The sequence below is a fragment of the Ranitomeya variabilis genome, chromosome 4 (assembly GCF_051348905.1).
Source record: "Ranitomeya variabilis isolate aRanVar5 chromosome 4, aRanVar5.hap1, whole genome shotgun sequence".
Taxonomy (NCBI): Eukaryota; Metazoa; Chordata; class Amphibia; order Anura; family Dendrobatidae; genus Ranitomeya; species Ranitomeya variabilis.
In genome coordinates this window covers 732,012,166-732,156,344 of record NC_135235.1, presented here as the reverse complement: position 1 = coordinate 732,156,344, position 144,179 = coordinate 732,012,166, and the positions used below count along the sequence as shown (strand labels likewise).

At 46.4% G+C, this 144,179-nt stretch overlaps 1 protein-coding gene and 1 long non-coding RNA gene across 4 annotated transcripts; one reads left to right on the top strand and one right to left on the bottom strand.

Moving 5' to 3' along the window:
• Positions 1-16,444: 16,444 nt before the first annotated feature.
• LOC143766708 (uncharacterized) lies at positions 16,445-23,234 on the bottom strand. The gene is made up of 2 exons (XR_013213620.1): positions 23,157-23,234; positions 16,445-17,669 (listed from the first exon to the last, which is right to left on the bottom strand). It is a non-coding gene; the product is annotated as an uncharacterized LOC143766708 (long non-coding RNA).
• A 36,547-nt stretch (positions 23,235-59,781) lies between these two features.
• LOC143766707 (uncharacterized) lies at positions 59,782-113,581 on the top strand. Of its 3 annotated transcripts, XM_077254563.1 has the most exons (9): positions 60,382-60,438; positions 60,486-60,532; positions 67,800-67,947; positions 83,260-83,410; positions 83,536-83,715; positions 83,799-83,922; positions 84,006-84,103; positions 84,268-84,358; positions 111,474-113,581. In XM_077254563.1, the coding sequence occupies exons 4-9, from the start codon at positions 83,339-83,341 to the stop codon at positions 112,658-112,660; spliced, it is 1,752 nt and encodes a 583-aa protein (XP_077110678.1). In that variant the 5' UTR covers positions 60,382-60,438; positions 60,486-60,532; positions 67,800-67,947; positions 83,260-83,338; the 3' UTR covers positions 112,661-113,581. The 3 variants fall into 3 exon arrangements, with proteins under 3 accessions (XP_077110679.1, XP_077110678.1, XP_077110677.1); XM_077254564.1 differs by lacking the exons at positions 60,382-60,438; positions 60,486-60,532 and adding an exon at positions 59,782-59,807 and having other exon boundaries at positions 111,474-112,801; XM_077254562.1 differs by lacking the exon at positions 60,382-60,438 and having other exon boundaries at positions 60,462-60,591; positions 111,474-112,801.
• The last annotated feature ends 30,598 nt before the right edge of the window (positions 113,582-144,179 follow it).

The following is a 144,179-nucleotide window of genomic DNA, read 5'->3' as shown; positions in this document are numbered from 1 at the left end:
GTGTACGCTGTATACACCCGTATACCACCAGCTTTGCTCACAGACCCCCGGCGCTCTATCCCCCTGTAGGTCCAATATAGAAAAATCAGCCGCACTCTTATGGTATATATTTGCAAAAAATGTGGCGTGTGTCGCCCACAGAAGCAGGATGTCCTGACACCACAGCAATAGGAGCACTTAAAAGGGACCACACTTCTTATTTTGCACACTATCTAGAAAACGCAGTTTGAGAAAGACCCGAGGCAGGGTCAAAACGTTACTACTCCGTTTATACTCCCTGCTGTGTGTGTGTATATATATATATTTTTGTCTCAACACATGTGAATAAATACATCACATTTTTTGCAAAGATATACCATAAGAGTGCGGCTGATTTTTCTATATTGGACTTATTGTTGGGTTTTTCCCGAGTACAGCCAGCACCAACTTCAGATAGCTGAGTGCACTCCTTTTTTCTTAATCTATCCCCCTGTAGAACTGACCCCGGACACACGGTAACACTGCGACCGTCGGCCTCTCGTCTCTCGCACATCTACTGATAACATAAGGTGGAGTCAGACGAACCCTCCTACAAGACGTGAGAACAAAGTCATTACTACAGGACTGTATGAGAAAGGGATTTATTCTACAACAAAAGCTGGGGCCACAAATGAGAGAATCCGGGCCCCGGGGCTGGATACTCCGGGCCCCCAGTGTGTTAGGACCAGACAGGGTCTTTGTCCCTGGAGATCAATGAGACTTTGATCTCGGTCATATAAAGAGGGTTGGAGTAAAATAGAAACTGCCGGAATATGAGACCTTGTCTGATCTGTGTCCTATGTAAGAACTATGGAGATCGCGCTATTCTTCTGTATAATGGGGCATGGTGCTGGGGCCTGGATATGAGACCTTGTCTGATCTCTGTGTCCTGTGTAAGAACTATGGAGATCGCGCTATTCTTCTGTATAATGGGGTATGGTGCTGGGGCCTGAATATGAGACCTTGTCTGATCTCTGTGTCCTGTGTAAGAACTATGGAGATCGCGCTATTCTTCTGTATAATGGGGCATGGCGCTGGAGCCTGAATATGAGACCTTGTCTGATCTCTGTGTCCTGTGTAAGAACTATGGAGATCGCGCTATTCTTCTGTATAATGGGGCATGGAGCTGGGGCCTGAATATGAGACCTTGTCTGATCTCTGTGTCCTGTGTAAGAACTATGGAGTTCGTGCTATTCTTCTGTATAATGGGGCATGGCGCTGGGGCCTGAATATGAGACCTTGTCTGATCTCTGTGTCCTGTGTAAGGACTATGGAGATTGCGCTATTCTCCTGTATAATGGGACATGGCGCTGGGGCCTGAATATGAGACCTTGTCTGATCTCTGTGTCCTGTGTAAGAACTGTGGAGATAGCGCTATTCTTCTGTATAATGGGGCATGGTGCTGGGGCCTGAATATGAGACCTTGTCTGATCTCTGTGTCCTGTGTAAAAACTGTGGAGATAGCGCTATTCTTCTGTATAATGGGGCATGGTGCTGGAGCCTTAATATGAGACCTTGTCTGATCTCTGTGTCCTGTGTAAGAACTATGGAGATCGCGCTATTCTTCTGTATAATGGGGCATGGCGCTGGGGCCTGAATATGAGACCTTGTCTGATCTCTGTGTCCTGTGTAAGAACTATGGAGATAGCGCTATTCTTCTGTATAATGGGGCATGGCTCTGAGGCCTGAATATGAGACCTTGTCTGATCTCTGTGTCTTGTGTAAGAACTATGGAGATCGCGCCATTCTTCTGTATAATGGGGCATGGCACTGGGGCCTGAATATGAGACCTTGTCTGATCTCTGTGTCCTGTGTAAGAACTATGGAGATAGCGCTATTCTTCTGTATAATGGGGCATAGTGCTGGGGCCTGAATATGAGACCTTGTCTGATCTCTGTGTCCTGTGTAAGAACTATGGAGATCGCGCTATTCTTCTGTATAATGGGGCATGGTGCTGGGGCCTGAATATGAGAATTTGTCTGATCTCTGTGTCCTGTGTAAGAACTATGGAGATCGCGCTATTCTTCTGTATAATGGGGCATGGCGCTGGGGCCTGAATATGAGACCTTGTCTGATCTCTGTGTCCTGTGTAAGAACTATGGAGATAGCGCTATTCTTCTGTATAATGGGGCATGGCACTGGGGCCTGAATATGAGACCTTGTCTGATCTCTGTGTCTTGTGTAAGAACTATGGAGATCGCGCCATTCTTCTGTATAATGGGGCATGGCGCTGGGGCCTGAATATGAGACCTTGTATGATCTCTGTGTCCTGTGTAAGAACTATGGAGATCGCGCTATTCTTCTGTATAATGGGGCATGGTGCTGGGGCCTGAATATGAGAATTTGTCTGATATCTGTGTCCTGTGTAAGAACTATGGAGATCGCGCTATTCTTCTGTATAATGGGGCATGGCGCTGGGGCCTGAATATGAGACCTTGTATGATCTCTGTGTCCTGTGTAAGAACTATGGAGATCGCGCTATTCTTCTGTATAATGGGGCATGGTGCTGGGGTCTGAATATGAGACCTTGTCTGATCTCTGTGTCCTGTGTAAGAACTATGGAGATCGCGCCATTCTTCTGTATAATGGGGCATGGCGCTGGGGCCTGAATATGAGACCTTGTCTGATCTCTGTGTCCTGTGTAAGAACTATGGAGATCGCGCTATTCTTCTGTATAATGAGGCATGGCGCTGGGGGTCTAATATTCCTGTACAGGGGTCTCTGGAGAGATAATCCCATCCCAGCATTCTGGATTGGGGGAAAGGGATTGGGACATTTCACTGTAATTTCCCTTCATAAAAAATAACTGATTAATAAAAGTGTTTCGTTTTCCCCCATTTTGTCTGTAGGAGAGGTAAAGAGCCGCGGTTGAAGATGCTTTATCTCCAGAAGGCTACAGGAGAGGGAGGATTGGCAACTCAGAATGTCCTTGTCTATTCTGAGATTGGGAGTTAGGAAAAGGGGCAGGAGGACATTCTTGGATTTGTTTTCGGGGTCGGGGGCAAGAGATGCAATATTTGGTCCTATAGTGTAAATATATGAACACAGTTAGGTCCTGGAATATTTGGACAGTGACGGAATCTTTGTGATTTCAGCTCTGCAGGACACTGATTTGGATTTATAATGAAACGAGATACAATTGAAGTGGAGACTTTCAGGTTTAATTAAAGAGGTTGAAAAAAAAAATCCTGTGAAAAGTTTAGGAATTTTTCTACAAATTCTTATTTCAGGGGATCACAAGTAATTGGTCAAATTATCTTTACCATAAATAAAATGTTCATGTTTAATACTTTGTAGCGAATCGGACGTGGCCTGGCATCTGACTAAAATGGTGGAGTACTGAGCTCCCTCCCACCCAGAGCCAGGATAGTAGGCAGCGTATGGCTCATCCCTCTCATCTAACACCCTCCATGATGACCTGAGATAGAAGAAAGCAGAAGAACCAAGCAAAGCTGGAGTTTTACTTCACAGAAGACTGGAGCAGCAAGAAGGGCACTGAGACCTCCATTAACAGCCGGATCTCCGCGGACGGCGTGTTGCCCCCTGTGACCCGGACACCTCCCGCGGAGTTGCGCTCTCCACCCGCAGTGAGTATGGGATCCCTGGGTCTCTCCCTGCAGCAAAATCACTCACCGGGTTCAAGATATAGTCCCCTGGCAGACATGGAGGATGATGTAGTCCCGTCGGGTAGGTGGAGGGATATTTCCTCTCCCACATTTAACCCAACTGCACACAGCCAGAGACTAGGGGAGGAGCTCCAAGTGTCAGCAGGGAAATCAGCCAGCTCTGCTACATCCAGTACTACACTTGCACTGGCACAGTTCACCACAGTTATACTGTGATCAATGACATTATACACAGGAGCTCTGTATATAGCATCAGTGTAAAGGTAATACAGTGATCACTGGTGATATTGTACACAGGAGCTCTGTATATAGTATACAGTGTATAGTGTCAGTGTACAGGTAACACACTGACTCACCAGTGATGTCTCTAGGTGAAGTCCTTCATCTTTGCTTTTCATCTTCATCTGGCCTCCCAGCCTTCACTCAGGGCCTCCGTGCGCCTCCTCCATTTCCTTCCTGAACGTCCCCGGCACCTGCGCTGTAAGTTATTTTTTTTTCGGGCATGCGCAGTTTGCGCTGCCCTTCGACTCCCATCACATGATGGGAACTTACAGCGCAGGTGCCGGGGACGTTCAGGAAGGAAATGGAGGAGGCGCACGGAGGCCCTGAGTGAAGGCTGGGAGGCGTTTGTGTCAGGGGGGGAAAAGACATGCCCCCCTGACAAACTTCAGGTATGAGGGGCACATTATGAAAACGATTATTTCAGCATTGGCAGGAACCCAAACTAAAAGAGCCACCTTGGCAGAATGGAGCATTAGTGCTGCACAAGGTGGCTCTTTTAGTTAAAAACGCCTGGGGGGGGTAACAGGTTCCCTTTAAATCACCTGGTGGGTGGTGGTCAAAAGGAAATGTCAGTTTGCCATCTTTAACTCTACCTCCCGAACCACTTTTCTCACACATGGCGGGAACAACTCACGAGTCTAAGCATTTACTGTAAATTATTAGGAGACACAATCCATCTTTCCAGATGACATCCTTTGGTGACACAGCTGGACTCGAGGAAGCAGGATTTATGCCGACTGTAGAAAATCAAGACTCAATATTTTTACAAATTTACTGTTTGGGAGATGAACAGATACAAGCTGATCCACACTGTGAAGTTATACCTGAGACAAAAAGAGTTTGTTTTGAATTTGCAAAAATGTTTCCATCAACACAATCAGTTAGTAATTCTTAATAAAACAGTCATAGAAAGAATGGCGAGTGCGAATATCAGGGAGTAATAAGAGCAGAGTAGACGTATAGAACATATTCAGCTTATTACAGAAACACATAGATCATATGATGCTCTGCAATATCCGATAATATTGTGGAATGGCCAAGACGGCGATCACTATAATCTAACAGACTGATCCCAACACTGCGAGGCCGACCAATAAACCAACCAATAACCAATATCAGCTATGGACTTCTACGCCTACTAATAATGATCAGACAACAATGGAGGCAACTTTCTCATCAATGTGTAGTAGATCTGTATGCCAAGGTGGAGAGCGAGCGTCCTTTGTACATACAGCTGAACCAACAAACACTTGCAGGGAGGCCATGCCAAAAGCGTGGTCTGATGGAAGATGGTCCACACTGGGACCTGACATTGCAGGAGGCGTCCCTCACTCGCTTTCCTCCTCATCTTCTAACCTGCTCCCTATAATACCTACAACCTGTGCACCTTCCAGTCCCCGGGCTCTGTGGGACAAATACACAGAATATCCTAGAGGAGATATCCATAGAGAGCACAGGAGAGGTCATCCGGACTTAGCCATAAATGTCACTGCCGACAGATCCACCACAGTCCTCCTGACTCTAGAAGAAAGGAGCCAATGTGTCAGTAGTGACCCTCTAATAGCATCAGGTCACCGGCACCAGCTCCACCAGCCTGTGTGTTATGGGCACAGATATTCTGGGAGAGAAAAGCCAGGATTTGGGGAAGATGAGAGGATTTGTCCCAGTAAATAAGCCTCTTCTGGTTGATGACCACAGATCGGGGTATTTGGCATTTATGGCTCAGATTCCAGGTGGGAATGGGAGACGGTTTTCCTTGATGCCCCAGGAGGTTCCGGTAAAACATTCTTATTAATTTGCTGCTCTCAGAAATTCCCTCCATCAATAACATTGCTCCGGCCGCTGCCTCGTCTGGGGTTGTGGCCGCTCTCTTAGATGGAGGCGCACGGCTCAGTCAGCACTAGGATTACCCCTGAATCTAGCGCTCTTGGAATCTCCCATCTGTAATATCACTGAGATCTATGGAAGATCTGGGGGGATCCAATCACTTAATGGGGGGAATTGTTGTCTACTTTTAGCAACGTTACCTGTTCTTAAAGGAGCAGCACCAGCAGACGAGCTGAATACTTGTCAGCACAGCAGAGTCCTGCATACACTGAGGCCCCTGATCATGTGACCCCTGACTCCTCCCCTCCTGTGACCTCATCACAGGTCCTGTGCGCACAGAACAGCCATATATGTGGAGGTTGAGCCTAGAGTGTATGGGCTCCTTCCAGGTCCTGACTGCAGCCCATACACTCTAGCCGGCTCACTGTGAAGATGCTAGAGTGTATGGGCTCCTTCCTGGTTCCCTGACTGCAGCCCATACACTCTAGCCGGCTCATTACTGAAGATGCTAGAGTGTATGGGCTCCTTCCTGGTATATATTATTGTAGATATAGACTGTACGGGCTCCTGTCAGATATATATTATTGTAGATATAGACTGTACGGGCTCCTGTCAGGTATATATTATTGTAGATACAGACTGTACGGGCTCCTGTCAGATATATATTATTGTAGATATAGACTGTACGGGCTCCTGTCAGGTATATATTATTGTAGATATAGACTGTACGGGCTCCTGTCAGGCATATAGTATTGTAGATACAGACTGTACGGGCTCCTGTCAGGTATATATTATTGTAGATACAGACTGTACGGGCTCCTGTCAGGCATATAGTATTGTAGATACAGACTGTACGGGCTCCTGTCAGGTATATATTATTGTAGATATAGACTGTACGGGCTCCTGTCAGGTATATATTATTGTAGATATAGACTGTACGGGCTCCTGTCAGGTATATATTATTGTAGATATAGACTGTACGGGCTCCTGTCAGGTATATATTATTGTAGATACAGACTGTACGGGCTCCTGTCAGGTATATATTATTGTAGATATAGACTGTACAGGCTCCTGTCAGGTATATATTATTGTAGATACAGACTGTACGGGCTCCTGTCAGGTATATATTATTGTAGATACAGACTGTACGGGCTCCTGTCAGGTATATATTATTGTAGATATAGATTGTACGGGCTCCTGTCAGGTATATATTATTGTAGATACAGACTGTATGGGCTCCTGTCAGGTATATATTATTGTAGATACAGACTGTACGTGCTCCTGTCAGGTATATATTATTGTAGATATAGACTGTACGGGCTCCTGTCAGATATATATTATTGTAGATATAGACTGTACGGGCTCCTGTCAGGTATATATTATTGTAGATACAGACTGTACGGGCTCCTGTCAGGTATATATTATTGTAGATACAGACTGTATGGGCTCCTGTCAGGTATATATTATTGTAGATACAGACTGTACGTGCTCCTGTCAGGTATATATTATTGTAGATATAGACTGTACGGGCTCCTGTCAGATATATATTATTGTAGATATAGACTGTACGGGCTCCTGTCAGGTATATATTATTGTAGATACAGACTGTACGGGCTCCTGTCAGGTATATATTATTGTAGATATAGACTGTATGGGCTCCTGTCAGGTATATATTATTGTAGATATAGACTGTACGGGCTTCTGTCAGATATATATTATTGTAGATACAGACTGTACGGGCTCCTGTCAGGCATATAGTATTGTAGATACAGACTGTACGGGCTCCTGTCAGGTATATATTATTGTAGATATAGACTGTACGGGCTCCTGTCAGGTATATATTATTGTAGATATAGACTGTACGGGCTCCTGTCAGGTATATATTATTGTAGATATAGACTGTACGGGCTCCTGTCAGGTATATATTATTGTAGATACAGACTGTACGGGCTCCTGTCAGGTATATATTATTGTAGATATAGACTGTACAGGCTCCTGTCAGGTATATATTATTGTAGATACAGACTGTACGGGCTCCTGTCAGGTATATATTATTGTAGATACAGACTGTACGGGCTCCTGTCAGGTATATATTATTGTAGATATAGATTGTACGGGCTCCTGTCAGGTATATATTATTGTAGATACAGACTGTATGGGCTCCTGTCAGGTATATATTATTGTAGATACAGACTGTACGTGCTCCTGTCAGGTATATATTATTGTAGATATAGACTGTACGGGCTCCTGTCAGATATATATTATTGTAGATATAGACTGTACGGGCTCCTGTCAGGTATATATTATTGTAGATACAGACTGTACGGGCTCCTGTCAGGTATATATTATTGTAGATACAGACTGTATGGGCTCCTGTCAGGTATATATTATTGTAGATATAGACTGTACGGGCTCCTGTCAGGTATATATTATTGTAGATACAGACTGTACGGGCTCCTGTCAGGTATATATTATTGTAGATATAGATTGTACGGGCTCCTGTCAGATATATATTATTGTAGATATAGACTGTACGGGCTCCTGTCAGGTATATATTATTGTAGATACAGACTGTACGGGCTCCTGTCAGGTATATATTATTGTAGATACAGACTGTACGGGCTCCTGTCAGGTATATATTATTGTAGATATAGATTGTACGGGCTCCTGTCAGGTATATATTATTGTAGATACAGACTGTATGGGCTCCTGTCAGGTATATATTATTGTAGATACAGACTGTACGTGCTCCTGTCAGGTATATATTATTGTAGATATAGACTGTACGGGCTCCTGTCAGATATATATTATTGTAGATATAGACTGTACGGGCTCCTGTCAGGTATATATTATTGTAGATACAGACTGTACGGGCTCCTGTCAGGTATATATTATTGTAGATACAGACTGTATGGGCTCCTGTCAGGTATATATTATTGTAGATATAGACTGTACGGGCTCCTGTCAGGTATATATTATTGTAGATACAGACTGTACGGGCTCCTGTCAGGTATATATTATTGTAGATATAGATTGTACGGGCTCCTGTCAGATATATATTATTGTAGATATAGACTGTACGGGCTCCTGTCAGGTATATATTATTGTAGATACAGACTGTACGGGCTCCTGTCAGGTATATATTATTGTAGATACAGACTGTACGGGCTCCTGTCAGGTATATATTATTGTAGATACAGACTGTACGGGCTCCTTCCTGGTTCCCTGACTGCAGCCCATACACTCTAGCCGGCTCATTACTGAAGATGCTAGAGTTTTATGGGCTCCTTGCTGGTATATATTATTGTAGATATGGACTGTACAGACTCCTTTCTGGCATATATTATTGTAGATACTGACTGTACGGGCTCCTGTCAGGTATATATTATTGTAGATATAGACTGTATGGGCTCCTGTCAGGTATATATTATTGTAGATATAGACTGTACTGGCTCCTGTCAGGTATATATTATTGTAGATATAGACTGTACGTGCTCCTGTCAGGTATATATTATTGTAGATATAGACTGTACGGGCTCCTGTCAGATATATATTATTGTAGATATAGACTGTACGGGCTCCTGTCAGGTATATATTATTGTAGATATAGACTGTATGGGCTCCTTCCTGGTTCCCTGACTGCAGCCCATACACTCTAGCCGGCTCACTACTGAAGATGCTAGAGTGTATGGGCTCCTTGCTGGTATATATTATTGTAGATATAGACTGTACAGACTCCTTTCAGGCATATATTATTGTAGATATAGACTGTACGGGCTCCTGTCAGGTATATATTACTGTAGATATACTGTAGACTGTACGGGCTCCTGTCAGGTATATATTACTGTAGATATACTGTAGACTGTACGGGCTCCTGTCAGGTATATATAAGTGATGATATCAGAATGTATGGGCTCCTATCAGGTATATATATATCATTGACGGTATCAGAATGTGTGGGCTCCTGTCAGGTGTATATTAGTGATAATATCAGAATGTATGGGCCTCTGTGAGGTATATATTACAGTAGTGATGATATCAGAATGTGTGGGCTCCTGTCAGGTATATATTAGTGATGGTATCAGAATGCATGGGCTCCTGTCAGGTATATATTAGTGATGATATCAGAATGTATGGGCTCCTGTCAGGTATATATTAGTGATGGCATCAGAATGCATGGGCCCCTGTCAGGTATATATTACTGATAATATCAGAATGTATGGGCCCTGTCAGGTATATATTAGTGATATCAGAATGTATGGGCCCTGTCAGGTATATATATTAGTGATGATATCAGAATGTATGGGCCCATGTCAGGTATATATTAGTGATGGTATCAGAATGTATGGGCTCCTGTCAGGTATATATTAGTGATGATATCAGAATGTATGGGCCCTGTCAGGTATATATATTAGTGATGATATCAGAATGTATGGGCTCCTGTCAGGTATATATTAGTGATGATATCAGAATGTATGGGCCCCTGTCAGGTATATATTACTGATGATATCAGAATATATGGGCTCCTGTCAGGTATATATATTAGTGATGATATCAGAATGTATGGGCCCATGTCAGGTATATATTAGTGATGGTATCAGAATGCATGGGCCCCTGTCAGGTATATATTACTGATAATATCAGAATGTATGGGCCGTCAGGTATATATTAGTGATATCAGAATGTATGGGCCCTGTCAGGTATATATATTAGTGATGATATCAGAATGTATGGGCCCCGTCAGGTATATATTAGTGATGATATCAGAATGTATGGGCTCCTGTCAGGCATATATTATTGTAGATACAGACTGTACGGGCTCCTGTCAGGTATATATTATTGTAGATATAGACTGTACGGGCTCCTGTCAGGTATATATTATTGTAGATATAGACTGTACGGGCTCCTGTCAGGTATATATTAGTGATGATATCAGAATGTATGGGCTCCTGTCAGGTATATATTATTGTAGATATAGACTGTATGGGCTCCTGTCAGGTATATATTATTGTAGATATAGACTGTATGGGCTCCTGTCAGGTATATATTAGTGATGATATCAGAATGTATGGGCCCCTGTCAGGTATATATTAGTGATGATATCAGAATGTATGGGCCCCTGTCAGGTATATATTAGTGATGATATCAGAATGTATGGGCCCCTGTCAGGTATATATTATTGTAGATATAGACTGTATGGGCCCCTGTCAGGTATATATATTAGTGATGATATCAGAATGTATGGGCCCCTGTCAGGTATATATTATTGTAGATATAGACTGTATGGGCCCCGTCAGGTATATATATTAGTGATGTATCAGAATGTATGGGCCCCGTCAGGTATATATTAGTGATGATATCAGAATGTATGGGCCCCGTCAGGTATATATATTAGTGATGATATCAGAATGTATGGGCTCCTGTCAGGTATATATTATTGTAGATATAGACTGTGTGGACTCCTGTCAGGTATATATGCTGCGATTGTTCTCGTATGCTGATTTGGCATGAAAAAATAATCACAGATGTGATCTGCCCCATAGAGTAACACTGGTCTGAGTGCCATGCGATGCTTTCTCACATAGCGCTCGTCCGTATTCTACGCTAGTGTGACCCCGGCCTTAAACTTATGAAGCGACACAGACCACCTGCAGTTCAGCCACCATCAATATTTAAATTACAAGTTTTTCACCATCCAAAAAAATGCTAATTTTAACCTAGTTCCATAGGTTTCTTAAAGGGAACCTGTCACCAGGTTTTCCCCATATATAGTACCACCAGCACCTATATGGCCTTATACACACCCTTCTAGAGTGCTGTACCGTATATACTCGCGCATAAGCCGAAATTTTTGGGGGCAGAAAGAGACCCTCTCGGCTTATACTCGAGTCATTGTCGGCGGGGAAGCGGCGGCTGTCACATACTCACCTGCTCCTGGCACGGTCCCTGCATGTCCGATGGTCTCCGGGCAGCTCTTCCTGTGTTTAGCGGTCACGTGGTTCTGCTCATTAATGAATATGGACGCATAATGGTTAAGGCTATGTGCGCACGTTGCAGATTTGCTTGAGGAAATGTCTGCATGGTTAGTGCGTCTCTTAGCAGAAAACGCAGTGGAAATTCTGTACTTTTTTATGCGGATTTGATGCGTTTCTGTAAATCGTGAGCGCTAAATAAAGATATATTAAAAAAAATAAAAATAAATAAAGGAATTTGATGCATTTCCTTATTCAAACTCTTCACGAGATACCCTCATTAATATTAACTAAAGACACACACACACCCATGTAGGAGCATTAACATAATTAACCTACATATGCTGTAAAAAAAAACAACTAAGAAACCTGCGTGAAATGCAAAATGTTTATTTTTCAAAAAATAAAGCCTGCATGGGCTCCCGCATAATTTTCATAACCAGCAGTGGGAAAGCTGACAGCTGATGTTACTATTCTGGAAAGGAGCCAATAACCATAAAGGTTCCCAGGCTATTAATATCAGCTCACAGCTGTTTGCTTAGCCTTTACTGGCTATTTTACAGGGGGACACAAAATATTGACATAAAATCCAACCAGCAAATGCTAGGCAGACAGCTGTAGGCTGATATTTATAGCCTGTGAAGAGGCCATGGATATTGGCAGCCCCACAGGCTAAAAACCATCAGCTCTCAGCCGTCGCAGAAATGGCGCATCTTATAGATGTGCCAATTCTGGCACTTAGCCTCGCTCTTCCCACTTGCCCTGTAGCAGAGGGGTTCATAATTGTGCGGTTGATGTCACCTTTTTATTGTCAAGTAACATCAAGCCCACAGGTTAGTAATGGAGAGGCATCTATCAGACATCTCTCCATTACTAAGCTGGCCTAATGTCACCTTACAATACAAAGGTGAAATTAACCCCTTATTACCCCATATGCCACCGCTACAGGGCAGTGAGAAGACAGAGGCTGAGTGCCAGAATTGGCGCATCTTACAGATGCACCTTTTCTGGGGTGGCAATAACCATGGTCCCTCTCTAGGCTATAATATCTGTCCTCAGTCACTGGCTTTCCCTCTGTGGCACAGAAAATTGTGCGGGAGCCCACGCCAGTTTTTTCAGTGAAAACATTATTAAATACATACAGGCCCCAAATTTTACACACACACACACACACACACACACACACACACATACTAACCGTATTAGTCACTGACCTATATAAGTCTAACTGTTCTGCAATGGTTTACTGTATGTAAACCATGTCTCCTATCCTGTCAGCCTCTGCAATGATTTAACAGAAGCCGACAAATTAACTATCAGCTATTCCGCTGTCCGTGTGATATATTATATATATATATACACATATACATATACACACACACACATACATACACACACAGACAGTATAGACCAAATGTTTAGACACACCTCATTTAAAGATTTTTATGTATTTTCATGACTATGAAAACTGTACATTCACACTGAAGGCATCAAAACTATGTGGAATTATATACTTAATAAAAGTGTAAGGCAACTGAAAATGTCTTATATTCTAGGTTTTTCAAAGTAGCCACCTTTTGCTTTGATGACTGCTTTGCACACTCTTGGCAGTCTCTTGATGAGCTTCAAGAGGTAGTCACTGGGAATGGTCTTCCAACAATCTTGAAGGAGTTCCCAGAGATGCTTAGCACTTGTTGGCCCTTTTGCCTTCACTCTGTGGTCCAGCTCACCCCAAACCATCTCGATTGGGTTCAGGTCTGGTGACTGTGGTGGCCAGGTCATCTGGCGTAGCACCCCATCACTCTCCTTCTTGGTCAAATAGCCCTTACACAGCCTGGAGGTGTGTTTGGGGTCATTGTCCTGTTGAAAAATAAATGATGGTCCAACTAAAAGCAAACCGGATGGTATAGCATGTCGCTGCAAGATGCTGTGGTAGCCATGCTGGTTCAGTATGCCTTCAATTTTGAATAAATCCCCAACAGTGTCACCAGCAAAGCCCCCCACACCATCACACCTCCTCCTCCATGCTTCACGGTGGAAACCAGGCATTTAGAGTCCATCCGTTCACCTTTTCTGTGTACAAAGACACGGTGGTTGGAACCAAAGATCTAAAATTCGGACTCATCTGACCAAAGCACAGGTTTCCACTGGTCTAATGTCCATTCCTTGCGTTATTTAGCCCAAACAAGTCTCTTCTGCTTGTTGCCTGTCCTTAGCAGTGGTTTCCTAGCAGCTATTTTACCATGAAGGCCTGCTGCACAAAGTCTCCTCTTAAGGGCTTGTTTCCATTTGCGAGAAACACGTCCGTATCTTGCATGTGGAAACCAAGCTGTAGCACCGGCACTCCAGAGCGGAGCATGCAGCCGCATAGGAACACATGGAGCTGCACGCTTTGCTCCAAAGTGCCGGCGCCACAGCTTGGTTTCCACTTGCGAGATACGGATGTGTTTCTCGCAAATGGAAACAAGCCCTAACAGTTGTTGTAGAGATGTGTCTGCTGCTAGAACTCTGTGTGGCATTGACCTGGTCTCTAATCTGAGCTGCTGTTAACCTGCGATTTCTGAGGCTGGTGACTCGGATAAACTTATCCTCAGAAGCAGAGGTGACTCTTGGTATTCCTTTCCTGGGGCGGTCCTCATGTGAGCCAGTTTCTTAGTAGCGCTTGGTGGTTTTTGCCACTGCACTTGGGGACACTTTCAGTTTTCCCAATTTTTCGGACTGACTGATCTTCATTTCTTAAAGTAATGATGGCCACTCGTTTTTCTTTACTTAGAATTTGTATTATGGCAGGAAAAAAGCAGCTAACAGTCTATTCAGTAGGACTATCAGCTGTGTATCCACCAGACTTCTGCACAACACAACTGATGGTCCCAAACCCATTTATAAGGCAAGAAATCCCACTTATTAAACCTGACAGGGCACACCTGTGAAGTGAAAATCATTCCAAGTGACTACCTCTTGCAGCTCATAAAGAGAATGCCAAGAGTGTGCAAAGCAGTCATCAAAGAAAAAGGTGGCTACTTTGAAGAACCTAGAATATAAGACATAACAAAAAAGTGTGAAACTGGAATTAAGTATATAATTCCACATGTGTTAATTCATAGTTTTGATGCCTTCAGTGTGAATGTACAATTTTCAGTCATGAAATACAGAAAAATCTTTAAATGAGGTGTGTCCAAACTTTTGGTCTGTAGTGTATCTCTTTAGATTTTATATACACCTATACTGTGTGTATATGTCTATTCTATTGTAACCTGTCAGTGTGATTTTACTGTACACTGCACCTGAATTGTCGGCCTTTCAAAGGACACCGTTGCGTATTTCTCGCAAGTCACACTGAAGGCCCGTGTGGTGTGAGTTTTTCTTGCACAAATAGACTTTCATTGGCGAGTCTCGGCTGATATACGGTGCAAATCACAGCATACTGCAATTTCACTCGCACATATACGGCCGTGAAAAAAAAAGTGATGGGAGATTAACATTGGTTCGAGTGCTATGCGATTTTTTTCTCTCATAGCACTCGTCCGTATTCCTCTCTAGTGTGACTCCGGCCTTAAAGGGAAAATCATTAAAAATTTATATTTTTTAAAATTTGTAAAATTTCTGATTTTTTACAAAATAAATCAAAACATATCAACTCAAGTTTACCATTATCATAAAGCCTAATATAACATGAAAAAAAAAATTAATCTCAAAATCAATGGGATGTTGAAGCATTCCAGAGTTATTACTATATAAAGTGACACTGGTCAGATTTTAAAAAATTGGCCACACCACAAAGGGGCTAAGAGCTTGTACATGTGAACACTGTTTCAAAAGTGGCTTACCTGTCTCAGGCAGGTTTCACACCAGCGTTCGGCAGCCTTCTTCCTCCATTAAGCCCCGCCCACTGCTGCGCCTCTTCCTTCAGCTCCGCCTAAGTCTGCATGCGTCCCCCATCTAACATTGGGTACACAGGCATGCCTCATTTTGAAGATGCGCTGAACTGCGTCGAACGCAACATGTTGCATTTTATTGCAGTCGGCGCAGCGTTAAAACAACGCATGCGGAGGCATCCGCTTGGCCTGCGTACCCAATATTAAAGATAGGGTATGCAGGACGCATGCAGACGTAGGCGGAACTGAATGAAGAGTTGTGGCAGTGAGCAGGGCTAAGGCTACTTTCACACTAGTCAGTCGGTACGGGCAGTCGCAAACCGTCGGCCCGACGGACAGTGTGTTTTATGTAGAACAACGTGGGCAGCGGAGGCAGTTTTACAACGCATCCGGGGCCTATTGTGAGTTCCGGGGAGGAGGGGGCGGAGTTTCGGCCACGCATGCGCGGTCGAAAATGGCGGACTCGACGCACAAAAAAGTTACATGGAACTTTTTTTTGTGCCGACGGTCCGCTAAAACACGACGCATCTGTCGCATGATGGATGCGACGTGTGACAATCCGTCCCAATGTGTTGCTAATGAAAGTCTATGGAGAAAAAACGCATCATGCAGGCAACTTTGCAGGATGCGTTTTTCCTCCAAAATGACGCATTGAGACGTACAGCAAGCGACGTTAGTGTGAAAGTAGCCTTAACGGAGGAAGAAGGCTGCCATCCGCAGCCCTGCCGAACGCTGGTGTGAAACCAGCCTACGGCTGTTATTATAGCACCTTCCATGTGTTACACAGATACATCATGGGCTTGTCCTGCCCTGCGCATGAAATGAAAGGCGAAAATACAATGTGGAGACTTCATCAGAGTAATGTTTTATTTACATTCAGAACTGGTTTAAGAGGAACAAATTACCATTTCCCACAGAAATCTCAGACTTTTACTTATAGAAATACTGGATAAATATCATTTTACCATTAGATATAGAAACATTTCCAATTTTATAAAACTGCATTTTTTTGCATTGAATAACTTTATGCCTTTGCTTGTTTCATTTTATGCATTTCTAAAGTATTGTAAAACTGTAGTATGCTGTTGGTGCATGTGGGTTGGACTGTCGGTTTGGTATGTGGCTCTGTTCCCCCCAGGCCTGCCTCCGATGTCTGAGGTTTCGGTGTCCCAGACCAGAGATCGTAATACCGGCCTTGAATTGTGAAGGACACGGCAGCCGACCCTGAGAAACATCCAAGGTGGGAACGCCCCATCATGTCGAAGAGAGTCTGCTAGATCCAGGCCTAGCAGACCAGTGCTGGTGGGTTCATGGATGCCAGGAGGGGGTTGGCCTAAAGGAAGGTCTCATCTTTTCCTGGCGGGTCGGAGAGTTGTCCCGTCGTTTTTTTGGACAGAACATTTCCAAAACAACCAAAATTGAACAGCAGATCTCTTGGGAGGCAGACTTTAGTCCTCTGTTGCAGAAGCGAAGTACTCTTAAACTGATAGGTGCAGAGTAGGACACACTAGAAAGTTGGCGTGCATGATTGTTCAGGGCACTGGCGGTGTGGACCGGCCACCAGAGAAGGCCTAGACCGAAGCCTGGATATTTTAAGAGCAGGGTCACAGGAGCCTCTGGAAAACATGGAGGCTGCATGAATAGGAAGGTTTCCCCAGAAGATGTCCATATTGCTCAGGGGCAAACTAGGACATACTTGTCCTGTCCTTTCCATTTTTTTTTTTTTTTTTTTTTTTTAAAGTAGCCCCCTCACTGCCTGGTAGGATATACCTGTCCTGAAGGTCACACATCATTCTTCACAGACCGATGATGAAGATGGGCATGGAATAACCTGGACGCAGACCTTTCGGCGGCTGGCACATAACGGATTGGTCTTCCCTCCCTACTCTATCTGGCTCTGGGGGGGGCCCAGAGGGTAGGGGGATTCGTGGCATGGACCGTCCTCTGGGGAACCACAAACACTTTTGATGTGTTAGGGCCTTGCCTCGTAGACCACAGATGATATGGTAGTGACAATTCTAGGTGGGAGATTAGAGTGACAATTCCACTGTCGCCCTCAAAAGCCGTATCTGAAAAAAAAAAAAAAAAAGAAAAAAAAAAGAAAAAGGAAAATCGTTAATAAAAAAAACCCCCCAAAACCTAAGTCAGAACTGAGCTGGGTGGTCCAGACCCATGTCTGCCTCCTACTGACATTAAGCTAAAAAGGATTAGCTTCGTGCCAGTTGGTGGTGTGGCCTACTCTACAGGGAAATACCTTTTTTTTTTGCATAGCATAAGCAGCATACACTCATATTTTTTTTGTGTACCCCAATGAAGCATTAGCCCCCCCCCCCCCCCCCCATCAACCAGATGGCCACACAGCATAACCTCGCTCCCCCAGTCAGGAACATCCACCTCACATTAACCAGCGGACCCCACAGGATAAATCCAAAGCCCACCAGACATTCCCTCCCCTCAAGCGTAAATCCAAATATGGCGCCCCCTGCCCCAACCATAAATCCCATCAGACACCCCTCCAATCGAACGCCACCCCAGCTTAAACTCTCATCGGACGTCCAACCCCCACAAACCCCCATCGGACGTCCAACCCCCATCGGACGTCCAACCCCCACAAACCACCATCGGACGTCCAACCCCCACCGGACGCGGAACCCCCCACCCAGCAAACCCCCAGATGCAGACCCCCCACCCCGCACAAACCCCCATCACACGTGGACCCCCCCTCCCGAGCACAAACCCCCATCGGACGTGGACCCCCCCACCCAGCACACACCCCCTTCGGATGTCCAACCCCCACAAACCCCCATCGGACATCCAACACCCATCGGACGTGGACCCCCCCACCCAGCACACACCCCCTTCGATGTCCACCCCCCACCCAGCTTAAACCCTCTTCAGCCCCCCCCCCAAACCCAACCCATAAGCAGGTCGCCCCCAATAAAAGGGATCCCCCAGTAAGCAGCAGGTCACCCCCCAATAAAAGGGTTCCATCTATAAGCAGCAGGTCATCCCCAAATCCCACCAAGGGATCCCCCCAATAGCCAGCAGCAGGTCGCCTCCCCACATTCCACGACAAGCAGGTCGCCTCCCCACATTCAACGACAAGCAGGTCGCCTCCCCACATTCAACGACAAGCAGGTCGCCTCCCCACATTCAACGACAAGCAGGTCGCCTCCCCACATTCAACGACAAGCAGGTCGCCTCCCCACATTCAACGACAAGCAGGTCGCCTCCCCACATTCAACGACAAGCAGGTCGCCTCCCCACATTCAACGACAAGCAGGTCGCCTCCCCACATTCAACGACAAGCAGGTCGCCTCCCCACATTCAACGACAAGCAGGTCGCCTCCCCACATTCAACGACAAGCAGGTCACCTCCCCACATTCAACGACAAGCAGGTCGCCTCCCCACATTCAACGACAAGCAGGTCGCCTCCCCACATTCAACGACAAGCAGGTCGCCTCCCCACATTCAACAACAAGCAGGTCGCCCTCAAATCTCACCACAGGGGTCCCCCAAATAGCCTGCAGCAGGTCACCCCTCACATGCAGGTCGCCTCCCCACATCCCACCACAAGCAGGTCACCCCCGCATCCTACCACAGGGGTCCCCCAATAGCTTGCAGCAGGTCTCCCCCCACATCCACCACAAGGGTCCCCCCCAATAGACAGCAGGTCACGCCCTCCCAAAACCCGACCACAAGCATGTCGCCCTCATACCCCATCACCAGGGTCTCCCCAATAGCCAGCAGCAGGTCGCCCCCACTAAAAGGGGTCCACCCCGTAAGCAGCACGTCACCTCCAAACCCCACCACAGGGGTCCCCAACAATAGCCAGCAGGTCACCCCCAAACCCCACCACAGGGGCCCATCAATAGCCACCAGCAGGTCACCCCTCCACAAGCAGGTCGCCCCCACTAAAAGGGGTCCCGCAACAAGCAGGTCGCCTCCCCAAACCCAACCATAAGCAGGTCACCCTCACTAAAAGGGGTCCCCCGCATGCAGGTCGCCCCCAAATCACACCACAGGGGTCACCCCAATAGCCAGCAGCAGGTCTCCCACCCCAAACAAGTCTCCCCATAAGCAGGTCACCCCTAAATCCCACCACAGGGGTCCCCCCAATTGCCAGCAGCAGGTCCCCCCCCACAAGCAGGTCACCCCCCCACTAAAATGGGTCACCCCCAATTGCATGCAGCAGGTCGCCCCCCCCCCACAAGCAGGTCAGGGGTCCCCCAATAGCCTGCAGCCCCCCTCACAAAAGCAGGTTGCCTACCACAGAAGTCCACCACAACAGCCAGCAGCAGTCCCCCCCCACAAAATCCCACAATAGCAAGCAGCAGCAGGTCCCCCCAAAAGCCCACCACAGGGGTCCCCCACAATAGCCAGCAGCAGCGGAGCCCCCCAAAATCCCACCGCAGGAGTCCCCCACAATAGCCAGCAGCAGCAGAGCCCCCCAAAATCCCACCACAGGGGTCCCCCCACAATAGCCAGCATCAGTGGAGCCCACCAAAACTGCAGCGGTCCCCCACAATAGCCAGCAGCAGCGGAGCCCCCCAAAACCACACAGCAGCGGTCCCCCACAATAGCCAGCAGCAGCGGAGCCCCCCAAAATCCCACCGCAGGGGTCCCCCACAATAGCCAGCAGCAGCGGAGCCCACCAAAATCCCACCACAGGGGTCCCCCACAATAGCCAGCAGCAGCGGAGCCCACCAAAACCCCACCACAGGGGTCCCCCACAATAGCCAGCAGCGGAACCCCCCCAAAACCACACCGCAGGGGTCCCCCACAATAGCCAGCAGCAGCGGAGCCCCCCAAAATCCCACAGCAGGGATCCCCCACAATAGCCAGCAGCAGCGGAGCCCACCAAAACCCCACCACAGGGGTCCCCCCACAATAGCCAGCAGCAGCGGAGCCCCCCAAAACCACACCGCAGCAGTCCCCCACAATAGCCAACAGCAGCAGAGCCCACCAAAATCCCACCGCAGGGGTCCCCCACAATAGCCAGCAGCAGCGGAGCCCACCAAAATCCCACCACAGGGGTCCCCCACAATAGCCAGCATCAGCGGAGCCCACCAAAACTGCAGCGGTCCCCCACAATAGCCAGCAGCAGCGGAGCCCCCCAAAACCACACCGCAGCGGTCCCCCACAATAGCCAGCAGCAGCGGAGCCCCCCAAAACCACACCGCAGCGGTCCCCCACAATAGCCAGCAGCAGCGGAGCCCCCAAAATGCCACCGCAGGGGTCCCCCACAATAGCCAGCAGCAGCGGAGCCCCCCAAAATCCCACAGCAGGGATCCCCCACAATAGCCAGTAGCAGCGGAGCCCACCAAAATCCCACCACAGGGGTCCCCCACAATAGCCAGCAGCAGCGGAGCCCACCAAAACCCCACCACAGGGGTCCCCCCACAATAGCCAGCATCAGTGGAGCCCACCAAAACTGCAGCGGTCCCCCACAATAGCCAGCAGCAGCGGAGCCCCCCAAAACCACACAGCAGCGGTCCCCCACAATAGCCAGCAGCAGCGGAGCCCCCCAAAATCCCACCGCAGGGGTCCCCCACAATAGCCAGCAGCGGAGCCCACCAAAACCGCAGCGGTCCCCCACAATAGCCAGCAGCAGCGGAGCCCCCCAAAACCACACCGCAGCGGTCCCCCACAATAGCCAGCAGCAGCGGAGCCCACCAAAACCCCACCACAGGGGTCCCCCACAATAGCCAGCAGCAGCGGAGCCCACCAAAACCCCACCACAGGGGTCCCCCACAATAGCCAGCAGCGGAACCCCCCAAAACCACACCGCAGGGGTCCCCCACAATAGCCAGCAGCAGCGGAGCCCCCCAAAATCCCACAGCAGGGATCCCCCACAATAGCCAGCAGCAGCGGAGCCCACCAAAACCCCACCACAGGGGTCCCCCCACAATAGCCAGCAGCAGCGGAGCCCCCCAAAACCACACCGCAGCAGTCCCCCACAATAGCCAACAGCAGCAGAGCCCACCAAAATCCCACCGCAGGGGTCCCCCACAATAGCCAGCAGCAGCGGAGCCCACCAAAATCCCACCACAGGGGTCCCCCACAATAGCCAGCATCAGCGGAGCCCACCAAAACTGCAGCGGTCCCCCACAATAGCCAGCAGCAGCGGAGCCTCCCAAAACCACACCGCAGCGGTCCCCCACAATAGCCAGCAGCAGCGGAGCCCCCCAAAACCACACCGCAGCGGTCCCCCACAATAGCCAGCAGCAGCGGAGCCCCCAAAATGCCACCGCAGGGGTCCCCCACAATAGCCAGCAGCAGCGGAGCCCCCCAAAATCCCACAGCAGGGATCCCCCACAATAGCCAGTAGCAGCGGAGCCCACCAAAATCCCACCACAGGGGTCCCCCACAATAGCCAGCAGCAGCGGAGCCCACCAAAACCCCACCACAGGGGTCCCCCCACAATAGCCAGCAGCAGCGGAGCCCCCCAAAACCACACCGCAGCGGTCCCCCACAATAGCCAGCAGCAGCAGAGCCCACCAAAATCCCACCGCAGGGGTCCCCCACAATAGCCAGCAGCAGCGGAGCCCACCAAAATCCCACCACAGGGGTCCCCCACAATAGCCAGCATCAGCGGAGCCCACCAAAACTGCAGCGGTCCCCCACAATAGCCAGCAGGAGCGGAGCCCCCCAAAACCACACCGCAGCGGTCCCCCACAATAGCCAGCAGCAGCGGAGCCCACCAAAATCCCACCACAGGGGTCCCCCACAATAGCCAGCAGCAGCGGAGCCCACCAAAACTGCAGCGGTCCCCCACAATAGCCAGCAGCAGCGGAGCCCCCCAAAACCACACCGCAGCGGTCCCCCACAATAGCCAGCAGCAGCGGAGCCCACCAAAACCCCACCACAGGGGTCCCCCACAATAGCCAGCAGCAGCGGAGCCCACCAAAACCCCACCACAGGGGTCCCCCCACAATAGCCAGCAGCAGCGGAGCCCCCCAAAACCACACCGCAGCAGTCCCCCACAATAGCCAACAGCAGCAGAGACCCCCAAAACCACACCGCAGCGGTCCCCCACAATAGCAGCAGCAGCGGAGCCCCCCAAAATCCCACCGCAGGGATCCCCCACAATAGCCAGCAGCAGAGCCCCCCAAAATCCCACCACAGGGGTCCCCCACAATAGCCAGCAGCAGCAGAGCCCCCCAAAATCCCACCGCAGGGATCCCCCACAATAGCCAGCAGCAGCAGAGCCCCCCAAAATCCTACTGCAGGGATCCCCCACAATAGGTAGCAGCAGCGGAGGCCCCCCACAATAGCCAGCAGCAGCGGAGCCCCCAAAATCCCACCGCAGGGAACCCCCACAATAGCCAGCAGCGGAGCCCCCAAAATCCCACCGCAGGGAACCCCCACAATAGCCAGCAGCGGAGCCCCCCAAAATCCTACCACAGCGGTCCCCCACAATAGCCAGCAACACCCCCCAAAATCCCACCACGGGTCACTCCCCACACAGACAAGTAGGTCGACCACCACAGGGCCTCCCCCCAATAGCGAATAGCGATCGGCAAGTAGCATTTTTCACCCTGAAACCACTGACCTCCATGGCGTCCACAAGCTGTCATGCTGCTTTCCTTTGCCGCCTTGGAGAACACGCCCCCTCCCGATAGTACACGCCCCCGGAAATGACGTCACACCTGGAAGGAGCCCATACACTCTAGCATCTACCTATATGTGGAGTGCGGCTCTGCAGGTGGAGGTAGGTGCTGGAGATTCCCCATTACTGAGGGGGGACATTAACCCCTTCAGCACTGAGGAGACTCTTTTGGGGTCTCTGTGTGGTGTGAACAGTGATGTAGAGTTTACTCTTTGGCACATGGTTTTTTTTGCCTTCCTCTGGATCAGCATGTTAGGGCATGTTAGGTTAGACTATGGGTTGAACTAGATGGACTTAAAGTCTTCCTTCAACCTTAAAGGGACACTGTCACCCCCTCCAGCCGTTATAAACTAAAAGAGCCACCTTGTGCAGCAGTAATGCTGCATTATAACAAGGTGGCTCTTTTAGTTTTTGGTGCATGTATTCCCAAAATAAAGCGTTTTATAACTTCTCCAAAATACCTGTCTTTCGCCATGGAGGCAGGTCTGAACCCCCCTCTTTGAAGCGCCCAACTGCCATCAGTCATCTCTTCTGAGGCGCTGGTCGCCGCCCCCTCAGCGCTGTTTTCCTCTGAAATCCGGCACCTGCGCTGTGCTCTTCTGCCTGGGGCAGGCGCATTGAGCATTGGCCGTCATACCTCACCTGCTGGGTTCCAGACTGCGCCTGTGCGGACAGTGTGGCCACCCAGTTACTGAATCCCCATCCTACAGTGTGCCAAATGCATAACACACTGCGGGGCGGGGATTCAGTAACTGGGTGGCCACACTGCCCGCACAGGCGCAGTCCGGAACCCAGCAGGTGAGGTATGACGGCCAATGCTCAATGCGCCTGCCCCAGGCAGAAGAGCACAGCGCAGGTGCCGGATTTTAGAGGAAAACAGCGCTGAGGGGGCGGCGACCAGCGCCTCAGAAGAGATGACTGATGGCAGTTGGGCGCTTCAAAGAGGGGGGTTCAGACCTGCCTCCATGGCGAAAGACAGGTATTTTGGAGAAGTTATAAAACGCTTTATTTTGGGAATACATGCACCAAAAACTAAAAGAGCCACCTTGTTATAATGCAGCATTACTGCTGCACAAGATGGCTCTTTTAGTTTATAACGGCTGGAGGGGGTGACAGTGTCCCTTTAATAACTATGTTACATAGGCGTAGCTTGGGTTTTGGTTCAGGAAGGGCGAAGCTTCTGAGTGGGTCCTTAACCAGGTAACCTTGATTACAACTAGGTGACGCACCCGAAGGCCGGGTTCACACACACGTGAGATTCGGCCAAGTCTCGCACAGTAATCCCCGGCCCTGCCTCCTGCACTCTGGAGCGGCTCCTGTTGTGAAATTGGATTCTGGGCTCCCCCGGTGGCCACTTGTGGAATTGAACTTGTGTGCATCATCCCCTCTGTTCACCTGCTCCTATCAGGATGTGGGAGTCGCTATATAACCTTGCTCCTCTGTCAGTTTCTTGCCGGTCAACAATGTAATCAGAAGCCTTCTGTGCTTGTTCCTGCTACTAGACTACTCCCAGCTAAGTTGGACTTTTGTCCTTGTGTGTTTTTGCATTTTGTTCCTGTTCACAGCTGCTGTTTCGTTACTGTGTCTGGAAAGCTCTTGTGATCGGAAATTGCCACTCTGGTGTTATGAGTTAATGCTAGAGTCTTAAAGGAATTTCTGGATGGTGTTTTGATAGGGTTTTCTGCTGACCATGAAAGTGTCCTTTCTGTCTTCCTGCTATCTAGAAAGCGGACCTCGATTTTGCTAAACCTATTTTCATACTACGTTTGTCATTTCATCTGAAATCACCGCCAATATATGTGGGGGCCTCTGTCTGCCTTTTGGGAAAATTTCTCTAGAGGTGAGCCAGGACTGTCTTTTCCTCTGCTAGGATTAGGTAGTTCTCCGGCTGGCGCTGGGCATCTAGGGTTAAAAAAACGTAGGCATGCTACCCGGCCACTTCTAGTTGTGCGGCAGGTTTAGTTCATGGTCAGTATAGTTTCCATCTTCCAAGAGCTAGTTCTCATATATGCTGGGCTATGTTCTCTCGCCATTGAGAATCATGACAGTTTGACCGGCCCAAAAAAGGGTTAAATTACTGGCTGAGAAAGGAGAGAAAAAAGAAGTCTGCTACAATTTTTTTTTTTTTTCCTCTAGTTCTGAGTGTGCTCTTAATTGAATCACTTGCTAGTCTGCCTATACTGCAGCCTTCCTCTCTTTCTCTCCTTCTAATCCTTGAATGGCTCTGTGTTCACCTGTTTCAAATGGATCTTCAGAGTGTAGCTACAGGTTTGAATAATCTCGCCACTAAGGTACAAAATTTGCAAGATTTTGTTGTTCATGCACCTATGTCTGAGCCTAGAATTCCTTTGCCTGAATTCTTCTCGGGGAATAGATCTCACTTTCAAAATTTTAAAAATAATTGCAAATTGTTTTTGTCCCTGAAGTCTCGCTCTGCCGGAGACCCTGCACAGCAGGTCAGGATTGTAATTTCCTTGCTCCGGGGCGACCCTCAAGACTGGGCTTTTGCATTGGCACCAGGGGATCCTGCGTTGCTCAATGTGGATGCGTTTTTTCTGGCCTTGGGGTTGCTTTATGAGGAACCTCATTTAGAGCTTCAGGCGGAAAAGGCCTTGATGTCCTTGTCTCAGGGGCAAGATGAAGCTGAAATATACTGCCAATATTTCCGCAAATGGTCTGTGCTTACTCAGTGGAATGAGTGCGCCCTGGCGGCGATTTTCAGAGAAGGTCTCTCTGATGCCATTAAGGATGTTATGGTGGGGTTCCCTGTGCCTGCGAGTCTGAATGAGTCCATGACGATGGCTATTCAGATCGATAGGCGTCTGCGGGAGCGCAAACCTGTGCACCATTTGGCGGTGTCTACTGAGAAAACGCCAGAAAATATGCAATGTGATAGAATTCTGTCCAGAAGCGAGCGGCAGAATTTTAGACGAAAAAATGGGTTGTGCTTCTATTGTGGTGATTCAACTCATGTTATATCAGCATGCTTTAAGCGTACTAAGAAGCCTGACAAGTCTGTTTCAATTAGCACTTTACAGTCTAAGTTTATTCTATCTGTGACCCTGATTTGTTCTTTGTCATCTATTACCGCGGACGCCTATGTCGACTCTGGCGCTGCTTTGAGTCTTATGGATTGGTCCTTTGCCAAACGCTGTGGGTATGATTTGGAGCCACTGGAGGCTCCGATACCTCTGAAAGGGATTGACTCCACCCCATTGGCTAGTAATAAGCCACAATACTGGACACAAGTGACTATGCGTGTTAGTCCGGATCACCAGGAGGTTATTCGCTTTCTGGTGCTGTATAATCTACATGATGTTTTGGTGCTGGGATTGCCATGGCTGCAATCTCATAACCCAGTCCTCGACTGGAGAGCTATGTCTGTGTTAAGCTGGGGATGTAAAGGAACTCATGGGGACGTACCTTTGGTTTCCATTTCATCATCTATTCCCTCTGAGATTCCTGAATTTTTGTCTGACTTTCGTGACGTTTTTGAAGAACCCAAGGTTGGTTCACTACCTCCGCACCGGGAGTGCGATTGTGCCATAGACTTGATTCCGGGTAGTAAATACCCTAAGGGTCGTTTATTTAATCTGTCTGTGCCTGAACACGCTGCTATGCGAGAATATATAAAGGAGTCCTTGGAAAAGGGACATATTCGTCCTTCGTCATCTCCCTTAGGAGCCGGTTTTTTCTTTGTGTCTAAGAAAGACGGCTCTTTGAGGCCGTGTATTGATTATCGACTTTAGAATAAAATCACGGTTAAATATCAATATCCGTTACCACTGCTTACTGATTTGTTTGCTCGTATAAAGGGGGCCAAGTGGTTCTCTAAGATTGATCTCCGTGGGGCGTATAATTTGGTGCGAATCAAGCAGGGGGATGAGTGGAAAACCGCATTTAATACGCCCGAGGGCCATTTTGAGTATTTGGTGATGCCTTTTGGTCTTTCAAATGCCCCTTCAGTCTTCCAGTCCTTTATGCATGACATTTTCCGCGATTATTTGGATAAATTTATGATTGTGTATCTGGATGATATTCTGATTTTTTCGGATGACTGGGACTCTCATGTCCAGCAGGTCAGGAGGGTTTTTCAGGTTTTGCGGTCTAATTCCTTGTGTGTGAAGGGTTCTAAGTGTGTTTTTGGGGTTCAAAAGATTTCTTTCTTGGGATACATTTTTTCCCCCTCTTCCATCGAGATGGATCCTGTCAAGGTTCAGGCTATTGGTGATTGGACGCAACCCTCTTCTCTTAAGAGTCTTCAGAAATTTTTGGGCTTTGCTAACTTTTATCGTCGATTTATTGCTGGTTTTTCTGATGTTGTAAAACCATTGACTGATTTGACTAAGAAGGGTGCTGATGTTGCTGATTGGTCCCCTGATGCTGTGGAGGCCTTTCGGGAGCTCAAGCGCCGCTTTTCTTCCGCCCCAGTGTTGCGTCAGCCTGATGTTGCTCTTCCTTTTCAGGTTGAGGTCGACGCTTCTGAAATCGGAGCTGGGGCGGTGTTGTCGCAGAGAAGTTCCGACTGCTCCGTGATGAGACCTTGTGCTTTTTTTTCCCGTAAATTTTCGCCCGCCGAGCGGAATTATGATATTGGGAATCGGGAGCTTTTGGCCATGAAGTGGGCTTTTGAGGAGTGGCGTCACTGGCTTGAGGGGGCCAGACATCAGGTGGTGGTATTGACTGACCACAAAAATTTAATTTACCTTGAGTCTGCCAGGCGCCTGAATCCTAGACAGGCGCGCTGGTCGTTGTTTTTCTCTCGGTTTAATTTTGTGGTGTCGTACCTACCGGGTTCTAAGAATGTTAAGGCGGATGCCCTTTCTAGGAGTTTTGAGCCTGACTCCCCTGGTAATTCTGAGCCCACAGGTATCCTTAAAGATGGAGTGATATTGTCTGCCGTTTCTCCAGACCTGCGGCGGGCCTTGCAGGAGTTTCAGGCGGATAGACCTGATCGTTGCCCACCTGGTAGACTGTTTGTTCCTGATGATTGGACCAGTAGAGTAATCTCTGAGGTTCATTCTTCTGCGTTGGCAGGTCATCCTGGAATCTTTGGTACCAGGGATTTGGTGGCAAGGTCCTTCTGGTGGCCTTCCCTGTCACGAGATGTGCGAGGCTTTGTGCAGTCTTGTGACGTTTGTGCTCGGGCCAAGCCTTGTTGTTCTCGGGCTAGTGGATTGTTGTTGCCCTTGCCTATCCCGAAGAGGCCTTGGACGCACATCTCGATGGATTTTATTTCGGATCTGCCTGTTTCTCAGAAGATGTCTGTCATCTGGGTGGTGTGTGACCGTTTCTCTAAGATGGTCCATCTGGTTCCCTTGCCTAAGTTGCCTTCTTCTTCCGAGTTGGTTCCTCTGTTTTTTCAAAATGTTGTTCGTTTGCATGGTATTCCTGAGAATATCGTTTCTGACAGAGGGACACAATTCGTGTCTAGATTTTGGCGGGCATTCTGTGCTAGGATGGGCATAGATTTGTCTTTTTCGTCTGCTTTCCATCCTCAGACTAATGGCCAGACCGAGCGGACTAATCAGACCTTGGAGACATATTTGAGGTGTTTTGTGTCTGCGGATCAGGATGATTGGGTTGCTTTTTTGCCTTTGGCGGAGTTCGCCCTCAATAATCGGGCCAGCTCTGCCACCTTGGTGTCCCCGTTTTTCTGTAATTTGGGGTTTCATCCTCGATTTTCCTCCGGTCAAGTGGAATCTTCGGATTGTCCTGGAGTGGATGCTGTGGTGGAGAGGTTGCATCAGATTTGGGGGCAGGTGGTGGACAATTTGAAGTTGTCCCAGGAGAAGACTCAGCTTTTTGCCAACCGCCGTCGTCGTGTTGGTCCTCGGCTTTGTGTTGGGGACTTGGTGTGGTTGTCTTCTCGTTTTGTCCCTATGAGGGTTTCTTCTCCTAAGTTTAAGCCTCGGTTCATCGGCCCGTACAAGATATTGGAGATTCTTAACCATGTGTCCTTCCGTTTGGACCTCCCTGCATCCTTTTCGATTCATAATGTTTTTCATCGGTCATTGTTGCGCAGGTATGAGGTACCGGTTGTGCCTTCCGTTGAGCCTCCTGCTCCGGTGTTGGTTGAGGGTGAGTTGGAGTACGTTGTGGAAAAGATCTTAGACTCTCGTGTTTCCAGACGGAGACTCCAGTATCTGGTCAAATGGAAGGGATACGGTCAGGAGGATAATTCTTGGGTCACTGCCTCTGATGTTCATGCCTCCGATCTTGTCCGTGCCTTTCATAGGGCTCATCCTGATCGCCCTGGTGGTTCTGGTGAGGGTTCGGTGCCCCCTCCTTGAGGGGGGGGTACTGTTGTGAAATTGGATTCTGGGCTCCCCCGGTGGCCACTTGTGGAATTGAACTTGTGTGCATCATCCCCTCTGTTCACCTGCTCCTATCAGGATGTGGGAGTCGCTATATAACCTTGCTCCTCTGTCAGTTTCTTGCCGGTCAACAATGTAATCAGAAGCCTTCTGTGCTTGTTCCTGCTACTAGACTACTCCCAGCTAAGTTGGACTTTTGTCCTTGTGTGTTTTTGCATTTTGTTCCTGTTCACAGCTGCTGTTTCGTTACTGTGTCTGGAAAGCTCTTGTGATCGGAAATTGCCACTCTGGTGTTATGAGTTAATGCTAGAGTCTTAAAGGAATTTCTGGATGGTGTTTTGATAGGGTTTTCTGCTGACCATGAAAGTGTCCTTTCTGTCTTCCTGCTATCTAGAAAGCGGACCTCGATTTTGCTAAACCTATTTTCATACTACGTTTGTTATTTCATCTAAAATCACCGCCAATATATGTGGGGGCCTCTGTCTGCCTTTTGGGAAAATTTCTCTAGAGGTGAGCCAGGACTGTCTTTTCCTCTGCTAGGATTAGGTAGTTCTCCGGCTGGCGCTGGGCATCTAGGGTTAAAAAACGTAGGCATGCTACCCGGCCACTTCTAGTTGTGCGGCAGGTTTAGTTCATGGTCAGTATAGTTTCCATCTTCCAAGAGCTAGTTCTCATATATGCTGGGCTATGTTCTCTCGCCATTGAGAATCATGACAGGCTCCATGTATTGCTATGTGGCCGCACGCTCCGCTCCGGAGTGCTGGCGGCAGGGCCGGGGATTACTATACGAGACTCGGCCGAATCTTGCGTGTGTGTGATCCCGGCCTAATACTGGAGGAGAACCTCAGCAGATGACCGCGCTGTTACTGAAAATAATCTCTATATAAAGACCAACATGGATATTCCCGCCATATGGTCAGTGTTAGATATCAGCCCTACAGAACATATAAGAGATCACAGCACAGTTACAGATAATGACTTACCGCTGACGTTCTTTTTCATGGAATCGTTCACTTTTCCCGTCTTTTTCATCTGGCCCAGACCGACATGACAACTTCTTCCAGCCAGAACTCGCCTGCAGAGAATACAACAAAGACACATTTCACTTCTCATATTCCAGCCCCATCACCATCTATTCCCAACCTGCACAAACTCCTCATCCTGCTGATACCCCAATACTGAGCCGCTGCTGCAGTATGTGTCCCTATTACTGCACCTGATATCCCAATACTGAGCCACTGCTGCCTTATGTGTCCCTATTACTGCACCTGATATCCCAATACTGAGCCGCTGCCGTATGTGTCCCTATTACTGCACCTGATACCCCAATACTGAGCCGCTGCTGCCTTATGTGTCCCTATTACTGCCCCTGATACCCCAATACTGAGCCGCTGCTGCCTTATGTGTCCCTATTACTGCCCCTGATATCCCAATACTGAGCCGCTGCTGCCGTATGTGTCCCTATTACTGCACCTGATACCCCAATACTGAGCCGCTGCTGCCGTATGTGTCCCTATTACTGCACCTGCTGTGTGGTTCTCTGTGCCTTTTAAATTATAAAGCACCCCTCTAGAATATAGTAATGCCAGGTGCAAGTGCCCTAGAAAACAGCACCCACATTTTTCCCCCTAGAAAGTAATAATTCCCCCTGTGTGCCCCGTTGACAGTCACAGTAACCTGAGTTCCCCTATAACAGTAAGTGTCCACTTTACACTTTATAATGTCCTGAGACCCCCCTGTACAGCTCCCCTATGCACAGTATGATGCTCTCTTATACACAGTATAATGCCCCCTCATTGTATATATACTGACCCCTTAGTATCCCCCAAACGGTTTGATAGCTCCAACCGTGTATCTCCACACTGTATGATGGCCCCCTAAATAGCCTCCACATAGTATAATGCACCAGACATTCCTCAATATAGTCCTCAATATAGTGTAATGCACTCCCCATAGGCAGACTCTATATAGTATAATACACTCCCCATAAGCAGACTCTATAGTATAATGCAGTCCTTTAAAGGGAACCTGTCACCAGTTTTGGCCTATATAAGTTACGGCCATCACCTTTCAGGGCTGATATACAGCATTCTATAATGCTGTATATCTGCCCCCAACCCGACCTGTAAGAGAAGAAAAAGATCTTTTATTATAATCACCTGTAGGGTAGCCCAGTCTGAGGGATGTCGCAGGTCATAGAGCCCCGGCATCTCCGCACTGCAGTACTTTGCTCTGCCCTCAACAGGACAGATAAGTACGCCTGCGCAGGAGCACAATATCGGAGAGCCTGTGTGGATGAAGCAGCAATGCATCATCCACATGAAGCAAGCAGGAGGACGGTGATCATAAGAAGATGGGAGGCGCTGGGCCAAGAAGAGCGACACCCATCGGACCAGACTGCCCCATAGGTGAGTATAATAAAAGTTATTTTTCTTCTCTTACAGGTCGGGTTGTGGGCTACACAGCATTATAGAATGCTGTAGGTAATCCCTGAAAGGTGATGGCCGTATCTCTTATCGGCCAAACCTGGTGACAGGTTCCCCATAATATAATGCACCCCCATAGGCCGCCTCTATAATATATTGCAGCCCCAAATATAATGCACCCCCATAGGCAACCTCTATACCATTTTGCAGCCCCTAATATAATTCACCCCCATAGGCAGCCTCTATAGCATAATGCACCCCCATTGGCAGCCTCTATAGCATAATGCAGCCCCTAATGCACTCCCATAGCCAGCCTCTATAGCATAATTCAGCCCCTAATATACAGCACCCCATAGGCAACCTCTATAGCATAATTCATCCCCTAATATAATGCACCCCATAGGCTTCCTCTATAGCATAATGCAGCCTTTAATATAAAGCACCTCCCATAGACAGCCTCTATAGCATAATTCAGCCCCTAATATAATGCACCCCCATAGGTAGACTCTATAGCATAATGCAGCCCTTAATATAATACACCCACATAGGCAGCCTCTATAGTACAAGGCAGCACTTAATATAGTGCACCCCGATAAGCAGCCTCTATAGCATTATACAGCCCCTAATATAATGCACCCCCATAGGCAGCCTTCATCTATATCATAATTCTGCCCCTAATATAATGCAGCCCCATAGGCAGCCTCTATAGCATAATTCAGCCCCTAATATAATGCACCCCCATAGGCAGCCTCTATATCATAATTCAGCCCCCATAGGCAGCCTCTCTAGCATAATTCAGCCGCTATTATAATGCACCTCCATATGCAGCCTCTATAGTATAATTCAGCCCCTAATATAATGCACCCCCATAGGCAGCCTCTATAGCATAATTCAGCCCCTAATATAATGCACTCCTATAGGCAGCCTCTATAGCATAATTCAGCCCTCAATATAAAGCACCCCCATAGGCAGCCTCTATAGTATAATGCAGCCCTTAATATAATACACCCGCATAGGCAGCCTTTATTGTATAATGCAGCCCTTAATAAAATGCACCCCCATAGGCAGCCTCTATAGCATAATGCAGCCCCTAATATAAAGCACCCCCATAAGCAGCCTCTAAAGCAGTGTTCCCCAACTCCGGTCCTCAAGAGCCACCAACAGGTCATGTATTCAGGATTTCCTTAGTATTGCCCAGGTGATGGAATTCTTGCCTTTCCAGGTAATGCAATTATCACCTGTGCAATACTAAGGAAATCCTGAAAACATGACCTGTTGATGGCTCTTGAGGACTGGAGTTGGGAACCACTGCGCTATAGCATAATTCAGCCCCTAATATAATGCACCCCCATAGGCAGCCTCTATAGCATAATGCAGCCTTTTATATAAAGCACCCCCATAGGCAGCCTTTATATAGTATAATGCAGCCCCCCATAGGCAGCCTCTATAGCATAATTCAGCCCCTAATATAGTGCACCCCATAGGCAGCCATTATAGTATAATTCAGCCCCTAATATAATGCACCCCCATAGGCAGCCTCTATAACATAATGCAACCTTTAATATAATGCAAAAAAAATTGACTATATTGTAGCGGCGCTAGTGCGAGTGCATACGGTCAGCTGCAAGTATAATCCCAAACCACAGTGGGAAAAAGAAGCTAAAGACAAAATATATAAAAGTAATACCTGCGCTTGAGTATATGCACTTGTAAGATACCCCTCAATGCAAACGGTTAATGTGAATAATTACCTTTACTGTTGGTTCTCAATAGGCTGGCTAGTGCTGTATATTCAGGTAGACGGTTTCAGGGGAATGTCTATGGATGCAACTAAGATAAAGCACAAGGTGTTCAATATAATCCCTTATTTAGCAGAAAGTATGCAAAAGTCACAATTGGAATAAGATACTACTTTTTGCAAGTGTGTGTGATACTATATGTCAAGAACAATAAGTGGAGCCACGGTGGTGGATTTATCTACCAGATCGGTGAAATAAAAACGGCAGGACTTATTAAAACAAAGTACCTGTACTTAAGGTACACGTTGTTTCCGGGAGTAAATGTCCTTGTAAAGTAAGGCAATTGAGTATTACTTATCTCCTTAATCCTGTACTGACGGCTTGCATGAGAGTTTCTGAGCGCACTGTCCCGGCCGGTGACAGGCGCTCGAGGTGCTTCGCTAGTACTGAGCGGTAGATTGCTATAAAAAAGTATTTTATTAAGAAAAACCCTACTGTTCTAAATCCAATTATCCTTCGGGATGTTCCATCAGGAGATACGTTTACTGATTTACGGCCTCAATCAAAGTTTAACCCTCTAAATGAGTACTCACAAGCGTTTGAGGCTTTTCAGAAAAATGTAATTAATGATATAAAAAAAGTAAGTGAAAGAAGGTGTTCTCAAATTAAATATAATCTTTCATATAAAGAACGTTCTGCAATACAAGAATTACAACAAAAAAGTGACATTGTCATTCGTCCAGCCGACAAAGGGGGGGGGGGGGTATTGTCATTTTGGATCAAACACATTATGACAGAGAATCTCAACGCCTTTTGGGCGACACCAGGACGTACAAGAAACTGTCATATGACCCCTCAATAGAATATACGAATGAGTTAAAAAGACTCCTCACCCAAGGCCTAGAGGATGGATTTATAAATAAGCAGGAGTATGAGTATATATACACCCCATATCCAAGAATGGCCATATTTTACCATCTTCCTAAAGTCCATAAAGACATGATAGATCCACCAGGCCGGCCCATTATTTCGGGCATTGGTAATTTAACCTCAAACTTGTCCCATTATGTGGACTGTTTCCTGCAAAAAGTGGTTCCTACATTACCAGCCTATCTGAAAGATAGTAAACACATCCTACAAATCCTCGGCAATTTAAAATGGCAGAACAATTATATATTAGGCACACTTGATGTATCCTCGTTATATACAGTGATACAACATGAGAAAGGCACAGAAGCTATGTGTCATTTTTTAAATACAGCAAAACAACTTTCTCCAGGAAAAGTGGAATTTTTAAAAGAATGTGCACTATTTATTCTTACACATAACTTTTTTAAATATAAGGCGGACTACTATGCCCAGCGGTGGGGCACAGCCATGGGGACCAGATTCGCGCCCAGTTATGCGAACCTCTATGTGGGTAGATGGGAGGATCTCCATATCTACCCGGGGGGTTCCCTGCGCGCGGGTCTGGCCCTATGGCTGCGTTTTATTGATGATGTATTTTTTATATGGGAAAATGATGAAGATTCACTAAACCAGTTTTTAATTGATATAAATAAAAATGATTTTTATCTGCAATTTTCAGCTACTACCAGCAAAACTAATATACATTTTTTGGATCTTAATGTTTTTATTGATGAGGGCAAAATTCATACATCCACGTTTACTAAACCAACTGATTCTAACAGCTTTATTTCAATGGGCAGCTGCCATCTACCAAGATGGCTACTCAATGTCCCGCGTAGTCAGTTTATGAGGTCAAATCGAAATTGTTCTAATAGTGCAGACTATGTCAGGGAAACCAATACCCTTATTGACAAATTTTTAAATAAAGGTTACAATCATCAGCATTTATTGACAACACAGGGAATAGTTCAAGATATCCCCAGAGAACAACTTCTCCAGGACTCAATAAGAAGTGTAAAAGAGAATGAAACGAATCCAATGTCTATTCCAATTATCACCCAATATAATTCGAATATAAAAATCTTTAAAAAAATTGTTAATAAACATTGGTCTCTACTAAAGGAAGATAAAGTAATTGGAGAGAAATTATCTGACCACCCCAGTTTCGTTTTTCGGAAAGCACGTAATTTAAACACAATTATTGCTCCTACAACAAGGAATTTTGCACAACCAAATATGAATGCGGGATATTTTAAACAATCCGCAAAAGGTTTTTTTCCCTGCAGGAAGTGCAAAATGTGTAAGTCTCTACATTTAGTAAAGCAGAAGTCTGTGACATCTCATAATAATATTCAAATACAGATCACAGATTTCATTACGTGCACCACACAGGGGGTTATATACGCGATCGAGTGCCCCTGTAGAAAATTATATGTAGGGCGCACTAAACGCCACCTCTGCAAAAGAATAAACGAACATTTGCGCAATATAAAAAATAAATATGATGAACACCCCCTGTCCAAACACTTTGCAGCTTGCCATGGGGGTTCCCTGCAAGGGGTTAAAGTAACTGGCATAAAGGTGGTAAAAAAGGATTGGCGGAATGGGGACTATGTAAAACAGATGTCCAGAGAAGAAACAAGACTCATTTTTGAACTGGACACTCTCAAACCCAAGGGGTTAAATAATGAAGTGGAACTATTCGCCTTTGATTAATAACTTAATAATCTATGATCTTGATACACTGAGGGTATTTAAAGCCCCGTGACACAGAGGGAGCCAACCCTGATGAAGGAATCCGTTGACATTCCGAAACGCGTTGGTTTTTGGCTCTTCTCACACGCCGTACTGCATACAGGGGCACCACGTGACCGGGCTAGTCACGTGACCCGAACGTCACGCAGGTCCTGCAATCTACCGCTCAGTACTAGCGAAGCACCTCGAGCGCCTGTCACCGGCCGGGACAGTGCGCTCAGAAACTCTCATGCAAGCCGTCAGTACAGGATTAAGGAGATAAGTAATACTCAATTACCTTACTTTACAAGGACATTTACTCCCGGAAACAACGTGTACCTTAAGTACAGGTACTAAAATACGGCTAAATAAGGGATTATATTGAACACCTTGTGCTTTATCTTAGTTGCATCCATAGACATTCCCCTGAAACCGTCTACCTGAATATACAGCACTAGCCAGCCTATTGAGAACCAACAGTAAAGGTAATTATTCACATTAACCGTTTGCATTGAGGGGTATCTTACAAGTGCATATACTCAAGCGCAGGTATTACTTTTATATATATTTTGTCTTTAATATAATGCACCCCCATAGGCAGCCTCTATAACATAATGTAACCTTTAATATAATGCACCCCCATAGTCAGCCTCTATAGCATAAAGCAGCCCCTAATATAATGCACCCCCATAGGCAGCCTCTATAGCAGGGGTCCCCAACCTGTAGCTCGGGAGCCACATGTGGCTCACGGTCCCATGAATTGTGGCTCGCGGCTGTCTTTTAGCTTGGTGCATTAGCTCCAGTTCTAGCAAACAGGTATGAAGAGCACATCTGAAAATGGTGAATTTTGTGAGCAGCCCTGCACAGAAGAGCCGATCTGGATGCACATATACTGGTCTTTGAGATGATTTAAGTATGGTATGCTGGAGACGAGATGACACCACCTGTAAGAGGAGGTGTTTAAAGCTGGATGTGACAGTGTCTTGGGAGTGCTTTATAGGAGAATACTGAATGTGGGGTATTGTAGGAACCACTGGATATTTGTAAACTGGTTTGGGGTGATTGATTTTTGTTGAAAAGCTTTGGTTACCATTTTGCCTGTAATGGGGGCCTTGGTTGCCACTATTGTGAGCTGAATGTGGCTCGCGACCCTCTCAAGGCTGGATGTGGCTTGCGACCCTCTCTCAGAGATGAATGTGGCTCTCAAGGTCAGAAGAGTTGGGGACCTATGCTCTATAGTATAATTCAGCCCCTAATATAATGCGCCCCCATAGGCAGCCTCTAGCATAATTCAGCCCCTAATATAATGCACCCCCATAAGCAGCCTCTATATCATAATTCAGCCTTTAACATAATGCACCCCCATAGGCAGCCTGTATAGTATAATGCAACCTTTAATATAATGCACCCTGTGACGCAGTGACCCCTGTTACAGCTAATGGGTGCTGTGTGTGCGCTTCAGGATGCGCTTGGAGGCAAAATTCTGATGGTGAATTAGGGACTGGCATTATTGTAAATGGCCGGTATGTTTCTCTGCGCTGTAAGCCCAAAATGATACAGTTATGCTGGGACTTATAGTTTCACAAATGTTTGTTGTGTTTATTTATAAGGGGGGCTTATAGGGTTAGTCAAAGAGCTGGGTGGGAATTGACTAACCACTAGTGTTGAGCGATACCGTCCGATACTTGAAAGTATCGGTATCGGAAAGTATCGGCCGATACCGGCAAAGTATCGGATCCAATCCGATACCGATACCCGATACCAATACAAGTCAATGGGACTCAAGTATCGGACGGTATCCCTGATGGTTCCCAGGGTCTGAAGGAGAGGAAACTCTCCTTCAGGCCCTGGGATCCATATTAATGTGTAAAAGAAAGAATTAAAATAAAAAATATTGCTATACTCACCTCTCCGACGCAGCCTGGACCTCAGCGAGGGAACCGGCAGCGTTGTTTGCTTAAAATTTGCGCGTTTACTTCCTTACGTGAAGTCCCGGCTTGTGATTGGTCGCGTGCCGCCCATGTGGCCGCGACGCGACCAATCACAGCAAGTGATTGGTCGTGTCCAGCCTCCCGTGACGTCACGGCTTGTGATTGGTCGCGTCGCCCATGTGACCGCGACGCGACCAATCACAAGCCAGAACGTAATTTTAAAATCCTGAAGGACCTAAAATTACGTCACGGCTTGCTGTGATTGGTCGCGTCGCGGCCACATGGGCGACGCGACCAATCACAAGCCGGGACGTCATGGGAGGCAGGACAAGCGCGCATTTTAAAATGCGCGCGTGTCCAGCCTCCCGTGACGTCACGGCTTGTGATTGGTCGCGTCGCCCATGTGACCGCGACGCGACCAATCACAAGCCAGAACGTAATTTTAAAATCCTGAAGGACCTAAAATTACGTCACGGCTTGCTGTGATTGGTCGCGTCGCGGCCACATGGGCGACGCGACCAATCACAAGCCGGGACGTCACGGGAGGCAGGACAAGCGCGCATTTTAAAATGCGCGCGTGTCCAGCCTCCCGTGACGTCACGGCTTGTGATTGGTCGCGTCGCCCATGTGACCGCGACGCGGCCAATCACAAGCCAGAACGTAATTTTAAAATCCTGAAGGACCTAAAATTACGTCACGGCTTGCTGTGATTGGTCGCGTCGCGGCCACATGGGCGGCACGCGACCAATCACAAGCTGGGACTTCACGTAAGGAAGTAAACGCGCGAATTTTAAGCAAACAACGCTGCCGGTTCCCTCGCTGAGGTCCAGGCTGCGTCGGAGAGGTGAGTATAGCAATATTTTTTATTTTAATTCTCTCTTTTACACATTATTACATTAATGTTGTTTCGATACCGATACCCGATACCACAAAAGTATCGGATCTCGGTATCGGAATTCCGATACCCGCAAGTATCGGCCGATACCCGATACTTGCGGTATCGGAATGCTCAACACTACTAACCACACATGCACAACCCATCCATGGGGGTGGTTACAACCATATAATGTGACTGAGGTCTGGTCACATTGTCAGAGTGTATGGACCGAGTGGTCTGTGTTGTAGGTCCTGAAAGAGGTCAGGTCTGTGTTGGAAGCTCCGGCGAGTGGAGACTTCCTGAAGAGCACGTGTAGAGACCGTGGACCTGGATGGTCGGTGTTGGAAGCTCCTGTGAGTGGAGACTTCCTGGAAGCACCTGGTGAGACCATGTACCTGCAGACTCTGGGACAGCTTCTGTGTTGGGGAAGCCAGGACTGACAAGGAGTCAGCTTGTGGAGCGGAGCTCCTGAGAGGTAACCCCGAGTATGGGGAAAGAACTATGTGCACTGACAAAGGACAGTTACTGAACTGCACGGTCACCTGGTGACTGTAGAGAGACAGGCTTGACTAGTGAATGCTTTGTAAAGCCATGTGTGATGAAGTAATGGACTATGTATAAGCCGGTGATATGCAACCTGGCTTACGGAGCGGTTTATGACGTTTCAATGAACCGTATGGACTGTTTTGTGTGAAAAAACTGTGCCTGACTATGTTAATCTGCTGCCAAGCGAGTGTTCCCCAACACACAGTAGGCGCAACGCCACAACCCCCATAGGCAGCCTCTATAATATATTGCAGCCCTTAATATGATGCATCCCCATAGGCAGCCTCTATAGCAGTGGTCCCCAACCTTTTTGACCTAGAGAGCCACATTCAGTACTGAGAGGGTCGCGAGCTTCATTTAGCTCTGACAGCGGGTCGCGAGCAACATCCTGCTCCTGTCCCCCTCAATGTAGTGTCAAACAAAGCCCCCATTACTGGTTCAATGATAACCCAAGCTTTTCGACAGAAATAATTCCAAAGCAGTACACTGAGATCCAGGGGTTACCACAATGCCCCAATTCAGTATTCTCCCATCAAGGACTGACAACACACTGTCGTATCCAGCTTCAAGAACCTCCTCTAACAGGTAATATCATCCTCCCATACCTAAAACACCTCTAAACCCCTAAGACCACTATATGTGAATCAAGATCTGCTCTTCTGTGCAGGGCTACTCAAAAATTCACCACTTTTAGATGTACTCTTCACACCTGTTTGCTAGACCTGGAGTTAATGCATCAAGCTGGCAGACAGTCGCGAGCCACTATTCATGGAACCGCGGGCCACATGTGGCTCCCGAGCTACAGGTTGGGGACCCCTGCTGTATAGTATAATGCAGCCCTTAATATATATAATGAACCCCCATAGGCAGCCTTTATAGCATAATTCAGCCCCATTAAAAAATTATACCAATAGTCCCCTTTCTTCCTGGTTCCTCCGCTGCTCTGAGCACCCGCACATCTCCAGACAGCCGGCACCAGGTAGTGATGTAATCGTGACCCCCTGTCAGTGTCAGCGTTAGTGATATCAGACTCTGAGAGGGGGATATTGGGAGAGGGAGCATAACGCTCCTCTCATCAATGCGGTTAGCTGTATCGGAATCTAGCCGATACAGTTGAACTTGCGATGACGGGCATGGGGGGCCCACTGCTGGCATCGGGCCCTACGCCTGCTCAAGGGCCCCATAGCGGCTGGGCGGCAGAGCTGGGAGATCGATTGTCCATGCACTGCCACAGAATGTAACTGTATGGGCACGCTGTGCACGCCAATACAGTTACAGTAGCATAGCTCCGGGTGGGCCCCCTCAGAGCACGGGGCCCAGGGTGATCAACCCTCTGCCCCCCCGTTAGCTACACTATTGCATAACAGCTGTGGACAGAATGCGGCTTAGCTGGTTCCCAAGCCCACAATAGATCCACTCAGACAACTGCAGGATGAGAGGACAGAAGCCCAAAGAAGTTCTCACAAAATGCAATTATTTCTCTCCTGGTTCTGTTCCAGCACAATAATGTAGATACTAGTGATGAGTGAGTTGCTCTCCACTACTCGATCAGGCATCGGGAGCTCTGACAAGCTTGTTACTGGAGTGAGTATCCCAGCCAATAAACATGCGGGGATTGCCCGCCATACATGGTAATACCGCAGCCATGTGGGCTACTGGCATTACTGTGACTGTCCGGCTTCATCACATCATCTATACAATGTGCACAGCCAATTTTATGTACAATACTTTGGCTTTTCTCATGGCACTGAAGGGTTTGGGGACCTGATCTGAGAGTTCTGCACCACCCATGTACCGATTGTAATCCAAGTTACAATCTGGCTTTGGGACTTGTGTTGTGGTACCACGAACAGTGACAAGGGAGCTGTTGTCACGGTGTATGGTGGTGAAGATAAGGACATCCCTTTTGTCCTTATAATTGACCACCAGCATGTTGTCGCTGCATTGGGCTCGTCTTTCGCCTTTTCTCTGCGTTTGCCCATTTAGTGTCTTAGGCAGGTCTCTCTGATTTTTTTTGCATGGCGTCGCGAGCAACTTTACCTCTAGCAGAGAGGGTCTTGAAGAGGGGGATGCTGTGAAAGTTATCAATGTAGAGGTGATAACCCTTATCCAGCAGTGGGTGCATCTATTCCCACACAATTTTCCCAATCACCCCCAGGTAATCTGGGTGTCTTTTCCTTTGTAGACCCTAAATCTGTGTGTTTACCCTAGGGTACTCTCGTACAATTTGTACAGTTTAATTCCATACCTGGCCCTTTTACTGGGCAGGTATTGTTGAAATTTTAGCCTCTCTTTGAAATGAACCAGAGATTCATTTATAGTGATGTCCCTTTGGAGGTTGTACGCCTCAGCAAATTTTCTACTGAAGTGTTCAACCACTGGCCTAATGTTATATAGATTATCAAAGTTCGGATCATCTCAGGGAGTACACTGTGCATTATCACTATAATGCAATCTGTTTTGGATCTCTTCAAATCGTGTACTTGTTATGGCCATACAGAATATTGGTACTGTAGAGAATATCAGTACTCCAGTATCGCCGAAGCTCTGGTTTTCGGATTATGCCCATATGCAGCACAATTCCCCAAAATGTCATCATCTCTGTTGCATCTACAGGGTTCCATCTGATGTATGATGACGTGGGATTTTGGGTGAAAAATAGATGGGCATACAAGTTGGTCTGGGCCACAATAAGATTTATTATTTCCTCACTGAAAAAGAATTTAAAGAATTCAATTTCAGTGAGGCCAGTGATGTCAAACTGGATTCCTTAGCTGCTGATCAAATCTGGAATGACGGGCTGATAATTTTCGGGAGATGCAATCTATATAGGATCGATTGTTGGAGGGGTTGCCTGGGTCCTAGTGTGCCTTGTTGGGGTTCATTCCTAACTAGATGAGGAGGAGGACTACAGGAATGTGGGATTTTCCTCACTGGCTGAATCCGTCTTGGAGGCAAGGAAAGCATATGCCTCCTCTGGTGAATACCGTCTTGACGAATGGGCCATTTTTATTTTATCTTTCAAAACCCCGGGGATGTTTGTGCAAGTGGTGCTTTACACGTCTAATATGTGGAGCTTGTGTATAGGATACAAGGTGCACAATGTGAGCCCGATGAATAGTTATATAATGGGGAAAACAGGAGTGTGTACAGATAAAGGGGAGGCTGTTTAAACAAAGAAGAGGAAATACTTATGCAGAAAAAAGTACTTATTATTATTATGTTGATGCAACAGTGCCAATAAGGAATACCAATTAGTGTACCCAAAAATGCAAAAACATACAGTGAACATAAAAAGTGCTATATGCATGCAAAGCAATAAAAATACTAACAACATGAAATAAAAAAATATATAAATATATACTATATGTTATAATATAATCATAAATATAATCATAAATGGTATTCTTTTACTTGGTCAGGGATGAAGAGATAAGGTAGCAATGTGCAACAACATGAGTGAAAAAATTATTATTATGCTGTTGAAACAACAGTGCCAAAAGAAATACCAATTAATATACCTAAGTATACAATAGCATAGGACCGCCGCATACTGGTGCATTAATCAAATAGTGATAGTATCCTGCTATTGTGCTGTAGCGATTGGACTTCATTATTAATTATGCATCGCCCAAAAACTTCAGGTGCAACGGAAAAACTCAGGAAATATGCACGCGCTGATCCCCCTGACACTCCACGGTTAAATAAAGACACATCATTGGAGGCTAAGACCGCAAATCAGTAGAAAAATCGTATTTCTGATAGTGAGGAAGATGGGGATCAGGAGACTCTCACTTTAAAACAAGCATCTGAGCAGTTAATGCAAGCTATTTCCCTGACCAGGACATCCTTAACCGGGAAAATAGAGGAGGTATATTCTGAGGTGGGTCGCCTCAGACAGGACATGCAGTCCATGAGGGGTCGCATCACGGAAGTGGAATCGCGGTTATCCCGTCTGGAAGATAACTCTGTGCCCATGGAAACTAAACTGACAAAAGTAGCTGGCTCTATAAATGCCTGGAAACAAAAGGCTGATGACTTAGAGAACAGACTACACCGAAATAATATTCGTATCATCGGACTACCTGAGCGCTCAGAAGGTCAACAACCGAAACAATTCTTGGAGAAATGGCTCAAGGAAACTCTGGGGGATGAATTCTCCTCTACATTCTCGGTAGAAAGGGCCCATAGAGTTCCAAACAAACCACTCCCTCCGGGCACCCCACCGAGACCGTTTTTGGCGCACCTTTTGAACTGCCGAGATAGAGATGCAGTGCTCCGCAAGGCAAGAGAAAAAAGCCCCATCAAATTTAATAACGCTACTATTTCAATATTTCCGGATTTCTCTATGGAACTACAGAAACAACGTGCCCAATTCATGGAGATAAAAAAGCAACTCAGGGAAAAAAACATTCTATATTCAATGATTTATCCTGCCCGTCTCAGAATTGTTTATAAAGGCTCTACCTCTTTCTTCACAAATCCAACGGAAGCCGAAGACTGGTTGCGATCTCATATGGGAGCGAATGGAGAAGAAAAATCCTAGTTTGCCTGCTGTCTTTATACGTGATTACGTTGGAAATGGAACTCTCTTACTGGGGGGGGGTTATTTTGGGAGCTCTTTCCGCCAAAGTCCAAGTATACAATAGCATGCAATGGACATAAAAGGTGCTAAGTGCATACAAAACAAAAATTACAACCAGCATGATATTCAATAAAATCATGAATCATAAATATAATTCTTTTGCTTGATCAAGGGTGAAGATAAGGTGGCAAAGTGCAGCAACTTGAGTGAAGTACAGTCATGGCCAAAAGTTTTGAGAATGACACCAAAATTATATTTTCACATGATCTGCTGCCCTCTGGTTTTTATTAGTGTTTGTCTGATGTTTATATCACATACAGAAATATAATTGCAATCATATTATGAGTACCAATAGGTTATATTGACAGTTAGAATGAGTTAATGCAGCAAGTCAATATTTGCAGTGTTGACTCTTCTTCTTCAAGACCTCTGCAATTCTCCCTGGCATGCTCTCAATCAACTTCTGGACCAAATCCTGACTGATAGCAGTCCATTCTTGCATAATCAATGCTTGCATTTTGCCAGAATTTGTTGGTTTTTGTTTGTCCACCCGTCTCTTGATGATTGACCACAAGTTCTCAATGGGATTAAGATCTGGGGAGTTTCCAGGCCATGGACCCAAAATCTCTATGTTTTGTTCCATGAGCCATTTAGTTATCACCTTTGCTTTATGGCAAGGTGCTCCATCATGCTGGAAAAGGCATTGTTGGGCACCAAACTGCTCTTGGACGGTTGGGAGAAGTTGCTCTTGGAGGACATTCTGGTACCATTCTTTATTCATGGCTGTGTTTTTAGGCAAGACTGTTAGTGAGCCGATTCCCTTGGCTGAGAAGCAACCCCACACATGAATGGTTTCAGGATGCTTTACAGTTGGCATGAGACAAGACTGGTGGTAGAGCTCACCTCTTCTCCGAATAAGCTGTTTTCCAGATGTCCCAAACAATCGAAAAGGGGATTCATCAGAGAAAATGACTTTGCCCCAGTCCTCAGCAGTCCACTCCCTGTACCTTTTGCAGAATATCAGTCGGTCCCTGATGTTTTTTCTGGAGAGAAGTGGCTTCTTTGCTGCCCTCCTTGAAACCAGGCCTTGCTCAGTGTCTCCGCCTCACAGTGCGTGCAGAAGCACTCACACCAGCCTGCTGCCATTCCTGAGCAAGCTCGGCACTGCTGGGAGTCCGATCCCGCAGCTGAAACAGTTTTAAGATACGGTCCTGGCGCTTGCTGGTCTTTCTTGGGCGACCTGGAGCCTTTTTGACAACAATGGAAGCTCTCTCCTTGAAGTTCTTGATGATGCGATAGATTGTTGACTGAGGTGCAATCTTTGTAGCTGCGATACTCTTCCCTGTTAGGCCATTTTTGTGCAGTGCAATGATGGCTGCACGTGTTTCTTTAGAGATAACCATGGTTAACTGAAGAGAAACAATGATACCAAGCACCAGCCTCCTTTTAAAGTGTCCAGTGATGTCATTCTTACTTAATCATGACTGATTGATCGCCAGCCCTGTCCTCATCAACACCCACACCTGTGTTAATGGATCAATCACTAATACGATGTTAGCTGCTCCTTTTAAGGCAGGACTGCAATGATGTTGAAATGTGTTTTGGGGGTTAAAGTTCCTTTTCTGGGCAAATATTGACTTTGCAAGTACAGTAATTGCTGTTAAGCTGATCCCTCTGACATTCAGGAGTATATGCAAATTGCCATTAGAAAAAATGAAGCAGTAGACTTTGGAAAAATTAATATTTGTCTCATTCTCAAAATTTTTGGCCTTGACTGTATACAGCAACCGGTCAATATTCATCAAAGCTGTAAAACTAAAGTAAGACTAAAAAGAAAAAACATACAATTAATACATAGAATATAAAAATAATGCAAAGAAATAAATCCAATGAGGAAATTTTTTTATCAAAATAAAAATTAAAAAAATATACTTAAAAAAATATATTTTTATTATTAGGGACAGTAATTCAAAATGCACCATCTAATCCCAATATATATTTAAGGGAAAGGAGCAAAGCTCATAACCTCATTCAATCCAGTAGGTTGAAGTGAGCCTATCTAGAGATCCATTTGGTTTCTAATTGAGCCAATTTGGTTTTAACATTACTACCCCTTCAATCTTTGATGATCCGATCAATACCAATTACCTTTAACCCCTTAATCCCATATGACGTACTATCCCGTCGTGGTGGGGTGGGCCTTAATTCCCACCGACGGGATAGTACGTCATATGCGATCGGCCGCTGTTATGATCCCAATGGCAGGGGACCTCAAAGATTACAGCAAAGTCTGCAAAACATAAATACCAGCTCATAGGGAAGTGGTAACTAGGCTGACCATATACCTGATCCTAGCGCAAACACTAACAGCAGCCGGGGAACGTGCCTACGTTGATTCTAGACGTCTCGCGCCAGCCGGAGAACTAACTACCCCTATCAGGGAAAATAAGACCTCTCTTGCCTCCAAAGAAAAGACCCCAAAGTAATACAAGCCCCCAACAAATAATAACGGTGAGGTAAGAAGAAAAGACAAACGTAAGAATGAACTAGATTTAGCAAAGAGAGGCCCACTGACTAATAGCAGAATATAGTAAGAAGACTTATATGGTCAGCAAAAAAAACCCTGCAAAATATCCACGCTGAATATCCAAGAACCCCCAAACCGACTGACGGTGTGGGGGGAGAATATCAGCCCCCCTAGAGCTTCCAGCAATAACAGGAATCACATATTGTACAAGCTGGACAAAAATATGAACAATGCAAATGATCAAGAGTACGAAAGCAGAACTTAGCTTATCTTGCAAAGAACCAGGACCTGAAGACAGGAGCAAACAGAAGTGAACTGATTACAACGATGCCAGGCACTGGACTGAGAATCCAGGAAGTTTAAATAGCAACACCCCAGGCCTAACGAAGCAGGTGAGCACCAACCTGGTAAAAGACAATCCAAGTGCCAAATCACTAGTGACCACAAGAGGGAGCCAAAAAGTATAGTTCACAACAGGCCGCGCTCACGGGGGCGCTGACTATCGTAGCTGACATCTGGCACTAAGTGCCAGGAGCGGTCACGGACCGCCCCCGGCACATTAACCCCCGGCACACTGCGATCAAACATGATCGCAGTGCACCGGCAGTACAGGGAAGCATCGCGCAGGGAGGGGGCTCCCTGCGTGCTTCCCTGAGACGATCGGTACAAGGTGATGTACTCACCTTGTACCGAGCGTCTCCTCCCTGCAGTCCCCGGATCCAAAATGGCCGCGGGGCTGCATCCGGGTACTGCAGGGAGTACTTCCGGGTGCAGACCAGGCTCTAGTAAGCCTGCACTGCTGTATGTCAGATCGCCGATCTGACAGAGTGCTATGCAAACTGTCAGATCGGCGATCTGTGATTTCCCCCCCTGGGACAAAGTAAAAAAGTAAAAAAAAAAAAATCCACATGTGTAAAAAAAAATAAAAATAAATAAAATTCCTAAATACAGAAAAAAATATATTATTCCCATAAATACATTTCTTTATCTAAAAAAAAAAAACAATAAAAGTACACATATTTAGTATCGCCGCGCCCATAACGACCCAACCTATAAAACTGTCCCACTAGTTAACCCCTTCAGTGAACACCGTAAGAAAAAAAGAGCCAAAAAACAACGCTTTATTATCATACCGCCAAACAAAAAGTGGAATAACGTCATCTTGTCCCGCAAAAAACGAGCCACTATACAGCATCATAAGCAAAAAAAATAAAAAAGTTATAGTCCTCAGAATAAAGCGATGCCAAAATAATTATTTTTTCTATAAAATAGCTTTTATCGTATAAAAGCGCCAAAACATAAAAAAATGATATAAATGAGGTATCGCTGTAATCGTACTGACCCAAAGAATTAAACTGCTTTATCAATTTTACCAAACGTGGAACGGTAAACGCCTCCCCCAAAAGACATTCATGAATAGCTGGTTTTTGGTCATTCTGCCTCAAGTAAATTGGAATAAAAAGTGATCAAAAACTGTCACGTGTCCGAAAATGTTACCAATAAAAACGTCAACTCGTCCCGCAAAAAACAAGACCTCACATGACTCTGTGGACCAAAATATGGAAAAATTATAGGTCTCAAAATGTGGAGACGCAAAAACTTTTTTGCCATAAAATAAACGCTATAAAAGTAAATCAAATCCCTCTTCATCACCCCCTTAATTAGGGAAAAATAATAAAATTAAAAAAATGTATTTATTTCCATTAGGGCTAGGGTTAGGGTTAGGGCTAGGGTTAGGGCTAGGGTTAGGGCTGATGTTAGGGTTGGAGCTAAAGTTAGGGTTAGGGTTGGGGCTAAAGTTAGGGTTAGGGTTGCGGCTAAAGTTAGGGTAAGGGTTGGGGCTAAAGTTAGGGTTGGGGCTAAAGTTAGGGTTAGGGTTTGGATTACATTTAAGGTTGGGATTAGGGTTGGGATTAGAATTAGGGGTGTGTCAGGGTTAGGGGTGTGGTTAGGGTTACCATTGGGATTAGGGCTAGGGGTGTGTTTGGATTAGGGTTTCAGGTAGAATTGGGGAGTGTCCACTGTTCAGGCACATCAGGGGCTCTCCAAACAACTTTTGAGGTCTAAGTTCTCTTGTTATCCTTGGTAAAATAAAAATTTGGGGGGCTAAAAATCATTTTTGTGGGAAAAAAAAGATTTTTTATTTTCACGGCTCTGCGTTGTAAACTGTAGTGAAACACTTGGGGGTTCAAAGTTCTCACAACACATATGGATAAGTTCATTGGGGTGTAGTTTCCAATATGGGGTCACTTGTGGGGGGTTTCTACTGTTTGGGTACATCAGGGGCTCTGCAAATGCAACGTGACGCCAGCAGACCAATCCATCTAAGTCTGCTTTCCAAATGGCGCTCCTTCCCTTCCGAGCTCTGCCATGCGCCCAAACAGTGGTTCCCCCCACATATTGGGTATCAGCGTACTCAGGACAAATTGGACAACAACTTTTGGGGTCCAATTTATCCTGTTACCCTTGTGAAAATACAAAACTGGGGGCTAAAATATCATTTTTGTGAAAAAAAAATTTTTTTTATTTTCACGGCTCTGCGTTATAAACTGTTGTGAAACACTTGGGGGTTCAAAGCTCTCAAAACACATCTAGATAAGTTCCTTAGGGGGTCTACTTGCACATCAGGGGCTCTCCAAACGCAACATGGCGTCCCATCTTAATTCCAGTCAATTTTGCATTGAAAAGTAAAATGGCGCTCCTTCCCTTCCGAGCTCTGCTATGCGCCCAAACAGTGGTTTACCCCCACATATGGGGTATCAGCATAATCAGGACAAATTGTACAACAACAACTTTTGGGGTCCATTTTCTCCTGTTACCCTTGGTAAAATAAAACAAATTGGAGCTGAAATAAATTTTGTGTGAAAAAAAGTTAAATGTTCATTTTTATTTAAACATTCTAAAAATTCCTGTGAAACACCTGAAGGGTTAATAAACTTCTTGAATGTGGTTTTGCGCACCTTGAGGGGTGCAGTTTTTAGAATGGTGTCACACTTGGTTATTTTCTATCATATAGACCCCTCAAAATGACTTCAAATGAGATGTGGTCCCTAAAAAAAAAAATGGTGTTGTAAAAATGAGAATTTCAGGTCAACTTTTAACCCTTATAACTCCCTAACAAAAAAAAATTTTGGTTCCAAAATTGTGCTGATGTAAAGTAGATATGTGGGAAATGTTACTTATTAAGTATTTTGCGTGACATATCTCTGTGATTTAAGGGCATAAAAATTCAAAGTTGGAAAATTTTCGCCAAATTTCCTTTTTTTTCACAAATAAACGCAAGTTATATCAAATAAATTTTACCACTATCATGAAGTACAATATGTCACGAGAAAACATTGTCAGAATCGCCAAGATCCGTTGAAGCGTTCCACAGTTATAACCTCATAAAGGGACACTGGTCAGAATTGTAAAAATTGGCCCGGTCATTAACGTGCAAACCACCCTCGGGGCTTAAGGGGTTAATAAGATAGGGTCACAGTTATGGACAGACTTAAAGTGGCGGGGTATTGGTTTAAGTGATGTCAAGTCTTTAATATCACGAGCATTACATATGTCACAGACATGTTCTCTGGTACGTATTCTAAGTTGTCTCATTGTCATGCCAATATATACCAACGGGCAAGGACAATATCAAGGACATATGTGATCTTTTTAATCATAGACCGGTGACAGGGACAAGGGGGCATCCTCTACGTCTGGAGGAAAAAAGGTTTAAGCATAATAACAGACGCGGATTCTTTACTGTGAGAGCAGTGAGACTATGGAACTCTCTGCCGTATGATGTTGTAATGAGTGACTCATTGCTTAAGTTTAAGAGGGGACTGGATACCTTTCTGGAAAAGTATAATGTTACAGGGTATATACACTAGATTCCTTGATAAGGCGTTGATCCAGGGAACTAGTCTGATTGCCGTATGTGGGGTCGGGAAGGAATTTTTTTCCCCATGGTGGAGCTTACTCTTACCACATGGGTTTTTTTTGCCTTCCCCTGGATCAACATGTTAGGGCATGTTAGGCTATGGGTTGAACAAGATGGACTTAAAGTCTTCCTTCAACCTTAATAACTATGTAAAAAGGTGTTGAAATGCTGCAGGGGCGTTACAAAGCCCGAAGGGCATCACAAGAGATTCAAAGTGTCCATACCGGCATCTGAATGCTGTCTTCCACTCATCCCCTGGATGAATACGCACCAAATTATAAGCCTCAGGGTGCTTGCTGAATACCCGCTCATACTCTTGAACCACCCTGTAGGCTCCCTGCTTCTGGTGAGGTGGGGTAGAGTCAGCGCCCACGTGCAATTCCCGACACCAATCTTTCAGTTGCCCTGCAGAACCGTTGTTCTCCGCCGGATTGGACGGGACCAAGGGTCCGGGTGCCTGTATCACACTATTATTAACGGTAAACAGTTTGGCAAGTGTGGCATATTTGGTTAGGTGGACTTCTTCCTCCCCACAGTTAAGAACACGTACTGGCACCCTCCCCTCACGGACGTCAACCACCCCTCTGGCTGTCAGGAGGGTAGGCCTATTATCTGAATATACAGGTTCTACCAGGGCCTGATAGTCTTTACCCCTGAGGCCTATGGCTGCCCGACACCTGTAATAATTATAGGGGATAATTCAGGAGACTCTTTGCGTGGAACAAGACAACAGGACACAGTTTTATAAGTGGTAAAGTTTATATTATCACATGGTGATTCAAGCAGGTGCAGAGAGAAACTCAAGTCCACAACACTTGGTGCAAATAATAAACGCAGCTTAGCAGTCAATAGGAAACTTCAGAGGTAGATGCAAACAAACAGAAAGTCTATGAAGCACGGTTATTCTTGAGGAAACTTGACACGAATAGATACTTGACTTAGTCCAGACACAGATAGATATGCTATTAGGCAGTTTAAATCATATCTTAGCTCAACCAGGGAGGCCTGGTTAATAGTCTCAGGTTTTGCAGAGCAGAAACAGCTTACATGTCCAGCAAATGCAGATGGAAGTAACACGAGCAGCAGATGAAGGAGGATTACTGAACACTGGTGTATGCAGCAGGAACTCAGAGCAGAGTGGCAGGATCTCCAACACAGGTTCACAGGAGCAGGTGCAGGTGCAAGGCCACGGAGTAATCAGGAGCTGGATGCAAAGCAGAATAATCTAGCACAGACTGAAGGCTGGGGTGGAGTTTTATAGCAGGAAGACAAGTGCGCATGAGACCAAAGACGCCATGTTGGAAAAGGGCAGTAATGCACAAAAGGTAAAAAATGTTCAGAGTCCTGACAACACCATATTAACATTTCACTCCTGGGGGGTATCGTAATGGGGTTTGAATCACTCACTGTGACACGGCCAATTTCACCACCAGTCAGCTCCACCTGCTGTCTCTGCATCAGAACTCTGATTTCTTTCTGCAGGGTAGGTTGTTCACTGTAACCAGCTGTTTCTGCTACCTGCTGTAACAAGACAATAACCTCAGCAAGACAATTTTCTATGACATTAGTACCAATGGTCATCATGGGATTACATTCACGTCGGTCAATATCAACAATTACAATCCCTTGGGCCTCCAATTCCACCCGCCCCACTTTAATGGTGACCTCTTTATACCCCACTTGTGGCAATGGCTGACCATTACTGGCTATTATGGTGAAATCATCATCGGGGCCACGAGTAATGTCGGTGTCCTCCCAATAACGTTTAGAAAGGATGTAAGGCATAGTCGTCACCTGAGAACCGGTGTCCAGCAAAGCGTTCATGGGGATACCGTCGATCACGATGGGAAGAACTGGTCGCCCTCCAATGTATTTGGTTCTCCAATTTTGCGGGCCTGATTGTCCTACTCCTGGGGGTTGGCCCTCTGCCCCAGGGGTTGCTTGTTTAAATGACAGTACCTTGCAAGGTGGCCCACCTGGTGGCAGCGGCGGCAGATAGGTTGTCCGTCCCGATGGAAGCGATCGTCGTCCCTGCCTCTGGTCGGCGGAATCCTCCTCTGTCACTGCCAGGGGACATCCTCCGGTCTGAAAGCCAGCTGGATCTTCTCCTTGGGGGCCTCCTGTAGGGACTGTACGGTCCGGGCTAGGGCAGCAACGCTCTTGGTCAGCTCCTGCATCTGGAGGCGTAGTCCTGCAGGGGAATCGTCTTCCAGGATCTGGGCATCGGCCTCAGCGGAAATTGGAGCATCTGGCGCCACCTCCTGGTGGTACGTGAGAGCTTGACGCCTGGGAAGTACTGCATGGCTGGGCTGTCGCTCCTGTAGCGCCTGGATGGCTTTATCTTTGAATTGCGCGAAAGTCAGGTCTGGATTCTGCATGGCCAGGAAGTGCAGTTGGGCCCTTTGGAGACTGCACAAGAGCCCCTCAATGAACCGCTCCTTCAGGAGTTTATTCTCATCTTGCATGCTGTTTGGGTCATTCTGCTTGATGGCCCACAGTGCCTCCTGGAGATTAAGGGCATAGTCCCGTAAGCTATCCTGTGGCCTCTGCTTGCACCCATAAAACGTCAATTTAATTTCTGTAGCGGTGCGGGTGTCAAAGGTGGTTTTAAGCTTTGCAAAGACCTGCTGTGCAGTCCTCTTATCCACGGCGGGCCAGGACTTCACTTCTCTCGGAGCCGCTTTAAAGAGTTGGCCTGTTATCATATGAACTTTCTGAGGCTCTGTCAGGGGATAAAACTCAAGCAAGCTGCAGATCCCCTCTTTAAAGTCAGTTAATGTATGTGACTCTCCAGAATATCGCGGGAGCCAGGCTGCTCCAGGTAGGTACGGCATGGAGAAGGGCATTATGGCTGCTGTAGATGCGGCAGTATCCGGCTGGCTGCTGGGGGCGGCAAGCTCTGCGGAACCCGGCGGTGGTAAAAGGCCTGCGGCTGCGCCTACTGCGGGGCTTGGAGTTGCCTCTGAGTCTGCGTCTGCGACCGCCGCCTCCACTCCTCCGGGATCAGACATGGCCGCTCCTCCCCTCTGCTAACCTGGTGGAAGTCGGGGTTCCTCTTCCGGAATCGGCACCTCACCGCGTCTTGTTGCTCCGTGCTCTTTTTGGCTGGCTCCGCCCACGAAGCTATGGCTCCTCCCCTTGTGCCCCACACGGCGCGGCGATGCGGATTTTGGCGGCAAACAGCAATACACAGTCTTTGCAATAAATCACGATTCAGCACAATTCAGTCACAGTTCCAAGGCACACATGACCTGATTCTTCAGGCTTAAGTAGATCCTGTTAGTGACGCCAAGTTTGGAGCGGCCCCCAAGCGCAGGGCAGCGGGGTACTCGGTACTGGGTCCCTCGGTTGTGGGGATGTCACGGTGGCCTGACCCGGTCTGTGGCCCTGCTAAGGGGCGCCCAAGTAAAGATGTAGGTGACGGTGTAGGTCGCAGAAAATAACGAGGACACAGGGTTGCAGTCTCTTTACCTTTTTACTGAAGGCTTTGGCATCTGCAATCCAGAGCACTGCTAACAGGGCTGGCTGAGACCGGACGGTCCGAAGGCACATCCAGAGTTCCCTTTGCAGGTGGAAATCAGTAGCCTTCCTACCAGCACCTGTGCGTTGTAGTACCTCCCTGCTGAGCACCACGGGATAGTCCTCACAACTCTCGTGTTTGTTTCTGTTCGTTCTCTCCGTCCCCCAGATGATATGGATAGGAGGCACCCGTATGATGGGGTAGGCCTGGAGTTATTTTATAGGGACCCTAGAGACACCCCTCTCCCACAATTGCCTCCATTGTCTTCATTAGGTGTAAAAGGTGAGACAGCCAACCTAAAATTAACTGCCCTGCCGTAGTTCAAAGTAATGCGTAGAGCCTATTACTTCCTCGGCGTTCCGGACACCAGCTACGCGCCTCAGAAGGATGTTGCCGATCTTGGGGCACGACTCCTTCTGGTTCTATCGCCTGTGTGCTGTGATCTCGTTTCTCACTTCTCCACAATATACTTCGCTTCGTGCCCTTTCTTAGGAGACTGCCGCTATAAGGTACAGGCACGGCTCCCTAACGATCTGTCTGTGCTAGGCCGCTGTCAGGATCCCACCCCTGACAGGTCCTCTCCCGAACTCTCCCCAGCTGCTTTCTGCCTAACTTCCTATCCAACCCCCAGTTTTACCCATGTGTGAGGAGTGGCCTAGTAAATAGGACCTTTTGCTCCCCCTGGTGGCCGGAGTGTGAAGTGTAATGTGTGACTGTGATACCTGGCAAGGTGAACTCTTTTAGTGCAATCAGACGTATCATCACTCCACCTGGTGGAAGAGCGACGCCACTGCAACAACCAGACTCTGGGGCGCTGCAAATGCGTGCCGCTCTGTCATGGAATTTTTTCTGTTGTAGTTCATCTGCCTGTAAATCTTCTACTGAAACATCTGGATCTGGATCTGGTACAAATGATGTGGTGGCATTGTCTTCCTGTTTGTTTGATCGTGTAACAACAGAAGCCTTTTTTATATCTTGGTGCAATTTGGACAATAATTCTGCTCGAGTATCAATTTGATCTTCCAATTGTTCATTATGTTCTGACCATATCAAACAATTTGGACAATCGAAGTAATCCCCGTCAGACTCTTGTGTGTCACCTTGTGTGTCAGTATGACCAATGTCCTGTGTGATAGTACAAGCTTTATGTATTTGTGTTTCAGTTTTCTCAAAAACTAAATTATTGTACACTCAGACCATGTGTGTGACATTTTCAAGATTTCTCTGTGACTTTTTTTTTACTGAGAAAAACCTCTGATCAATTTTAAGATTCTCTGCTTCACATTGGCTATACAAACTAGACCATAATTGTGAATCTGTATGGCTATGAACAAACTTAAACTCTATATTACTTTTCTTAGAATAATCATGAATAAAATCCATTTTCTCACCTATGGAATGTCTTTTCCTCTCCTGGATTGATTGATCCATCCATCAAATAATGGTCCTCTGTGTCTTTACTGATTCCTCACACCTCTATCTGGATGGGACACATGCAGCTCTTTATGGTTGGAGACACAAATCCTCACTGTCTGTGGGCTCTGTCTGATCCTTGTATAATGGTATACACTATGTTCCAAATTATTATGCAAATGACATTTTTCTCGGATTTTCCTAAATGGTCGGTGCAAATGACAGTCAGTCTAATAAAAGTAATCACCCATTAGAGTAAACATCGAATTTTATTGAAGAAACCTCCCAATGATAACAGTATAATCTCCAAAATGAATAAAAACTCAAAATGCACTGTTCCAAATTATTAGGCACAGTAGAATTTCTAAACATTTGATATGATTTAAAGAACTGAAAATGCTCATTTGTGGAATTTGCAGCATTAGGAGGTCACATTCACTGAACAAAAAAGCTATTTAACGCCAAAACATCCCAACAGGCCAAGTTACATGTTAGCATAGGACCCTTCATTGATATCACCTTCACAATTCTTGCATCCATTCAACTTGTGAGTTTTTGGAGAGTTTCTGCTTGTATTTCTTTGCATGAAGTTGGAATAGCCTCCCAGAGCTGCTGTTTGGACGTGAACTGCCTCCCACCCTCATAGATCTTTTGCTTGATGATCCTCTAAAGGTTCTCTATAGGGTTGAGGTCAGGGGAAGATGGTGGCCACACCATGAGTTTATCTCCTTTTATGCCCATAGCAGCCAATGACTCAGAGGTATTCATTGTCATGCATGAAGATGATTTTGTTCCTGAAGGCACGTTTCTGCTTTTTAGACCATGTAAGAAAGTTGTCAGTCAGAAACTCTATTTACTTTGCAGAGGTCATTTTCACACCTTCAGGAACCTTAAAGGGCCCTACCAGCTGGTTCCCCATGATTCCAGCCCAAAACATGACTCCTCCACCTCCTTGCTGACGTCGCAGCCTTGTTGGGACATGGTGGCCATCCACCAACCATCCACTACTCCATCCATCTGGACCGTCCAGAGTTGCTCGACACTTAGTTGCTCGACTCAGTAAACAAGACTGTTTGGAAATTAGTCTTCATGTATGTCTGGGCCCACTGCAACCGTTTCTGCTTGTGAACACTGTTTAGGAGTGGCCGAATAGTAGGTTTATGCACCACAGCAAGCCTTTGAAGGATCCTACACCTTGAGGTTCGAGGGACTCCAGACGCACCAGCAGCTTCAAATATCTGTTTGCTGCTTTGTAATGGTATTTTGGCAGCTGCTCTCTTAGTCCAATGAATTTGTCTTGCAGAAAACTTCCTCATTATGCCTTTATTTGCATGAAATCTGTTTGTGCTCTGTTTCAGTCACAAATCTCATCAGAGTTAGATGATCACTCTTAAATTTTCATGAAATATCTAATATTTTCATACCTTGTCCAAGGCATTGCACTATATAATGCTTTTCAGCAGCAGAGAGATCCTTTTTATTTCCCATATTGCTTGAAACCTGTGACCTGCATAATAATGTGGAACATCATTTTTGAGTAGTTTTCCTTTAATTAGAATCACCTGGAAAACTAATTATCACATGTGTTTAAGATTGATTTCAGTGATTCATTGAGCCCTGAGACACAATACCATCCAAGAGTTTATTTGAAAAACAAAACAATTAAATCTTTATGACACTTAAATCCAATTTGCATAATAATTTGGAACACAGTGTAGTTGAATTCCTGCATCTTGAACAACAGGTGTTAAGCAGAACTCTTCTCCCCCCCCCTTCCCCGTGTGCAAGGGAAAGGATTTCACAAAAGTAGCACAAAAATCAGATTTGGCTGAAGCTCGCCATAATGTTAGAAAAAAAAAAAACATTTTCTTACTTTTTTAAGTAAGAGCACGGTGAAGATAGAAAGGAAAGGCGGCTTATATACTATTTTGACCCATAGACTTACATTGGTTTCTATTTTTCAATCTCATAACCACGTATGGTGATCTGCCGCTATGTTTGTAGCTACTACCATATTAGAAGAACACTAGTAAGTTATGGAATATGCATATTAGTTTTGTACATTACCTCATTTTGAAATGCTTAAGCATATAGCCTGTGACCTTTAAGAACCATTCACTGTCTCCAAATAGCCACATATTGACAGTTCTGACAAACAGAGAACAGATGTATCTAGCAAGATTCTCAAAATAGCTGTCACACACACACCAACATCTCTGATTTCTAGTTAGACTCTGCATATACAGTATATTAATAATCTATATTTTTTATTATTGTTATATTAATATTTTACAGTTAGGAGCTGGGATGCAGATGTGGAAGTGGGGCTGTTAATGGTAGTGAAGTCTCCGAGTATAAGGGTTGGTAATTTTGAGGACATGAAGTGTGGACCCAGGCAAAGAAATGATCAAGGAAGTGGGTGGGTGAGTCTGGGGGGCGGTATATGGCAGCTACTCTGAGAGAGAGGGGATGGAAGAGCCTGATAGTGTTGACCTCAAAAGAAGGGAATGAGAGTGATGAAACTGGGAGGATGAGCTGGAAAGTGCATTGTGGGGACAGGAGTCTGCCAACTCCACCACCAAGTCTGTGTGTGGGTCTTGGGGAATGGGAAAAGTGTAAGCTGCCATGAGAAGTAGCAGCAGGGGAGACAGTGTCAGAATCCTGAATCCAGGTTTCCGTGAGAACCAACAGATTAAGAGTTTTTTTATAAAGTAGTTTTGGAGGAAAGGAAGCTAATTTCAAACAGATCATGGATTCCAGAGTGCACAATTAAAAGAGGGAGATGAAGGAGTACAGCTGATGTTAATGAGGTGAGTAAGGTTTCGATGTGAGGTGGGGGAAGGGTTGAGGTTGGTGGAGGGTGGACCGGGGTTGGGGGAGATATCCCCTGAAATAAGTAGCAGGAGAAAGAGCAAGTAGTTCTTGAAATTAAGACATGGTTTTTTGTTCAATGTCTTTGGGCAAGATGGGCTGAGGTTTTTCAGGAAGGTGAGAAGCGCATAAGAGCAGTACATGGGAGGGGGAAGTAGGGAGAGGCTGATGTGTACGAGTTGTCATGGAGAGGGGATGGGGCGGTGGATGTGGAGGGCAAGGGCGCACAGGGAAATAGAAATAAGGCATATGGTTAAAGGGAGCATATAGTGTGGGTCACCCGGCTCCTGCCCTAACTGCCATTGAATTAACTGCTTCTCCTAGATACTTAGCTACAGGGATACTTTGCTGAAGGGTCGCGAGCATGCACCCCACACACGTGCACCCCTTAGGATGCTACTACATTTATAGGGTTGAATAGAGGGTCAAGTGAGAGGGATTGTGGGAGCTGGTTTGGGATAAATTAGCAGCTGGTCAACACACCAGGGGGTGAATAGAAGATCAAATACACTAGGCCTGGCTACAACTATATGCTATAACACCTTTCACCAGATAACATCTACGGTGACCTCACGATGAATGTACAGCAGTGAGTATAGGATACAATGCAACAGATGAAGTATAGCAAAGAGTCAGCAGGCAGTGTTGTTATATAGCATTCAAAATTGGTGCAGGATGACGACCTCACACACTCCATACACACGCGGCTCCGCTCCGTACACCTCGTACACACGCGGCTCCGCTCCATACACCTCGTACACACATGGCTCCGCTCCGTACACCTCGTACACACGCGGCTCCGCTCCATACACCTCGTACACACACGGCTCCGTTCCGTACACCTCGTACACACATGGCTCCGCTCCGTACACCTCGTACACACATGGCTCCGCTCCGTACACCTCGTACACACGCGGCTCCGCTCCATACACCTCATACACACATGGTTCCGCTCCATACACCTCGTACACACATGGCTCCGCTCCGTACACCTCGTACACACATGGCTCCGCTCCGTACACCTCGTACACACATGGCTCCGCTCCGTACACCTCGAACACACATGGCGGCTCTGCTCCATCCTCACTGTAAACCCCTCCTGACCCCACACACAAACATCCCCTCATCCAGCACCATGACAACCAGCACAGCAGAGAGTCCTGAAAACACTGAGGCCCTGATCATGTGACCCCTGACTCCTCCCCTCCTGTGACCTCATCACAGGTCCTGTGCGCACAGAACAGCCATATATGTGGAGTGCGGCTCTGCAGGTGGAGGTAGGTGCTGGAGATTCCCCATTACTGAGGGGGGACATTAACCCCTTCAGCACTGAGGAGACTCTTTTGGGGTCTCTGTGTGGTGTGAACAGTGATGTAGAGTTTACTCTTTGGCACATGGTTTTTTTTTGCCTTCCTCTGGATCAGCATGTTAGGGCATGTTAGGTTAGGCTATGGGTTGAACTAGATGGACTTAAAGTCTTCCTTCAACCTTAAAGGGACACTGTCACCCCCCTCCAGCCGTTATAAACTAAAAGAGCCACCTTGTGCAGCAGTAATGCTGCATTATAACAAGGTGGCTATTTTAGTTTTTGGTGCATGTATTCCCAAAATAAAGCGTTTTATAACTTCTCCAAAATACCTGTCTTTCGCCATGGAGGCAGGTCTGAACACCTCGAACACACATGGCGGCTCTGCTCCATCCTCACTGTAAACCCCTCCTGACCCCACACACAAACATCCCCTCATCCAGCACCATGACAACCAGCACAGCAGAGAGTCCTGAAAACACTGAGGCCCTGATCATGTGACCCCTGACTCCTCCCCTCCTGTGACCTCATCACAGGTCCTGTGCGCACAGAGCAGCCATATATGTAGAGTGCGGCTCTGCTGGTTGAGGTCGGTGCTGGAGGCTCCATTATTCTCTATGTGGAGTGCGGGTTGTGGTCGGTGCTGGAGACAGGGCCGGCTCCAGGTTTTTGAGGGCCCCAGGCGAAAGAGTCTCGGTGGGCCCCTTTAACACATAACACGATTCATGATGCACAAATGCAGCAGAGAAATATAGGTATAGTACAATGCCAGATTTCACTTCTTACATTAGGTAAAATTGTAACAGGCCAAATTAGCCAAGCAAAAGCAAAGGGGTACAACAGTGAAGGAAGTGCCCTATAACCAAACAGAAAAAAAGGGGGGGTTGTTAAAAAGGTACTACTGGCCTCTCAGATCCTTAATAGTAATGTGACCTGATAGCAAAATGACTATAGTTGCCCATAGGATATGTCCTCCACTAGCCCAAGTAAGTCACAATAACATGTGAGGCTCCATTATTCTCTATGTGGAGTGCGGCTCTGCGGGTGGAGGTCGGTGCTGGTGGCTCCATTATTCTCTATGTGGAGTGCGGCTCTGCGGGTGGAGGTCGGTGCTGGAGGCTCCATTATTCTCTATGAGGAGTGCGGCTCTGCGGATGGAGGTCGGTGCTGGAGGCCCCATTATTCTCTATGTGGAGTGCGGCTCTGCGGGTGGAGGTCGGTGCTGGAGGCCCCATTATTCTCTATGTGGAGTGCGGGTGGAGGGCGGTGCTGGAGGCTCCATTATTCTCTATGTGGAGTGCGGCTCTGCGGGTGGAGGTCGGTGCTGGAGGCTCCATTATTCTCTATGAGGAGTGCGGCTCTGCGGATGGAGGTCGGTGCTGGAGGCCCCATTATTCTCTATGTGGAGTGCGGCTCTGCGGGTGGAGGTCGGTGCTGGAGGCTCCATTATTCTCTATGTGGAGTGCGGCTCTGCGGGTGGAGGTCGGTGCTGGAGGCTCCATTATTCTCTATGTGGAGTGCGGCTCTGCGGGTGGAGGTCGGTGCTGGAGGCTCCATTATTCTCTATGTGGAGTGCGGCTGTGCGGGTGGAGGTCGGTGCTGGAGGCTCCATTATTCTCTATGTGGAGTGCGGCTCTGCGGATGGAGGTCGGTGCTGGAGGCCCCATTATTCTCTATGTGGAGTGCGGCTCTGCGGGTGGAGGTCGGTGCTGGAGGCCCCATTATTCTCTATGTGGAGTGCGGGTGGAGGGCGGTGCTGGAGGCTCCATTATTCTCTATGTGGAGTGCGGCTCTGCGGGTGGAGGTCGGTGCTGGAGGCTCCATTATTCTCTATGTGGAGTGCGGCTGTGCGGGTGGAGGTCGGTGCTGGAGGCTCCATTATTCTCTATGTGGAGTGTGGCTCTGCGGGTGGAGGTCGGTGCTGGAGGCTCCATTATTCTCTATGTGGAGTGCGGCTCTGCGGGTGGAGGTCAGTGCTGGAGGCTCCATTATTCTCTATGTGGAGTGCGGCTCTGCGGGTGGAGGTCAGTGCTGGAGGCTCCATTATTCTCTATGTGGAGTGCGGCTCTGCGGGTGGAGGTCAGTGCTGGAGGCTCCATTATTCTCTATGTGGAGTGCGGCTCTGCGGGTGGAGGTCGGTGCTGAAGGCTCCATTATTCTCTATGTGGAGTGCGGCTCTGCGGGTGGAGGTCGGTGCTGGAGGCTCCATTATTCTCTCTGTGGAGTGTGGCTCTGCGGGTGGAGGTCGGTGCTGGAGGCTCCATTATTCTCTATGTGGAGTGCGGCTCTGTGGGTGGAGGTCGGTGCTGGAGGCTCCATTATTCTCTATGTGGAGTGCGGCTCTGCGGGTGGAGGTCAGTGCTGGAGGCTCCATTATTCTCTATGTAGAGTGCGGCTCTGCGGGTGGAGGTCGGTGCTGGAGGCTCCATTATTCTCTATGTGGAGTGCGGCTCTGCGGGGGGAGGTCGGTGCTGGAGGCTCCATTATTCTCTATGTGGAGTGCGGCTCTGCGGGTGGAGGTCAGTGCTGGAGGCTCCATTATTCTCTATGTGGAGTGCGGCTCTGCGGGTGGAGGTCGGTGCTGGAGGCTCCATTATTCTCTATGTGGAGAGCGGCTCTGGGTGGAGGTCGGTGCTGGAGGCTCCATTATTCTCTATGTGGAGTGCGGCTCTGCGGGTGGAGGTCAGTGCTGGAGGCCCCATTATTCTCTATGTGGAGTGCGGCTCTGCAGGTGGAGGTCAGTGCTGGAGGCTCCATTATTCTCTATGTGGAGTGCGGCTCTGGGTGGAGGTCAGTGCTGGAGGCTCCATTATTCTCTATGCGGAGTGCGGCTCTGCGGGTGGAGGTCAGTGCTGGAGGCTCCATTATTCTCTATGTGGAGTGCGGCTCTGTGGGTGGAGGTCGGTGCTGGAGGCTCCATTATTCTCTATGCGGAGTGTGGCTGCGGATGGAGGTCGGTGCTGGAGGCTCCATTATTCTCTATGTGGAGTGTGGCTGCGGGTGGAGGTCGGTGCTGGAGGCTCCATTATTCTCTATGTGGAGTGCGGGTGGAGGTCGGTGCTGGAGGCTCCATTATTCTCTATGTGGAGTGTGGCTCTGCGGGTGGAGGTCGGTGCTGGAGGCTCCATTATTCTCTATGTGGAGTGCGGCTCTGCTGGTGGAGGTCGGTGCTGGAGGCTCCATTATTCTCTATGTGGAGTGCGGCTCTGCTGGTGGAGGTCGGTGCTGGAGGCTCCATTATTCTCTATGTGGAGAGCGGCTCTGGGTGGAGGTCAGTGCTGGAGGCTCCATTATTCTCTATGTGGAGTGCGGCTCTGCGGGTGGAGGTCAGTGCTGGAGGCCCCATTATTCTCTATGTGGAGTGCGGCTCTGCAGGTGGAGGTCAGTGCTGGAGGCTCCATTATTCTCTATGTGGAGTGCGGCTCTGGGTGGAGGTCAGTGCTGGAGGCTCCATTATTCTCTATGTGGAGTGCGGCTCTGCGGGTGGAGGTCAGTGCTGGAGGCTCCATTATTCTCTATGTGGAGTGCGGCTCTGTGGGTGGAGGTCGGTGCTGGAGGCTCCATTATTCTCTATGTGGAGTGTGGCTGCGGGTGGAGGTCGGTGCTGGAGGCCCCATTATTCTCTATGTGGAGTGCGGCTCTGCGGGTGGAGGTCGGTGCTGGAGGCTCCATTATTCTCTATGTGGAGTGTGGCTCTGCGGGTGGAGGTCGGTGCTGGAGGCTCCATTATTCTCTATGTGGAGTGCGGGTGGAGGTCGGTGCTGGAGGCTCCATTATTCTCTATGTGGAGTGTGGCTCTGCGGGTAGAGGTCGGTGCTGGAGGCTCCATTATTCTCTACGTGGAGTGAGGCTCTGCTGGTGGAGGCCGGTGCTGGAGGCTCCATTATTCTCTATGTGGAGTGCGGCTCTGCTGGTGGAGGTCGGTGCTGGAGGCCCCATTATTCTCTATGTGGTGTGCGGCTCTGCCGGTGAAGGTAGGTGCTGGAGATTCCCCATTACTGAGGGTGGGGGACATTAACCCCTTCAGCACTGAGGAGACTCTTTTGGGGTCTCTGTGTGGTGTGATCAGTGAGGTAACCGCTGTGGACAGAATGTGGCTTCGCTGCTTCCACATTAGACCCACTCAGACACCTGCAGGATGAGAGGACAGAAGCCCAGAGAAGTTCTCCCACCATACGATGATTCCCAGACCCGCATGTTTTGCTGCTGTAAGGCTGGTTTCACATTTGCGTTTTTTGTCGCTGCGTTTTAGCGCAAAAAAAGCATGCGTTTTTTCCCTATATTTAACATTAAAAACGCACGCTTTTTTTTGTATGTGTTTTGCCGCATTTGATGACGCATGCGTCGTTTCTATGCTTGCGTTTTGTTGCAGAAATGCAACATGTAGTGATTTCTAGAGGCGTTTTTTTGCCACAAAAAAAGCATGCGTTTTTTTGCCGCAAAAAAACGTATTGCTGTCTATGTAAACGCATGCGTTTTTAAGCACATGCGTTTGGTTGCATTTTAAACGCATGCGTTGCAATAGAAAAAAACAAGAATACACACTGATAAGCCACCCCCCACCATCAAGGTGATAAAGGGATCCAAACCCTAAAGGTACCTTCACACTTAGCGACTTTGCAGCGAGAACGACAACGATCCGTGACGTTGCAGCGTCCTGGATAGCGATATCGTTGTGTTTGACACGCAGCAGCGATCTGGATCCCGCTGTGACATCGCTGGTCGGAGCTAGAAGTCCAGAACTTTATTTCGTCGCTGGATCACCCGCTGTCATCGCTGGATCTGTGTGTGTGACACCGATCCAGCGATGTGTTCACTTGTAACCAGGGTAAATATCGGGTTACTAAGCGCAGGGCTGCGCTTAGTAACCCGATATTTACCCTGGTTACCATTGTGAAAGTAAAAAAAACAAACTGCATACTCTCCTTCTGATGTCACCGCTGTGCTCTGCTTTACGGCCGGCCGGCGCTGACACATTCAGTGCAGGGAAGCCGCCGGCGGGGGACGTGACAGACATCAGAAGGTGAGTATGTAGTGGTTTTTTTTTTTACTTTTACAATGGTAACCAGGGTAAATATCGGGTTACTAAGCGCGGCCCTGCACTTAGTAACCCGATGTTTACCCTGGTTACCCGGGTGCTGCAGGGGGACTTCGGCATCGTTGAAGACAGTTTCAACGATGCCGAAGTCGTTCCCCTGATCGTTGGTCGCTGGAGAGAGGTGTCTGTGTGACAGCTCCCCAGTGACCTAAACAGCGACGCTGCAGCGATCGGCTCGTTGTCTATATCGCTGCAACGTCGCTGAGTGTGACGGTACCTTAACCCTAACCCTAGGGATCCTAACCCTAGGGATCCTAACCCTACCCCTAACCCTAACCCTGGGGATCCTAACCCTAACCCCAACCCTAGCTATTTCTATTTATAGTGGGTTTTCTAGATGATTTTGATGATTGGCAGCTGTCACACACTTCTCAGCATGCGTTTCAAAAATGCAAACGCAGGAAAAAACGCATGTAAACACGTCAAAACGCCGTGTTTTTTTTACCGCATGAGAAAACGCATGCGTCTAAAAAACGCAGCGTTTTCATGCGTTTACATGCGTTTTTTTCACCAACCTGCATTTGCGTTTTAGACGCTGCGTTTTTAAACGCAAATGTGAAACTAGCCTTAGACAGTTAATAAACATGCGGCGATTGCCACCATACTTGGTAATGTTGTAGCCATATGTACTACTATATTACTGTGATTGGCCGACCACATCACATTATCAGGTTTATACAAGGCCCGGAGACGCGATGCTCGGCACATCATCCTCAGGAAGAAGCTATAGGAGGGAGAGCTTAGATTAATGTTCGCCACCCCTAAATATAATATAGTTGCACCCTTTTGTCACTTTCATGTGGCACTATAGGGTGTATTTATCTTTTTTTTTTTTAAACCTATTAAATAATTAATTTAAAAAACTGACGTGGGATCCTCCCTATTTTTGATAACCGGCCAAGGTAAAGCAGGCAGCTGGGGGCTGATATTATCGTGCTGAGAAAGTCTGTGGATATTGGTCCGTTCCCAGCCTATAAATACCAACCCGCAACAGTCCCAGAATTGATGCATCACATTAAATCCGCCAACTCTGGCACTTTGCCTGGTTCTTGCCCTGGTGTGTTGCCTATCAGGGTAATATTTTTGCGGGTTTATGTCAGCTGTGTATTGTCAGGTGGCATCATTCCCAGGGGTTAGTATTGCAGAGACATCGATCAGACATCCCCATTCTAACCCAGTAAGCTAAAAAAACACAAAGCACACTCCCTTTTTCACGTATTTATTAATTTTGAAAAAGTCATGCTGGTCTGAAGTAGTACACAAATCTCAACCTGAAAGACATAAAAAGAGAGAAAATAATAAAGACAAGCGTCAGTCTGTCGTTTACCAATTTATTATCTCCACAGCTCCGACGTAGTTCATGGCGTTCCCACGGCATCCACCGATTCTGTAGTGCAACCTATGGAGCCTGAGATAGAAATTTCATAGGTCACTCCCGGTCAGGCTGCGCTCTGCGAGAGCGGTGATTTCAGGAACAATAACATTACTGAAGTCCTCTCCGCTCTCACATGTCTCGCGGAGCGCAGCTCTCGGCACAAGCAGCGTTTCATGAGGACATGGAAAGGGGGTTGTTGTATGAAAACACACGTGTTGCAATGTTTCAGGGTCGGACGCCTTTTTAGCATGTGTCATATCCCTTGGATGTTTCTTATATTGTGATTGTCACATGACAACAAGATCTTGAATGTCAGAACCAATACACATGCGTGACATAAAGATAATAAATTACACAAGAAACAACAACAAAGGGAAAGAAACAAACAACCACCGCACGTCCATAGAGTGACCGGATTATAACCTATTAATACTTGAAATATATTGCACAGGGGATATCGCAGCCAATTCCCACAAGAAGAATCCTGTAAACACAGATAAGAAATTATTCTTTCTCCGCAGATTCTGTAGGACTTAATACATTCCTGACAGGCCAAACTGGGCCCCTGGCTATAAAGGGAGGCCGACATGACGGGGTTAAGGCGGGAATAAAGTGAGCTGGGCAGTTATTGTGAAGTTTGAGATTAATAGGAATAGCAGAGGTGGAGTTGGGGTCAGAGGTGTGGAGGGGGAGTAGTATAAGAGGGTCACCCATATCCCTTGGGGAAACCATTTTAGGTACCCCTTACCAGAGTGTAGAAAGCTCCCACCCTCCCTATTTGTATACTATGTTTTCATGGATGTGGTTTTATTTGTCTGGTTTTTTTTCATAGAGATGGGAATACTGTAAGTTTACATTTGTTGGCATGGCAAGGAGGTCCTCGAAATTGGTGGAGTTGGTTAATGGAGGATCGGTGGGGGGATCTCAAGAGGCTCTGGACTCCGCCCGGGTGGATTTAATTCGACTAGTGTTTAAGTAATCCTGGGGAAGGGTTTAAAGGAGCCTGTGGTTAGTGGTTTCGGACATTGGCCAGGTTAGTTAATAGGTGCCTCTGAGCTGGTATAAGGTGGGCTTATTAAACCTGTTTATAGTTTTTGGGGCTGTGAGAACAACCCCTTCTGGGAGGTTGTTGTTTTGTTTTGTAATAGATGTTAATAAAATGCTGCTGTGGCCAATCAATCCAATATAAGTGTGGTGTGATTATTTGGTAGTTTATAAGGTAAAAATGGGTAGGGGAGTAGGAGAAAGGAGCTAAAAATCGAAGCTCACATACCTCTTATGTCATGGTTTCCTTTGGGAGAAAGTGATTCCAGGGAGTAAATCCAGAACACGTCTCTGTAGAAGTTACCTGCGTTATGATTGTGAATCCACTGAGGTAGCCTCTTCTAACACCGACCATCGGAGATCAGAACTTTTATCACCATCTCCGAGAAATGTCCGGCCATGATTGTCTCACCAAACTTCTGCTCTTTCTCATTCTTTTCTTGCAGGGGCAGCAGTGGATTTCATCCTAGATCCATAAAGCTGAATAGAGGAGCGATGTTCCTTCAGTCTGCTGTTAATTGAAGGTGATATTTGTCCAACGTCCACTTTACAACAAGTCACTTTACCGAGTAAATCCCACCAGAACTTTAGCAGGTAAAGACCCCAATATCCACCGGTGTCCCTTCTAAATGGGGGGAAACTATCACCTCTAATAATCCTCGGACAGTTCTGACAAACACAGAAAAGTGCCCCTTTATGGAGGTGACAGAAAGTCTGTTTAGTCACTTTAGCTCCATAGTATCAGCTCTAATCCAATGGTGAGATAGCGATTTACCCAGAAGATACAAAAATTGTGGGGTTGTTATGAAATGTTATATTTGGGGGGTTTTGTGTTGTCTCCTTATAAGAATCACAATGGTTTTGTTCCTTTTTTGCTGATAGATACAAACAACCAAACTATGAAAAAGAGAAACCAACGAAACCTGTATGGCTCTCTCAGTAACGTGCCCCTTTCTTGGCCCTACAGACAGTATAATGTTCACAGTACCCCCATCACCCCCCCACACACTGTATGATGTTGTCTCAGTATCACCATATCCCTTCATACTAAATAATGTTTCCACAGTACCGCCATCACCAGTTTTATTTTTTTACATTTTAACACCTTTTTTTGGTGTTTTTCATGTAATATATGGAAGCCTATGGCAAAATGCTAAAAAAAATCATATCCCAAAGAAAAAAAAGAACATTGCATATGGAGACATTGGCCTCTATATCTCCTGTCTTGCTGTTCTTACAATCTCTTATAAAAGCCTCAAACTTCTGTGTGTGAATCAGAGCTGAGATCTAACGTGATAGAAGATTACAGTGCGGGGAAGACGGGAAACCTTCATATAGAGGCCGGTGGGGATGGAGTCAGTGACCGACTCTGGACAAATCTGTTTCTAGAGCCGTAGTAGAAGATGAAGATGTCGTCCTCATCATGAAATCGTTATTTCTCCTGTCACGTGTAATGAATATCTCCTGCAGTATTACTAATGCCGATTCCAGGGTCGGTAAATGAGACGAGAATTAGCGTTATGGAAGATGAGTCTATGAGGAACGTATTCAGCTGCCGACTCCGAGGAAGAAACTGCTTGTTGTCTGTGGCCTAAATATATAGGTTTTATTAGTAGATGTTGTAGGGATTTCACTCACTCAGGTGCGATGGTTGACACTCAGGAGGCACGTTCCTTTAACCCCTTCACCCCAAAGCCTGTTTTCACCTAAGTGACACGGCCAATTTTTACAATTCTGACCACTGTCACTTTATGAGGTCATAACTCTGAAACGCTTCAACGGATCCTGGTGATTCTGAGATTGTTTTCTCGTGACATATTGTACTTTATGATAGTGGTAAAACTTCTTCGATATGACTTGCATTTATTTGTGAAAAAAACAGAAATTTGTCAAATTATGAAAATTTAGCAATTTTCAAATTTTTCGTTTTTATGCCCTTAAATTAGAGAGTTATATCACATAATATAGTTAATAAACAACATTTCCCACATGTCTGCTTTACATCAGCACAATTTTGGAAACATAATTTTTTTTTGTTAGGGAGTTATAAGGGTTAAAAGTTGACCAGCGATTTCTCATTTTTGCAACAAAATTTGCAAAACCATTTTTTTTACGGACCACCTCACACTTGAAGTGACTTTGAGGGGTCTACATGACAGAAAATGTCCAAAAGTGACACCATTCTAAAAACTGCACCCCTCAAGGTACTCTAAACCACATTCAAAAAGTTTATTAACCCTTCAGGTGCTTCACAGGAATTTTTGGAATGTTTAAAAAAAATTGAACATTTAACTTTTTTTTCACAAAATTTTTACTTCAGATCCAATTTGTTTTATTTTACCAAGGGTAACAGGAGAAATTGGACCAAAAAAGTTGTTGTACAATTTGTCCTGAGTACGCCGATACCCCACATGTTGGGGTAAACCATTGATTGGGCACATGACAGAGCTCGGAAGGGAAGGAGCGCCATTTGACTTTTCAATGCAAAATTGGCTGGAATTGAGATCGGAACCCATGTCGTGTTTGGAGAGCCCCTGACGTGCCTAAACAGTGGAAACCCCCACAAGTGACACCATTTTGGAAAGTAGACCCTCTAAGGAACTAATCTAGATGTGTGGTGAGCACTTTGAACCTCCAAGTGCTTCACATAAGTTTATAATGTAGAGCCGTAAAAAAAATTAATATTAATTTTCACAAAAAATGATCTTTTTGCCCCAAATTTTTTATTTTCCCAAGGGTAGCAGGATAAATTGGACCCCAAAAGTTGTTGTGCAATTTGTCCTGAGTACGCTGATACTTCATATATGGGGATAAACCACTGTTTAGGCGCATGGCGGAGCTCGGAAGGGAAGGAGCGCCATTTGACTTTTCAATGCAAAATTGGCTGGAATTGAGATCGGAACCCATGTCGTGTTTGGAGAGCCCCTGACGTGCCTAAACAGTGGAAACCCCCACAAGTGACACCATTTTGGAAAGTAGACCCTCTAAGGAACTAATCTAGATGTGTGGTGAGCACTTTGAACCTCCAAGTGCTTCACAGAAGTTTATAATGTGGAGCCGTAAAAAAAAATTAATATTAATTTTCACAAAAAATGATATTTTTGCCCCAAATTTTTTATTTTCCCAAGGGTAGCAGGATAAATTGGACCCCAAAAGTTGTTGTGCAATTTGTCCTGAGTACGCTGATACTTCATATATGGGGATAAACCACTGTTTGGGCGCATGGCAGAGCTCGGAAGGGAAAAAGCGCCATTTGACTTTTCAATGCAAAATTGGCTGGAATTGAGATCGGAACCCATGTCGTGTTTGGAGAGCCCCTGACGTGCCTAAACAGTGGAAACCCCCACAAGTGACACCATTTTGGAAAGAAGACCACCTAAGGAACTTATTTAGATGTGTGGTGAGCACTTTTGACCCCCAGTTGTTTCACTAAAGTTTAGAATGTAGCGCTGTGAAAATCAAAAAATCATTTTTTCTTTCCACAAAATGATGTTTTAGCCTGCAATTTTTTTCCCCCAAGGGTAACAGGAGAAATTGGACCACAAAAGTTATTGTCCAATTTGTCCTGAGTACGCTGATACCCCATACATTGGGGGGAACCACTGTTTGGGCGCACGGCAGAGCTCGGAAGGGAAGGAGCGCTGTTTGAAATGCAGACTTAGATGGATTGGTCTGCAGGTGTCATGTTGCATTTGCAGAGCCCCTGATGTACCTAAACAGTAGAAACCCCCCACAAGTGACCCCATATTGGAAACTAGACCCCCCACGGAACTTATCTAGATGTGTTGTGAGAACTTTGAACCAACAAAGTGTTTCACTACAGTTTATCACGCAGAGCCGCGAAAATAAAAAATATATTTTTTTCCACGAAAATTATATTTTAGCCCCCATGTTTTTATTTTCCCAAGGGTAAGGCTGGTTTCACACTTGCGTTTTTATCTGCATGCGTTTTTTAAAAAAAACGCATGTGTGAAAAAACGCATGTAATCGCGGTAAAACGCATGCGTTTTTTTAGACGCATGCGTTTTTATAGAAAAACACAAGAAAACAAGAAAAAAACCAAAAACCCTACCCCTAAGCTGAAATACGTGGCACTGAAATACGTGGCACTGAAATACGTTTATATACGTATATACGTATATAAGTGCCACGTATATAAGTGCCACGTATATAAGTGCCACGTATTTAAGTGCCACGTATTTCAAGTAAATGCCACGATATTTCAGTGCCACGTATTTCACTGAAATATCGTGGCACTTAAATACGTGGCACTGAAATATCGTGGCACTGAAATACGTGGCACTGAAATACGTGGCACTGAAATACGTGGCACTGAAATACGTGGCACTATGACTGTCAGAAAATGTTCATTAAACGGTTAGGGATGAGTTTAGGGTTAGGGTTTGGATCCCTTTATCACCTTGATGGTGGTGGGTGACTTTTCAGTGTGTGTTCTGGTTTTTTTCTATAAAAACGCATGCGTTTTTAACGCAAACAAACGCGTTGAGATCGGACGCCATGTCGCGTTTGGAGAGCCCCTGATGTGCCTAAACAGTGAAAACTCCCCAATTCTAACTTAAACCCTAACCCCAACCCTAACCCTAGTCCTAACCCTAGCGCTACTTTCACACTAGCGTTTTTTTGCATACGTCGCAATGCGTCGTTTTGGCGAAAAAACGCATCCTGCAAAGTCATCTGCAGGATGCATTTTTTCCCCATAGACTAACATTAGCGACGTATTGACACACGTCGCAAGCGTCGTGCGACGGTTGCGTCGTGTTGTGGCGGACCGCCGGCAGCAAAAAACGTTACATGTAACTTTTTTTGTGCTGACGGTCCACCATTTCCGACCGCGCATGCGCGGCTGGAACTCCGCCCCCACCTCCCCGCACCTCACAATGGGGCAGCGGATGCGTGGAAAAACAGCATCCGCTGCCCCCGTTGTGCGGCGCTTGCACAGTATGCGTCGGTATGTCGGGCCGACGCAGCGCGACGGCCCCGTACCGACGCTAGTGTGAAAGTAGCCTAACGGGAAAATGGAAATAAATATATTTTTTAAAATTTTATTATTTTTCCCTAACTAAGGGGGTGATGAAGGGGGATTTGATTTACTTTTATAGCGTTTTTTGGGCGGATTTTTATGGTTGGCAGCCGTCACACACTAAAAGACGCTTTTTATTGCAAAAAATAGTTTTTGCGTTACCACATTTTGAGAGCTATAATTTTTCCATATTTTGGTCCACAGAGTCATGTGAGATCTTGTTTTTTGCGGGACGAGTTGACGTTTTTGCTGGTACCATTTTCGGGTACATGACATTTTTTGATCGCTTTTTATTCCGATTTTTGGGAGGCGGAATGAACAAAAACCAGCAATTCCTGAAATTCTTTTAGGGGGTGCGTTTATACCGTTCCGCGTTTGGTAAAAAGGATAAAGCAGTTTTATTCTTCGGGTCAGTACGATTACAGCGATACCTCATTTATGTAATTTTTTTATGTTTTGGCGCTTTTACACAATAAAAACTATTTTATATAAAAAAATAATTGTTTTTGCATCGCTTTATTCTGAGAGCTATAACTTTTTTATTTTTCTGCTGATCAAGCTGTATGGCGGCTTTTTTTTTGCGGGACAAGATGACGTTTTCAGCGGTACCATGGTTATTTATATCCGTCTTTTTGATCGCGTGTTATTCCACTTTTTGTTTGGCGGTATGAGAATAAAGCGTTTTTTGCCTCGTTTTTTTTTTTTTTTTTTTTTACGGTGTTCACTGAAGGGGTTAACTAGTGATATAGTTTTATAGGTGGGGTCGTTACGGACGCGGCGATACTAAATATGTGTACTTTTATTGTGTGGTGTTTTTTTTATGTAGATAAAGAAATTTATTTATGGGATTATATATATATTTTTTTTTTATTTAGGAATTTTTTTTTTTATTTTTTTTTACACATGTGGAAAATTTTTTTTTTTACTTTTTTACTTTGTCCCAGGGGGGACATCACAGATCCGGGCGCCGTAATAGTACTGCGGCTGTCAGTAATGCAGTGCCGGCAGCGCAGTACTAGTACGGCGCATGTCGGGAAGGGGTTAATGTTCACAGGGTTTATTACGTCATAAACCACATGGAAAAATAACAGCAAACAAATAGCCTTAAGTTCAGGAAAAGCAAAACAAAGTGTCCAGTCCACCAGGCTCAGTCCTGTAGCGTTAACACACTCAGGAGGGTTTCACCTCCACACATATCCCCTGTGTTAAACATTAGCCTGTCTTATATAGAGCTAACCACACCCAGTAACCCATCACATGATTAGCCATGTGGTCTGACATCACCACAGGTCCTGGAACACACATATATACATGATTATATACAACAAAGAAATACTCCGGGCTACATTACAGCAACAAGACACTTATGTGGCACATTATACTTTACCAAAAAACAAAGGAGAGAATTTTAACCCAATATTCTTTACATTCCAAGTAGAAACACAAGCATATAACCAAAAAAACTACCTGAAAATATCACTAATGACACAAGGTTTATAAAACCAAATATTTTATTATGATAATATAAGAACACTCAACAAAACAAAACACAGAAATCCGGAGGAGGCACAATATATAATTTGCAAAAAGTTAGTACAGAGGCAATTTACTACAGCATTTAATATATCATATAATACTTAATAAAGCCCTTGCCTCCAATTCATATATAAATGCAAACATGAGCCGCGGTAAGAACCAGCCAGTAAGAGTGCATGCCAATAGTGCATTCAAGTCTCATGGGTTTATTATCCACTTCTCTAAATAATGTAAGTATAAAGTGCAGATGCGTCGTGCTAGTGGCGCTCACTGCCATTATTCAATGTAGGGTATAATCCCTATATAATACCTATCCCACATCCTCTAAGAAATAAAGCTAATTAACCCCTTTCAGCCATTGGACGTACTATTCCGTCCATGTGGGGTGGGCCCTAATTCCCAAGGACGGAATAGTACGTCCAGCACGATCGGCCGCGCTCACGGGGGGAGCGCGGCCGATCGCGGCCGGGTGTCAGCTGCCTATCGCAGCTGACATCCGGCACTATGTGCCAGGAGCGGTCACGGACCGCCCCCGGCACACCGCGATCAAACATGATCGCGGTGTGCCGGCGGTACAGGGAAGCATCGTGCAGGGAGGGGGCTCCCTGCGGGCTTCCCTGAGACCCCCGGAGCAACGCGATGTGATCGCGTTGCTGCGAGGGTCTCTTACCTCCTATCCCTGCAGGCCCCGGATCCAAAATGGCCGGGGGGCTGCATCCGGGTCCTGCAGGGATTACTTCCGTGTGCCGTGCAGGCTGCAGATGAAAGCTGCAGCCTGCAAGGCTGTAAGTGAGATCGGTGATCTGACAGAGTGCTGTGCACACTGTCAGATCACCGATCTGTAATGTCCCCCACTGGGACAAAGTAAAAAAGTAAAAAAAAAATTCCCACATGTGTAAAGAAAAAAAAAAAAAAAAAAAAAAACCTAAATAAAGAAAAAAAAATTAAAATATTCCTATAAATACATTCTTTTATCTAAATAAAAAAATCAAACAATAAAAGTACACATATTTAGTATCGCCGCGTCCGTAACGACCCCACCTATAAAACTATGTCACTAGTTAACCCCTTCAGTGAACACCGTAAAAAAAACAACAAAAAAACGAGGCTAAAAGCAACGCTTTATTCTCATACCGCCAAACAAAAAGTAGAATAACACGCGATCAAAAAGACAGATATAAATAACCATGGTACCGCTGCAAACGTCATCTTGTCCCGCAAAAAACGAGCTGCCATACAGCATCATCAGCGAAAAAATAAAAAAGTTATAGTCCTCAGAATAAAGCGATGCCAAAATAATTATTTTTTCTATAAAATAGTTTTTATCGTATAAAAGCGCAAAAACATAAAAAAAATGATAGAAATGAGGTATCGCTGTAATCGTACTGACCCGAAGAATAAAACTGCTTTATCAATTTTACCAAATGCGAAACGGTATAAACGCCTCCCCCAGAAGAAATTCATGAATAGCTGGTTTTTGGTAATTCTGCCTCACAAAAATCGGAATAAAAAGCGATCAAAAAATCTCCCGTGCCCGAGCATGTTACCAATAAAAACGTCAACTCGTTCCGCAAAAAACAAGACCTCACATGACTCTGTGGACTCAAATATGGAAAAATTATAGCTCTCAAAATGTGGTAACGCAAAAAATATTTTTTGCAATAAAAAGCTTCTTTCAGTGTGTGACAGCTGCCAATCATAAAAATCTGCTAAAAAACCCGCTATAAAAGTAAATCAAACCCCCCTTCATCACCCCCTTAGTTAGGGAAAAATAAAAAATTTTAAAAAATGTATTTATTTCCATTTTACCGCTAGGGTTAGGGCTAGGGTTAGGGCGAGGGTTAGGGCTAGGGTTAGGGTTGGGGCTAGGGTTAGGGTTGGGGCTAGGGTTAGGGTTATGGCTAGGGTTGGGGCTAGGGTTAGGTTGGGGTTAGGGTTGGGGCTAGGGTTAGGGTTAGGGCTAGGGTTAGGGTTAAGGCTACAGTTAGGGTTGGGGCTAAAGTTAGGGTTGGGGCTAAAGTTAGGGCTAGGGTTTGGATTACATCTACGGTTGGGAATAGGGTTGGGATTGGGGTTAGGGGTGTGTCTGGGTTAGAGGTGTGGTTAGGGTTACCGTTCGGATTAGGGTTAGGGGTGTGTTTGGATTAGGGTTTCAGTTATAATTGGGGGGTTTCCACTGTTTAGGCACATCAGGGGCTCTCCAAACGCGACATGGCGTCCGATCTCAATTTCAGCCAATTCTGCGTTGAAAAAGTAAAACAGTGCTCCTTCCCTTCCGAGCTCTCCCGTGCGCCCAAACGGGTTTACCCCAACATATGGGGTATCAGCGTACTCGGAACACATTGGAGAACAACTTTTGAGGTCCAATTTCTCCTGTTACCCTTGGGAAAATACAAAACTTTTTTTTTTTTATTTGCATGGCTCTGCGTTATAAACTGTAGTGAAACAATTCGGGGTTCAAAGCTCTCACAACACATCTAGATGAGTTCCTTAAGGGGTCTACTTTCCAAAATGGTGTCACTTGTGGGGGGTTTCTACTGTTTAGGTACATTAGGGCCTCTGCAAACGCAATGTGACGCCTGCAGACCATTCCATCTAAGTCTGCATTCAAAATGGCGCTCCTTCCCTTCCGAGCCCTCCCATGCGCCGAAACGGTGGTTCCCCTCCACATGTGGGGTATCAGCGTACTCAAGACAAATTGGACAACAGTTTTTTGGGTCCAATTTCTCCTGTTACCCTTGGGAAAATACAAAACTGGGGGCTAAAAAATAATTTTTGGGGAAAATTTTTTTTATTTTATTTTCACGGCTATGCGTTATAAACTGTAGTGAAACACTTGAGGGTTCAAAACTCTCACAACACATCTAGATGAGTTGCTTAGGGGGGTCTACTTTCCAAAATGGTGTCACTTGTGTTTTTTTTTTACTGTTTAGGTACATTAGGGCTCTGCAAACGCAATGTGACGCCTGCAGACCATTCCATCTAAGTCTGCATTCAAAATGGCGCTCCATCCCTTCCGAGCCCTCCCATGCGCCCAAACAGTGGTTCCCCCCCACATATGGGGTATCAGCGTACTCAGGACAAATTGGACAACAACTTTTGGGGTCCAATTTCTCCTGTTACCATCGGGAAAATACAAAACTGGGGGCTAAAAAATAATTTTTGTGGGAAAAAAATGTTTGTTTTCTTTTTACGGCTCTGCATTATAAACTTCTGTGAAGCAGTTGGTGGGTCAAAGTGCTCACTACACCTCTAGATAAGTTCCTTAGGGGGTCTACTTTCCAAAATGGTGTCACTTGTGGGGGGGGTTTCAATGTTTAGGCACATCAGTGGCTCTCCAAACACAACATGGGGTCCCATCTCAATTCCTGTCAATTTTGCATTGAAAAGTCAAATGGCGCTCCTTCGCTTCCGAGCTCTGTCATGCGCCCTTGGGGGTGAAGGGGTTAAAGGTGCAAAGTGCATATAAAGGATCTTACCGATGCTCATGATGTCGTTCTTGTGCCTCAACCCCGCGCTCCAACGCGCGTTTCGCACGTAGCTTCTTCAGGGAGTGGTACATAGGGGATACACTGCCCATCTTATATACTTTCCCACATATCCTAAGCCAATCATGGCACTACTAATGGCGCATCCCATGCGACCGCAGCGTCGGCGTCCCCGGCGCATGACCCTCGGCCACGTCACAGAAAGGCGCCGAGGCGCCGTCCATGACGTCACTAGCGGATCACGTGACAAGGCCCGCCCGCCCCGGCCACAGAGGATGCGCACGAGTGCCATAACCGCCATATTGGAACTGGGCAAATGCGAGGGCAAGAGTCTAATGATGGTACTAAAGACGGCGCATCCCATGTCACCGTAGCGCCGGCGCTCCCAGCACGTGACCCGCGGTAATGTCACAGACCAGCGCAAAAGCGCCGTCCGTAACACCACAAGCGGATCACGCGATAAGGGCGCCCGCCCCGGCCACAGAGGACGCGCACAGTACCATACAGCCATATAAAGACTAAACAAATATAAGGGCAAAAAATCAAATAACCATATTTAAAGAGGCAGTACTGAATATGAACGGACGCGATCACCATATGCGCATTACACACCGCCGCAGCACAAGCAACCCCAGAGAATGCCCCGCAGTGACACCACGGAGAGGTACAATTACATCATCCGCGGTACCACAAACGGGAGACACAGCGGGGCACCCACGCAGCGGGGGCAGGAGACGCACACTGGTGTCACATCCGTCACATCAGACGCAAGTAAACATTTAACAACCTGTTCTAGATTGAAGAAAAACAACAAGACTGAAGGGAATAAGGAAATTACAGACAAATATGAGAAATAAAAAATAAGTGAAGCAATATACTGTATATAATATATATACAAAAATATATTGTGAAAAACAATGAAATATTATATAATTATATATAAAATATACTTATATAATATATATTAAATATACTTATGTGGCACATACCTCCCGTCGACTACACACCCTTTAGCCATGCTACATACCTCCCCCCTCTGCCTAAAGCCGTGGGGCTTGGCACTTTTCCCCACTAAACAAGGGATTCTTGATAGGGCATCCGCATTACCGTGCAGCTTTCCGGCCCTATGTTCCACATGGAAACTGAAGTCCTGCAGGGCTAAGAACCAACGGGTGACCCTAGCATTTCTACCCTTTGTTTCCCTCATCCATCTAAGTGGGGCATGGTCAGATATTAGTCTGAATTTACGACCCAGCAGATAGTACCGTAACGTGTCCACCGCCCACTTTATGGCCAAACACTCTTTTTCCACGACTGAGTAGTTCTTCTCAGATGAGGACAGCTTTCTACTCAGATAGAGGACAGGATGCTCCTCCCCATGTAGCTCTTGGGAAAGGACTGCTCCTACCCCAACATCTGAGGCATCTGTCTGAAGAATAAATTCTTTATTGAAGTCTGGGGCCATCAGAACGGGCTGCTTACATAGAGCCCCTTTCAACTCTTGGAAGGCTGACTCTGTCTCTTCGGACCATTTAACCATCACTGATTTTGTCCCTTTTAGCAGGTCAGTCAGAGGCACAGCCATCGTGGCGAAGTTTGGGATGAACCTCCTGTAATAACCCACGATTCCCAGGAAGGCTTTAACTTGCTTCTTGGAAACTGGTTTTGGCCATGTTTGAATTGCCTCCACTTTACTGATTTGGGGTTTTATTTCTCCACGACCCACTATGTATCTAAGGTACTTAGCTTTCTCTTTACCCAAGGCACACTTCTTCGGGTTTATTGTAAATCCGGCCTCTCTTATAGCATCAAACACCGCTTGGACCTTTTCCAGATGACTTTCACAGTCCGGGCTAAAGATGACGATATCATCCAGGTACGCAGCAGCGTATGCCTTATGGGGTGCAAGGATTCTATCCATAGCCCTCTGGAAAGTCGCCGGAGCTCCCTGTAGGCCAAACGGCATCCGGACATACTGGAAACATCCATCTGGTGTAGAAAACACCGTCTTCTCCTTGGCTTCCTGTGCCATGGGGATCTGCCAATAGCCCTTCGTCAAATCCAAGGTGGTTATGTACCTGGCGGGCCCAAGCCTTTCGATGAGCTCATCAACGCGGGGCATGGGATAAGCGTCAAACTTGGAGACCTCATTCAACTTCCGATAGTCGTTGCAAAACCTCCACTCTCCATCAGGTTTTGGGACCAGGACAATTGGGCTCGACCACCCGCTCTTGGATTCCCCAATGACTCCAAGCTTCAACATACGCTCCACTTCCTTGGAGATAACTTCTTGACGAGCCTCAGGAATACGATAGGGCTTCACGTTCACCCGCACATGTGGCTCTGTTAGGACCTCGTGCGCTATGACCTTCGTGTGTCCTGGCAACTCTGAAAACAGGTCCCTGTTTTTCTGGAGTAACTCCCGGCACTGCTGTTTCTGGGACTTCGATAGCGTCTCCGCTATAGTAACCGCTCCAACCTCACCTTCTGGGTTGCTTAACAACGATGGAGTTACTGTCGGCTCTCTATCTTGCCACGGCTTGATGAGGTTGACATGGTACACTTGGAATGGTTTCCGTCTTCCTGGTTGGTGAATTTTATAATTTACTTCACCAAGTTTCTCCACAACCTCATATGGCCCTTGCCATTTGGCCAAGAACTTGCTTTCCATCGTCGGAACTAACACAAAACCTCAGTCTCCCGGATTGAACTGCCTCACTCTTGCAGACCGGTTGTAGATTCTGGCCTGAGCTTCTTGTGCCTGGAGGAGGTGTTCTTTCACGATAGGCATCACCTTTACAATCCTCTGCTGCATCAGGGCCACATGCTCAATGACGCTTCTGTGGGGCGTGGCTTCGGCTTCCCAGGTTTCCTTGGCTACATCCAGGAGTCCTCGCGGATGTCGGCCATATAGAAGCTCAAACGGTGAGAACCCTGTGGAGGCCTGTGGAACTTCACGAATGGAAAACATCAGATAGGGTAAGAGACAATCCCAGTCTCTACCGTCTTTCTCTATAGCTTTTCTCAGCATGCTCTTCAGTGTCTTGTTAAATCTCTCAACAAGACCATCTGACTGGGGATGGTACACCGAGGTCCTCAACTGGGAGATTTTCAGAGCTTTGCATAACTCCCTCATCACCTTGCTCATGAAAGGTGTCCCCTGGTCAGTCAGGATCTCCTTCGGCAGACCTGTCCGGGAAAAGACATGGACCAACTCGCGGGCTATACTCTTCGAGGAAGAATTTCTCAAGGGAATTGCCTCAGGATAGCGTGTGGCATAGTCCAGGATGACTAATATATACTGATGGCCCCGGGCTGATTTAACTAAGGGACCAACCAAGTCCATGGCAATTCTCTCGAACGGTACCTCAATAATGGGCAATGGCACAAGAGGGTTCTGGAAATGAGGAGTGGGAGCAGTTAGCTGACATGTACGGCAGGACCTGCAATAGTTCACTATTTCTCGGTGACACCCAGGCCAGTAGAATCTCTGCACAACCCGTTCCTGCGTTTTTTCCACCCCTAGGTGTCCACCCAAGATGTGTGAATGGGCCATGTCCAACACCTTCCGTCTATATGGAACCGGCACTACCAACTGCTCTACCAACTCCTCCCTTATTTTTGTGACCCGGTACAACAACTCCCCTCTCATCAGAAAATGGGGAAACCTTGTGTCTGCCCCCGGCTCCTGTACCACCCCGTCAATAACTGTGACATTATTAAAGGCTTCCCTCAGAGTGGGGTCCCTATGTTGGGCAGTCCCAAAATTTTCACCGGTTACCTCTAACTCCATAGTGTCAGATGTAGGGGATACTTCCTCCTCATCCCCAACCAGCACACAAAAAGGAAACCTGTCTGTCTCTGGGTGTGGTGACACCCTTCCAGGGTTCACTGGTTCCCTACTCTTGCTAGGGAGCTCAGAACCTTTTCCCCACAAATCCCAAAACAGACAGGAATCCCGGCCAATAATTATAGGGTGCAACAAGTCCTGCACGACGCCGACTATGTGGGACTCAGTGCCACATGCTGTTTCAATGTCCACCCTGGCCAACGGGTAGTCCTTGGCATCACCATGTATGCACCGCACGCCGACCTTCTTTCCCGGGAGCAGGTGGAGAGGGAAAGTGGCCCTCACCAGGGTCACTAAGCTCCCTGAGTCTAACAGCGCCGTTGCTGCTCGACCGTTCACCCTTACGGGACACGCTTGAGGTCCCTCGTTGGGCGGAGAGTTCACACTGCAGGCTGGATACGCATAGTATGAGCAACGGCGTCCCATGCTGCAGTCCATCTGCTCAGTGGTCTGGGAACAACGGGCAGTTATATGTCCTGGCCCGTGGCACCTCCAGCAAATAATATCACCCGTAGGGACCTTGGGCACCACCTGCCCCGCCCTTTGTGACCTTTGACGCGCCACCCCTTTTTGGGACTCAGCAGCTTTCTGGGACCCCCAGTACGGCATGGGCTGCCTCCCAAAGGAGCCTTCCATCCCTTGGTATCTCTCGACCAGTCCGATCAGTTCGACGGCATTCTGGGGATCACCCTGGGCAACCCAAGTCTGTATGGACCTCGGGAGGGAATGCACAAACCGATCCATCATCACTCGTTCCACCATCTGTGCAGGTGTACATGACTCTGGCTGCAGCCATTTCTGGACCAGGTGCAACAGATCAAACATTTGAGAGCGAGGCGGTTTGTCCCGGTGATAAGCCTAGGAGTGAACTCGCTGTGCCCTAACAGTCTGTGTCACCCCCAAACGTGCGAGAACCTTGGCTTTTAATTTGTCATACTCCTTGGCATCCTGCAAGGTCAAATCATAGTATGCCTTCTGAGGTTCCCCCGTCAGGTAAGGTGCCAACACCTCTGCCCACTGCTCTGGCGGAAGTTTTTCCCTCTCAGCGACCCTCTCAAACACCGTCAGGAAGGCCTCAACATCATCCCTGGGAGTCATTTTCTGTAATGCGCGTCTTACCGTCTTCCAGACGTGGGTGTCATCAGCCAAACCTGGGGTTGGGGTGCTCGTCTTGCCCTGGATGGTGGTTGCCAGAACCTGCATCTGCTGCCGTTGCTCCTGCTGGCTCTGCCGTTGCTCCTGCTGGCTCTGTTGTATCTGCTGCATCAACAGCCTGTTAGTCTCTTGCTGTACCTGCTGCCGTTGCTCCTGCTGTGACTGCAACTGGACCAAGTGTTTCAGCAGTTCCTCCATTTTCCCCGGCTGACTTACAACAGACTTGACCCAGGACATTCAATAACAGACTTTTCGTCTCTGCTGGGAACGCTGCCCGCATTCTCCACCAATTGTAGGGATTTCACTCACTCAGGTGCGACGGCTGACACTCAGGAGGCACGTTCCTTTAAAGTTCACAGGGTATTACGTCATAAACCACATGGAAAAATAACAGCAAACAAATAGCCTTAAGTTCAGGAAAAGCAAAACAATGTGTCCAGTCCACCAGGCTCAGTCCTATAGCCTTAACACACTCAGGAGGGTTTCACCTCCACACATATCCCCTGTGTTAAACATTTGCCTGTCTTATATAGAGCTAACCACACCCAGTAACCCATCACATGATTAGCCATGTGGTCTGACATCACCACAGGTCCTGGAACACACATATATACATGGTTATATACAACAAAGAAATACTCCGGGCTACATTACAGCAACAAGACACTTATGTGGCACATACCTCCCGTCGACTACACACCCTTTAGCCATGCTACAATGTAAAGAATTAAACTACTGTAAAATAATAAATCTCATATGTTTCCCTTATTATCTCCAGTGTTTGCAATATTACACAGGATTTTTATAATGTTACATCGGCTCATCTTCTCATTCAGGTCTTAACAATATCGGATCCTCTCAGTGACCATCTTCTATATTAGGATAATTTTTCTAAATTGCCCATTAAGGATTGATATGGACAGAGACAAGAGGGTGGAGAGGATATTACACCTCACCCTAGAGATCCTCTTCCGGCTTACTGGAGAGGTGAGAGATTCTGACGGTCACATTTCATCATTCATATCTATGGGAATACGAGATGGACAGAACTGTCCATCTAAATGGACTAAATGTCTGTAGTGAGATTTATTAATGTGTATCTCCATATCCAGGACTATACAGTAGTAAAGAAGACATCCAGTGACCGCTGTGAGGACCCTGTTCTCAGGAGTCTTCCCCATCCCTCAGACACCATCACGGGTCCTCCACTTCACCCCCTGATACATAAGGACATCAATGACAAGAAGATCCTAGAACTCACCTACAAGATGATTGAGCTGCTGACTGGAGAGGTGACACTGCTGGGAATGCTGGGACATTATTCAGTAACGCTATGAAGAGATCGGGGGGATGACGGTATCATTGTATGTGTCAGGTTCCTATAAGGTGTCAGGATGTCTCCGTCTATTTCTCCATGGAGGAGTGGGAGTATTTAGAAGGACACAGAGATCTGTACAAGGACATCATGATGGAGGTTCCCCAGCCCCTCACATCACCAGGTAATAGACAGGACTAAATACACACGGCCTATAATTATCTGTATGTAAAGAATGAATTCAGTCCCTGTATGTGTTTCCTCCAGATCTATCCAGTAAGAGGACAACACCAGAGAGATGTCCTCATCCTCTTCTTCCACAGGACTGTAAACAGGAAGATCGCAATGTTCCTCAGGATCATCAGGTAGATGGAGAGAAGGTGTCATGAGGTGTTGCTTGGTGTTGTTTTATCCACCAGTATTATTTGTTTTATACTTGTGTAATGAGGACGGTGGAGATGGCAGGATTAGAGCTGATCATAGATGTGACTTCTCCATCTGTCTGTAACTTTTACATTATTTATTTCAGGGTGAAGATCTGACCCATATTAATACTACAGAGACATATGTGAGGGGTGATGAGTGGTGTAAAGAGGAGATTCCTACATATGATTACCCAGGTGAGTAGTAACCACTAAATACAGAGAAAGCACAGATTCTTCAGTCACTGTCTGTGGCTGCTTTATTGGTGGTGTAGTCCATCCGTATCATAATTGTGTGGTCACCATTTTGCCTCTAGACCACAACAGTGTCCTCCGCCCAAAACTATTCAAATGACTTTGGGCATTGAAGGCCTTTTTTTATAGATTTTAGAGCCTGTAGGATCCACCTACCCCCTGGGATTAGAATACGCTGTTAACCTGCCCAGATCTGTAAACTACAAAGCCAAATTACAGCGTATGTTGAATGTACTGACAAGTTAGAAAATCACTTGAAGAAAAATATTATGATGGGCCTGTTCAAGAGAAAGCGGAGGGTAATGATGCTGTTGGTTTCCTAGATCCCTGATATCTTATTGGATGAATCTACCTTCTCTCCCTTCTGTGCTGCTGAATGTGATCATATGGTCCCTACAAGACCAGGTCCAGTCTTTCTGGCCGAACTTCACTTTTATGATCGACAACATTAAATGTGCAGTGAGGCCAAGTGTGAATTTCTGTACAATAACAACAGAGTTTCCCTTTATCCTGAATTTTGAATTTCTTTTTAAAACCGACTAACTTGAAACAGGGTTGTGATAAACTACATAAAACACATCACACCTGGGCCATGATACATCTCTAAGCTGTGTGTGGTTGATGGCTGTAATATACATTTAAAGGGGTTATCCCCTGTGATGTGGTGCTGTGACAGCGGCACTCAATCAGACCTGGCGTCACTGTCTCCGCCTTCGGACAAACTGAGCATGAAGGGGAAGACAGAGCTGCAGCTCATCCCGGACTTCTTCATGTTCAGTTTGTCCGAAGGTGGAGACCGTGACGCCAGCGCTGATTGGGAGCTGGGCATCACTTGTCATTCTACCACATCACAGCGCCGGTGCAGCGAGTGCCAACTCCGCTGGAACAAAGCCAGCATGGCAGTTGAGTTTAAGCTTTATTGTTTTATCGGGGACGAACATTTAGTTTAAGAAGTGCTTGTCCTAGTACTGGACAACCCCTTTAATAAATACTATAGATATGCATGTATTGCCAAGTTTTTAACACTAAGGTTCGGATATGGCTTTAAAGAAGGCTACTACTTGTGATATAATGCTATTTTATTTAAAGTACAAAATTAAAGGAATAGTATGATTGCGTATACTTTTGTATATTTTAACATACAAAGGTTAAGTACATATAAAGATCAAACACATAAAATGATTAAGTACAGTACAGACCAAAAGTTTGGACACACCTTCAAATTTAAAGATTTTTCTGTATTTTCGTGACTATGAAAATTGTACATTCACACTGAAGGCATCAAAACTATAAATTAAGGCTACTTTCACACTAGCGTCGGGCTCGGCCCGTCGCAGTATGTCGGGCCGAGGTTCCCGACGCTAGCGTTGTGTCCGCCGCACAACGGGTGCAGCGGATGCATTTTTCCAGCGCATCCGCCGCCCCATTGTGAGGTGCGGGGAGGTGGGGGCGGAGTTCCGGCCGCGCATGCGCGGTCGGAAAAAGCGGTCCGTCGTCTGCTTAAAACGTTACATGCAACGTTTTTTGCGGCCGACGGTCCGCCACAACATGGCGCAACCGTCGCGCGTCGGTTGCGACGTGTGGCAATCCGTCGCAATGCGTCGCGTAATGTTAGTCAATGCAGAAAAACGCATCCTGCAAACACTTTTGCAGGATGCGTTTTTTCTGCAAAACGACGCATTGTGACGGATTGCAGTTAACGCTAGTGTGAAAGTAGCCTAACACATGTGGAATTATATACTTAATTTCAGTTGTTTCACACTTTTTTGTTATGTCTTAGATTCTAGGTTCTTCAAAGTAGCCACCTGTTGCTTTGATGACTGCTTTGCACACTCTTGGCATTCTCTTGATGAGCTTCAAGAGGTAGTCACCGGGAATGGTCTTCCAACAATCTTGAAGGAGTTCCCAGAGATGCTTTGCACTTGTTGGCCCTTTTGCCTTCACTCTGCGGTCCAGCTCACCCCAAACCATCTCGATTGGGTTCAGGTCTGGTGACTGTGGAGGCCAGGTCATCTGGCGTAGCACCCCATCACTCTTCCTCTTGGTCAAATAGCCCTTACACAGCCTGGAGGTGTGTTTGGGGTCATTGTCCTGTTGAAAAATAAATGATGGTCCAACTAAACGCAAACCGGATGGAAGATCAAGCCGCTGCAAGATGCTGTGGTAGCCATGCTGGTTTAGTATGCCTTCAATTTTGAATAAATCCCCAACAGTGTCACCAGCAAAGCACCCCCACACCATCACACCTCCATGCTTCACGGTGGGAACCAGGCATATAGGGTCCATCCATTCACATTTTCTGCGTCGCAGAAAGACACGGTGGTTGGAACCAAAGATCTCAAATTTGGACTCATCAGAACAAAGCACAGATTTCCACTGGTCTAATGCCTATTCCTTGTGTTCTTTAGCCCAAACAAGTTTCTTCTGCTTGTTGCCTGTCCTTAGCAGTGGTTTTGTAACAGCTATTTTACCATGAAGGCCTGCTGCACAAAGTCTCCTCTTAACAGTTGTTGTAGAGATGTGTCTGCTGCTAGAGCTCTGTGTAGCATTGACCTGGTCTCTAATCTGAGCTGCTGTTAACCTGCGATTTTCTGAGGCTGGTGACTTGGATAAACTTATCCTCAGAAGCAGAGGTGACTCTTGGTCTTCCTTTCCTGGGGCGGTCCTCATGTGAGCCAGTTTCTTTGTAGCGCTTGATGGTTTTTGACACTGCACTTGGGGACACTTTCAAACTTTTCTCAATTTTTCAGACTGACTGACCTTCATTTCTTAAAGTAATGATGGCCACTCATTTTTCTTTACTCAGCTTCTTTTTTCTTGCCATAATACAAATTCTTACAGTCTATTCAGTAGGACTATCAGCTGTGTATCCACCAGACTTCTGCTCAACACAACTGATGGTCCCAACCCCATTTATAAGGCAAGAAATCCCACTTATTAAACCTGACAGGGCACACCTGTGAAGTGAAAACCATTTCCGGTGACTACCTCTTGAAGCTCATCAAGAGAATGCCAAGAGTGTGCAAAGCAGTCATCAAAGCAAAAGGTGGCTACCTTTTTTGTTAAGTATATAATTCCACATATGTTAATTCATAGTTTTGATGCCTCCATTGTGAATGTACAATTTTCATAGTCATGAAAATACAGAAAAATCTTTAAATGAGAAGGTGTGTCCAAACTTTTGGTCTGTACAGTATATATATCTGTATCTCTATCTCTGAGATATATATATATATATATATATATATATATATATATATATATATATATATATATATATATATTTATATTTACTATAACACTGGGAGCGTCACTCTGTCCGAAGCCTTTATAGACTGCGCAAGCGCTGGCGCGGTCTGGACCCCACAGAGTGACGCTCCCAGGAGATCGCGGTGTGCGTTCAGTGCTTACAACGGAACGGAGAAGCAGGAACGAGCCAGGAGGGTGAGTATGCAATATTTACCTGTACCGTTCCACCGATGCGCGCTGCTCCGTCCACCACATCCTCTGCCTGTGACGTTCAGTTCAGAGGGCCCGATGACGCGCTTAATGCGCGCCACCCTTTGACTGAACAGTCACAGCCAGAGGACCCGGAACACGGAGCGGCGCGCATCGGTGGAACGGGGGACAGGTGAATATAGCAAGTGCCGGGGGCCTGAGCTAGCGGCGACTCCGGCACCTGACCCCCCCACAGCGCGCCGGTGTCCCCGCCTGCTCAGGCCCCCAGCACTCGGCGCCCAGCACCGCCACGCACAGCTGCCCGCACCCAGCACAGCCACGCGCAGCCGCCCGCATCCAGCACAGCCACGCACAGCCGCCCGCATCCAGCACAGCCACGCACAGCCGCCCGCACCCAGCACAGCTGCCCGCACTCAGCACAGCCACACACAGCCGCCCGCACTCAGCACCGCCACGCACAGCCGCCCGCACTCAGCACCGCCACGCACAGCCGCCTGCACTCAGCACTGCCACGCACAGCCGCCCGCACCCAGCACTGCCACGCACAGCCGCCCGCACTCAGCACCGCCACGCACAGCCGCCCGCACCCAGCATCGCAACGCACAGCCACCCGCACCCAGCACAGCCGCCCGCACTCAGCACCGCCACGTACAGCCGCCCGCACCCAGCACAGCTGCCCGCACTCAGCACAGCCACACACAGCCGCCCGCACTCAGCACCGCCACGCACAGCCGCCTGCACTCAGCACTGCCACGCACAGCCGCCCGCACCCAGCACTGCCACGCACAGCCGCCCGCACTCAGCACCGCCACGCACAGCCGCCCGCACCCAGCATCGCCACGCACAGCCACCCGCACCCAGCACAGCCGCCCGCACTCAGCACCGCCACGTAGAGCCGCCCGCACCCAGCACAGCCGCCCGCACTCAGCACCGCCACGCACAGCCGCCCGCACTCAGCACCGCCACGCACAGCCGCTCGCACCCAGCATCGCCACGCACAGCCACCCGCACTCAGCACAGCCGCCCGCACTCAGCACAGCCGCCCGCACTCAGCACAGCCACCCGCACCCAGCAGCGCCACGCACAGCCGCCCGCACTCAGCACCGCCACGCACAGCCGCCCGCACTCAGCACAGCCGCCCACGCACAGCACCGCCACGCACAGCCGCCCGCACTCAGCACAGCCACGTACAGCCGCCCACGCACAGCACAGCCACGTACAGCCACCCGCACTCAGCACAGTCACGCACAGCCGCCCGCACTCAGCACAGCTGCACTCGGGCAGTAGAGCAGGAGAGAAAAAGATGGGAGCAACATATGGCAGAATGGAAACAGGAACAGGCAGAATGGGTGCAGCACATTACAACAGAATGGGGGCACAGGATGGAAGCAGCACATGACAGAATGGGGGCGCAGGATGGGAGCAGCACATGACAGAATGGGGGTGCAGGATGGGAGCAGCACATGACAGAATGAGGGCGCACACATGACAGGATGGGGGTGTAGGATGGAGCAGCATATGACGATGGGGGCACATGATGCGAGCACATGACAGGATGGGGACGCAGGATGGAGCAGCACATGATAGGATGGGGGCGCAGGATGGAACAGAACATGACAGGATGGGGATGCAGGATGGAGCAGCACATGACAGGATGGGTGCGCAGGATGGGAGCACATGACAGGATGGGGGCGCAGGATGGGAGCACATGACAGGATAGGGATACAGGATGGTGCAGCGCAGGATGGAGCAGCACATGACAGGATGGGAGAGCAAGATGGGAGCAGCACATACCAGGATGGAGACCATATACCAATATAAATGCTCGCCACCCGGGCGTAGAACGGGTTCAATAGCTAATAAATATATATATATATATATATATATATATATATATATATATATATATATATATATATATATATATATCTATACTATGTGTAGACATTTATTTGATCCATTCTATTCTAACCTGTCAGTGTGATTTTACTGTACACCACACTGAATTTACCGCTTTTCTATAAAGCACGGTGCGTATTTCTCGCAAGTTACACTGATGGTCCGTGTGTAATCCGTATTTTTCTTGCCCCCATAGACTTTCATTGGTGGATTTTTTGCGCAATACGCTGACAAACGCAGCATGCTGCGATTTTCTATGCCAGTAAAATTCGGCTGCGAAATATACGGCAGATAGGAACTGCCCCATAGAAAATCATTGGTCCATGTGCAATGCGTAGTTTTTGCGCCTCTCATACCTCCGTAAAACTCTAGTGTGACGCCGGTCTTTGGCATAGACTAGTACAACATCTGAAGAATCACATATTTATACACAACACAGCACAGAACTGCCATTATGGGAGAGTGATAAATAGTAGAGTCCATAAATATTGCAACAGTTCCTAGATAAGGAGTGAAGGTTTTATTGTCCTCTGATTGGGGTCTGGTACTGTTATGATGCCCCATAAGGTTTGAAGTGCAAATTCATTAATTGATGTAAAAAGGCCATAAATCCATGCGACACATTCATTGCTGCACTGAGTGTGTCAAAGGTTGTAATAAATTTATACTCCCAAATTCTCCTGTCTCTCTGAGATTTGAAGTCACCTTTTAATACTTGCTGTGATCCGGGAGACAAAAATGTATTGCCACAGGTAGATCCATTCTTTTTTCTCTTATTGTGTGGTAATGAGAATATATTCTTGTTCTAAACTTTTGCCCTGTCTCCCCCATATACAGACCCCCAGTTGGACATTTGGTACAAATAGTTAGGTACACCACATTAGATGTGATGCAGCTGAAAGTACTTGGGATCTTGTAGTCCTGATGTGAGTTGGGGATCTTTATCTTGTCCGTATTCATTAAAAATGGACAGGTTTTACTTTTTTTTTCTGGTTGCAAGGAAAGGTTCTTGCAGCTTTTGGAGAGGACAGGCAGCTTCTGACAATGATACTTAGATTTGGGGGTTGCCTAAAACAGTAGTGGGGGGGGGTCTGGAAAAATGGATTGTAATCGGGCTTCTTCTTGTAGTAAAGGTTGTAATTTCCATGCAGCTCCCCTTAGCACCTCTAGATTTGGATTGTAGGTAACTACTAGAGGTACCTGGTTGTCTTCTTTAGCTTTGTAATGAAGCAGGTGATTCCTTGATATTCCAGTTGCTCTTGTAATTTGGTATTGAATTGTTCTTGGATGGTAGCCCTGATTCAAAAAGGTCTTTCTGAGGCGATCAAGGTGTTCATCCCTATCCATGGGGTTGGAACATGTACGATTGTATCTGATGGCTTGGCTGTAGACAATAGATTTATTTATTTTTTTGTGTTTTGGATGCAAACTGTCCCATTTAAGGTATGTTGGGCTGTCGATTGGCTTCTGATACAGGGATGTCTCTTTTTCAATGTTCTGCAGCTTAATGATGGTGTCCAAAAAGTTAATTTCAGTGCTGGTGCAGTTGAGTGTCAAACACGCGTCCCGTGGGCCGCATGTGGCCCTTTACAGGCATATCTGCGGCCTGCACAGACAGACAGACCAGTGAGGTAATACCCCCCCCCCCCCGTGCTGCTGCGCTACTAGTACCCGCCCGCCGGCTGGCCTGGTTCGCTTGCTTGTTGTGACTAGTGAGAGTGACAACAAGAGGAGTCCTGTCCCTGCGTGCGCCCTGGGCCCTGACAACCGCTGAGAGGCGCTGACCACCGCTGGCACTTCCGCATCAGGGAAGCGCCAGCAGCGGCTGACGTCACTGAGGGTGTGACAGGCTGCTTCAGTTCATTCGTCGTCACTCACGGTCGTTGCGCCGCAGCGCCGGTGACTCGTCACTGTCTCACTTGCTGTGTGTTCAGTTTGTGGTTGGAGAGTCCAGGTGACGTCGTCGGTGCCGGTGGTAAGTGGCGTGCTCCAGACCGCGGCCACGGGAACCGGGTGGATCTGAAGTCTGACTCTGAAACCTGCCTGCTGCATAGGGGGAGGGTGTGTAGGACTGGAGGAGCAGATCCTTGTACTATGGGGGTGTCTGTGTCAGACTGGAGGAGCAGATCCTCTTGTATTATGGGGGTCCCTATATTTCTGGAGGTGGAAGTACCAGGATCTGATCCTCCACCTCCAGAAATATAGGGACCCCCATAATACAAGAGGATCTACTCCTCCAGTCTGACACAGACAGACACCCCCATACAAAATCTTTTCAGAGAACAAGGCTGACTGATCACCACTTATCATCTTTGATCAAAGTAGGCACTGCGTTGTCATTTCAGCCTGATATACCAACAATTGTTAGCACAAAGAGGTGTCAAGCCTCAGGACAAAACACTAATGATTGAAAAAAATGATAGCAAATAAATGTGTAGTTTTTAATTGCTGTATTTTTGTTAAATATATTAGTTGCTGTTGCGCACTGCAAATATATGTTGCTGTTACATATTACTACTTCATATCTTGTTTTCATGACTGCTGTTACAATACGTGTGTGACATTAGCTGTTGTGTGCGGCCCTCGCAACAACCTCTTGTTACTCATGTGGCCCTCGGGGTACCCTGAGTTTGACATGCCTGGATTAAACTGTTCATGTAACGTCTTTAGCTGTGGCTCAGACTCCGTCCAGATGATTAAAATATTATCAACATTATCAATATTATCAGCACAAACTGTCATTATGGGAGAGTGATAAACAGTTGAGTCCATAAATATTGGAAAAGTTCCTAGATAAGGAGTGAATGTTTTATTGTGCTCTGAAAACACTTACAGAAAACACAGAGCAAAAATTACAACAATGTTACAACAAACTATGGACCATTCGGATTCATAACAAGGAAAACAAACTACACAGATAGGGCCTCAATTCAGGACTCTACACAAACAAATACAAAACAAAGCCAAAACCTGACAACTTGGACAACCACTCCATTCCAGACACAAAAGCATCTGTCATTAATCTCTCAGATTATAAACCCTACAAAGTGGACCTGGCCGTGCTTTCCAGAGGACTCACTTTGTCCTACTAAGGCCCTGGATATAACTGAACTCTGCAGTGACATGGAACATTTTTTCATGAGACAGCGCTTGAGGGAATATTTAAATGATACAGAAGATTCAGAAAACAAACACTTAGACTGAAGGAAAAGGGATCCTAACAACCAAGAAGAGGTCAGACTGGACACCTCCACCTGGACACAACCCTCATTTGGATAAATATATAGACTCCTTCAAACATTTGATAAAATCCACCATCACAGATACTAACAGGAGACAAGCATGCTACAACAGTGACCAGGAGAGGAAAGCCATACAGTCTCTGAAAACCAACAAAGAAATGATCATCAAACCTGCTGACAAGGGTGGTGCAATAGTCATAATGAACACATCAGACTATATGAAGGAAGCAAACAGACAACTTATGGACACACGCTACTACAAAAAATTGGAGTTGGATCCTACACAGGACTATTACAAGGAACTAAACAAGTTGGTATCTTGTCTGCCTGATGAATCCACAAGAGCCGATTACCTGATACCAGAAAGTCCAAGAATAGGGACATTGTACATGCTTCCCAAAATCCAGAAATCTGGAAATCCAGGAAGACCAATTATCTCATGTGTGGGCACCCTTACTGAGCAGTTATCTGGATGGGTAGAGGGTATTCTTAAACCACTGGTAAAGGATACACCCAGCTACATTTAGGACACAAATGGCCTATTGAAGGACCCATCCTGGCCACCATGGATGTGGAATATTTGTACTCCAATATCCCACACCAAGATTAAGTGCCTGCAAATTCTTCCTGGAAAACACAGGGACTGATATTGATTCTGTGGTGAAACTAATAAAATTCATCCTCACCCACAAATACTTTGAATTTGACAACAAGATTTATCTACAGGAGACTGGCACAGCAATGGGAAGTAAAATGGCCCCACAGTATGCAAATCTTTTCATGGCCAAGCTTGAAAGTGGCTTTTTGTCCTCATGTCCCATCAGGCCTCTGGCCTACTACCACTACATTGATGACATTTTAGTCATCTGGACGGAGTCTGAGCCACAGCTAAAGACGTTCCATGAACAGTTTAATCAATTTTTATCCCACCATCAACTTAACACTCAACTACTCCAGCACTGAAATTAACTTTTTGGACACCAACATTAAGCTGCAGAACATTGGCTTCTGATACAGGGATGTCTCTTTTTCAATCGACCACCCGACATACTTTAAATGGGACAGTTTCCATCCAAAACACATAAAAAACTCTGTCTACAGCCAAGCCATCAGATACAATCGTATATGTTCCAACCCCATGGATAGGGATGAACACCTTGGTCGCCTCAGAAAGATCTTTTTGAATCAGGGCTACCATCCAAGAACAATTGAAAACCAGATTACAAGAGCCACCAGAATATCAAGGAATCGTCTACTACATTACAAAGCTAAAGAAGAAAATAACCGAGTACCTCTAGTGGTCACCTACAATCCAAATCTGGAGGTGCTAAGGGGAGCTGCACGGAAATTACAGCCTTTACTACAAAAAGATGCCCGCTTACAATCCATTTTTCCAGACCCCCCCACTACTGTGTTTTAGGCAGCCCCCAAATCTAAGAAGTATTATTGTCAGACTCTCCCTGTCCTCTCCAACAGCTGCAGGAACCTTTCCTTGCAACCAGAAAAAAATGTAAAACCTGTCCATTTATAATGACCACAGACAAGATAAAGATTCCCAACTCACATCAAGACTACAAGATCCCAGGTACTTTCAGCTGCGTCACTTCTAATGTGGTGTACCTAATTATTTGTACCAAATGCCTAACTGGGTTTCTGTATGTGTGGAGACAGGGCAAACGCTTTGAACAAGAATTAATTGTCAATAAGAGTAATAAGAATGGATCTACCTGTGGCAATACTTTTTTTGTCTCCCAGATCACAGCAATATGGATCACAGCATTTAATACAAGCATTACTTGTATTAAAAGGTGACTTCAAATCTCAGAGAGACAGCAGAGTCTGGGAGTATAAGCTGATGATGACCTTTGACACACTCAATGCAGGAATGAATGTGCCGCATGAATTTTTTTTTTTTTTTTTTACATCAATTAAAGGAATTTACCCCTCAGAATGTCCAAGTCACTAGTCGATTGGCGTGTTGGACTGCGCCGTGCAGCTGGGGGGGAGAGAGTGCCAAGGCCGGCTGTCCCCAGATCGGTGGCTCAGTGCTGGATGTCTGGAAGTCTAGTGACTTGGACATTCACCGACCTCCGCAGCTATCTGTACCTTCACAACCAGTAAGTGTATATGTACCTACAGGCACTTTAACACTGTCAGCTTCCGGACAAATTAGCTCTATATGCCAGATGGGCACAGTCTGCCTATTGTACCCATATTAACGCGCACGCAGGTGTATTTATACGCTAGTTGGGCATAGCCTTCTTATTACACCTATGACATCAACTAGAGCGCAGGTGTGTTATTGATTATTTTATTACATTTATTCTAGACAGGGTATAGCACAGACCCTGCCACCCCACCAGCAGCTACATCTCCCCACTTTCTTCCCTCTCCCCTGTTTTCTTATCGCCCGAGAAGTGTAGCGCCAGTGTTCACTATTTCTTAGCCGTTAAAAGGTATCAACCACTGAGGACTCGCAGTTCAAAATATTTTTCCCACTTATGCAGGTATCACAACACTAGACGTGTACAGGTATCATCCAACTTTCTGCTTCTATCTTAGGCCCTGTTTACACATCAGTTTTTTTTTGCCATCAGTCGCAATCCGTTGAATTTTGAAAATAACGTATCCGGCGACTGAGGCCGCCTGATCAGTTTTTTCTCATAGACTTGTATTATCGATGGATTGCGATGGATGGCCTCACATTTCATCCGTCGTTCGCCGGATCTGTCGAAAATTGTCCGGCGGCTGTAGATGACGGACAAAGTAATTTTTTTTTTTGTCTCCGACGAAAAATCGGACAGCGATGGATCCGGCGTCGTCCGGCATTTGCTAGAATAGAAGCCTATGGGTGCCGGATCTGTCAAATGACTGAATCTGGCACCAGATTCCTTTTTTTAAACTGTGCGTACTCCGATTTAATTACAGTTATATGAAAAAGTTTGGGCACCCCTATTAATCTTAAGCTTAATGTTTTATAAAAAAATTTTTTTTTTTGCAACAGCCATTTCAGTTTCATATATCTAATAACTGTTGGACACAGTAATGTTTCTGCCTTGAAATGAGGTTTATTGTACTAACAGAAAATGTGCAATCTGCATTCAAACAAAATTTGACAGGTGCATAAGTATGGGCACCTCACCAGAAAAGTGACAATATTTAGTAGATCCTCCTTTTGTAAAAATAACAGCCTCTAGTCGCTTCCTGTAGCTTTTAACCCCTTCCCGACATGTGACGGTATAGTACGTCACATGTCGGGACCCCCGCTTTGATGTGCGCTCCGGCGGTGAGCGCACATCAAAGTCGCGACATGTCAGCTGTTTTTTACAGCCGACATGTGCGCGCAATAGCGGCGGGTGAAATCGCGATCACCCGCCGCTATTAACTAGTTAAATGCCGCTGTCAAACGCAGACAGCGGCATTTAACTACCGCATCCGGCCGTGCGGCCGGATATGAGCGCATCGCCGACCCCCGTCACATGATCGGGGGTCGGCGATGAGTCAGGAAGGTAACCATAGAGGTCCTTGAGACCTCTATGGTTACTGATTGCCGGTGGCTGTGAGCGCCCCCCTGTGGTCGGCGCTCACAGCACACCTGCAAATCTGCTGTGTAGCAGCGATCTTATGATCACTGCTGCATAGCAGAGCCGATCGGGCTGTGCCTGCTTCTAGCCTCTCATGGAGGCTATAAAAGCATGGCAAAAGTAAAAAAAAAAAGTTTTTAAAAATGTGAAAAAAATAAAAAAAATATAAAAGTTTAAATCACCCCCCTTTCGCCCCAATCAAAATAAATCAATAAAAAAAACCCCCAACCTACACATATTTGGTATCGCCGCGTTCAGAATCGCCCGATCTATCAATAAAAAAAAAGCATTAACCTGATCGCTAAATGGCGTAATGAGAAAAAAATTCGAAACGCCAGATTTACGTTTTTTTGGTCGCCACGACATTGCATTACAATGCAATAACGGGCGATCAAAAGAACGTATCTACACCAAAATGCTATCATTAAAAACGCCAGCTCGGCACGCAAAAAATAAGCCCTCACCTGACCCCAGATCACGAAAAATGGAGACGCTACGAGTATCGGAAAATGGCGCAATTTTGTTTTGTTTTGTTTTTTGCAAAGTTTGGAATTTTTTTTCACCACTTAGGTGAAAAATAACCTAGTCATGTTAGGTGTCTATGAACTCGTAGTGACCTGGAGAATCATAATGGCAGGTCAGTTTTAGCATTTAGTGAACCTAGCAAAAAAGCCAAGCAAAAAACAAGTGTGGGATTGCACTTTTTTTGCAATTTCACTGCACTTGGAATTTTTTTCCCGTTTTCTAGTACACGACATGCTAAAACCAATGATGTCGTTCAAAAGTACAACTCGTCCCGCAAAAAATAAGCCCTCACACGGCCAAATTGACGGAAAAATAAAAAAGTTATGGCTCTGGGAAGGAGGGGAGCGAAAAACGAAAACGGAAAAACGGAAAAAGCTCCGGGGGTGAAGGGGTTAATGAGTTCCTGGATGAAGGTATTTTTGACCATTCCTCTTTACAAAACCATTCCAGTTCAGTTAAGTTTGATGGTCGCCGAGCATGGACAGCCCTCTTCAAATGATCCCACAGATGTTCCATGATATTCAGGTCTGGGGACTGGGATGGCCATTCCAGAACAGTGTAATTGTTCCTCTGCATGAATGCCTGAGTAGATTTGGAGCGGTGTTTTGGATCATTGTCTTGCTGAAAGATCCATCCCCTGCGTAACTTCAACTTTGTCACTGATTCATGAACATTATTGTCAAGAATCTGCTGATACTGAGAGGAATCCATGGTTCCCTCAACTTTAACAAGATTCCTGGTGCCGGCATTGGCCACACAGCCCCAAAGCATGATGGAACCTCCACCAAATTTTACTGTGGGTAGCAAGTGTTTTTCTTGGAATGCTGTGTTTTTTTTGCCACCATGCATAACGCCTTTTTGTATGACCAAACAACTCAATCTTGGTTTCATCAGTTCACAGGACCTTCTTCCAAAAAGAAACTGGCTTCTCCAAATGTGCTTTCTCTGTCGCCCATGACGGCACCACGGAGAGGGGATCCGCCCACCAAGGACAGGAAACCTACTGATAAAAAGGCGGTACCACTCTCCCGCATCAGTTGGTTTCCTGTCCTTGATGGGAGACCTACAGACTTACCAGAAGAAGATCGTCGTGGGATTCCATGGCCAATCAGTCCAACTCAGGCAGCGGGGGTCCCCCTGCCTCGGCAGACGGCGTTTCTGCTCGGGCACCAGCGGACGGCACAGGCGCCGCTCATGCGCAGACGCCATCAGGAGCAAGACACCTTGATTGTACCATATCTGGATGATTTTTTAGTGATAGGCTCCTCTCCCAAACACTGCAGCAATCAGCTGGAAACAGTAACAAGTTCACTAGAGGAACTGGGCTGGCTAATAAACTTAAAGTCCAGATTGGTGCCCTCCCAGGTCCAGGAATACCTAGGCCTCACTCTAGACTCTATAAAGGAAGAATGCCGGCTTTCGGGGGAAAAAATACAGAGAGTACTAAAGCTAGTGTCCAAAATACAGGCTCCCCCTCTATAACTACGCCAGGCTATGTCCCTCTTGGGATTCATGACTTCATGCATACCTGCGGTCCAATGGGCTCAGCTCCATTCGAGAGACCTCCAGTGGCAAATTTTGTCAGAGGAGATCTCCTTGGGAGGGCGTTTAGAAGGTCGGTTGAAATTATCTCCAAACACACCTCCGTTACTAATCTGGTGGGCATCGCAAAAGAACCTTTCCCGGGGAGTCCCGTGGGTAATCCCAGTCTCAAAAATACTGACAACAGATGCAAGCCCCAGTGGGTGGGGGGCTCATTTGGGTGACCTAGTAGCTCAAGGCACCTGGTCGACATCCCTGCGGAAAGAATCTTCCAATATGAAAGAGCTCCTAGCGGTCAAGTTCTCCCTGCAGGAATTCTTGGGGGCCCTTCACTCTCACCACGTCAGACAACAGGGTGGTAGTAGCATACCTGAACCACCAAGGGGGGACTCGCTCCAAAAATCTGATGGAAGTAACCAAGGAAATCTTTCAGATAGCCGAGGGCAACCTTCTACAAAGCGGACTTTCTGAGCCGCTCCAGTCTAAAACAAGGAGAATGGGAGTTAAATCAGTCAATATTCACCCGGATCACGGAAAAATGGGGGGGTTCCCGACATAGACCTCTTTGCCAACAACACAAACAAAAAGTAACCTCCTTCTGCTCCATAACTCCTCGGGGGAATCCAGTAGCTCTGGATCTGTAGTTCCTGGTCCCATGGTTGCATCAGCTGGTCTATACATTTCCCCCATTTGCTCTGATTCTGGCAGTGCTGAGGAAGATTCGGGAGGACGGGGCTCATGTCATCTTAATAGCCCCGTTCTGGCCGAAGAGACCTTGGTTCTCTTGGATGAGGAGAATGTCAATATCCGACCCGTGGGTACTCCCAGACCTTCCAGACTTACTCTCCCAAGGCCCGGTCAACCATCCACAAGTTACGAGCTTACTCTTGACAGCCTGGCATTTGAGAGGAAGCTACTAGAAGACAGAGGGTTTTCGCCAGGACTGGTATCCACTCTTTTACAAAGTAGGAAACCGGTTACAACAAAGCAATATGGGAAGATATGGAAAAAATTCCTGTCATCATCAGGCACCAAAATAGGGGAAGAGGTCCCCCTTAAATCCATATTAGAATTTTTGCAAAACGGGTTGGAGATCGGTTTAGCCACGAGTACCCTAAAAGTCCATGTGGCAGCATTGGGAGCCCTGTTTAATTATGATTTGGCAGGCAATCGGTGGGTTTCCAGGTTCATCAGGGCAGCAGGCAGATCGAGGCCACTTCCAATAAAAACGGCCCCTCAATGAGATTTAAATTTGGTCCTTAAAGCCCTGACTAAACCACTCTTCGAACCCTTGGAGGATGTCCCATTAAAACTCCTATCCCTCAAAACATCCCTGCTAGTCGCCCTCACATCTGCTCGTAGAATTGTGCCTGTATGTCGCTAATCGGCTAACCCTCCTTACACACAGTTTTTAGAGGATAGTTATTCTCAAAATAGACCCAGCACACCTCCCGAAGGTGGCATCCCGGTTCCACAGAACTCAAGAGATATCTCTTCCCTCCTTTTGTCCTAACCCTAAAAACAAGGAGGAGGAATCATTACATACACTAGATGTCAAGAGATGCCTCATGCAGTACATAGAAGCCACCAGAGAGAGTAGGGAGGATGCCTCTCTTTTTGTGTGCTTTCAGGGTCCCCGGAAGGGGAAAAAAGCCTCCAAAGCCACTCTGGCGAGATGGATTACAGACGCTATCAGCCTTTCATACTCATCAAGTGGAATGGCCGTTCCAGGGGAGGTCAAGGCTCACTCAACGAGAGCAGTGGCAGCTTCTTGGGCGGAGAAAGCCGGAGCTTCAATTGACCAGATATGTAGAGCTGCTACTTGGTCATCACCGTCCACATTCTATAGGCACTATAGATTGGACCTTATCTCCTCTTCGGACCTTACTTTCGGTAAAAGGGTTCTGGAAGCGGTGGTCCCTCCCTGAATGTACAATCTATGAAATCTCTCCGTGGTGCCGTCATGGGCGACAGAGAAAAATATAGTTCTTACCGCTAGTGGTATTTCTCTGAGCCCATGACTGCACCCGTACATTCCCTCCCTTCACTTATAGGTGTGCACGCTAATATAGTGCCATAGGTTATTTTATGATAGGTCACGCGGTATCTCAATTAAGTAATGTTGAAACTAATAAGCTGTTCCATAGTCTCCCATTGTTCTCTTGTAAACAACTGATGCGGGAGAGTGGTACCGCCTTTTTATCTGTAGGTTTCCTGTCCTTGGTGGGCGGATCCCCTCTCCGTGGTGCCGTCATGGGCTCAGAGAAATACCGTTATCAGTAAGAACTATATTTTTTGCATACCTCAGCCGACTCTGTTTGTGGCGTGCTTGCAGAAACGGCTTCTTTCGCATCACTCTCCCATACAGCTTCTCCTTGTGCAAAGTGCGTTGTATAGTTGACCGATGCATAGTGACACCATCTGCAAAAAGTTGATGCTGCACCTCTCTGGAGGTGGTCTGAGGATTGTCCTCGACTGATCTCACCACTCTTCTTCTCTGCCTTTCTGATGTTTTTCTTGGCCTGACACTTCTAGCCTTAACAAGAACTGTACCTGTGTTTTTCCATTTACTTAATATGTTCCTCACAGTGGAAATTGACAGGTTAAATCTCTGAGACAGCTTTTTGTATCCTTCCCCTGAACAACTATGTTGAATAATCTTTGTTTTCAGATCATTTGACAATTGTTTTGAGGAGCCCATGATGCCACTCTTCGGATGAGATTCAAACAGGAGAACAACTTGCAAGTGGCCACTTTAAGTAGCTTTTCTCATGATTGCATACACCTGGCTATGAAGTTCAAAGCTCAATGAGGTTACAAAACCAAAAAAAGTGCTTTAGTAAGTCAGTAAAAAGTAGGTACGAGTATTTAAAACAAGAAAATAAGGGTGCCCATACTTATGCATCTGTCAAATTTTTTTTGAATACAGATTGCACATTTTCTGTTAGTACAATAAATCTAATTTCAAGGCAGAAACATTACTGTGTCCAACAGTTATTAGATATATGAAACTGAAATAGCTGTTGCAAAAAAAACATTTTTTTAAATAAAAGCTTAAGATTAATAGGGGTGCCCAAACTTTTTCATATAACTGTAGTATACAATTGTTCAGCCCCCAATTAGGAAAGGTATATAAAGCCTGCCAGGTAGGGCTTCACTCATCCATTTACCAGCAAGCAAGCAAGACAGCCTGAGACCAGCCAGCCACAGAGCAAAAACCTGCCAGCCAGAGCTAAAACCTGCAAGCCAGCCGCAGAGCCTACCAGCTGCAGAGCCTGCCAACCACAGAGCCTACCAGGCTATCAGCCAGCCACAGAGCCTACCAGGCTATCAGCCAACCACAGAGCCTACCAGCAATACAGCCAGGCCAGCGGGTCTCAATGTCTTCTTCTGGGAGCCCTCCCTCACATCGTCAGCGCAGTGAGGTAAATATATATATATATATATTTGGTGATGTTAACATTTTTTGTACACATACTAATATGCATTAATTCTTGTTTAACAGGAAGCTGCAGCATCAGAGGGGCTTCCAGAAGGAGACGGATTTGGTGGAGAAATACCCGGAGCGGGCTCGCATTTTGTAAGTTACATGCAATGCAGAGCCAGATCATTACAGACATCACAGTACACACAACACATAAGCCTACATCCAAGCACATAATGAATCTTTTTTTTTTTTTGTTGTTTAGTCTTCCGATTCTGGGGCTCGATGTAGAGGTCCTCAATGCGCCTCCCAGGGTCGTCGGCGTGAGCGTCGGGGCGGTCGCCATCAAGTAAGTACCTTTTTTCTTTTTTTTTTTTTTTTTTTCCACCTCATGTTGATGATTTGAATGTAATGTTATTTTTTTTTTGTCTTTTTTAACAGGCTTCACAGCGTGCTCTGGACTGACGGTGAGGAGGCCGGTCTAGATATCAACCTCCTCATCAATCTAGTCTGAGAGCGGGAGCCGCCTTGGAATATGGGGGACCGCTGCCACGCTGATCTTGGTGTGACCCCTCGATTCTGGGTTGAAGTAGGCCACAAAGTTGTGGACCACTGGGAGGACCTTGATGTTCGGGCCCAGAATCAAGTGCGTAAGTATTCACAGTTCAGTAACTTATGTTGCTGGATGTAATGTGTTGTATACTAACTAATTTGTGCTTTCATTTTACAGGGGACAGAGTTATCAAGCGGTGGCGGTCACTCAGGGATCGCTTCAAGAAGGAGTTCAACAAGGAGATGCAGGCCCCGAGTGGATCGAAAGGACGCAGGAGCAAGTACAAGTATGCTAGAGCCCTGTCGTTTCTCTGGTCGACGATGGTGAGCAGAAGGTCATTATTACCCATCCCTCACGTATCCCCTCTACCTGAACTATCTATTATAGTAAACGGCATCACACTCTCTCCCGCACCTGAAATCCGCTGCCTCGGGGTAACTCTCGATTCTGCCCTGTCCTTCAAACCGCATGCCCAAACCCTTGCCACCTCCTGTCGCCTCCAACTCAAAAATATTGCCAGAATCCTTCCCTTCCTCAGCCCGCAATCTACTAAAACTTGTGCATGCCCTCATCATCTCCCGCCTCGATTACTGCAACTCCCTTCTCTGTGGCCTCCCCGCTAATTCCCTTGCACCACTCCAGTCTGTCCTCAACTCTGCTGCTCGGCTAATCCACCTCTCTCCTCGCTACTCCCCTGCTTCACCCCTCTGCAAATCCCTCCACTGGCTCCCAATTCCCCAACAAATCCAGTTCAAACTACTAACACTGATCTACAAAGCCATCCACAACCTGTCCCCTCCCTATATCTCTAACTATAATCTCCCAATATCTTCCCTCACGTAATCTTTGATTCTCCCAAGACCTCCTACTCTCCTCCACACTTATTCATTCCTCACACAACCGCCTCCAAGATTTCTCCCGATTATCCCCCATCCTCTGGAATTCCACGCCTCAACACGTCCGATTATCCACCACCCTCGGATCCTTCAGACGGAACCTGAAAAGCCATCTCTTCAGGAAAGCCTACAGCCTGCAATAACCATTCTGCCGCCTCACCAACCGCCCGAGCTGCCGCCACGTCACCGACCACCCGAGCTGCCGCCACGTCAAGTCACCGACCACCCGAGCTGCCGCCACGTCACCGACCACCCGAGCTGCCGCCATGTCACCGAACACCCGAGCTGCTGCCACGACCACCCGAGCTGCCGCCTCACCACCACCAGTGCTGTAGCACACCAACCTCCGGTCTCTTCCCCACTATCCTGAAGAATGTAAGTCTGCAAGGACAGGGTCCTCTCCCCTCTGTACCAGTTTGTCACTGTAAATTTGTTTACTGTTAACAATATCTATAACCCTGTATGTAACCCCTTTTCACATGTACAGTACCATGGAATTAATGGTGCTATATAAATAAATAATAATAATAATCCCATTTACTAGGTAAAAAATGTTTACATGTGTAACCTTTTTTTGGCTTCAGCCAGGGCCAAGCAATAACAATAAATTAATTTATTTCTTTGTTCCACAGCACCAGCACCGTCTGCAGCACTCTGGAGCCTGCAGAGTTGAACCCTTCTGGAGTGATCCCACAGGAGTCTGCCACCGGGGACCACTTCGACAGACCCGACTCATCTGCACCTTCCCTGCCTTCCCTCACATCTGGTCCCTCTGTCCGATCCACCAGCGCTGGAGCATCGTGGAAGACTTCGTTACATGAAGCTGCTGGTGAGGATGTAGCTTTTCCTTTACTCCACCCCTCTGACACACCTGCCACCTATAGAACACCTTTGGGTTCTGGGTGGCAGCGCCAGAGGGGTCAGGAAAAGAGCTATGGGCCCGAGTTCTTGCATCTGAATGCAGCCTTCCAGAACTTGCTCAAACTGTTGTCTGAGCAGATCACTGCTGGATTTAACCTTATGAACAACAGTCTTCTTGAATTCAGCAAGCATCTGGATAGGATGCATTCAGATGCAAGTAAATCTCCCAATCATTCCTTTTTCCAGGCAGTAGTCGAGCGCATAGACAAGCTATCTCCTGACCAGCAGATGCATGTAATGCAAGCCTGCCAGTTTGCTCTAGTGCAGGTTAGCTCCCAAGCCCCACCACCCGCCTCGGTAGTTCCTCCCATACCTGCCCCCCTCCAGCCACTATCCCTCCTCCCCCTCCTATACAATACCAGCTTCCTGCACCATACCAGTTCCCAACCACACCATCTTTGCCTCCACTCCATGCCCATACTGTACTCCCTGCTCACTACCACCAGTCTCCTTCCACACCCATCATGCCCCAAATACAACCCTCTTCTCCACCCACAACCTCTTCTGCCTTCCAATCCCTCCACTCCACCCCTCAAACCATACCAAATCCCATCCCTAGTCCCGGTTTTTTGTCCACCCATCCTCTTGGTTTCTCCACCCCTTCATCTTGTGTTTCTGACCCGTCACCACCACAATCCTCTCTCCACACTCCCTCTGTCGAAGTGGTGCGATCTGTCAGCCCCTCCAGTGCTATCTCCACCCCACACTACCTAAATTTATAATGTTGTAAATAAGAAATAAAAAATTTTTGTATAAAAAGCTTTGTCTTTCATTTATTTAATGATAAGGTAAAATACTTGCGTTGGGTAAACAAGGTCCAATACTTTGGATAAAACAAGGTCCAAGACAAAGCTACCAAACTATCTCATCCTGCCAGTCTCCTCTTCCTTGAGGTGAAGTAAAGTACTCTGCAAATTTGTCTCTCATTCTTGAAGCTGACACAGGACTTCGAAAAGTATTATTATGATAATCATTCAATGAGGTTTCAATGAAGTTGTCATCCATGGCAATATGTTCCTTGCTTATTATGAAATTGTGCAGGACCACACAAGCTTTCACCACCTCATCCACAGTGTCAGTCTTCAGAGGTTTATAGCGGACAACAGAACTTGCCATTTGGATATTATAATGCCAAAAGCACACTAGACCATTTTTCGCGCTCGTGTTAAGCGGTAACTAAAAACTTTTTGTTGGCGTCAATCCACTACTTGTGTATGGCTTCAGCAGGTGTTTCGAGAGTTGGAACGCTTAATCTCCAACACATACAAAAGGCATTGGTGGCCCAGAGGTTTTAGGAAGCGGTCTTGGTGGTGGAAATTGGAAGCTGTTTCCAAATAAATTAACCAATTGCAGACATTTTAAAAACTTGAGTCATTGGAGCTGCCATAGGCCCCAATATTGACCGTTAAACTTGTATTGTGCGTCTGCACAATATCGACCTATAAACTTGTATTGTGCATCTGCAATGGCCATAAGCACGATGGAGAAATATTTCTTGTAGTTGAAATATTCAGAGCCTGATGCAGCAGGTTTGACGATACAAATATGTTTTCCGTCCACTGCACCCAAGCAATTGGGAAACTGACAAGTTTTGGGAAGTTTTCTGCAATGTCCAGCCAACTCTCTGTTGTGGGATGTATTCTTCATGTAAACAGTCCCACAATGCACGGCAGGTGTATTTAACAATCTCCGATATGGCGGAAATCCCAAGTCAGAATTGAAAATGGAGTGAGGAAAGGGATTCGCCAGTTGCAAGGAATCTGTTAAAAAAGGAAAGTCATTAATTAATCTTCCATCTTCCGTTGCAGCTTGCGGTGGCAAAGATGGTATGGCAGCAGGACCTGCCATGACGTCACGGTCATGTGACCGCGACGCCATCACAAGTCCTGCGCGGCAAGGACCTGACGTGACGTCACGGTCATGTGACCGCTACACGGTCATGTGACCGTGACGTCATCACAGGACCTGCGCTCAGACCAACCCTGGGACCGGAAGCTGCCGTGGACTACAAGGGGCCCACGGAAAGGTGAGTATATGTTTATTTTTTATTTTTTAACCTGTGACAAACGTGGCAGGGCAATATACTACGTGACTGGCTAATATACTACGTGGCTCTGTGCTCTATACTACTTCGCTGTGCAATATACTACGTGGCTCTGTGCTGTATACTACGTCACTGGGCAATATACTACGTCACTGGGCAATATACTACGTAACTGGGCAATATACTACATCCCTGGGCAATATACTACGTCCCTGGGCAATATACTACGTGGCTCTGTGCTGTATACTACGTCACTGAGCAATATACTACGTAACTGGGCAATATACTACGTCGCTGGGCAATATACTACGTAACTGGGCAATATACTACAGCGCTGAGCAATATACTACGTGGCTGGGCAATATACTACGTGGCTGGGCAATATACTACGTGGCTGGGCAATATACTACGTGGCTGGGCAATATACTACGTGGCTGGGCAATATACTACGTGGCTGGGCAATATACTACGTGACTGGGCAATATACTACGTGACTTGGCAATATACTACGTGGCTGGGCAATATACTACGTGACTGGGCAATATACTACGTCACTGAGCAATATACTACGTGACTTGGCAATATACTACGTGGCTGGGCAATATACTACGTGGCTGGGCAATATACTACGTGACTGGGCAATATACTACGTGACTGGGCAATATACTACGTGACTGGGCAATATACTACGTGACTGGGCAATATACTACGTGACTGGGCAATATACTACGTGACTTGGCAATATACTACGTGACTGGGCAATATACTACGTCGCTGGGCAATATACTACGTAACTGGGCAATATACTACAGCGCTGAGCAATATACTATGTGGCTCGGCAATATACTACGTGACTGGGCAATATACTACGTGACTGGGCAATATACTACGTGACTGGGCAATATACTACGTGACTGGGCAATATACTACGTGGCTGGGCAATATACTACGTGGCTGGGCAATATACTACGTGGCTGGGCAATATACTACGTGGCTGGGCAATATACTACGTGGCTGGGCAATATACTACGTGGCTGGGCAATATACTACGTGGCTGGGCAATATACTACGTGGCTGGGCAATATACTACGTGGCTGGGCAATATACTACGTGGCTGGGCAATATACTACGTGGCTGGGCAATATACTATGTGACTGGGCAATATACTACGTCGCTGGGCAATATACTACGTAACTGGGCAATATACTACAGCGCTGAGCAATATACTACGTCGCTGGCCAATATACTACGTCGCTGGGCAATATACTAAATACTACGTGGCTGGGCAATATACTACGTGGCTGGGCAATATACTACGTGACTGGGCAATATACTACGTGACTGGGCAATATACTACGTAACTGGGCAATATACTACGTGGACATGCATATTCTAGAATACCCGATGCGTTAGAATCGGGCCACCATCTAGTTAGTTATAAGTCAGCAGTAAGGAGGAGATACAATAAAAATGGCTGACCGAAGAGTCACCATGAGATGCTCCGCCAGTGAAACTGAGAAGCAGCAGTACGTGTCATTTCTCCAGATGATGTCTTCAATACGTTCCACCAAAAAATCAAAGTTCTCCACTTTCATCCGAACCTAGTTCCACAACTTGTCAGGGTTTCCTCGCAACTCCATATATAATGTAGAATACACCCCACATGTCATTCTCACTGCAGTAATTGGGTGGATCCAAAAACAACGCCAGCGCTGAAGGATGATGCGCTGTCTTTCTCGCTCCTTTCCAGAACGATCGCTTCCAAACGATTCACCTCACAAGTGAAATCCACGTAAATCTTCACAATGTTTGCAATCACACTTTCCATTTTTGCCACTTGCTGTACAAGCTGTCAAAGATGGACTGTAGAAACACTGTATATATAGGTTTTCAGTAGCCAATAACGCTTGGGAGCCTGCCATGGGCGTTTTTTAAAAAAACGGATCCATCATAATCTGTTGTAAAATGAATAAAAAAAACTGAAGAAATGGATGAAAAACTGATGCAACGGATCTTTTTTTTTTTGCTGGATCCGCTAGTCGGATCTGGTGAAAAAACGGATCCGTCGCATTAGTTTTTCAGTCTATGAAACTCACTCCCACTCTTGACACACTGATAGCAGCACTGCAGAAGAAATGCTAGCACAGGCTTCCAGTATCCGTTGTTTCAGATGCTGCACATCTCGGTTCTTCACTGCATAGAAAATTGCCTTCAGATGACCCCAAAACTTCTGAAACAACGGATACTGGAAGCCTGTGCTAGTATTTTTTCTGCAGTGCTGCTATCAGTGTGTTAAGAGTGGGAGAAGAGGGTTGCATTGACAATCCAACACAATGGGCAGCACTTTGAACATATTTTATAAGTGGTCATAAACTTGTAAATAACTCATGAAAGAATAAAGTTATGTTAAAACAAAGTACACCATTGTTTTTCTTGTTAAATTCTCAATAAGTTTGATGTGTCCCATGACCCTCTTGCCATTGAAAAAAATTAAGTTGGATCCAAAATGGCCGACTTTAAAATGGCCGCCATGGTTTTCCCCTCCTATACTAATTTGCCACAAACAGGAAGTTGATATCACCAACCATTCCCAGTTTACTTAGGTGTATCCATATAAATGGCCCAACCTGTACATTTATTCATGCCTTCATGGTAACATGGCTCGAGCCCTGATTTCATGGCTTCTCTTCACTTCAACAATTCCATTATGCTTTTGATCCTAAGGCATTCAGATTACTACACAATCTCTCCTGAAATGGAGAGCACTAATACTTTCTCTACTTTTCTGGTCAGGACTCATAGTAGCTCCAATGGTCCATCATAAATAAGTCCAACTCCTGTTTAATGTTGAAGTTCTTCCCCCAAACATTGTCTAATATTTCTTCTTGAAACTCATCTGACAGAAAATAGTCACTTACGATAGTTTAGATTGCCAAGAGCGACTGAGCCCCATACTCTAATTACCGCAGAGATGTGTCACCAATAGTTACTTTTTTTTTTTTTACTGATGAAGATTGTTGAGTTAGACAATAATACATCTAATGAAATGATCAATCTTCAGTTTTCGACTACAGTAGTTAGTGCCTAAAATGCTCTGATAACCAGTTCCTGCAGCCAGTTTTGTCTTCCTAATCATACCCCATTTTTCAAATCTGACGTGTCACTATGTAGTGATAACTTTGAAATTCTTTACAAAGGATAATATGAAACAAATGGACCTTACAAATTATTTTCTAATTTCGGTTGAATACGACAATACCCTATATAGGGTTGTACACTACTGTCTGGGTACATGGCATTGTTAAGAAGGGAAAGGGCGCCATTTAGCTGTTTGAAGGCAAATTTTGCTGGATTGGTTTGCAGACAAAATTTTTGGGGGCGTTGTTCGTGGTCACCTGGCAGCTCAAAAGATGGCTACCATGAAGAGGCTTGGTTCTATCTACTCCATTTTCCAGATCCAAGGGATTGTCTTGCTCATCACCCATTAACCCTTCTACATGGATCTGGACTTACAAAGACTCCTAGGCTTGGGCCATGGTGTTGCCTGATTTTTGTGGTCAGAAATAGAAAGAAGAATAGATAGTCGAGTCAGAACCAAGAGAGGAGAGAAAATACAAAGTCAGAAGACTCAAGAGTATTCAGTAAACGGGCCGGGTTCACAACAGGAAGTAAATACACAAGCTGGGAGCTGAGCACCGAGGACTGAACCAGAGGCGGCCAAGGCTGTATCTGACAGGTTTCGGTAATATGCTTCGAGCTTTAGTAGGGTGTGGTTCTTTCCAATTGGCTGAAGCAGGGAGAAGATTACTTCAACTGGACAGCACACTCACCCATACTGCCAGGCTGGATGGTACTACTGGTCCCAAGCACCCTAATATTAGTGGCTGAACAGTGCCTATGCTGCCCAGAGCTTCTGTTTATAACGTCTCCTCCATCACCGCTGCTGCCTGCAGAATGAATAAGATGGCGCCTGGCGACAGAAGCAGAAAGCGTGGGAGCAGATCCCAGAGAAAATGGGACACACCATTTGCGGAAGCCCTAACATGACAAAATGGCAGAAATCTAGATCAGTAGAAATCCTCATAAAGTGACTCGAATTTGGAAATTATAACCTCCAGTGAATTAATCTATAGGAGTAGTGACTATTTTGACTTCAAATGCACTTTGTGGAAATTAGCTTGCAGTGAATGTAGAAAAGTGAAAATTACACATTTGCCACTTTATTGCCAAGAAAATAGTGCCCAGATTGTGCTCCAGGAGATAAGCACATTGTAAACTAAGTGGGTTCTTCTCATTATAGTGATGGCAAATACATGGATGTTAAATGTGGTTTAGGCACATTGCAAAACTCAGAAGCGAGGGGGAGATTAGACTTTGGGAGAGTGGATATTGCTGGATTGTTTTATATCAGCCATGTTGCTGACCAGTGGACACCTGGTTTCCTCTGACAGATGATGGAATTGAGTGGGGACTTGTTTTTTGTGAGATAAGAAGTTTATTGGTTTAATTTACACCTGCATAAAATTTTTGGTGGCTTCTTATTCCATATTTGGGAGGCAGGATGAATTGGGCTGGCGCTGGGCTTCTTGGACCTTTCCCGGCGCCTGCACACTGCAGTACTTTGCTGTGCCCGCAACAGGGCATATAAGTACGCCGGCGCAAGAGCCGCAACAGGAAGCAAGGAAGAGGATGTCATCGCATGAAGATGGGAGGTGACGAACCGGGACTGCGATGCCCATCGGACCGGACCGCCTCCCCAGGTGAGTATAATATAGCTAGTTTTTCTGATCTTTCAGGTTACATCGGGGGCTTATCTCCAGCATTACAGAATGCTGTAGATAAGCTGCGGCCTCCGCCATCAGGGGCTTATATGCCAAAAAGTAGGTGACAGATTCCCTTTAAGTAGAAATTTTCAAAAATATAAAATTCAAGGATGTTTTATTCAATAATAATTGTTTTTTCTTACCAGATGACTGTACCAGGAGATTAGAGGGACAGCTGACATCTTCAATTTTCAAATCAGATCTGGAAATCCCACAGGATGCAACTGAATTGAAGGCCATTACTTCAGATATACCATCAACCCTTCACAGCAAAGATCTGTCATCTGATCCTTTGAAACAGATCCTGTCTTCTGATTTATTACTGACGGCAAAGGAAAATGAAAGTCACAAAATAAGCATTAAAACACAATCTGCTCCTAACGAAAATAAGTCATTTTCACATTCAGAATATGAAAATAGTTTTCCCCTTAAAAAGTTGTTTCTTAAACATCAAGAAATTCAAACAACGGAGAAAAGATTTTCTTGTTCCAAGTGTGGGAAATGTTTTGAAAGGAAATTTAATCTTGCTGTACACCAGAGAACTCACACAGGGGAGAAACCTTTTTCCTGTTCAGAATGTGGGAAATATTTTAACCATAAATGTAATCTTGTTATACACAAGAGAATTCACACAGGAGAGAAGCCCTTTTCCTGTTCAGAATGTGGGAAGTGTTGTAACCGGAAATCAGATTTGGTTACTCACCAGAGAAGTCACACAGGGAAGACGCATTTTTCCTGTTCAGAATGTGGGAAATATTTTAGCCGTAAATTTCATCTTGTTATACACCAGAGAACTCACACAGGGGAGAAGCCTTTTTCTTGTTCAGAATGTGAGAAATGTTTTATCCAGAAATCAAATTTTGTTAGGCACCAGAGAATACACACAGGAGAGAAACCTTTTTGCTGTTCAGAATGTGGGAAATGTTTTAACCAGAAATCAGAATTCGTTAAACACCAAAGAACTCACACAGGGGAGAAGCCTTTTTCATGTTCAGAATGTGGGAAATGTTTTAACCAGAAATCAGATTTCGTTAAACACCAAAGAACTCACACAGGGGAGAAGCCTTTTTCATGTTCAGAATGTGGGAAATGTTTTAACCAGAAATCAGATTTCGTTAAACACCAAAGAACTCACACAGGGGAGAAGCCTTTTTCCTGTTCAGAATGTGGGAAATGTTTTACATATAAATCAGCTTTTGTTAATCACCAGAGAATTCACACAGGGGAGAAACCTTTTTGCTGTTCAGAATGTGGGAAGTGTTTTAACCAGAAATCAAGTTATTTTAGGCACCAGAGAACTCACACAGGGGAGAAGGCATTTTCATGTTCATAATGTAGAAAACGTTTTAACCAGAAATCAGATTTTGTTAGTCACAAAAGAATTCACAGAGAGGAGAAAACTTATTCATGTGATTAATGTGGAAAATGTTTTACACAGAAATTAACTCTTAATAAACATCAGAGCTGTCACACAGGAGAGAGCCTTTTCCATGTTTAGAATGTTGGAAATGTTTTTAACCAATAATTTTATTTTCTTAAAAGTGGTTGTCCACTATTAAGGCAATTCCTTGTCATTCCTCATGTTTGGCTTTAACCCCTTCCCCACCTTGGGCGTATCCATGCGTCCCTTTAACCTGGGTCATAGTTATATCTCGGCGATATTGCGCTCGCACGGCCTGTGCACGTGCGATCACCGCTTGGAGTTAGCTGATTGATTCTGACAGCTATCACACGACACTTGGTGCCAGGAGCGGTCCCGCACTGCTCCCATTACTTTAACCCCCTAAGTGATGTGATCAAACTCACTGCAGGCAGAGGGAAGGCCACCTCTTTGCCTTTGGATCAGAGACCCCGCGTACGTCATTGTGGGGTCCTGATCGTTATGGTGACCCAATGTCGTGACTATGACATCCAGTCACGAGAGCTATCAAAGTTGCTTGATCATGCTCAGAGAAAATCGGCAACTTTGTCAGAGTAGTGTTGACCGTTTGCATAGCATAGGGATGCTCCTGCATCCCCATGCTATACATGCGATCAGCCTGGAAAAAATGAAAGTCCCATAATGGGACAAAGTAAAAAAAAAAGTTTATAAAAAATGTAAAAATATATATAAAAAAATATATTGTGCCCACAAATAAATATCTGAATAAAAAAAAATATAAGCAATAAAAGTACACATATTTGGTATTGTCGCGTGCAGAATGAACATACCTACGAAACTGTCCCACTAGTTAACAACTTTAGTGAACACCATAAAAAAAGGCAAAAAAACAATGCTTTATCATCATATCGTTGAACAAAAAGCGCAATAAAACGCGATCAAAACGACAAATGTACATAAACATGGTACCGCTGAAAACGTCATCTTGCCTGCAAAAAAAGAAGCCATCATACAGCTCCTTCAGTGGAATAAATAAAAAGATTATAGCTTTCAGAATGAAACAATGCAAAAATATTTTTTTTCTACAAAATAGTTTTTGTGTGAAAGTGCCAAAACATAAAAAAGATAGAACTGTGGTATCGCTTTTATCAATTTTACCACACGCGGAGCGTCATAACAAAAAAGAATCCTGATTTGCTGATTTTTGTTCATTCTTCCTCCCAAAAATCAGAATAAAAAGCTATCAAAGAGTGTCATGTGTCTGATAATGGTACTAATAAAAACGTCAACTTGTCTCGCCAAAAACATGCCCTCACATGATATGTTGATGCAAAGACTAGTTTTTGCAATAAAAAGCATTTTGTTTAGTTTGTAAAAGCAGCCAAACAAAAAACAATATAAATTTGGTATCACTGTAATCGCACTGACCCGAAGAATAAAATTGCCTAATCACTTATACCGCACGAGGAATGACTTAAAAAATAAATAAAACCAATTCTTCACCTGCTGTTTTGTTCATTCTGTCTCCCAAAGATCGCAGTAAGGCTTGGCTTACATTTTTACTGCACTTTACGTTGATTGCTTACACCGATGTAAAGCTCTGAAATATGTGATTCAGACAGAACCCCAGCAGAATATTCCCTATAATGAGGAAGATGGAGGAACTGTGGACACCATAGGACCTGTAAACCAGCGTTGTCTGTCTTTTTAGGACTGCACAAAAGTGCCATCGACCACAGTTTTGTGCACAAAGCTGAACAGAGGCCAGACAGAGTTCAGAATAACTCTGCTGCCTCATTAAAGTGAATGGATCCATCGGGGGTTTCATCTGAATCTCATCACTTGGATTTTTAGATGGAAACCCCAGAGTAAGTGCTCAGCATAGAGCGCTGGATAAATGTGATCCCAAACGTTATGTAAAATGTTCCCAATAAAAGCTTCAAGCCATTCCACAAAGAAAGCAAGTACCCACTCAGGTCTGTCATCTGTTAATGGAAATATAGTGGGGCTTTCACATTACTGGTAGCACAAAGGCTCTGGAAAAGTGAAAGGGCTCCTTCTCCAAATAAATTCAGCAAATTCTGCGCTCCCAAACCCAAATGCCCCCCTCCCTTCTGAGCCCCACAGTGTAACTAAACCAGATATAATGTCCACATTTGGCATTTGTAAAGCAACAAGAGCCCACCTAAGTTATGGGTGTGTATCTCCAGAAGCATGAGGTGGGCATAACGTACTGGTGATAGCAACGTACTGGTCACTACAATGTACTGGTCACTACAACGGCAGTTTGTATTTTTGACTAGGCAACATTCATTGCTGCTTGTTTCTGGAAAACGCCCATGGAGTCAAAATCGTCACTGCATCTGTAGATAAATTCCGAGAGGGGTTTATTTTCAAAATGGGGACACTTGCGTGGGGATTATGCCTCTTCTAGCAATTAGGGGCTCTATATGAAGTCTGCAAACTATTATAGGAAAATCTGTTCTCCAAGAGACAAATAGCGCTCTGTCCCTTCTGAGTCTGTCGTATGGCCATTCAGTACTGTACAGCCACATAATGGGGTATTGCCATGTTCAATAGAACCTGTGGGACAAATTATGGTGCCATTTTTACCCACTTATTGTGTGAAAATGTAAAATCTGGGACTAAAACAAAATTTTGGTGGTAAAAATGTACTTGTTTTTTCTTCACTGCCCAATGATATAAAATTTTGTGACACACCCATGGTGTCAACATGATCACTACACCCCTAGATGAATTTGATGAATTTGTTTAGAGGTGTAGTTTATAAAATGGAGTCACTTATGGGTTGTTCTGCTTTTATGGCAACTCGGGTTCTCCCAGAGGGTCAAGGCACCCGCAAACCATAACCGTAAAATCTGCATTGTAGTATGTGGTCCTTCACTTCTGAGCTTTGCACTGTGCTTCAAAAACATTTCCCGATTACATGTATATTGGTGCACTCGGGAAAATATAAACCTCAGTTTGTTTGAAAAAAAAAAAAAAATTCTATTAGCCCTTAGAAAAATTAATAACTTGGGGCTAAAGCAACATTCTAGTGGTAAAAATTTAATCAATTTTTTCTTCACCGCTCAATGGTATAATATTCTGTGAGGCACATGTGATGTCAATATGTTCACTGCACCCCCAGATGAATTCATTGGGAAAGGTGGTTTATAATATGATGGGGGGGTTCTGTTCTGGCATCTCAACAGCTCTGCCAATGTGACATGGCACCCTCAAACCATTCCCACAAAATCGGAACTCCAATATGGCATCTCTTCCCTTCTGAGCTGTGCATTGTGCCTCAAAAGTAGTATTCTCCCACATTTGGGGTATCGGCGTACTCAGGAGAAATTACACAACAAATTGTATGGTGCAATTTCTCCTGTTACCCTTGTGAAAATAAAAATAAATGTGATTTGTCTTTTTTTTTCCACGGCTCGACGTTATAAATCTCTGGGGTTTGAGGTGCTCACTGCACATCTAAATACATTCCTTGAGCGTTCTAGTTTCCAAAATTGGGTCATTTGTGGGGGGTTTCCACTGTTTAGGCACATCAGGGGCTCTCCAAACGGGACATGGCATTTGCTTATGATTCCAGCAAATTCTACATTCAAAAATTAAAATGATGCTCCCTCCCTTCTGAGCCCTGCCGTGCACCCAAATAGTAGTTCTCTCCCTCATGTGGGATATCAGTGTACTCGGGAAAAATTGCACAACAAATTGTATGGTGCAATTTTTCCTGTTACCCTTATGAAAATGCAAAATTTTGGGGAAAATTTGATTTAATTTTCTTTTTCCGGCTCAATGTACTACACTTCTGTGAAGCACTCGAGAGTTCAATGTGCTCACCACACATCTAGTTCAGTTCCCTGAGGGGTCTAGTTTCCAAAATGATGTCACTTGAGGGGAATTTTCACTGTTAAGGCTCATCAGGAGCACTCCAAATGCGACATTGCATCTGTTAATTCTTCCAGCAAATTTTCAAAAAGTCAAATGGCACTCCTTCCCTACCGAGCTCTGCTGTGCACCCAAAAAGTGGTTTTCCACCACATATGGAATAATGTCATGCTCATGAGAAATTGCACAACAAATTTTGTGGTCCATTTTCTTGTAAACCTTGTGGAAATAAAAAAAAATTGGGGTCTAAAGTAATTTTTTTGTGGAAAAAAGTTAAATATTCATTTTTATTTTTTTTACAAATTTCAAAAATTCCTGTGAAGGACCTGAAGGGTTAATACACTTCTTGAATGTGGTTTTGAGCAGCTTAAGGGGTGCAGTTTTTAGAATGGTGTCACTTTTTGGGTATTTTCTGTCATATAGGCACTTCAAAGTCACTTCAAATGTGAGGTGACACTTAGAAAAATGGTTTTGTAAATTTTTTGGAAAAAGGAGAAATCACTGGTCAACTTTTAACCCTGATAACATCCTAACAAAAAAATGTGTTTCAAATATTGTGCTGATGTAAAGTAGACATGTAGGAAATGTTATTTATTAACTATTTTGTGTGACATCTCTTTGATTTTAGGGCATAAAAATTCAAACTTTGAAAATTGCTAAATTTTGCAAATTTTTGCCATATTTCTGTTTTTTTTCACAATTAAACTCAAGTTTAATTTTAACTGCTATCATGAAGTACAATATGTCACGAAAAATCTTTTTGGCTTATACTATTTGTATATTGTTTTGGAAAATTCAATAAAAATTTTGTAAAAAAAACAAAACAGTCTCCACTTCAATTGTACATTAGTTGTTTCATGTTAAATCTAAATTAGTGGACTGCAGAGCTGAAATCAAGATTCAGTGACTGACCAAATATTCCTGGACCTAACTGTAGTCATATATTTACATTATATGAACAAATATTGCATCTCTTGTCCCCACCCCCAAAACAAAACCCAAAATATCCTACCCCTTTTCCTAACTCCCAATCCCAAAATAGACAAAGACATTCAGCATTGTCAGTCCTCCCTCTTTGTAAAATCCTGTAGATAGAGCATCTTCAGCCTCGGCTCTTTACCTCTCCCACAGTCAAAATAGGGGGAACAAAACACTGTTATTAATCAGTTATGTTTTATTACAGTTTTTTTTTTAAAGGGAAAATACAATAAAATGTCCCCAATACCATTTCTCCTACGCCTCATTGGGGGACACAGGACCATGGGTGTTATGCTGCTGCCACTAGGAGGACACTAAGTTAACACATAAAGAATAGCTCCTCCCCTGCAGTATACACCCTCCAGCTGGCTCTAAGTGAACCAGTTCCTGCTTGGTGTCTGTAGGAGGCACTTGGGTCTGCTTTCAGACACCACAGTTTTTATTTTTATTCTATTTTTTCCCTTAACGAAGCAAAAGGGGGCGATGGACCCTTTCTAGGTTCCGATCTCCCCTGAACCATCAACAGGCAAGAACGTGGAGCGTTCCTCCCGTATCCTTTCCTGCAACGTTGGATGCCAGCCCTGAGCTCACCTTACGGCGACGGTTCCTTCGCGTTCCAATCTCCCCCCTCCATAGCAGGCGACCACATGGAGTAGCCCTCCATCTACATCTCCTGGAGCCAGGTGCATAGCCGGACATATGAATGGCGTCCGTGCAGCCCCCCTCTGCATCACCACTGATATAGCGAATGACGCATGGTGGCAGAAGCTCTCCACCCCCTCCCTGACTATGGCGACAGTGGATTGAGCACCGGCCCACTACATTTACCGTGAGTACACTGCAGGGGCCGAGGCGCTGGGGGGTCCTGGTCCCTGGGGTATGGAAGGTCCGTACCTCTAGCAGGGCATAAAGCCCGGGTCCATGGGTGGTTCGCAGTGCAGCTTTTTTTATGAAGGAGCGCGGCTCAGCATGGCACTAACAGCGGTCGCGACGCCGCAGGCCGCAACCGCAAGCCTTTAAAATTTAGTCCCCAGCTTTTCCCCTTCATACAGGCCAGAGTTCTTGGCCATGCCCACTGGCAATTACCACCGCCCATCTTTTCTACTGCTTCTTGTTCCCTGAGAAGTGCTTTCACAGATCTCGGCGGCCATCTTGGGACACCCACAGCGCTGATCCTGCAGCGCTGCTCCAGCTCTCCTAATCTCTGGATATCGATCTACAGCCTTCAGGACCATACATTGCAGACCTTCCCTGGGGACTCAAGACACAGGACCTGGGTAAGCTGCAAATACATAGCTTAACCCTTCCCCTGCTAGTAAGCGCTCTCTTCAAGGCTACTATGTCTCAATCAAGGCCTCACAAAAAGTCTGGGAAAACCCACACTGTATTCTTCGCTGCACGTACCTCTTGTAAGGTCTCATTACCCCGGGGTCACAATACTGCATTGTGCACAGCTTGTGAACCAGTGACTGTTCAGGAACCACCTGTTACTGATACCGAACCTAGTGAGCCTGGCAGGGCCGGACTGGGACTAAAATTCAGCCCTGGCATTTGAAGTTACACAGGCCCACTTGTCACATGGTGACTTTATAATATCTTTGTACACTTGTAGGCAGGGCCGGTTTTAGGCAAAGTGGGGCCCTAGGCAAAGTTTAAAATGGGTCCCCAAATGCTAACATATTGCACATCACACAGAAGCCTTTCTGTTGTATTTACGTGCGCTGAGTTCAGGCCGCTAAACGAGTTTGATCGACAATACTGAAGTTGTTCAACGCTTGTTTCCCGGCCTCTTTCCACCAGCTGAGGAATAATGATGAGACAGAACGATCACTAATAGATCACTAACAGATCACCATACAGTATCATGTTTTCAGCAGCACATCTACAGTTTACACTGGCAATGTGCTGCTGACAACAAGGCTTTTTGTTCCAGCAAAAACAATCCGAATATGCAGCATTTTACTTGTTTAGTAAAATACACCCCATAGTCCTCCATATATTATAATGTGCTCCATAGTCCTCCATATAGTATAATACACTCCCTATAGTCCTCCATATATTAAAATACATTGCTCAGTCCTCCACATAGTATAATACACTCCTCATAGTCCTCCATATAGCATAATACAATCCTCATAGTCCTCCATATAGCATAATACAATCCTCATAGTGCTCCATATAGTATAATGCACCGCCACAGTCATCCATGTAGTACAATTCACTTCCCATAGTATAATGCACCCCATAGTTCTTCATATAGTATAACGTATTCCCCATAGCCCTCGATACAGTATAATGCAGCCCACATATAGTATAATGCAGCCACCCCAGAGTATAATGCAGCCACCCCAGAGTATAATGCAGCCACCCCACAGAGTATAATGCAGCCACCCCACAGAGTATAATGCAGCTACCCCACAGAGTATGTAACCCCCATAGAATATAATACAGCCCACCTCCCCATAATATATAATGTAGCCCCCCATAGAATATAATGCAGCCCCCCATAGTATATAACGCAGCCTCCCCCATAGAATATAATATACTCCCCATAGTATATAGCAAAGCCCACATATTATATAGCACAAACCGCATAGTATACAGCACAGCCTGCATACTATAGCACAGCTCGCGTAGTAGATAACACAGCCCACACAGCAGTATTCAGCACAGACCACACAGTAGTATACAGCACAGACCACACAGTAGTATACAGCACAGCCCACGTAGAAGTATACAGCACAGTCCACACAGTAGTATACAGCACAGCCCACAGAGTAATATATACAGCACAGCCCACAAAGTAATATATACAGCACAGCCCACAAAGTAATATATACAGCACAGCCCACAGAGAACTATATACAGCACAGCCCACAGAGAACTATATACAGCACAGCCCACAGAGAACTATATAAAGCACAGCCCAGAGTACTATATACAGCACAGCCCAGAGTACTATATAAAGCACAGCCCAGAGAGTACTATATACAGCACAGCCCAGAGAGTACTATATACAGCACAGCCCAGAGAGTACTATATACAGCACAGCCCACAGAGTACTATATACAGCACAGCCCACAGAGTACTATACACAGCACAGCCCACAGAGTACTATACACAGCACAGCCCACAGAGTACTATATACAGCACAGCCCACAGAGTACTATATACAGCACAGCCCACAGAGTACTATATACAGCACAGCCCACAGAGTACTATATACAGCACAGCCCACAGAGAACTATATACAGCACACAGTAGTATACAGCACAGAGCACAGCCCACAGAGAACTATATACAGCCCACAGTAGTATACAGCACAGAGCACAGCCCACAGAGAACTATATACAGCCCACAGTAGTATACAGCACAGAGCACAGCCCACAGAGAACTATATACAGCACAGCCCACAGAGAACTATATACAGCCCACAGTAGCATACAGCACAGAGCACAGCCCACAGATAACTATATACAGCCCACAGTAGTATACAGCACAGAGCACAGCCCACAGAGTACTATATACAGCACAGCCCACAGAGAACTATATACAGCACACAGTAGTATACAGCACAGAGCACAGCCCACAGAGTACTATATACAGCCCACAGTAGTATACAGCACAGAGCACAGCCCACAGAGTACTATATACAGCCCACAGCAGTATACAGCACAGAGCACAGCCCACAGAGTACTATATACAGCCCACAGTAGTATACAGCACAGAGCACAGCCCAGAGAACTATATATAGCACACAGTAGTATACAGCACAGAGCACAGCCCACAGAGTACTATATATAGCACAGAGCACACAGTAGTATACAGCACAGAGCACAGCCCACAGAGAGCTATATACAGCCCACAGTAGTATACAGCACAGAGCACAGCCCACAGAGAGCTATATACAGCCCACAGTAGTATACAGCACAGAGCACAGCCCTCAGAGAGCTATATACAGCCCCCAGCAGTATACAGCACAGAGCACAGCCCACAGAGAGCTATATACAGCCCACAGCAGTATACAGCACAGAGCACAGCCCACAGAGTACTATATACAGCCCACAGTAGTATACAGCACAGAGCACAGCCCACAGAGTACTATATACAGCCCACAGTAGTATACAGCACAGAGCACAGCCCAGAGAACTATATATAGCACACAGTAGTATACAGCACAGAGCACAGCCCACAGAGTACTATATATAGCACAGAGCACACAGTAGTATACAGCACAGAGCACAGCCCACAGAGAGCTATATACAGCCCACAGTAGTATACAGCACAGAGCACAGCCCACAGAGAGCTATATACAGCCCACAGTAGTATACAGCATAGAGCACAGCCCACAGAGAACTATATACAGCCCACAGTATACAGCACAGAGCACAGCCCACAGAGAACTGTATACAGCCCACAGTATACAGCACAGAGCACAGCCCACAGAGAGCTATATACAGCCCACAGTAGTATACAGCACAGAGCACAGCCCACAGAGAACTATATACAGCCCACAGCAGTATACAGCACAGAGCACAGCCCACAGAGTACTATATACAGCCCACAGTAGTATACAGCACAGAGCACAGCCCACAGAGAACTATATACAGCCCACAGCAGTATACAGCACAGAGCACAGCCCACATAGAGCTATATACAGCCCACAGCAGTATACAGCACAGAGCACAGCCCACAGAGAACTATATACAGCCCACAGTAGTATACAGCACAGAGCACAGCCCACAGAGAACTATATACAGCCCACAGTAGTATACAGCACAGAGCACAGCCCACATAGAGCTATATACAGCCCACAGCAGTATACAGCACAGAGCACAGCCCACAGAGAACTATATACAGCCCACAGTAGTATACAGCACAGAGCACAGCCCACAGAGAACTATATACAGCCCACATCTCTTCTCTTCCTCCCCTCCCCTCCTCCGAGAATGGCCCCACAGTCCAGAAAAAAAAAAACTCTCCTCACCTCTCCTCGTGCCCAGCGTTGCTTCCTGGTTCCTGCTCCTGTCTCAGCAGCTGCAGTCTGCCCGGGACACAGCAGGTGCGCGATGATATGACATCATCGCGCACCCGCAGTGTCAGAGGCAGAGCGGGGAATGATGGGAGAGGAGCGTCTGTAGACGCTCTCTCCTCCATCATTGCATTCAACTGTACCGGCGTCTATACGCCGGTATAGTTGAATGCGACGGCGGGGGCGGCGGATTGAGCGGCCCACCACTGGCACCGGCCCTTCTGGCATTTGCCAGAAGTGCCCTATGGCCAGTCCGGCCCTGGAGCCTGGTCCCCCTGAGTGGGCTACCTCTCTTACCCGGTCTATGGCATCCCTGGCAAAAGCGTTAGAATCATTCCGAGACCCCTCTAACCAGTACACTCTTACGGATGATGCTTCCGATCCTCAAAACCCCTCGTACTCTAGGGGGTCGTACATTGCCAAGGAGCTCTTGCTCTTCCAGGAAAAGGACTCATGCCATATCCCCAGACCATCACCGGGTTTCGGGTTCTGAGAGCTCCATTTCTCGCTCCCCTTCCATTGGGGCTAGTAGAGAGCCTGTTTCAGAGGACGATTCTGACAAGTCCCTAGATCAGGAATTTCATCACGATCAGGAGACTCTCGGCTCTCTGAGTCTGTGAATAAGGCTTTGAAACTTGAGGAGGAACCTTTATCTAAAACGGATCATTCCGTGTCCTTTAAGAGGACCAAGCGAGCTCACAGAGTGTTTGCCACTCATCCCGAATTTAAGGAAATCGTTGAATCTCACAGGATCCGTCCCGATAAACGATTCACAGGGCAGAAGCCCATGGAATCAAAATATCGCTTTGCCCAGGATCTAAGAAAAGATTGGTCTCAATCTCCCCCGGTAGATCCTCCGGTATCACGCCTGGCTACTAAATCTATTTTATCCTCTTCAGAGGGCGCCTCTATTAAAGACCCAACCGATCGTCAGACTGACAATATGGCGCGTTCAGCCTTTGGAACCTCAGCAGCCGCACTCTTCCCATCTTTTGCTGCTACGTGGGTGGCTAAGGCTATGACCCACTGGGCTGAGGCCTTGTCTGCAGCAGTGCTGGATACCGATCTCCCCCCGAAATAGCAGACCTCACTACTCGGATAGCCAGAGTTGGAGATTTTGTAGTTACCGCATCCCTAGACACTGCTAACTGTGCTTTGCAAGCAGCAGCAAACGCCATCAGCATCCAGAGGTCCTTATGGCTCAGGGACTGGCGTGCGAATTCGGCTTCCAAAAAGTCATTAACTTCTCTTCCTTATCAGAGCGGTCACCTTTTTGGCGAAAAGCTCGACCAATTAATTTCCAACACCACTGGAGGGAAGAGTAAATTTCTTCCACAACACAGACCCTTTCGGAACCAGCAGCAGCAGGCTCGGTCCCGATTTTTTTCGCTTCAACTACAATTGGTCCTCTACTTCCACATCTTCCAGACCTGGCCGGGCACAACGTTGGGATAGAGGTCCTCAGACCTCTTACAAACCCTCCCCTTCTTGGAGAGGCAGGCCTAGGCAGTCAGGGTCCAGAGGGTCCAGACCGGGCAGGTCTCCCACACAATGACTCCCTGCCGTATCCGGAGGACACCCTCAAAGTAGGCGGACGCATGTTTTCCTTCAGCGACGCGTGGCTCTCGGTCGTTCACGACAAATGGGTCCGTGACCTAGTGTCCTCCGGCTACAAGATAGAATTTTCCTCTCTTCCACCAAATCGCTTTTTCCTGTCTTCTCCTCCCAGGGCAAAGGCATCAGAGTTCTTCCAGGCCATAAGCTCTCTAAAAGAAGACGGGGTTATTATACCGGTTCCTCAAAGCGAAAAGGTTTCAAGGTTTTTATTCACACCTGTTCATTGTTCCAAAGAAGGACGGTACAGTGCGGCCCATACTGGACCTAAAACTGCTGAACAAGTTTGTCAGGATGCGACAGTTCCGGATGGAATCGCTTTGTTCTGTCATCGCTTCCATGGAGAAAGGCGAGTTCCTGGTGTCCATAGACATCCAGGACGCGTACCTCCACATTCCTATTTTACCTTCTCACCAAAGGTTTCTTCGCTTCGCAGTTCAGGAAGATCATTTTCAGTTTGCTGCTCTGCCCTTTGGCCTCGCCACCATCCCCAGGGTATTCACCAAGGTCATGGCGGCCGCCGTGACCATCCTCCATACCAGAGGTGTGGTGGTGTTATCTATCTAGACAATATCCTCATCAAAAGCCCCTCTTTCTGCACCTGCAAGGAGGCTGTGACCATCACAATAGATACTCTTTCTCACCTGGGTGTTAGGAGTCGAGATCCCGCTGCTGCACAGGGGGAATCTTGAACCATGTCTGCTGCGGTCTCTCATTCTGCATCAGCTGCAGTGGAGCCTGCTCAGCGGAGACGTCGGTCCCAGTGTCTTGCTCAGTCTCACTCTGTGCAAAGGGTTACTGCTGCTTTTCCAGCTTCTGCCATTGAAGCCAGTGCTGGGCAGCGGCGAGCAGATGCTTTTGGGACTAAGTCCTGCTTTTCCCCTTCTGAGCATGCCCAGGGCAAGATCTCCCATTGGAGATCGAGGGTCACATGCTCAGATACTGCAGCAGATCCCATTGGTCCTCCACAAAGGTCCTGAAGGTGCTCAACTTCTGTGGCAGCCTCCCATTGGTCCTTCTGGGAAGGTCCTGTACATGCTGCAGCTATAAAAGGTTTGCATGGCCACACGGCCATGCGCTAGTATACACTTGTTTATGTGTGTGTGTTGTGAGTGAAAGTCGCTCATTAATCATCCCCTCCCTTGTGTTTGAATGCTCGCATAAGGAGGATGATTGTAATCTAGAGCCCGAATTGTAACCAATACTGGTCTATTGCTGTGACCTCCAGTGCGGCGCCGTGCGCTATCACTGCGCTTTCCAAACCCAAGTCTGGGTGGTTAGTGGCGTCCGCCAGTGCTGCATCGCATTCACTCTCGTGCTATTTAATTATTAGTTTTGTTACGTGTGGTACTGCGGCCCTGTGACGCAACAGGGTTCGCTTATTTCACACAGGGTGAAGCTAACCCGTGTGTATCCTCATTGTACCACCATATAGTCCGTCATTGCTTAGCAGCAGGTTCCATCTCTGCACGGTGGACCCCGGGATGCGAACGCACCTTATTCCTTTTCTCTAATTATTTGGTGCATTCCGCTAGCCCTAACATTATACTAGCGCCAGGGTCTGGCTAAGTAATGATGGATGAACAGCGATTGCAGGGGTACATCCAGCTGCTGGAGGGCAGGTTGGTGGCTCTCGAGCGTGCAACCTCAGCGGTGGATGTTACCGCAATAGCTGTTCAGGCTGCTAGCGTGGCTGCGGCAGCTTTACCCACTGCCATCTCTGTTCCGACCTTATCTCACCTCCCGCTGCCAGAGAAATACTCTGGTGACAGTAAATCCTGTAGGGGTTTCGTGAGCCAGTGCGGAATACACCTAGAGCTCCTGGCTGCACGTTTTCCCACAGAGTGGGCAAAGGTGGGATTCATAATTTCTCTGCTGTTGGACAGGGCATTGGAGTGGGCTACGCCGCTGTGGGAGTGCGACGATCATGTGGTGCAGAGTGCTCCTCGGTTTCTCAGCACTCTGAAACCGGTCTTTTTAGGACCCCAAGTCACCCATGATACGGCGCTCCCGCTGCTGGCATTGACTCAGGGTTCGTCCATGGTCAGCCATTTTGCCATCCACTTCCGCACATTAGCGTCTGAGCTGGAATGGTCGGGTAAGACCCTTATCCCGTTATTTTGGAGAGGGCTGGCTGACCATGTGAAGGACGCTTTGGCCACTAGGGAGATTCCCGCCACACTGGAGGAGCTCATAGCTTTATCAACCCGCATTTGCCTTCATTTTCACGAGCGAAGGTTGGAGCGAGCCCAGTGTAGGCAGAAGTTTCGACTGGCTCCCACGTTCGCCAAACCTCAGGAATCTCCGGTCCAGGCGTCCGAGTCACATAAGGCCATAGAGGCGTTGCATGCAGGATCTAAGTCCCGGTCCGCTCGTGCACCTATGGTCTGTCATGTTTGCCGGCAGTCAGGACATCTTGCCTCCAAGTGTTCTCAGCAGTCGGGGGAACGTCAGCGTCTAGTGGTAGTTGGAGGCGGTACACTAGACACGGAGACGTTTTCCTCTAAATTGTCCTTCAAAGGGACAATAACCATAGGTCCATCAACTCTTACGGTAGAGCTTTGCCTGGACTCCAGGGCGGAAGGCAATTTCATGCCATCTGCTTTCGCCCAGCGTCACGCAATACCCCTGGTGATGCTCGCCAAACCTGTGACCATTCGAGTGGTAAATGGGTCGACACTACCCTCACAAATTACACATCAGGCTATTCCATTCACTCTTTCTATGTCTCCATCACATCAGGAGATTATCTCCCTATTAGTCATTCCTGAGGGAATTGATGAGGTCCTGTTGGGGATACCTTGACTTCGCTATCATTCTGCTCATATAGAGTGGTCCTCAGGGAAAATTTGGGGATGGAGTAAATCATGTGAGGGTAGATGTCAGAGGGAGTGCGTTCAGGTTACTTCTACAGAGGTACCCGCAGATCTTTCCTCTCTCCCCAAGCACTATTGGTCCTATGCGGACTTGTTCTCCAAAAGGGCTGCGGAGTCCCTTCCTCCTCACCGCCCCTATGACTGTCCTATTGACCTCTTGCCTGGTGCAGAGCCTCCCCGGGGTCGAGTCTATCTGTTATCTCTTCTGGAGACGGAGACAATGTCCCAGTACATTCAAGAGAATCTGGCAAGAGGATTCATTAGGAAGTCAGTGTCACCTGCAGGGGCTGGGTTCTTCGTGCAGAAGAAGAATGGAGAACTACGTCCATGCATAGGCTACAGGGGTCTTAACGCCATCACCGTTAAGAATAAATACCCACTACCCCTGATATCTGAGCTTTATGAGCAAGGGTATTTACTAAGTTAGATCTGCGGGGTGCTTACAGCCTGATTCGCATCTGTGAGGGGGATGAATGGAAGACGGCTTTTAACACCACAGATGGGCACTATGAATATCTGGTGATGCCCTTCGGGCTCTGTAATGCCCCAGCCGTTTTCCAAGACTTTGTCAACGACATCTTCCGGGAGATGCTCACCACCTCGGTCGTAGTCTATCTGGATGATATTCTCATCTACTCTCCAGATATTGACTCCCATCGGAGAGATGTTCGCAAAGATTTTGACCTCTTATGGGCAAACTCCCTCTACGCCAAGTTGGAGAAGTGTGTGTTTGAGCAGGAGTCCTTGCCTTTCCTTGACTATATCATCTCTGCCCAGGGATTGGTTATGGATCCTGCCAAGCTACAGGCTGTGATGGACTGGCAAGAACCCCATTCTCTTAAAGCGGTGCAGCGCTTTATGGGGTTCATTAATTACTATCACCAGTTCATCCCACACTTCTCAACTTTGGTAGCTTCCTTGGTTGCCCTCACCAAGAAGGGAGCAAATCTCAAGTTGTGGTCGGAGGAGGTCTCCAAGGCCTTTCTCTTGATTAAGTCACACTTCGCTAGAGCTCCCATCCTACATCGCCCCGATGTAGATAAGCCATTTATTATGGAGGTGGATGCCTCATCCGTTGGAGCTGGAGCAGTCCTCTTCCAAAAGGATGCTCAAGGTCAGAAGTATCCTTGCTTTTTCTTTTCCAAGAACTTTTCACCAGCGGAGAGGAATTATTCCATCAGGGACAGGGAGTTGCTAGCCATGAAGTTGGCTTTCTCAGAGTGGAGACACCTCTTGGAGGGAGCTCGCTTTCCCTTCCAAGTGTTCACAGACCACAAGAACTTGGTGTACTTAAAGACGGCCCAGCGGCTGAATTCTCGCCAGGCTAGATGGTCCCTGTTCTTCTCCCGGTTCCATTTTACTCTCCATTTTCTCTCCGGGGAGAAGAACATTCGTGCCGATGCTCTCTCTCGCTCCGTAGTGTCATCTGAGGAGGAGGAGGAGCCTCGGCTTATTGTCCCTTCTGAGAGCCTGAGAACTGTTGCTCTGGTTTCGCTAGAGTCTGTGCCCCCAGACAAGACTTTCATTCCATCTAATTTGCGACCGGAGGTTCTCTCTTGGGCTCACTCATCCAGGGTGGGTGGACATTTTGGGACCAAGAGGACATCTGAGCTTTTGGCGAGGACGTACTGGTGGTCGCATATGGCCCGTGACGTCGGGGACTATATTTGGGCGTGTGTCTCCTGCCCCAAGAATCGGTCTCCTCGGCAACGGCCTGCTGGGCAACTTTACCTCCTGCCGGTGGCAGACAGGCCCTGGGAGATGGTCAGGATGGACTTTGTAGTGGGCTTACCCAAGTCTCGTAACTGCACCGATCATTTCTCTAAGATGGTGCACTTGGTGCCGCTTCCACGGTTACCTTCTGCACGAGCCTTGGCGGCATTGTTCATTAAACATATTTTCCGTTTACATGGCATGCCTGATAAAATTGTCAGTGACCGGGGTCCCCAGTTCGCGTCTTGGTTTTGGAGAGAGCTCTGTCGTTTACTCAGCATAGAACTAAATCTCTCCTCTGCATATCATCCCGAGACGAATGGGTTGGTAGAGAGGGACAACCAGACTCTGGTGACATATTTGCGACATTTTGTCTCTGCTAGGCAGAATGACTGGGCATCTTTGCTACCTTGGGCAGAATTTGCTCTGAACAACGCCGTAGCCGATTCCACTGGGCAGACTCCTTTTCTCCTTAATTACGGCCAGCATCCACGTGTCCCTGTGCCCATGCCTGTGTCATCCACTGATTCCAGGGTGGCAGACTGGGCAGTGGAGGCACGTGACACTTGGGACCGCACACAGGATGCCATTCGGGCTTCCAAGGAGAGAATGAGTGTTTCTGCCGATGCTCACCGGCGCCCCGCTCCGACCTTCGCTCCTGGCGTCTTAGTGTGGCTCTCCGCCCGTAACATCAGGCTGCGAGGTGAGTCCACTAAGTTTGCACCTCGCTACATTGTTTCTTTCAAGGTTCTGGAACAGGTTAACCCTGTGGTCTACCATTTGGCTATTCCTCCGTGCCTTGGTATCACCGACACCTTCCACGTTTCCCTCTTAAAGCCCGTCTATATGTCCAGGTTTTCTGAGTCATCTGCCGGGACATCGGGTTCGTACATGGATGAGTACAAGGTGAATGCTATCGTGGGATGCAAGGTAGTACGTGGCAAAAAATACTATCTGGTGGACTGGAAGGGCCACGACCCTGAGGACAGAACCTGAGAACCTGTAGAGCACATTCGGGCTCCGCTGCTCATTGCAGCCTTTGAGCGTAGCGAGGCCCAAGGAGGGGGACCCTAGGAGGGGGGGGTAATGTTAGGAGTCGAGTTCCCGCTGCTGCACAGGGGGAATCTCGAACCATGTCTGCTGCGGTCTCTCATTCTGCATCTGCCGCGGTGGAGCTTGCCCTGCGGCGCCGTGCGCTATCACCACGCTTTCCAAACCCAAGTCTGGGTGGTTAGTGGCGTCCGCCAGTGCGGCATCGCATGCACTCTCGTGCTATTTAATTATTAGTTTTGTTACGTGCTGTACTGCGGCCCTGTGACGCAACAGGGTTCGCCGATTTCACACAGGGTGAAGCTAACCTGTGTGTATCCTCATTGTACCGCCATATAGTCCGTCATTGCTTTGCAGCAGGTTCTATCTCTGCACGGTGGACCCCGGGCTGTGAACACACCTTATGCCTTTTCTCTAATTATTTGGTGCGTTCAGCTAGCCCTAACACTGGGTTGGAAGATAAACTTCCAAAAATCTTCCCCAGGACGGCTCAGCGAATTTCCTTTCTAGGAATGATACTGGACTCATCCCAGGGGTTGGTACTTCTTCCCCCGGAAAAGATGTCAGTCTTACAGCGGGAAGCTCAGAAGCTCTCCCAACCTCATACTCACACTCTACGTTTCAGTATGAGAGTCCTCGACAGGATGGTAGCAGCTATGGAGGCGGTCCCATTCGCTCAACTACACCTCTGCCCCTTACAACATGCTCTCCTGGCTGTGTGGGACAGGAACCCGTCCTCTCTCGATCGTCGTTTCCTCCTTCCCCAGCGAGTCAGACAATCTCTCAGGTGGTGGACTTTGAAGTCCTCCCTTAAATCAAGGGAAGTCTTTCCTCCCAGTATATTGGCTAGTTGTGAGTGACAACAGATGCCAGTCTTCTGGGCTGGGGAGCAGTGTTCCACCATCACGCTGCTCAGGGCCGCTGGTCTCTTCAGGAAGCACGCCTGCCCATCAACATCCTGGAAATACGGGCAATCAGGTTGGCTCTTCTCCAATTCCATCCCTTCCTGGCGGGTCGTCCCATCAGGATTCAGTCCGACAATGCCATGGTAGTGGCATACATCAACCGGCAGGGGGAACACGCAGCAAGGCAGCCATGACCGAGGTAGGCCACGTTCTCCGTTGGGACGAGGAAAACTGCTCAATGATCTCAGCGGTTCACATCCCGGGAGTGGAAAATTGGGAAGCAGACTTCCTCAGCCGTCAAGGTCTCGACTCCGGAGAGTGGTCTCTCCATTCGGAGATCTTCCACCAGATCTGCTGTCGTTGGGGAACCCCGGACGTCGATCTGAAGGCCTCACGATTAAATTCCAAGGTTCCCAGCTTCATAGCTCGGTCCCACGATCCGGCAGCCATCGGGACAGATGCACTCGTTCACTCGTGGCATCAGTTCCAGCTTTCGTATATATTTTCACTGCTTCCTTTACTGCTGAGAGTCATCAAGAAGATCAGAGCGTAGGGGATACCAGTAATCCTGATTGCACCAGATTGGCCGCGCAGGGCCTGGAACGTCGAACTAGTTCAACTAGTCGCTGATGTCCCCTGGCGATTACCGAATCGCGCAGACCTGTTGTCCCAGGGCCCCATTTACCACCAGAACTCCGAGGCCCTGTGTTTGACAGCATGGCCGTTGAGTCCTGGGTGCTAACACAGGCAGGCTTCTCTCAGTCATTTCTACCATGATCAATGCTAGAAAGCTTACGTCTATGTGTATCTATCATCGCATTTGGAAGACCTTCTTCTCATGGTGCAAGGACCAAGGACGCACTCCTCTTGAATTTTCCATTCCTTACATCCTCAAATTCCTTCAATCGGGTTTGGACTTAGGTCTCGCCCTTAGTTCTCTCAAAGGGCAGATTTCAGCCTTGTCAGTCCTGTTACAATGTAGAATTGCCAACAGATTACAGGTGAAGAAGTTCTTTCAGGGAGTCTCCCAGGTGGTGTCGCCCTATAAGATGCCGTTGGAACCATGGGACCTTAATTTGGTCCTCGGAGTCTTGAAGGAGGCCCCTTTTGAACCTCTGCAGGACGTTCCCCTGTCTTTTCTGTCATGGAAAGTTGCCTTCCTGGTTGCGGTCACGTCCATCCGACGGGTCTCAGAGCTGGCGGCTTTGTCTTGTCAAGTTCCTTTCCTCATTTTTCATCAGGATAAGATGGTTTTGAGAACATCCCTGTCCTTTCTAGCAAAAGTCTCATCTTTCCACCTCAATGAGGAAATTGTCTTGCCTTCACTTTGCCCTGCACCAGTACATCGCACCCAGAAGGCTCTTCACACACTGGACTTGGTGAGAGCTCTTAGGAGATACGTCTCGAGGACGGCATCTTTCCGCAGGTCAGATGCCCTGTTTGTGCTCCCGGAAGGGCCAATGAAAGGTCTAGCCACTTCCAAGGCTACGATAGCCAAGTGGATTCGTTTAGCTATCCAGGAGTCCTACCGAGTCAGAGGTCACTCCGTCCCAGCAGGGATTAAGGCTCATTCTACTTGGTCAGTGGGTGCGTCTTGGGCCATCCGCCACCAGGTGTCGGCAGCACAAGTCTGCAGAGCTATGACTTGGTCCAGCCTGCATAAGTTTACGTAACATTACCATGTCTATTCTCAGGCCTCGGCAGATGCGTCCGTCGGCAGACGAATTTTGCAGGTGGCAGTGCCGCATCTGTAACTTGTGGGTACAAGGAGCAATTGCAGTGCATTGTTTCCCACCCAGGGACTGCTTTAGGGTGTCCCATGGTCCTGTGTCCCCCAATGAGGCGTGGGAGAAATATGGATTTTTGTGTACTCACCGTAAAATCCTTTTCTCCGAGCCAATCATTGGGGGACACAGCACCCATCCTGTTAGCCTATTGGCTTTAGTTTTTTTCTGTGACTTGGTTTTGACATAGTTCATTCTTGTTAAATGTTAAGCTCCTACTGCTTTGTTACCGAACTGGTTCACTTAGAGCCAGCAGGAGGGTGTATACTGCAGGGGAGGAGCTATTCTTTATGTGTTAACTTAGTGTCCTCCTAGTGGCAGCAGCATAACACCCATGGTCCTGTGTCCCCCAATGATTGGCTCGGAGAAAAGGATTTTACGGTGAGTACACAAAAATCCTTATTTTCCCTTCTCCTAATCCAAAATGCTTGGGTCAGATTATGTCTCCAAAGACCCCTGTACAGGAATATTCAGGCTCCAGTGCTGTGAGCCATTATACAGAAGAATAGCGCTATCTCCATAGCTCTTACACAGGACACAGAGATCAGACAAGGTTTCATATTCAAGTAGTTTCTATTTTACTACAACCCTCTTCATATGACCAAGATCAGAGTCTCAATATACCGACTAGAGAAGCTCCAGGGACAAAGACCCCATCTGGTCCTAACAAACAGGGGGCCTGGAGTATCCTGCCACGGGGCCCGGATTCTCTCATTTGTGGCCCCAGCGTTTCTTGTAGAATAAATCCCTTTCTCATACAGTCCTGTAGTAATGACTTTTTCCTCACGTTTTGTAGGAGGGTTTCTCTGACTCTATCTTATGTTATCAATATCTGTGCGAGAAACAAGAAACCGACCACCGCAGTTTTACCATGTGTGTCTGGTGTAGAGAAGAGCGAACTTGTTCACCAAGTTCGCCAATCGCAAATTCGGCACAAACGTACCACATTCAGGTTCGTGTTCACTTTCTTGAGCATTTTTACTCAAAGTCGGCAAAATTCGGTCACAGTTCAGTAAATCATTGTGTTTCCACTAATGCTTTTGTTATAAGTTTGGCTAGGATAGCTTTGCTGGAAGATGAGTGAAGGGCATGGGGGAGACTTGTTTGATGAGGGGAGGGTGTGTGGAGAAGTTAGAGGAACAACTTGCGCTTTCTCCCTTTAACTTTGTGTTGATTCCATCAATCGGCGCAGAAACCATCCACAGCGTCATAACACAAGGTCTGTGATTGGCTGCCAAATTCACATGTCCCTGGCCATATAAAAAGCAGACATCTTGTTTTGCTGGTGCTATTGTCTCAGTGTCACAGTGCAGAGACGATCGCTCCTGCACTAGTGCTGCTGCTGAAAGTGAACGTGTCATTTAACCCCTTTATGACCCAGCCTATTTTGGCCTTAATGACCTGGCCGTTTTTTGCAATTCTGACCAGTGTCCCTTTATGAGGTAATAACTCAGGAACGCTTCAACGGATCCTAGCGATTCTGAGATTGTTTTTTTGTGAGACATATTGGGCTTCATGTTAGAGGTAAATTTAGGTTGATAATTTCTGAGTTTATTTGTGAAAAAAATGGAAATTTGTCAAAAATTTTGAAAATTTCACAATTTTCACATTTTTAATTTTTATTCTGTTAAACCAGAGAGTTATGTGACACAAAATAGTTAATAAATAACATTTCCCACATGTCTACTTTACATCACCACAATTTTGGAAACAAATTTTTTTTTTGCTAGGAAGTTATAAGGGTTAAAATTTGACCAGTGATTTCTACAACAAAATTTACAAAACCATTTTTTTAGGGACCACCTCACATTTGAAGTAATTTTGAGGGTTCTATATGGCTGAAAATACCCAAAAGTGACACCATTCTAAAAACTGCACCCCTCAAGGTGCTCAAAACCACATTCAAGAAGTTTATTAACCCTTCAGGTGTTTCACAGCAGCAGAAGCAACATGGAAGTAAAAAATGAACATTTAACTTTTTAGTCACAAAAATGATCTTTTAGCAACAATTTTTTTATTTTCCCAAGGGTAAAAGGAAAAACTGGACCACGAACGTTGTTGTCCAATTTGTCCTGAGTAAGCTGATACCTCATATGTGGAGGTAAACCACTGTTTGGGCGCACGGCAGGGCTCGGAAGGGAAGGAGCGCCATTTGACTTTTTGAATTAAAAATTGGCTCCAATCTTTAGCGGACACCATGTCGCGTTTGGAGAGCCCCCGTGTGCCTAAACATTGGAGCTCCCCCACAAGTGACCACATTTTGGAAACTAGACCCCCCAAGGAACTTATATAGAAGCATAGTGAGCACTTTAAACCCCCAGGTGCTTCACAAATTGATCCGTAAAAATGAAAAAGTACTTTTTTTTCACAAAAAAATTATTTTAGCCTCAATTTTTTCATTTTCACATGGGCAACAGGATAAAATGGATCCTAAAATTTGTTGGACAATTTCTCCTGAGTATACCGATACCTCACATGTGGGGGTAAACCACTGTTTGGGCACATGGTAAGGCTCGGAAGGGAAGGAGCGCCATTTGACTTTTTGAATGAAAAATTATCTCCATCGCTAGCGGACACCATGTCACGTTTGGAGAGCCCCTGTGTGCCTAAACATTGGAGCTCCCCCACAAGTGACCCCATTTTGGAAGCTAGACCCCCCAAGGAACTTATATAGAAGCATAGTGAGCACTTTAAACCCTCAGGTGCTTCACAAATTGATCCGTAAAAATGAAAAAGTACTTTTTTTCACACAAAATTTCCTTTAGCCTCAATTTTTTCATTTTCACATGGGCAACAGGACAAAATGGATCCTAAAATTTGTTGGGCAATTTCTCCTTAGTACTACAATACCTCATATGTGGGGGTAAACCACTGTTTGGGTGCACGGCAAGGCTCGGGAGGGGAGGCGCGCCATTTGACTTTTTGAATGGAAAATTAGCTCCAATCGTTAGCGGACACCATGTCGCGTTTGGAGAGCCCCTGTGTGCCTAAACATTGAAGCTCTCCTACAAGTGACCCCATTTTGGAAACTAGACCCCCCAAGGAACTTATCTAGATGCATAGTGAGCACTTAAAACCCCCAGGTGCTTCACAGAAGTTTACAACGCAGAGCCGTGAAAATAAAAAATAATTTTTCTTTCCTCAAAAATGATTTTTGGCCCTGAATTTTTTATTTTCCCAAGGGTAATAGGAGAAATTGGACCCCACATGTTGTTGTCCAGTTTGTTCTGAGTACGATGATACCCCATATGTGGGGGTAAACCACTGTTTGGGCGCATGGCAGGGCTCGGAAGGGAAGGCACGCCATTTGGCTTTTTGAATGGAAAATTAGCTCCAATCATTAGCGGACACCATGTCGCGTTTGGAGAGCCCCTGTGTGCCTAAACATTGGAGCTCCCCCACAAGTGACCCCATTTTGGAAACTAGACCTCCCAAGGAACTAATCTAGATGTGTGGTGAGCACTTTGAGCCCCCAAGTGCTTCACAGAAGTTTATAACGCAGAGCCATGAAAATAAAAAATAATTTTTCTTTTCTCAAAAATGATTTTTTAGCCCACAATTTTTTATTTTTTCAAGGGTAACAGGAGAAATTGGACCCCAAAAGTTGTTGTCCAGTTTCTCCTGAGTACGCTGATACCCCATATGTGGGGGTAAACCACTGTTTTGGCACACGTCGGGGTTCGGAAGGGAAGTAGTGACGTTTTGAAATGCAGACTTTGATGGAATGCTCTGCGGGCATCAGGTTGCATTTGCAGAGCCCCTGATGTGCCTAAACAGTAGGAACTCCCCACAAGTGACCCCATTTTGGAAACTAGACCCCCAAGGGAACTTATCTAGATGTGTGGTGAGCACCTTGAACCCCCAAGTGCTTCACAGAAGTTTATAACGCAGAGCCGTGAAAATAATAAATGTCTTTCCTTTCCTCAAAAATATTTTTTTAGCCCAGAATTTTTTAATTTTCCCAAGGGTAACAGGAGAAATTTGACCCCAAAAGTTGTTGACCAGTTTCTCCTGAGTATGCTGATACCCCATATGTGGGGGTAAACCACTGTTTGGGCAGATGCTGGGGCTCGGAAGGGAAGTAGTGACGTTTTGGAATGCAGACTTTGATGGAATGGTCTGCAGGCATCATGTTACGTTTGCAGAGACCCTGATGTGCCTAAACAGTAGAAACCCCCCAAAAGTGACCCCATTTTGGAAACTAGACCCCCCAAGGAACTTATCTAGATGTGTGGTGAGCACGTTCAACCCCCAAGTGCTTCACAGAAGTTTACAACGCAGAGCCATGAAAATAAAAAAATAATTTTTCTTTCCTCAAAAAAGATGTTTTAGCAAGCAATTTTTTATTTTCACAAGGGTAACAGGAGAAATTGGACCCCAATATTTGTTGACCAGTTTGTTGTGAGTACGCTGATACCCCATATGTGGGGGTAAACCACTGTTTGGGCGCACGTCAGGGCTCGGAAGGGAAGTAGTGACATTTGAAATACAGACTTTGATGGAATGGTCTGTGGGCGTCACGTTGCATTTGCAGAGCCCCTGATGTGCCTAAACAGTAGAAACACCCCACAAGTGACCCCATTTTGGAAACTAGACCCCCCAAGGAACTTATTTAGATGTGTGGTGAGCACTTTGAACCCCCAAGTGCTTCACAGAAGTTTATAACGCAGAGCCATGAAAATAAAAAATAATTGTTCTTTCCTCAAAAATTATGTTTTAGCAAGTAATTTTTTATTTTTGCAAGGGTAACAGGGGAAATTGGACCCCAACAGTTGTTGCCCAGTTTGTCTTGAGTACGCTGGTACCCCATATGTGGGGGTAAACCACTGTTTGGGCGCACGTCGGGGCTTGGAAGGGAGGGAGCACCATTTGACTTTTTGAACGCAAGATTGGCTGGAATCAATGGTGGTGCCATGTTGCGTTTGGAGACCCCTGATGTGCCCAAACAGTGGAAACCCCTCAATTCTAACTTCAACTAACCCCAACACACCCCTAACCCTAATTCCAACTGTAGCCCTAACCCTAATCACAACCCTAACCCCAACACACCCCTAACCACAACCCTAACCCCAACACACCCGTAACCCTAATCCCAACCCTAACCCTAATCCTAACCCTAATCCCAACCCTAACCACAACTGTAACCCCAACACACTCCTAACCCTATCCTTAACCCTAACCACAAGCCTAATCTTAACCCTATTTCCAACCCTAGCCCTAATTCCAACCCTAACTCTAATTGCAACCCTAACCCTAAGGCTATGTGCCCACGTTGCGGATTCGTGTGAGATTTTTCCGCACGATTTTTGAAAAATCTGCAGGTAAAAGGCACTGCGTTTTACCTGCAGATTTACAGCGGATTTCCAGTGTTTTTTTGTGCGGATTTCACCTGCGGATTCCTATTGAGGAACAGGTGTAAAACGCTGCGGAATCCGCACAAAGAATTGACATGCTGCGAAAAATACAATGCAGCGTTTCCGCACGGAATTTTACGCACCATGGGCACAGCGGATTTGGTTTTCCATAGGTGTACATGGTACTGTAAACCTGATGGAAAACTGCTACGAATTCGCAGCGGCCAATCCACTGCGGATCCGCGGCCAATCCACTGCGGATCCGCGGCCAATCCGCTGCGGATCCGTGGCCAATCCGCTGCGGATCCGCAGCCAAATCCGCACTGTGTGCACATGCCCTAACCCTACCCCTAACCCTAACCCTACCCCTAGTTCTAACCCTAGTTCTAACCCTAACCCTAGTGGAAAAAGAAAAAAAAATATTTTATTTTTTTTATTATTGTCCCTACCTATGAGGGTGATAAAGGGGGGGGGTCATTTACTATTTTTTTTATTTTGATCACTGTGATAGGTTTTATCACAGTGATCAAATTATATCTGGAACGAATCTACCGGCTGGCAGATTTGGCGGGCGCACTGCGCATGCGCCCGCCATTTTGGAAGATGGCGGCACCCATGGAGAAGACGGATGGACACCGGGAACCTCGGTAAGTATAAGGGGGTGGAGATCGGGGCACGGGGGGGCGTCGGAGCACAGGGGGTGGCATAGGAGCACGGGGGGAGCGGACAGGAGGACGGGGGAGCGGAGCACAAGACGGAGGGGAGCGGACCACAGATCGGTGGCTTGGGGGGTGATCGGTGGGGTGGGGGGGTGTCACATCAGTGTTTCCAGCCATGGCCGATGATATTGCAGCATCGGCCATGGCTGGATTGTAATATTTCACCAGTTTTTTAGGTGAAATATTACAAATCGCTCTGATTGGCAGTTTCACTTTCAACAGCCAATCAGAGCGATCGTAGCCACGGGGGGGTGAAGCCACCCCTCCTGGGCTGAAGTACCACTCTCCCTGTCCCTGCAGATCGGGTGAAATTGGAGTTAACCCTTTCACCCGATCTGCAGGGACGCGATCATTCCATGACGCCACATAGGTGTCATGGGTCGGATTGGCACAGGTTTTCATGACGCCTACGTGGCGTCATGGGTCGGGAAGGGGTTAAATAGATAGGATCCTGTCCTCTGTGAAATCGATCTTCCAGCATCGAAGTAGGTTGTGCAAAACAGCCTCCACAGGTACTGTTTGCTCCTCAAAATCATTTGTGATAAAACTGTTTCAGTGGCAAATCAAAGGCGAGATTCACCGCAGTTCACCGGAAGAATTTAATTACCGTGAATTTGAACTGCGGTGAACTCGCCGCTGCACCGTGTTGAGACTTTCTCACGGTGCTAGTGGGGATCTCACAGAGGTCACCGCAGTTCAGACCAGCTGGGATTCAGCCTCGGTGATCAGCAGTAACCTCTATGACGTCACCGCTGGTCACCGATATTGTGCTCACAGCAGCTCATTCACCAGTGATTCTCAGCCTGGACGGTTGCATCTTGGCACTGTCCAGGTTGAAAACTATTAATCCCCAGAAGTGGATTACGGCATGAGACAGAACAACGAAGAGGTGAGGAATATTGTTGTTTTTTATTTCTGTTTTATTACGGGCGACAAGGGATTCAGTGGAATTAGGCGTTAGGTGAGAAGAGAACAACTGTTTGTTATTTTCAAATAAAAATGGAAAAATGTGTTTGTTTTATTTCAAATAAAAGACTTTATTCTGGTTGTGTCTTTATTTACCATATAACTGTAGGATTAGTAATGGAGAGGCGTCTTATAGGTGCCTCTCCATTACTAAGCCATGGGCTTGATGTCACCTGACAATACAAGGTTGACATTAACCCCACAAATATGAACCCCACTTGCCACTGCTACAGGGCAAGTGCGAAGAGCCGGGCAAAGTGCCAGAATTGGTGTGTCTAATAGATGCCCCTTTATTGGGCAGATGCGGGCTGCTATTTTTAGGTTTGGGGGGCAATATCCATCGCCCCTTACAAGCCTGAGAATGCCAACTCCCAGCTTTCTGCTTTTAGCTTGGCTGGTTGTCAAAAATAGGGGGGACCCCACATCATTTTTTTAAAATTATTTATGACTGTTATTAGCTGCTGATGGGTGCAGTAGTCAGGCTGACGCTGTCATTTGACAGCGTGGGAACCACGGCTATCTGGTGATGATGATTTTACTGCTTATCAGAAGCAGTGTTTGCCATGCTGTCATGCACATGACCAGTGTTCGATGGGCTGAACACGAACAGTATCACAGACTTCCTGGTGAAGTCTATGTTCGATGTCCGTGCCCGAACAGTAGGTGTTTAGTATAGATGCCAAACTTTACTGTTCGGGTTCATCATTGCAACTCTGGATGAAACAAACATCTTGAGGACTTGGACAATAGGAGTAGGCGCAACAACATAAGGGTGAGAGGCATTCCTGAGGCTATAGAACCTGAAGATCTTCATACAACATGTGAATTGGTTTTCAACTCATCCTGGGTCAACTTGCATCCCTTAAAATAAAACTAAACAGAGCACACAGAGCACTCCAACCTATTGGCTTTCAGGCTCAACCGCGTGATGTGATCTCCTGTGTATATGACTTTCAATTAAAGAAGGCCATAATTAGTGATGAGCAAATATACTCGTTGCACGGGTTTTACTGAGCACGCTCGGGTGGTCTCCGAGTATTTATGACTGCTCGGAGATTTCGTTTTCATCTCCGCAGCTGAATTATTTACAACTACTAGCCAGCCTGAGTACATGTGAGGGTTGCCTGGTTGCTAGGGAATCCCCACATGCATTCAGGCTAGCTAACAGATGTAAATTATTCAGCTGCAAGTCTCCGAGCAGTCATAAATACTCGGAGACCACCCGAGCAACGAGTATATTCGCTCATCACTAGCCATAATGTCTAAAGCCCGCACTCTCCGTACAATTGACTTTCAAGGGACTCCCATTCAATTATATCCTAACCTCTCCTGGATAACCATCCAACGAAGACACTTAAAACTACACCTTTTATCCTTGAAAAACAAAGATTTTAAGTAATGCTTAGGTTTTCCATTTGTGAAATGGAGAAAAAATACCAAACTATACAATAGTATACAGTATATATTTACATTTTCACCTCTAGAGCATAGTAATACCAGGTGCAAATGCCCTAGAAAACAGTGCCCATATTTTGCCCTCTATAAAGTAATAATGCCCTGTGTGCCCCTTTGATAGTCACAGTAACCTGATTTCCCGTATAACAATAAGTGCCCACTTTACATTTAATAATGTCCCGAATCTCCCCCCTGTCCAGCTCCCCTGTACACAGTATGATGCTCTCTTATAAACAGTATACTGACCCCTTAGTAGCTCCCAAACTGTTTGATGGCTCCAACACTGTAATCTCCATACTGTATGATGCCCCTCTAGATAGCCTCCATATAGTATAATGCACCAGATTGTCCTCAATATAGTATAATGCACCAGATAGTCCTCAATATAGTATAATGCACTGCCCATAGGCCTACTCTATATTGTATAATGCACCCCCATAGGCAGACTCTATAGCACAAGGCAGCACCCACAGTCAGACTGTGTAGTATAAGGCAGCACCCCATAGGCAGACCATGTAGTATAAGGCAGCACCCCCATAGGCAGACCCTGTACTATAAGGCAGCACCCCTATAGGCAGACCCTGTAGAATAAGACAGCACCCCCACCTTGTCTGCTGAGGGAAGGCTCATGTAAGAGCCAAAATAAACATTTGGTCCCAAGGGAACGAGGGTGTGAGGAAGGACCCCACGCTTATCACTGCCAGGTGCAGCTTTGTCAGGGGAAGTGTGTCAACAAGATGCCAAAACGCCAAACCCCAATAAGTTTGCTAAGTTGGCAGATGAGGGGGGTGCCAGTGCAAGGGTAGCACTGCTGCAGCAAGGCATGTCCTCTGAAAGCCAGAGGAGTGTCTGCTTCAGCAAGGGGTGAAATAGGAGAGCAGGGCAGGCCAGACAGGTGCTGTAATGGGGGAATTCAATTATTAGGGGAACAGATAGGGAAATCTGTCACAAAGACAGGGATCATCGAACAGTGTGCTGCTTACCTGGCGCTCGAGTCTGACACATCGCAGATCGGATTGACAGATTACTGGGAGGGGCTGGTGAGGACCCAGCGGTCATGGTGCACATTAGCACAAATGACAAAGTTAGAGGTAGGTGGAAGGTCCTTAAAAACGAGTTCAAGGAATTAGGCTGCAAGCTTAAAGCGAGGACCTCAAAGGTGGTATTCTCTGAAATACTGCCTGTGCCACACCAGAGAGACAAAGGGAGATTAGGGAGGTTAATAAGTGGCTCAGGAATTGGTGTAGGAAGAGGGTTTTGGGTTCCTGGAGAACTGGGCCGACTTCTCAGTTGGCTACAGGTTCTATGCTAGGGACGGGCTGCACTTCAATGGGGAAGGTGCAGCTGTGCTGTGGGAGAAAATGGCTAGAAGGTTGGAGGAGTGTTTAAACTAGGGATTGGGGGGAGGGTATTCATTTTATAGAAGGGGAAGATAGTGCAGATAGAGACCTGGGCACAAATAAGGAAGTTGGGGGTGTCATGGGGCTGGGGTTAGAAGTTAATAATTTAAGAAAGAATAGAGATACAGAGAGATACGTAAAGTGCATGTATACTAATGCCAGAAGCCTCGCCAACAAAATGGAGGAATTCGAATTAATGTTGCTGGAGCATAATTATGACATGGTGGGGATATCTGAAACATGGCTGGATGAGAGCCATAACTGGGCTGTTAACTTGCAGGGCTATAGTCTGTTCAGAAATGACGGTACATATAAGCGAGGGGGAGGAGTGTGTCTATATGTAAAATCGTCCTTAAAACCCATCCGGCATGATAATACACTGTGTTCCAAATTATTATGCACATAGAGTTTAGGAGTGATAAGGTTAGAATTTTTTTGTTTGTCATTTAAACTCATTGATGGTGATGTGTGTCAGGGCTCTTTATATCACTGAAAGCAATTGCAGATACCTGTGCAAATTAGTTTGGCAGGTGTGTCCAAATAAAGGCAAGACTACTTAAGAAGGCTGTTCCACATTATTAAGCAGCCTACATTTTTTGCCAAAATGGGAAAGAAAAAGGATGTGTCGGCTGCTGAGAAGCAACAAATTGTGGAGTATTTATGTCAAGGCATGACTACAATCAACATTGCCAAGACACTTCATCGCAATCATCGCACAATCAAGAAGTATGTAGCTGATTCCCAGCACACACGTGTGCGTGCTGATAAAGAAAAATTGAGGACTCTTTCCAACAGGCAATTGCGTAAGGTTAAAAGAGCAGCTGCAAAAATGCCTTGTCATAGCAGCAGACAAGTTTTTGAAGCTGCTGGTGCCTCCAACGTCCCCAGAACAACAAGATGCAGGGTCCTTCAGAGGTTTGCAGCTGTGCGTAAGCCATCCTGTTGACCTCTATCCACTGCAACAAGCAGAAACGGCTCCAGTGGGCCAAACGATACATGAAGACTGACTTCCAAACTGTTTTGTTCACCGATGAGTGCCGTGCAACGCTCGATGGTCCAGATGGATGGAGTGGAGGATGGACACCCCATGAAAACACGGCTAAGGCGCCAACAAGGAGGAGGTGGAGTAATGTTTTGGGCTGGAATCATGGGGAGAGAGATTGTCGGCCCCTTTATGATCCCTGAAGGGATAAAGATGAACTCCATAATCTATGTGGAGTTTCTAAAACAACACTTCCTGCCATGGTTCAAGAGGAAGAACCGTGCTTTCCGCAGCAAGATCATTTTCATGCATGATAATGCACCGTCTCATGCTGCAAAAAACACATCTGCATCTCTGGCTGCTATGGGCATAAAAGAGGACAAACTTATGGTGTGGCCACCATCTTCCCCTGACCTCAACCCCATTGAGAACCTCTGGAGCATCATCAAAAGGAGTGTCTATGATGGCGGGAGGCAGTTCACATCTAAGCAACAGCTCTGGGAGGGTATTCTGTCCATATGCAAAACAAATGAAGCAGAAACCATCCAAAAACTGACAAATTCAATGGACGAGAGAGTTCAGAAGCTTCTTTTGAACAAGGGGTCCTACGTGCAGATGTAACATCACCTAGAATAAAGTTTTCACTTGAAAACTGTTTGATTTCATTTTGTAATAAGCTGATAATGTTTATAACTTCACAATTGACCATTTTTTTGTTCAAAATAATAAAAAAAAAGGTT

Excerpts from the sequence above, each read along its gene's own strand:
- LOC143766707 (XM_077254563.1), top strand. The coding sequence starts at position 83,339 with ATGGACAGAGACAAGAGGGTGGAGAGGATATTACACCTCACCCTAGAG. Across the intron at positions 83,923-84,005 it reads CCAGCCCCTCACATCACCAG|ATCTATCCAGTAAGAGGACA; the intron begins GTAATAGACAGG and ends TGTTTCCTCCAG. Across the intron at positions 84,104-84,267 it reads ATGTTCCTCAGGATCATCAG|GGTGAAGATCTGACCCATAT; the intron begins GTAGATGGAGAG and ends TATTTATTTCAG.